Consider the following 144179-nt stretch of genomic DNA (forward strand, 5'->3'; position numbering starts at 1 on the left):
CATCACATTCACTCACATCACATCTCATTCATTTTACCTCACATCTCATTCACATCTATCCCGATTCACATCCCATCTCATTCATTCACATCTATCCCGATTCACATCCCATCACATCACATTCATTCATATCCATCATATTCACATTCATTCATATCCATCACATTCACATTCATTCATAATCATCACATTCACATCCACATATATTAATGACACATCACATCTCTTTTCATCACATCACATTCTTTCACATACACATCTATATCCATTCTTTCACATACTCATTCACATCAATTCTTTCACATATACATTCACATCCATTCTTTACTTATACGTTTAAATCCATTTTCATCACATATCATCCACTCATATCCCATATCATTCATTTACATCCTGATTCACATGACATCACATCTCATCCATTCATTCACATCTATCTGATTCACATCTACTCACCTCACATCTCATCACCTCTATTCACATCACATCCATCCATCCATTCACATCTATCTGATTTACATCACATCTCATCACATCTATTCACCTCACATCTCATCTCACATCTATCTAATTCACATCACATCTATTCACCTCACATCTCATCACCTCTATTCACATCACATCCATCCATCCATTCACATCTATTTGATTCACATCACATCTCATCACATATATTCACCTCACATCTCATCACCTCTATTCACATCACATCCATCCATCCATTCACATCCATCTGATTCACATCACATCTCATCACATCTATTCACCTCTATTCACATCACATCCATCCATCCATTCACATCCATCTGATTCACATCACATCTCATCACATCTATTCACCTCTATTCACATCACATCCATCCATCCATTCACATCCATCTGATTCACATCACATCTCATCACATCTATTCACCTCACATCTCATCACCTCTATTCACATCACATCCATCCATCCATTCACATCCATCTGATTCACATCACATCTCATCACATCTATTCACCTCTATTCACATCACATCCACCATCCATCCATTCACATCCATCTGATTCACATCACATCTCCTCACATCTATTCACCTCTATTTACATCACATCCATCCATCCATTCACATCCATCTGATTCACATCACATCTATTCACCTCTCATCTCATCACCTCTATTCGCATCACATCTCATCACCTCTATTCACATCACAACCACCCATCCATTCATTCACACTTATCTGATTCTCATCACATCTCGTTACATCTATTCATAGAATTTAAACATAGAATTTAAGAGAATTCTAATTTTTGATATAAAGATTCTTTACGCATCTATTTATGCATAAAAATCAACTTCAGTGGGAATAACACTTTTATAAAAATCTATTTATGCATAAATTCAATTTTAAGAAAAATAACACTTTTAAAATAAAATTAAATCCTTTATGCATCTTTCTAGGCATAAAATAAATTTTAATGAGAATAACACTTTTGTAATAAAAATAAATCTTTTATGCATCTTTCTATGCATAAAATCAATTTTAATGATAATAACACTTTTGAAAGAAAAATAAATCCTTTATGCATCTTTCTATGCATAAAATCAATATTAATGAAAATATCACTTTTGAAATAAAATTAAATCTTTTATGCATCTTTCTATGCATAAAATCAATTTTTATGAAAGTAGCACTTTTGAAAGAAAAATAATAAAATCAATTTTAATGAGAATAACACTTTTGAAAGAAAAATAATTCCTTTATGCATCTTTCTATGCATAAAATCAATTTTAATGAGAATAACACTTTTGAAAGAAAAATAAATCCTTTATGCATCTTTCTATGCATAAAATCAATTTTAATGAAAATAACACTTTTGAAATAAAAATAAATCTTTTATGCATCTTTCTATGCATAAAATCAATTTTAATGAAAACAATACTTTTATAATAAAAATTTCCATTATGCATCTTTCTATGCATAGAAATTAAAGTCAATGAAAACAACACTTTTATGATAAAAATTTCCATTATGCATCTTTCTATGCATAGAAATTAAAGTCAATGAAAACAACACTTTTATAATAAAAATTTCCATTATGCATCTTTCTATGCATAGAAATTAAATTCAATGAAAACAACACTTTTATAATAAAAATTTTCATTATGCATCTTTCTATGCATAGAAACTAAACTCAATGAAAACAACACTTTTATAATAAAAATTTACATTATGCATCTTTCTATGCATAGAAATTAAATTCAATGAAAACAACACTTTTATAATAAAAATTTCCATTATGCATCTTTCTATGCATAGAAATTAAATTCAATGAAAGCAACACTTTTATAATAAAAATTTTCATTATGCATCTTTCTATGCGTAGAAATTAAATTCAATAATTAATATCAATGATATCCGTGCATATTCATAGGTGAATATGTACCTGGAGTAAATAAAAATATTTCTTTTAGAATGCACAAACGGTGGGAATTAATCTTTTAGCATAACATAAAAATAAACTTTATTTTTCACAAAATTTTAAAAAATTTTGCCATAACCTCCTTTGTATGGCTGACTATTTCTCAATTTTTAACATTCTATTTTCAATTTAAAATTTACCCCAATTTGAAGTAAAGTACTCTAATCTACTCAATTTTCACTTTCTAGTGAGTAAACAATAAGAAAAGTTTAATCAATTTATTTGTTACTCATTTTAGGATAAAGAAAAGGAAGATAAGGGGGTAGCCTTTTTATCAAGGCATAACATCAGGATTCACTTTAATCAACTATAAAAAAAACAAGGAAATCAGAAAACTATAGATTTGAAATTAAAAAGTAGAAATTTTAGCTTATATGGAGTTTTGTAAGCTTTCCTTTGGCTTGAGGGATTGAGGGTTCTACTCTTGTTTGGATCAAGAGTGGCCACCAATTTCTTTGGAGAGGATTTAGTCAAAAACAATTCAATTATCAAGTGAATTCAATGTAATTGGCTCTGGGTAGGAGTAGAGTAACAGTGCATAAACACTATTAACCAATGAAGGGGAGGCTTCTATTTATAGGAAAAATGAGCCTCTAACCAAGCAAACTAATTCTAGAATTTTTCAAATCAATTTGGTCAATTTTTGATCATTTTTTGGTTAGTTTAGCTTACTTTTTGGATCTAGTTGAAACAGGAGAGAGGAGAGATGAAAATATTTCATTATTTATGAGTTTAAAACTCCTCCACACATGTGAAACAGGCGCCTCCTTCATGAGGGGAGATCCCCACACTGAGGTGTCAAAAATGTATCATTTCCTCTAAATATCTCTTCTTTTTTAACTAATAAACCTTGTCCTTAGTCAACTCTTCAACTCTTCATCTTATGTAAGCATTTACTCATTTTTGGGGGATTTTCTTTTATTCTTCAATTTATCTCCTCCCTAAATTTGGATTAATCTTATTGGTCCATAGGAACCTTGATTGGAGCATAATTCAAAAAAAAATTAAAATCTGGACCCTTAGGCTAAGGTCCTTTATACCTATTTTTAATTAATTCCAATTGCACATTGGAAAGTTCTTTTTGAATTTCTGTTTCAAGGGAAACCATTTTAGACACTAGGAGGATTTTTATATCCTAAAATTTCTCAATTTTGAATTACCTCCCTCTAGACATTTTTTCTCTCTAGGCCAAAACAGGGTAAAACAAGATCTTTCTTTTATTTTAGAGAGGGGAATAATTATAAGATTACAAGGGGAGGTTCTACACACCTACACACCTCAAAAGCCAGAGGGAGGAATCTTACACTAACTCCTATCTCCCCTTATTCGACTAATTTCCCTTTTTCCTTTATAACTACACGGGTACTACTCGTTCTTCAAGACGCTATCAAGTTTGTTACAAAACAAGAAGGCTCGGTTTGTTGCACAACGATCATTCTGGTGGCGATTCATTAGTGGTTTTAAACGGCTAATTGACCCCACCAACACCACCTCGCGATCACAATGGACGCTGCACTAGCAGAGCAAAGCCCATAATTGCTTTTTAGAGAAATGGTGTATCTGGATTGTTCTGAATCCGGATCCTTCAGTCCAGACGCCTTATGGCCTGTTCCAGCTACCATCTTCTGGTTCTTCCTCAGTTGTTATACCCTATGAGATGAACTTAATGGGGTGATCCTCAGTTGTTATACCCTATGAGATGAACTTAATGGGGTGATCCTGCGCATACCTTGGCTTATAAGTCCTCTTCCTGCGCTTACCCAAGCAAACCCTATGCCCATCCTCTCGTCGGCCTATCGGAATTGCACATCAATGGGCTGCACCTCTGGATACCTTGCCCTTGCCCTCTTCATTGTTTCCACAGCCATGCCTACTGCGAAGGCATGGGGTCCTATTTGCTCTGGGGTGATGATACCTTCTTCAAAGATGGTCTGCTCATCTTCCTTTATCCTTCTTTTCCTGCCCCAACTCCATTTCCACCCTAGGGTAGTATTACTCTATAGGTTTTATCTTTAGCACCCCCCTTCCCCTTTCGACCTGGTGACTCCATTGGCAAGGGGCCTTAGCAGAGTCACTCTTTGAATGAGATGTTGCCTCCTCATCCAGATCCACAAGTCATAAGAGCCCATTGCTTCCATGCACTGCTCTGGATCCGGGGGAGGGGCTTCTTCCTTGTCCAGATGCTCTTACCTAAGAGCTGCTTTGACCTTGTCTCTTTGTCTTAGACACTTCCAATTGGTTCATGAATTTTGAAATTTTGTCCTAGTTGGAAGGTCTCAGGGCACCTGCTGCTGCTGCTGAGCTGTCTGTATTAAATTTTGCATATATTTAAGGGAAGTCTCCTTCCAGACGCCCATGCTTCTTTGGCTATTTCTTCTTGGATTCTTTTCTACATGTCTTCTTTTTCCCCCTTTTTCCCTTTTTGCCTAGCCTTGGAACTCTTCTATCATTTTTTTCTTTGCTTGCACTTCCTTTGCATGTACCCTTCTAATGGGATCCATCTACTCTTGTCTCTTACTGAGGTCAGTGTGGGCTGCTCACACTTCCTCTGCATGTACCCGTCTCATGGCATCCATCTGTTCTTGTCTTTTCCTAAGGTCAGCATGGGCTATTGTTGAGGTGACATTCATCTCATTCACTGTCAATTTTCCCCCTCTTCCTCTTGTTATCCTTACAGGCGTAACCTCCCTTTTGAGGGTCTTTATTGTCTGTCCGTCCTATTTTTGTTACTCTTTGAATTCTTCAAGACAAACGCCTCAAGCACTTCAATCTAGACTTTAGCATGGCCTTGTTTTTTTCCTTTTCCTCTAGTTTCTTTGTAGCTGCCCACACTTGCTCTTTCAGCTCTTCATCGGGGATTAGGTCTATTGATGAACCTTTCCATAGAACAATTTCCTTCCCCTTCTCTTATGACTGCACGGATGGCTTCTTTCCGTCACTCTTTAGTATGCTACAGCTGCTCATTTTTCATTTTTAGCTCTTTTTCTTTGCTGGCAGGCCCCCCACTAGTGCCGGCCTCCTTGCCCGCTTGGCTGGGTGCAGCTACTTCCAAGGCTCTTGTTGGTTCTGGTCTTGCCATTTTTGTGCTAGACTTGGATTTCTGGATCCTCTGTCCGGATTTCCATCCTATGAATGGTAGGGCACCATCTATTTGCAGGAAGTTGTGGGGGCTTGCATTATAGCTATCAATTTGTTTAGATACTCTCCCCACACCTCCTTTAGGTCCTCAATTGCGTGCCTCTCCAATTTCTCCATCTTTTTCACCTCAAGCTCATAGACCTCTGGAAATTCTTCTGCATCTAGAACCATCAACCTGACTTCTGCCTTGATCAGCTCTATCTTGCCTTTGTCAGCCCTAGCCTACACTTTGTTTATGACCTTGAGGTGCTCCTCTCTTTGATCGGGGCAACTTGTCCCTCTGTTATTGCTTGGCTTCCCTTGGCCCTGTCTAGGTTGATTTGTAGTTGCACATGCACTTGTTCTTTCTGAGCCATTGCCTCCTTCATCTTCTACATCTCCATTTTCATCTCTCTAGTGGCATTCTGGAGATCCTAGATTTGCCTTTACATTTTGCCCAGGTGGCCTGCTTCCATTGTCCTCCTATATGCAACACTTCTTAATAAGGGTTCCTGCTAGCTCCTCGGCATTTAGATGGCAACATCCTTTTCCTTGATTATTGCCTGCAGCTTGGTCATTTATTTCAGCCCATCTATCATGCATCGTTGGAGGTAGTTGAGAGCTCCCTACACTCAGTTTGTGTCAATAAAATCTAGAAAACTTCTGTTGAAATATACAAGTGAATAGGGTGTGTGCGGGAACAAGCCCTTAGCAAGAGGCTGTAAAAGAGAATCTGTAAATGTGAGAGAAGCTGTGAAAAGGTGAGAAGTATCTACTGGGAGAGAAGTATCTACTGTGAAAAGGTGAGAAGTATCTACTGGGAGAGAATAAAGGGTAGCATGAGGAGATTTAGGAGGTGTGGAGATATTCTGGGAAGAGGTGGAGAGAATCAAGCAAAAGAGGTGGAGTGAATCAAGGAGAAATCGGTGGGATTAGATGCTTGGATGTAAACCCTATAAATTGAGGCATTGGCCTAATGAGAATTTGCTGGTTTTTGATTATCCATGCCTACATTAAGCTATCAATTAATCACGTCTTAATTATCATCTAATCTCTTTTTTAATGATATTGATTCTAGCATTTGATCCACCATAGCTCATCACATTGCTGCAAATTTAACATGGTATTAGAGCCTAGCCTAGAATCCATCAATCTTATGAGCCCATTACCTTGCTAATCACTTAGCTAATTAGGATTAGTAGATAATTAAGTTTTTAACCTCTTTTTCAAGTAGCCTCTGTGTACCCCCAACTGGTGGAGGGAGCTCTCTCTCCCTTCATACATAGTAGATAATTAAGTTTTTAACCTCTTTTTCAAGTAGCCTCTGTGTACCCCCAACTGGTGGAGGAGCTCTCTCTCCCTTCATACATAAAATTAGCCCAAACCACTTTAGCCACACATAGCCACAAGCCTTGTGCTTTAGCCCATCAAGATAAACCTACAAAATCTGTCGGTGCAAGCAGCAAAAAATTGCATTTTTTTCAAGCGCCTATTTTTCTGAAGAAAATGAAGATCTTGTCTGCACTAGGTACAATGGCTCTGATTCCTCTTGGCCCAGGGGGTTTTCAAGGATGCTCTACAAGCTAGTGAAGACAGTTTTTAATTTGATCAAGCCTACAGTGAGATCCAGGCTCTTCATCAAATCTGCAGGTGACTTTGGTAAAACAGAGATTAAGCATTCAATGTTTGGTTAAATCTTGTGTTTCTTGGCTTAATCCTCTACTAGACTAATTGTTATTGATGGCCTTAAAAGGATTTGAGCTCATTTGAACTCTAAGGCCCCAGATCTGGACTCCCCGCATACTCTATTTTTTGCACACAAAATAGAGGATTAATTTGCTAATCAATGATTAATCAACACTAATCACTATATTTTGGTGCAATTGAGGGTTCAAATTAACCATTGGGTATCTGATACAGATCCCTATAACTTTAGATTGCAATTCGAAGATGGTTTGATACTCCAACCATTCCGTACAGATTTGTTACCCTTGGTTTAATGCAATGATTTTATATTCACGTGATCACAATTTTTTTTTGTTAATAACATGTGTTAACATGTTATTAACATGTTAACATGTTAACATGTTCCCAAAAAAGCCGGTGGGAGGTTCCCTGGTAATCGGCTAAAATCCCGCCGAGATTTTTCTAATACTCGGCAGTCCGGCCGGGAATATTAAAACCCCGGCGGGCTACATTTTTGTATATATATGGGCCCGGGGGGGCCTTTGGGAGTTCATTGCTAATAGTATACATAGGTAATGACAGTTGTGGGTGTGTGTGTTTGTGTGGGTGTGTGTGGGTGTGTGTTCGTGCGGGCAGCCGCCCATGGTCGCAATGCGCGGCAGGATGTGGGTGGTCCGCCACACGAGGGGTGTGTGTGTAAGGCCATTCTTCAGAATGGTACTTATCATGGGGCACATAGTCGGTAACACGGCTGGTTTGTGTCCTATGGTGCACGATAGGTGTGTAGATGAGGAGTTCTTTTTTTTCTCTCTTAAAATATACATAATCCCTAATAAATTCTCTTTTCTCCCTCTATTTCTTAAAATATAAAACAATACTAAACATTATTTTCCTCTCTTTTGGAACTCACAAAACTATTGAAAATGTCATCTAATGTTTCCTCTCTCTCTATCTATCAACTACTCTCTCTCTTCCTCCCCCCCTCTCTCTCTCTCTCTCTCATGATATACTTCACAACTCTCTCTCTCTCTCTCTCGATACATTTCACAACTCTCTCTCTCTCTCTCTCTCTCTCTCTCTCTCTCACGATAGGTGTGTAGATGAGGAATGCTTTTTTTTCTCTTAAAATATACATAATCTCTAATAAATTACCTTTTCTCCCTCTATTTTCTTAAAATATAAAACAATACTAAACATTATTTTTCTCTCTTTAGGAACTCACAAAACTATTAAAAATGTCATCTAATGTTCCCTCTCTCTCTATCTGTCACGCCTCTCTCTCTTCCTCCCCCCCTCTCTCTCTCTCTCTCTCTCATGATACACTTCACAACTCTCTCTCTCTCTCTCTCTCTCTCTCTCTCTCTGTCACGGTAGGTGTGTAGATGAGGAGTGCAACATGTATGCACTTGATAAGTAATGATAAGTAATGATGCACTTGTTGCGGTTGTCTCACGTTCGATAATGTATTGCATGATGTTGAGTTCAGTAATATTGTTTGATATTTCGTTTTTGTTTGATCATTGATAAGTAATGATACACTTGTTGCGGTTGTCTCATGTTTGATGATGTATTGGATGATGTTGATTTCAGTAATATTATTTGATATTCCGTTTTTGTTTGATCATTTGATAAGTAATGATACACTTGTTGCTGTTCTCTCACGTTTGATGATGTATTGCTTGATGTTGATTTTAGTAATGTTGTTTAATATTCCATTTTTGTTGTGTTTAGTGATATTTGTAGTTGTCTCACGTTTGATGATGTATTAGATGATGTTGATTTCAGTAATATTATTTGATATTCCATTTTTGTTTGATCATTTGATAAGTAATGATACACTTGTTGCTGTTCTCTCACGTTTGATGATGTATTGCTTGATGTTGATTTCAGTAATGTTGTTTAATATTCCGTTTTTGTTGTGTTTAGTGATATGTGCTAGATTTACGAAGACGACCACCATGATTTCCCCTGAAGAGCGTAAAATCGTTCTACGAGCAATTCGCATTGAAGCAGTCATCACAGTGTCACAATGTTCAGAAGACATCGTCAAAAAGATCAATGAGTCTCAGATACTCATGCGAGATCTATTAGAGCAGATATGGGAAAATGCATAGCGTCGACTTCGAAGTGGAGGCAACGCTGAGTTGCTTGATAGACAAAAGATAGTAGACTTCAACCATCAACATATAACACGAACTATTTTGGGGAGCATGCATGTAGCATGCAATGATCTTAAAGATGCTGCCCCGCCTGAAGCTAATATGGATCGTCTACAGTTATGGGATGCTGTATGGAGCGAGCAAAGAGCCAAGAGCAAGCGCATGAAGGCGCTGGATGCAGAGTCACTCCCCAAAAGAGTGTGCATTGCCCAGGACGTCGCTGCAACGTCCAGCCAGCCAGATGCGAGTGAGACAGGTGCCATTAATCGCACAATCTACAATTCTATGTGCACACACCTCATTAGCGTCCCGCATGGGGCTCTGCTCGAAGGGCGAACAATAGGTTCTGGTGTTTTTGGTACAGTAAAAGACTATACAGTTAGAGGTATATTATTTTTGCCAAAGCACATTACTTTTTACGGAAAGCGCTTCAAAGGAGAAGGTAGCGCCAAGTTTGAGAGCTTCCAGGCAGAGCAGGGCATGCAGGTTCTACACCCATCAATTGTCAGGTGTATTGCCTTCACAAAAGAATCTCCTTGGATCACTATTTTCCCATACTATAATGGCGGCTCGCTTGGTGATACTCTTCTGAAGGTCCCCTTCAGATTCAATGAGTTCACCAGAGCAATTTTCTGTTTGGATCGAGGATGGAGAAAACCCCCGCCCGATAATATTCCTTTAGGTCATCTAGAACTTTCTAAAATAAAACAAATAGTAATAACCATGCCAAATATTATGCATGCCCTGGTTGAAGGCCTAGCGACGGCAGCACATTTGGCAGGAATTGTACATACCAACCTACATCCATTCAATGTAGTGTTGGATTTTACAAAAGAGTTGAAGCTACGCGTAGGTATTATCGATTGGAGGTTACTGCTGAGAGTGCCCAAAAAACGGATGTCTCTCAATTTTGTATTTGAAGCAGACAAGAACCCTGAGAAGGTGGCACAGGCGGTCTCCTACGTAGGCGGAGAGCGAAATAAACGGTCGTGGATAGCCCCGAAAATTTATGATCCGTTTTTGGCATATGCATACACTCTTGCATCTGATGTTTTTGCTTTAGGGTATTTATTACAAATTTTATTGGCAGAAAGTATAAGAGTTGTGGATGGACAAGAGTTGTGGATGGACAATAGTTCCTATGACAAAGTTACCATGGATACTATTATTTATAGAGTCAAAAATTGGATGTGTCTACCTAATCGCGACGAGCGAAAATCTATTTTGCAAGTAGTGGAATTTTTTAGATCACTAAATACTGACCCGACGAGGGCACAACGTCCTCTTGTAGAGCTATCGGTGTCATTCACCCCAATTTTGTAATTTAACAGTATCAGGAGATTTAGTTTCAAGAATGACTCTTTGTTTGTCTCTCTTCAAAATTTGATATGTGCGCACTGTTTGAAATATTTTCTCATTGAGTCTTTGCAATGTCTCTCTTCTCTTGTGGTGTTTAAGTTTATGTTTTCTCTTCAAAATTTGATGTGCGCGCATTGTTTGAAATATTCTTTGAGTCAAGTGGATATTTCTCATTGAGTCTTTGCAATTCATATCTCATCTCGTGGTGTTAAACTTGAAGTTTTTGAGGGTAATGGTCAATTTATCTTACATTGATCTTTATTATTTACGTTCATGCAGATATGGTAGAAGCACAAGCAAACGAGTATCAAGAGTTAGCCAAGAAGGCATATGAGCGAATGAAGGCCCTTGCACATGGACTAACAGCCCGCGAAGCTACGAGAACAGCATGCAGGTTGTCGAAATGGACAAATCCTACTTATGCCCAATGGAAAGACATAAATAAATGCGTAACCACAGAGATGATCAAGGAAATATGGCCATGTCCAGATGGCGAGATTAAGAAGGGAAAATGGAAGGTTTCGCGTTGCACTCATAATGATATCAAAATTAATGCCGAGCGCATTTTCTTGGAGGTGTACGGTCGTCCTCTCCATAATGCCAACGCTCCACTCTATTTTGCTAAGATGCTATATGCACAATTTATCCTAGAAACTCCAGTGGACTTCGCCTCCAGAGAGGCCATTGTCAGCACCCACGACATACGTGAAGAAACAGTGACATTCACAAGGGAGGAACTTGCTCTCATGGTGGAGGGCGCTGGATTGGAGTTAAAGGTCAAAGAAAGCTTAGGGGCACAGCTAGCAGAGAAGGAAAAAGAAGCTGTACAATTATCTCAAGCGTCAACTCCTCCCCCGGCCAATAGAGGGATTCAAGAGCAGCTCATAAAGATCAGCCAAGATGTACAGACCATCTCTTCACGTATAGCTCCTGTGCACCAAGGGAACCACATCTCTCATTTTTTGATACATCCTGATCTTGTGGGAGTTTCTGCTGAGGCTACTAGTTCCTCCACCCCCCAATGTCCTGTATGTTACAAAGTATTCGATGGGTGGAGCAGCCAGTATATACTGCCCTGTGGACACTACTACCACTTAATATGTTTAGTGAGGCACATGCAAAGTATTTCCACATGTGCATTGTGCAGTGTCCCAATAAATCAAGGTATTTATACAGTGTTCGGCATGGCTAGCGAATATAAACCACCAGGACCTTTAGATGCAACTCCTAGTGCAATTCGCAATTTATTTCAAGATGAAAGCTAAAAAGGACATAAATCCTACTTTTGTATTGATAATTTCTCCAAATACAATCATTTGTACAAGTATTTTTTATGAAATTAATGAAATGGCTTCTTCCTCTATGTCAGTATCTTGCTCCAAAATTCTTTCACCGTTTACCCTCTCGTCGTCTGCTAAATTAAGCTCATCTAAGTTAATGTCCAAATTGTCTTCTATCTCAAGGCTAGTGCATGATGTACGTCCAACATCAAAGTTCTCGTCTACTACATCATCACAATCGTACATCCATCTGGGCATATCTTCTTCATACTCTTTGCTTTCAATGTCTCGCAAGATCTTTTCATTGCAATACATGTAAACAAGTTTATCTGCTCGATCTGCAGTCGATTGCGAATAGTACTGTGAATATATTTGTACATGCTCCAGTTTCTTTCCGAGCCTAAGTTTGAAGAGCACTGACTTAGAACCTTCATTGCAAGGTTGCGCAATAAAGCGTAGTGCTCACCACCATTCATCATCTCCATGCAGGCTACTCTTTAGCCATTTGTTGAACAAGGGAGTTGGAAAATAAACCCTCTTTCAATCGAAATGAGGTCATCTCCTTTATGCACTTTACACGATCATCAACATTATTATAAAAAGTGTTTACCACTTTATAAAAATCTTGAACCACCTCAACGTTGGACATCAAATCCATATTCCAGTATTCAGGATCTAGCATGTAAGTAGCACTGTGTAGTGGTGAATGCGCTCCAATCCATCTAGCATGGAAGTACTTCAATAGGACTTTTCTTTGTCTATTGGAGAATGGTACACGCCATTGCTTTTCCACCACTAAATGCTCTAATTTCTCAGGACACTCCAAACTCTGCTGGACAGTCCAGCATTGCATCCATGCTTTCTCGAGATTAGGCGCTCTTTGATCAAGACTTCATATGGCATACATAACAGGCATCATTACATGCCATCACACTATTCCACCAACTTCTGCTCGTAAGCGCTGCCTTCAAGACTTTGATTTTCTCTTTCACTTTTTCAGGTTGAGTGCTCTCCCAGTCATGAAATGTCATGCATGTAAATGTTTCGCAAACTGCATCTTTATTTCGAAGAAGAGACTCAAAAGTGTAAAAGTGAGTGTAAAACCTAGTCACCGCGCTGGAAGCTTTAACATAACTGACATGCGAGGTCAAAAAATATCTAACACTCTCTGTCTCTTGAGCATGAATCTCACAAGCTGGCAGTGTCGACGATTGAGGCAAACCATTTGGTATCATCACTTTTATACCAATCTTTTAATACAAGATTCAAACTATGAGTATTACAACCTACCGGAAAAACATGTGGATAGTGCCACTTTAGGATTTTGGATGCATTCTTGCAATTCTTTGCATTGTCCATGATGATTTGGACTACATTTTTGGCACCCACTTTCTCTATCACAGAGCCAATGACTTGAGCAATGTAAGCCCCAGTTTTGATTGAACCAGCAGAATCCACGGCACGGATGAAAGTCTCACCTCTAGGTGAAATAACCATTATATTAATTAATGGTTTTCTTTGTACATTGGACAATCCATCACTTACTATTTGCCTTCAAGGCTGAGTCCAAGGAGATAAGACTTTTGTTGCATCGTCAAGAATTTCAAATTCTTAATGGATTTGGTTAAAGACCTCAATGTGGAATACGGGGTCTCCAACTCCGTGGAATTTTGGCAGAAGTTTGAAAATTTTCGCCCACATAGGTTTTGTATGTGATGTTCGTGGGTGCACGTGGTGTGACACTCCCCTTCCTAGAGCTTGTGCTAAGCTCAAAATGTCAAGTTGTGGTGCAAGGGTGGGGGGTGGGAATAGATCCGTGGATAGAGAAGAAGGTACATGAGTGTGCTCGGGGCGTCTATCCACGTTGGGGTGTAGGTATGGAGGGGCCCCACTAGTAGATGAGGGCTCTTCAAAAATCGTTTTGCCCTTACAACCAAACATGTGTGGCATGGCAACCACATATGAATGTGCAATTGGGACCGGGGTGCAGCACTGGGGGCATGTAACCATGACCAAAAGGTGTCCATGGTGTGCGGGGAATCTTAGAAAATCTTCAACAGTGCGCGCGCGATCCTGAAACAAGAGTTTTGGCTCTGTTTTGCCTCGCTTGTGAACGCACCCTTAAGGTTAAATGGTTTTTTGAGGTGTTTTATGCATGTAAAAATGACACTAGTGAGTCGAGGAGGTAGACCATAAGCACCTCAAAAGATTTAAAAATTTTAATTTTTTTAATAAAAAAATTAGGGAAGGTACGGTCGTACGCTTAGGTTGGTATGCCCGTGTGGCTAAGGTTGGTATGGCCGTGGGCTAAGGAACGTACAGCCATGGCAAAAAAAAAACTTTTTTTTGTATTTTTTTTTGAGAATGGTACGAGCATCTGCTTAGGTTGGTACACCCATGGATAAGGTTGGTACGGTCGTACGCTTAGGAAGGTACGGCCGTTGGCAAAGAAAATTTTTAAAATCAATTTTTTGCCCGAGATGATACGCCCGTATGCTTAGGTTGGTAAGGGCGTACGCTTAGGTTGGTACACTCGTGGCTAAGGTTGGTATGGCCGTATGCTTAGGAAGGTACAGCTGTGTTAATTTTTTTCCGGGTTTATACGGTTGTACGCTTAGAAGCGTACGCCCATGGCCTTAGGTATGAACAATCATGGCAAGTTTGAAATTTGAATTTGAATTTCAAATTTGGAGGGAAGTGAGTGAGAGACAACTAAGACCCCCTCATTGATGCAAGGTATGTGAAAAAAGGATAAAGTTAGAGGCTACCTCTAAATTAGTGTCTTTTGACTCATTTAAAGGCACTCTAACTTAAATAATGTGATTAATCTTCTTAATCCCATTGTTAATCACCTTTTAACCCTCTTCTTTGCCCTCTAATTACTCCTAAATGGTGAGGAGTGTAGGGATGGGGATTTGATAGATGGATTAGAAATGTTTAGGTTAATCTAATGATGTGATTACTCCTAAACAATATCACTGATTAGGTCTCTAATTAACCCACTCAAAAGAGAAAAATTTAGGCAAATGAAACCTAATTTGTGCTAATTCTTGCTAATTAAGGCCTAAAATTCCCCATGGTTTGATGCCTCAATTTCCTACTCCAAGTCAGGGTACCAATCTACATTGCATTGTTTTGGAAAAAAAATAGAATTAGTGATATTAATCATGCTTTCAATCATTATTTATAAGGGATTAGACACTAGTTTTAGATTAATCCAAGGCAAAGAACTTCCTAAGTTTTTCAAAGCATGGCTTATTGCATTTGCATCACCAAAATCAATGGGTGCCAACAAGAAGATGAAGGTGAAGATATGCATTGCATTGGATATATTTGTTCACATCATCAACAAAGAGAAGATCAAGTGCTACATCAACAAAATCTTCATCGACGTCAGCTCCAAATCCAAGACAAAGAAGATGAAGGTGGCCTCATCCGAGGCCAAGTTTTTTGAAGAAGTCTAGACAAGCTAGATCAACAAGGGCATGGCCCTACCCGTTGGCCACCCCAGTATTCTAAGCATAACTACTGTATTGTAAGCATAACTGGATACCTACATGGGAACCATCATGGTCATTGTAACTAGCATTGTAAACCCAAGAGGTCATCATCATAACTAGCATCGTAAACCTAATTGGGTGTACCACCACCATAGCCATTGTAAGTGGGTAAGACTAAAAGAGCACCAGCATCATAAGCATAAGTGGGAATCCCTAATAGGACCAACTTGGAATAATTAACCAAATATTCATGCCTAGAGTTTAAGGGGTTAAAGGACCAAATATACCTACTTGGTCAAAGGTTGAAATCAAATGTAAAATCCAAAGATTTTACTAGGAATCTATGCAAAATGCAAGTGGGCTTGGCATCTCTCATTTTACATCATTATGCTCTCATTATCTTGCTCATATGATTAAGTATTTATCTCTTTTTTAGCAATATTGTTATACTAATTTCATGGCTCTAATTACATTTAAACCACCTTAGATTTCTAATAAAAAGAATGCATAGAAATCATATGAGACCATAATCATTTAGTCTATAATTACCTTAGTTGGATGATATGCTCAGTTGAGTCTAGTTAAACTTCATGTAGGGTGGCTCACATAGGTTGCATACCATTGCTCTTGGGTACTATATATAGACGGGGCTGGTGACTTACAACATATTTGGATTATTAGTTTTGAGATCTACCTATATGCCTATGTGTGCCCAACTTTCACAATGCATACACAATTCTTTGTCTCAGTCTTCCTAGATTGCCATTTAAGCTCCCTCACATGATCACACAGGTGGAAGCCAATTGCCATAAATTGTAATATCCATTTACATCAATAATTTAAAACTATTATCCATCTCTTTTTGCTAAGTTCTTATTTTGTGAAGGCCCCCACTATTTATGTTAGCACACAAGAAGTATTTTCTTACATGCTTTGCCTAGTTGATGTGTTTAAAGCCCCCATATGGGAGGAGTTCCCACGGTTGAGGAAACTAGACACTAATAATTTGGTTTTAAACTATGGGGGAAGGGAAAACTAAAAAATATGTAAGATCTGCACATGAGTTCAACACATGGTGGTTTTATTTTTTATGGAGTTACAAAAAAATTACATACACAAGGGGTTTTAAATTTCAAAAAGTGGTTTTATTTTTTATGGAGTTACAAAAAAATTGCATACACAAGGGGTTTTAAATTTCAAAAAGTGAAAAACCCATACATAAGGGGTACTTCTATCATCTTAAGATTAACAAAAGGCGTGTATCTAGAAGTATAAAAACTTATAGGTAGGGGTTTGTTTAATTACCCCTTGAATGCACATGATAAATGGGGTTTTTTATGTAGAAACGCCCCCAAGGTTTCAACACTAATGCTATCAAGGTGACATGTTTTGTAAATGGCTTTAGATAGTTTGGGCACACCGTCGAATAACCTACATGCTTATATGAACTAATCTTTTATCTTAGAGGAGATTTTTACAAGATACCATGCCCTCAAGGTGTGGAGCAACATCATCCATACAAATTCATATGGGTCCAAAAACTTGCTAAACAACCATATTCACTCGATCCACACCTATTTTGCAAGGTGATAGTGGCATACTGATAGGACTGCGCATGATTTACAAAGGCCATTTATGTCATGTGTGTACAATGCATATTGTAACTTCTTACAAGGTGGATTAGTACATGTGACAAGAGGGTACAGAGGGTGAGATTCAAGTTTAAGTTTCCACTCTTATCACATTAAAGAATAAAATGAGAGTAAATGAACATTGGTAAAGATCTTTGCCCAAGAAAGGTGAACTTAATTCCCATTCCTTAGTGATTCTTTAACGTTGTAAAATAAAGTAACGGTGAATTCTTCAATGTTAAACATTTATAGGCTAAAGTCAATCTTAAGCACTTAAAAATGTTTCACACCCTTCCCAATAAATTTAAACTTAAACACTTATAGGCTAAGTTCAATTTAAGCACTTATAAATGTTTCACACCCTCCCTAATAAATACAAACTTAAACACTTATAGGCTAAGTTCAATCTTAAGCACTTATAAATGTTTCACACCCTCCCCAATAAATACAAACTTAAACACTTATAGACTAAGTTCAACCTTAAGCACTTATAAATGTTTCACACCCTCCCCAACAAGATGCTGTAATTTAAAATTTAATACAAGTTTAATGTTTGCATCTCCTTATTATGGAGATGGAGATTTTTTAAAGAGGCCATTAATGGAATAAGCTCTATATTGTTTATACCCTCATTGGGGCACTCAAAGTGATCAAGTTGGAGGTTAGAAGATGCCAGCTAAAGATAGAGGGACTTATTAAAGAAGTGTGCAAGGTGTAGGTATTGAGGAAAAAGACGTGGGACCTGAATCAAGATCTAGATACACGTCATAATCTAGGTTAGAAGATGCCAGCTAAAGATAGAGGGACTTATTAAAGAAGTGTGCAAGGTGTAGGTATTGAGGAAAAAGACGTGGGACCTGAATCAAGATCTAGATACACGTCATAATCTAGCATATAGAAGTGAAATGAAGGACAAAATTGAAAAAATCTTTGAAACCTCAAACAAGATTCGATACTTATTTTATCATTTGGCTTGGATTCCTTGAAATCTATTGTTGTCTTAATGCCTTGTATCAATGAAGTGCATTTAAAAGTAACTAGCAAGACTACAAGTTGTTATCAGGTAAGTATTTGCAAGTGTCCTCATTATACTCATGTAAATGCTTGAACTTTGAAATCAAATTGGGGTGTCTTATTGTTGTTTTATCCCTTCACAATAACAAAAGGCATTTAAATATCAATAATCAAGACTTTTAAGCTTCTTTTAAGATAATTGTTACAAAAATGTCCTCCTTTAGTTGTGCAGTAAGAACAACATTATGAAATCTTGGCATATAATGCAAGGTAGTTGAAAAGAAGAAACCACACTCTAAAATTTGATTGAGATGGTCGATCATGTGCAAAAGCATAAGCTACTATACCAAATGATAGAAGTGATGCTTACTTAAAAGTATAAAATTTGAAAATGTCATTTTAGTAGTCACTTTTATAATGAAAGTAAACTTGGAAAGAGTGTGGCATCCATAAACTAGAGAAACATAGTGCATGATGTAGGGGGACATGGAAGCATAGCTAGGCAATTGATATGTGAGAGGTCAACTGAGGGATTCGTGTTTGAATACATTGCTCAAGTTTCTGGATAATAAAACACAATTTCTTCTGGAATATACTAGTTGGGAAAGGTTATTTTGCAAAAAGTATATTTTTAGTGCTTTTTTAAAACCAAGAGAGCTCCTTTAAGAATTGACATGTTGAGGATACAGTAAAGCTTTCATGAATAGAGTATTTCGTTTCTAATGGTTTGCTGAGTTTAATAAAAGTAGAGTTTGAATTTAAACTAGATTAATGAGTTTGTTGAGTTTAGCAAGTAGATTTTGAATCTAAACTAGATTCAAAGTCTACCATGTTGGAGATAATGGGAAAGGGAGAGAGTCTCTTGTGGGGAGAGGTAGAGGGTTTTGTGTGCATGCATGTGTTTTGGGGGAGGTTTTGATATGTGTGTGGGTAGCTTAGAGTTACGTCTCGCCTAGGGCTTTCAGGGGCGGGGGGAAGGCAAGGATGATTTTTTACAGCCACTACATAAAAAGAGGCTATTTTTATGGCCAGAAAACCTAAAAATGGGCATGATGCCCATCAAAAAGCAACCTCGAGGGGTTTCTATGGTTAAATCTTCTTTCTTTCTCACCCTACCCTTTGAACCCCTACTAAAATCGTAGGTATTATGCTATTTACACGATACTGAAACTCGCTCCTTCATTATTGCCATAAGCCTCCAATGAAATCTTATGTTATTGTGTCCAACAAGCCAAAATGATAACTCCTACCTCCAAACTCTCCCATGGAGTTGTCTTCTCCTCTTTGCCCCTACTCCCCCCATTACCTTGGAAACTAGTCTCTTAAAATATTTATTGTGTTCTTACATGACTTAGGGCCAATTTCCACGAAGGGGCTGGCTATATTGGCACGCACAACCAACTGCTAATTAATATGTGTTGGAGTCTCCATATGCTAGGGAGAAATTGAAAACTTGATTGTTATGTAGGTAAGTATCAAAAATAAACTTTTTTTCTAACTAGTGAAAAGAAGGATGTTCTAGAAGCTCAATCGATTTTTATTGCAGAAAAATGAATAGGTTAATCAGTTTGATAACTAAAATTTTAAAATTTTGAATCTTTAAATTCAATGCTAGGCAAAATTACAGCTAGTTTTTCTCAAAATTCGCCGCCGTGAAAATTACACTAAAGGATGGTTTTTTTTAACACTGATGTAGATGTAGGTAGTACCATTTTGCAACCTTGTTTTTTGCTTCAAATTCGCCGTGAAAATTACACTAAAGGATGGTTTTTTTTAAACATTGATGTAGCTGTAGGTAGTACCATTTTGCAACCTTGTTTTTTGCTTCACCTCTCTCTCTCTCTCTCTCTCTCTCTCTCTCTATCTCTCTCTCTCTCTCTCTCTCTCTCTCAATGCTCATCAAGTTGTACTGAATTTAGTGATGGGCACCCTTGGACAAAAGACAAGGCCAGTTTCTTTTTGTGACCAAGCAGCACGAGTGTATTATTGCCTGACCAATTCTGGCAATGCCTCTGCTGATTTCATTTTATTTATTTCCCCATTTTTTTCCCATGTGAACTATACTTTGAATTCTGATGGCATTCAGAAGCTAGGCCAAATATTTATTTGCAACCAGTAAGATAATATTTTGCAACGAGTTTCTTCGCGTGCGTGGAAACAGGCCCTTAGAATTCTAGAAAAAGGTTTGAATCTTGAGATTTGTTTTTTCATATATATAGGGTAGAAAAAAGATTTGATATGTCCTTAGAAATAGAGACAAGGGGGGGACCCAGAATCATGCAAAGGCAGACGCATTCTTTGAATGCAAAGGAAAGAGACCTTACCCATTTGTTGTCTAACACCCTCACATGGCTCACATTAACTGCTGATTGTTTGAGATCTGGGTACACACACAACACAGCAATCACAGAGCTCTGGCCATGGCGGATTGCACAGAGAAATCTGTTCATGTTATGGACTTATCGTTGCCAGAAGGTAGAGGAGCTCTGAACCAGGAGATGTGCATAGTGACGCTTGGTTTTGGAAACCAGAGCCTTCTGCACATTAGGTAGTGAGGTTTTTGACGTGTGCGCCATGGCTGCTCACATGAAGATGCAGAATAGGGACGGCGAACAAGAAGAGGAAGGGATTTTATTAGCCGAAAAGAGCGCTAATGAAGATGAAGGTGCGTCAGAAGTGGCTATGGCGGAAATACTAAGGAGGGCAAGGAAGAGAGGGGGTGGAAAAGGGGGGAGGGCTTCCTCTGTAAGCAGCAGTGTAAGGGGAGGCGCCATAGCCGTCAATGGGCTACGGCTGAGGCGGGCATCGTTGCTAGCTGGCAGGAGGCGTGGCCCTAGCACACCGGTACCAGGCTGGAAGCTCATCGGGGATGCTTTTTCGGACTTCATAGCTGCAGAAACGCTCACACGAGGGCAGGAAGACAATCATCATCACCAGACTGGCCGGCCCGCTGTTGCTGCTGTCTCTGCCCGCAGGCTTGCTGCTACTCTCTGGGAGCTTCAAGCAGTTCCCTTCTCCAGAGGTGGGGCGGCCAGAAGCCGAGAACCTCATCGCCATCACCCCTCCGTCCTCCTTAGCCAGCCTCTCTCACCCGCATCCAGCCATGTTAGTCAGAGATTGCACAGACAGTCCTCCATCCAGCACAAGGTAAGCTTCTTCTCTTTTGCAAGACCTCCTTTTGCCGTCCAAAATGTTAGCATTGTATCAGCCTTCAGTTTTGTTTCTCTAGATCTGTGATCCTCTGTTCTTCAAAAGTATTGATGTGCTGTCGTATATGGGTGCAGACAGGAGCTGCGGGTAGTGCCGTTCCCTTATCAAACCCTGCTCCTAACATGAAGACCTTCTGGAAGGACCTCACATACGGACCTACAACTTCAAATGAAGTTTTGAAGGTGCTCAATCATGTGTGCAGCCTAGAGGAGCAGCATAAATCTAGCATGTCATTGGTGGCTAGCCTGCGCCACGAGTTGGACCAAACTCACAGGCAATTACAGGAGCTTTTACAGAATGAAAAAACCCACCGCAAGGAGGTGGAGAGCATCACAAAGAAACTAGTTGAAGAGAGAGCTATGTGGCAGGAGCGGCAACAAGAGAGCATTGAACTGGCTGTTCAGTCCATCAAGGAGGAACTTCATTATGAAAGGAAGTCGAAAAGCAAGCTGGAAACCCTTCATCGAAGGGTTGAAAGAGAGTTTCACGAGGTCAAGAAAGCCTTGGGAAAAGCTCTGCACGACTTCGAGAGGGAGAGGAAAGCACGAGAGTTGATGGAAGATGTGTGTGATGAACTGGCAAGGGAGATAGGGGAGGACAAGGCAAGAGTAGAGGAGCTGAAGCGTGAATCTGTTAAAGTTAGAGAAGAAGTGGAGGAAGAGCGCAAAATGCTACAGATGGCGGAGATCTGGCGTGAGGAAAGAGTTCAGATGAAGCTGATGGAGGCAAAGCTGGAGCTGGAAGAGAAGAACACGGCTCTTGACAAGTTAAGGAGTGAGCTTGAGGCTTTCCTTAAAGCCAAAAGGAGAGCGAATTTGAAAGATGAGAGGAACCACACACCAGTGGATGCAAGCCAAGATGGGCATAGTAGACACTCAATGGATGCAATCATAGGTCATAACTTGGCGGATTCATTTCGCCCGAAAGAAGCCCGTGTTCCAGGCCGGCATTCTGTTGACTCGCGGCACAGCAGTGTCAGCAGGCCAAATCAGCAGTTGCAAGAACTAGAGGGTGAGGATGGCTCATCAGGTGACGAAGATGATTTACACTCAATTGAGATTAACAATGAATCACTTGCAACACAAGGATGGGGACACTATCCTTACAATCAGAAAGAGGTAGAAAACAGGAAAAGACCGTCCAATCGAAGGCTTTCCAATGTGGAGAAGTCCAAACAGTGGCAAGCAGGTAGGTCTCAAGGGTTTGAACGGACAAGAAGCAGTCAGTTAGGGGAAAGGAGAAGACACAGAGACCTTTATGTGGATGAAATGCCTGGTACCCAATGGGTTGAAGACAACGCTGAAAGAGGGGAAATGAGGGAATGGAGTGGAGATCGGCAGGCTTCAGCAGGCGAAGGAAGAGAAGAAACCATCAACACCTGGCGAAGTGACAATGATGGCTCACAAGGGCACACATCATTCAGTCCAAAAGTAGCAGGGAGGGTAGTAGGGAGGAACAACCAACAATATGAAGAGAACAGCAATTTGGAGTCATCAGGGACCAATGCTGCCTGGCTTCGTCAAATTGTGGAAAGCTCAAGAGATCTGCCTGCAACCTCAGTGTTTGCACCCATGCATCAGCAGTCATATGTGAGATCTAGTCCAACTCGTCAATGGAACCATTTTTTGTCATCTCCTGACCCAGGAAGTCCACGGCGGCAAGGAAGGGGTAAAGGCTCAAGTGAGATGTCAAATGATCTGAGGGATAATAGCCTGAAGGCAAAGCTCTTGGAAGCCAAGTTAGAGGGCCAGCAAGCTAGATTGAGATCTGGCAAGGGCTAGATTGTGAGATGTCAAATGATCTGAGGGATAATAGCCTGAAAGCAAAGCTCTTGGAAGCTAAGTTAGAGGGCCAGCAAGCTAGATTGAGAGCTGGCAAGGGCTAGATCACGAGATGTTAAATGATCTGAGGGATAATAACCTGAAAGCAAAGCTCTTGGAAGCCAAGTTAGAGGGCCAGCAAGCTAGATTGAGAGCTGGCAAGGGCTAGATCTTGTACAATAGGGAAACTGCTTGTAATCTCACCATTGGCAATAAAGGGCTGCATAGGTGGTGTATCTGCAACACCTGCTGGTAAGGAGATCTGGCCAGCTGTTCTATGACTTTCTACCCAGAAGTCATAGAACCTTTCCTGCATATCATTGTGTCTGCTTAATTGTGGATAATGTATTTTAATTCAAAGATCAATTGTTTACTACTGCACCGTTCTCTTCCTATGGGTGATTTGTGGGGGAGTGGGGGTGGGGTGTTTAAAACAGCTCTAAACGTATTTTACTTCATTTGCAAAGGATTTGCCTGGATTAGTGATGCAAGTAAGTGAGGGCATAATTTAGATTCTTCCCAGGATGGATTTTTTTTTTTTTTTGGGGGGGGGGGGGGGGTGGGGGGCGCACACGGAAGTGAAGTTGGGTGCTTGAGTTGGTAAAAGTGATCAAAGAAGGGATGGACCCTTTGGAGGTGGGGCCACTCTAAATAACCTTAGTTTTTATATTTCAAAAGACGTTGGCAATTATGTAATTCAATGTTGTAGTGATGCATGACAGTTTAATTTCTTCTTCATCTTAATATAAAGGACTAGCGTTTTGTGTTGGCTAAGAGAGTAGGGCGGGAACAAAGAGGTCTTGGGTTCAAACCTTGCTCACCACACCGTCCTACAATCTCCTTAGTACAATCTAAGAAATAAGAAAAGTATACAGAAGTTGAGTTGAAGTAGTGTGCCCAAATTTGTACCATGTATGCCATATTATTATGTTAAATACTATTTTCATATGTTTGTATTGTTAAAAATATCAATACCAGGCTTGTTGAGGGCAAGAAGATTTATATTTTTTTTTGTAAGATTTTTAGTGCAAGGGGATTGTCCTTGTTGGCTAGAGGGAGAGAGGGACAAAAGGGAGAGAAATGGAGATAAAAAAGATAGAAAAGAAAAGAGAAAAAAGATACTATAATGAGATTTTTCTTCTTCCTCCCAATTATTGAAGAGTTCTTGCCCCCACTTGATCTGAGAGGAGTTCCCGATCTTCACCTCGTCCAAAAGCTGCTCTTTCTTGTTCACGAATTGGCTAATGATGAAGGAGGCCAAAGGGGTTCTGACCAAGAGGATAGTGGAGCTTCAAAAGGTAAACTGACCATCTCTCTTTCTTTCAATTTGGTAAGAGAATGGTGTCATGTTTACTAGACGAAGGCCTTGGTTGGGATGTGTCACGGTCCTAGACCCCCAGATGATCTACTCAAGAATTGGATTAGGACATATTGGGCTTCTCAAGGTGCTATTATTGAACAAATTCAGTATCTTCCAAATAATTGCTTTTGTTTCTTGTTTAGAGATGAGGCTATGGCACTCAATATTCTAGATGCAGGGCAATGGATGATAAAGAATGCCATGCTCTCCCTCTTTAGGTGTTACCTTGAGCTCTCCCCGCATGGCCCAAAACCCTCTATTTGCCCAGTTTGGGTAGAGCTTCTTGACCTTCCCCTACACCTTCATCCTCTGCTAAAACTCATAGTGGAACCCATAGGCAAGTTGCTTGGTCAAAGGCATGTTGTTGACCTGAACCCAAGATGGCATCCATAAGCCTTGGTTGAAGTGGACCTGAGTAAGGAGCTCCCAGAGAGACTAGCCATTAAGTTTGGCGATTTTTGTATTGAACAACCTATAGTATTCAAAAATCTTCCCAATGCTTGCTTCCATTGCCATAAGCAGGGACATTTTATTAGAGATTACCCAAGTAAAAATCATGCCCCTTCTTCCCCTGCAAATGTGCAACCTCTTGCTTCGAAAGGGAATATAGAGGCCTAGGATGGGTTCTGTAACATTGAAAAGAGCATCAGTCATAATGACTAGTAGGAGCTCATGGTCCTCCTTTGTGTGTGTGTGTGTGTGTGTGTGTGTGTGTGTGTGTGTGTGTGTTCTGATGTAAAGAGTGTTAGTGGGGAGAGCAATAAAGGGTGTGTCTGGGAATGGTTTCTAATTCATGAAGGTGCAGACCGTGAAATAGCAGTGCGTGAGAGGTTAATCTGTGAAATGTTAGGACGTGAAGTGTTAAGCCATGAGAGGCTTAGCACGTGAGATGCTTAAGCCATGAGGGGCTTAGCACTGTCAGAATCGTGTATGCGGAAGCTTAACACACGCAGTGAGAGAGAGAGAGAGAGAAGTTGACGCAGAGAGAGAGAGAGAGAGAGAAGAGTTGACGAACAGCTTGAACTTTATTAGCAATGAACTGATTGAGAAAATACAATGGTGGGCATGGGTATTTATACCCTTATGCTGGAAATGGCCGACCCAAAAGCATGAAATAAATAAATAAATAAATGCCTTTGTTAAACCCTGTTCCCACATGAGGTACAACTTTTAACACCCTCTCTGTAGCTCATAGTGGACATAGATGAAGAAACCAAGTCGATGCAGATGCAACCATGGACACCTCAGTACCGGCCGGATACCGAATACACCTCGAAAAATGCACCAAACAACCTGTCTCCTCAAGGAATGCCATCTTGAGCTTCAGCTACCACATAGAATAATGAATTGCAGACAACTCCACATCCATGATCCCCCATTCGTTGAACTGCGAACACATCACGTTCAAAAAAATCCTCTGAACCTTGAACTGTTGACACACGACGCCCAAAATTCTGCTACACAATGAACCAGGAACTCATCCCATCCATAGTCTGCTACCAATGAACTACGAACACATCACGTCCATAGATTTGTCAAGCTGTTCCATGCCAGATGCATGTGCCTTGAACTCCGACACACGGGTTCAAATCACCTGTTTGAGAGCTCAAAATAGCCCTCTCTTCCACTCACGTGCCTCTCTCTGGCTGAAGCATGTGGTGGAACTGTTATACAACTAGAATGCAGAATCCTTAGCCAATGTGGCTTGGACCACATAAGCTCGATTATGGAATTCCAATTCCTTTCTAGTATCACTGTCACGATTGTCTGCCTTCTGTCTTCCTCTAGCTTGGAATGTTTGCTCCGAATCTTCCACTGAGTTGGATGCATACACTTTACCTTGGGACATTAATATTGTCTCATCATCTTCTTTGGAGACTATATCATGTTCCTGAAGAAGCTTTCTAAAGATCAAAGCAGCCACCTGTAGACTGGATAACATGATGAATGTTGTGTGGTTCATAGCCAATAGCTCATAATGGATGATCTTTGCCTTCATTGGATATGACTCTAGGATCAAATCCCTATGCGCAAAATCCATTCCATCAAGCTTGTTTTGTTTGATGACCTCGGAGGTGAGCGATGGAAGCTCGATGAATGACTTCTTGGGATTAGAGCACCTTAGGGAAGCTAATGCATAAGCAGTAGTAAGGGCCTCATTGCCGATCCAGCTAAGCACATTGCTACCATAGTGATAGAAAGGGTGGCATTCCCAAGCGCTAGTAGCCTTGTCCTGCCGGCGAACAAGCTCCTGCTCTGCTGTTCTCGTGAGCCCCTCTACCAGGCCACATAGAGAGCATGCCCGAATGCGCATAGCTCGCTCTCTTAGCCTCTCCTCCAGCGCCCTCCTTATCGCACTCTTTCCATCAAAGTGCTCTTTACAGCCGTGCACCAGCCTGGCCATACTCAGCAGAAACAAAAAAAATGCTACACACGAGCTGCCCTCTTCTTTTGCAGGAGCCAAGCGCTCGACTCGAGCTGCCGCTCCCGCTGAGCCGACTCCACGCTCCACGCGAACTGGTGGTCCAGGCGCTCTGTCCTCCTCGCGAGCACCTGACACGCTCTGCCTCCTGCATAGCCTGCGCTTGCTCTGCACTCTTCCCTAGACGTTGGCTTCGTGTTATGCTTGCCTCTAGACTTCTCACGTCCGTGCTATGCACGCCATGCAAGCTGGTAGTCAGCTCCCCACGTTGCGCTGCACCTCTTCTCTTCCGTGCCGAGGTCACGAGCTTTCCAGCTGAGAAAACGCAGCCCTTTGCCTTCCTTCTCCTTCTGCTCCTTGCGTACAGCCGAGGATCAAGAGCTCAGCTCTGATACCATGTCAGAATCGTGTATGCGGAAGCTTAACACACGCAGTGAGAGAGAGAGAGAGAAGTTGACGCAGAGAGAGAGAGAGAGAAGAGTTGACGAACAGCTTGAACTTTATTAGCAATGAACTGATTAAGAAAATACAATGGTGGGCATGGGTATTTATACCCTTATGCTGGAAATGGCCGACCCAAAAGCATGAAATAAATAAATAAATAAATGCCTTTGTTAAACCTTGTTCCCACATGAGGTACAACTTTTAACAAGCACGTGAGATGCTTAACCCGTGAGGGGCTAGATCTTCTTACCTGGTAGGACAGGCTCTCAGATTTGATGCCGATGTGTGTGCTCCACACCTTCTCTTTGCTCCAAGCTCCAATGGCTTTCTCCTTCACATCTTCTTTCTTCTTCACATCTTCACAAAACCATAATAGAGAGCACCAAGCTCTGATACCATGATAAAAGACAGATAGTGAGCAAGGTGAGCAAAGTCATGTTCACATGTAGCATTTTTCCATGGAGTCTTTGCTTTGCGTTGGCTTCTTCTCGAGATTGTATGATTTTTTCTTTGGCTAGCTCCTTCTTTTGTTTTAGAAGATGCTCTTGTGCAAGCATTTCCTAGGTCAGGGTCCATAATACTTTTTTATTTTGCTCCCATTAATGTATCCTTCCATTTCTACTCCCTCGATGGTTTCAATTCAAACTGACCCTTGAGGGGTGATTTCGGACACTGAAAGGTCCTAACCCTCTGTATTTGAGTTTCTTTTTCTTGGTGCTTCCAACACCATGCAGGAGGATGAGGTCCCCCTTTTCTAGTTCCTTGTGTTTCAGGTTATGGTCAAACCAACATTTTCTCCATAGTTTCTCGACCAAAGCCCATGTGATGCAATTAGCCTGGTATCTAGGTCAGTGCTTTCAGTTCAATCGAGATTTCAAAATGACCTCTGACTTATATGGCGGGTTTATAACATTACCAGATTGAATGGGAAGCATCCTGCCATAATGCATGTCAAGATAGAATCTCCTTAATAGACAAGGTTGAAATGCGTTATGAATGCTTACTTGCGGGGGTAAGTCAAGCTTATAAGTGACTCCATTGTATGACTTAACAACTTAGTAGGGGCCATAGTATTGGTGATTGAACTTTGGTGTTAATATAAATATATATGTATATGCACACACACTCACACACATATACACGCGCGTGTGTGTGTGTGTGTGTGTGTGTGTGCATGTGTGTACACACACACACGTATACACACACACACATGTATACATGTATACATGTGTGTGTGTGGGTTGGGGGGTGTGTGTAAATATATGTACTTCCTCTACATCAAGTATGACATCCATAAGTAAGTACATTGGGAGAAGATGGAGCTGCAAGATGCAATGGCTAAGGTATGACATCTAGCACATTGGGAGAAGATGGAGCTGCAAGATGCAATGGCTAAGGTATGACAGTCATCTGCAACAAGTACATTGGGATAAGACAAATCTGCAAGAGGTAATGGCTAAGGTATGATAGCTAGTACATTGGGAGAAGATGGAGTTGCAAGATGCAATGTCTAAGGTATGACAACCATCAAGTACATTGGGAGAAGACGAAGCTACAAGGTGCAATGGCTAAGGAAACAAAAGAGCTCTAATCATCCACCCTCATCTTATGGTGGCTACACCAAAGGTGAATGATACCTTAAAGTTACAAGGTCCAATCATCCACCCTCACCTTAAAGTTACAAGGTCCAATCATCCACCCTCACCTTTGGTGGCTACACCAAAGGTGATTGATACTTTAAAGCCACAAGGTCCAATCATCCACCCTCTTCTTGTAGTGGCTACACCAAAGGTGATTGACATATATTTCTTCTACATCAAGGTCTGACATAGCCACAAGCAAGTACATTGGGAGAAGTTGAAGCTGTAAGATGCAGTGGGTGGCTAAGGCAACAAAAGAGCTCCAATCATCCACCCTCCTCTTGTGGTCAAAGGTGATTGATACCTTTAAAATCATTACAAAAGTTGACAAGGGTTTATAACAGTTATGGCACCAAAAGCTCAACAAATTAATTCACCAATGTTCATGCTAATCAAGCCTCATTATATGTAGATAGATTTCAATACTCAGCCAGAAGATGAGAAACCATCCTTCAACTTTCCTCATTTCAAGATCCAAACCCTCACTGACCCAAAAGATGAGTAACCATCCTTCAACTTTCCCCATTTCAAGAATCCAAACCCACACTCATCACTAATAAGAAACATAGTGAACTGCATGAAGGGAATTTTAAAAAAACATGTAGGTTTTTCCAATTGATCATCCTCGTCCTACAAAAGATGCCTATAAAATAATGAGATCGATATAAGTTGTTCATCAAAATGGGTAAAGTCTAGTGCCTTGCACGAGGGGAAGGACATTTCTATTTTTGGTTATTTTCATCATACACCCCCCCTCCCCCCAAAATAGGAGTATACAATAGTTTAAGCTTGAGATAGAGTCTTCCTTGTTTTGAGAATATTAGGCCCTACATCTAACAAGCAAGTATTAGTTATGTGAGTGACACTCTCCCATGGTCAATAAGAGAAGAAACTTCCCACACATTAACAATCACAATAGTGACAAATTCCCATGGTTAACAAGAGCAAAAACATCTCGCTCATTCACATTAGTGACAACTTCCCATTGTCAACAAGAGCTCTCTTAAAATTAACAAGAGCAGAAAGGTCCCTCACTTTGGTTAGGAATTGTGCTTGCTAATTATAACAACATATCTTGCCTTATCATATTTTCTATGTGTGATTATAGGAGTCAATATATATCATCTCAAGAGACCATCTAGTGATATCTTAGGCAATACTTACAATTGACCTTTGAGTGTGCACGCGCGCGCGTCTGTGTGTGTGTGTGTGTGTGTGTGTGTGTGTGTGAGAGAGAGAGAGAGAGGGTCCTCCTTCTGAATTGTGAGTTGTGAACCCCTACATCTTCAACAAGCAAGTTAATTGTCTATTACTATGCGCTAACTTAGGTCTAGAAGCCTATTGTGTTGAAAATTTACTGATAGGGAGGGCCATTTGCTTGTGCTAATGTATTGCAACAACTAGAACTTACTTGGGTTTGAGTTGAGACAACACATACAAATAGAGGGTTGCCAAGTTGTAGCTTTGCATTCTCGCCTTGCACTTAGGGCCGTGGATGGAGTACTATTGTGATCAACTGTAAGCCACCCTTGAGAGGGGCCTCTAAGCAATGCCTACACAAAATAGAGGGTTGACACCGTGTAGCTTTGTTTGCTCACCTTGTTTAAAGGTATCGATGGAGTATGATTTTGATTAATTATAAGCCACCCTTGAGAGGGGCCTCTTGGTAATACCTACACAAAATTGGTTGAAATGGTGTACTATAATGTTTTTTTAATTGGTTTACTATTGTAGACATATAGACTCACATGGGGTTATCTACCACACCCAAAATAGTAGGCATGTTTTTTTATTGTTTTACTATTGTAGACATACTCATCATTGCCTCACATAGAATTAGTCACCATGCCTACAATAGTAGGCATGTTTTTTTTAAACTATTGTAGACATACTCATCATAGACTCACACAGGGTTAGTTACCATGCCTGCAATAGAGGCATGTTTTTTTAATTGTCTTACTATTGTAGACATACTCATCATAGACTTACAAAGGGTTAGTTACCCTGCCTACAATAGCAGCTCCCTCAATGGTTGATTGGGGAAGAGGTGTAGTTGGCCAAAGAAATTGAAAAAGGAAGAGGGGAAGGTGAGGTGAGAAATTATAGCTTAAAGAATATGCATGGATTAGCAAGGGTGGGTCTTGTTCCGACATGCCCCAAATGTCTCGAAAATGACGCCCCAGGTACTCCCACTGGTACACAGTCATGGGCTGGTGATAGTACATCTATGGTTGAACGTTCTACACATAATCAGGCTGAAATACAGTCAGGACAGCAAACTGAAATGCCTTTGAGAAGGTCACAAAGAGAGTCAAGACAGCTTGACATATTTATTCCCGGGGCAGATTATATTATGTTGACTAATTGTGGCAAGCCTTCATGCTACGGGGAGGCTATGATGAGCGAGGACAGCGATGAAAAATTCCATGATTTGGTTCATGATCAAGTAGATGATGATGGAGAAGATGATCTCCACGCTTCAACAAAGATGGCAACGTGATGAAGAGGTTCTTCTTCAACTTGATGCTTTTGCTTTGCTTTTGCCTTTCACTTTGCTTTTGCTTTGCTTTTGCCTTTCATCACTTTGCTTTTGGTCTTTTTAATAGTAAAATATTACTCAACTTTTGTCAAAGTTCTTTAACTTTGCATTTCTTTTTTTTCTTTTTCAAGTGGCCTTTGGCCCAAGATCCTCCCATAGTTACCAAATTTCACTGTCCGTAGAGACAGCCGCCCGTAGAGATGATCATTTCTTGATGCTTCTATTCCATCCTTGACCTTTAATTTCTCCATATGGCATTACTTCGCTCTTCCACTAACATATTTCCAACTTGCTCGCTCTTGGTTCCTATGTCCTGGTGACTTGAGACTCACGATGTTGCTGCCTACCGAAGCTGTCTTGGCATCTACTAGTTGTGGCAATTTAAGCATATTGTCCTCATATTCGATTGCCATCTTACAGCACATATCTAGAGTAGCCGGTTAGGCTAACACTAAATAATCATGCATCTTATGATCCCGGAGGATGTTCCGAATGCAAGACATGTCGCCTTTGCCGCCACATGTTCTACCACTAGAACCACCATAGGCTAAAATCAACTAGGTGTTGATTGAGGAGCCCTTGGACAAGGGAGAAGTCATGTGTAAGGTAGAAATCAATAATGATTACTATGAGGAATCGACGGAGATCACGCTAGAGTTTTATGTCTTACAGGACAACACGCCAGTGCGAGTGTTGCAAACCACGATACAATGGAAAGGTAAAGACATAAACTCAACTATGAGAAGGGGACCAATATAGTGTTTTGGTTGTAATGGACCTCATTGAATAGCAGAGGAACCCGCGGAGATCACGCTAGAGTTTTATGTCTTACAGAACAACACGCCAGTGCCAGTGTTGCAAACCACGATACAATGGAAAGGTAAAGACATAAACTCAACTATGAGAAGGGGACCAATATAGTGTTTTGGTTGTAATGGACCTCATTGAATAGTGGAGTGTCCTCATAAGAATGTGGCTAATGCGGGCCAAGCCCAGCCCTTGGTAGCACGGACCAACAGCATGCCAACACTTTCCTGTGTTTAGTGTGGGGTTGATCATTTGATCAAAGACTGCCCATATCGCACTAGTGGTTCTGCTTTCACTTCTAACCATGCCACTATCAGGACTATAAGCTTGCAGCCTAGGAATATCACATCATTGAATGTTCTAACACGAGCGCATGCAAAACAAGTGGGCGAGGGAAAAAACCCAATGGGTGTTACAACCTCTAACACTAGAAGAAGGAGAAGAGTGAAGGGAGAAAATGTGATACCATGGTCACAATTCAGAAGAAGATACCATTGACACTGGATCCACCAAATCAAAGGAAGGAGACAACCAAGTGCTGACACAAGAGGGGCACAGCCAAGAAACTGCAAAGGAGAGACTAGCAACCCCTAAGGGGATTGGGGAATATCCAAACACCGACGAAGAAATAAGGAAGCTTGAAAAAGCTAAGGCCTTGGTTGAGGAGTGCCAACGAAATCACGAAACCAAATTAAGGGCTAACATGGCTAGGGATTCAATGTATCCAAGAAATGAGGTGATAAAGGAAAGGAAATTGGATGTGCCTACTCCAATTCTAGAAGGATCCAAGGAAGGGACTCACAGTGACCTCATGGCAAGAATGTTTGAGGAAGCAGAGCAAGATTTATCCATCCATTCATTCCCTAAGGTTGAATATGCGACAAACACATGGAAGGAACCCTCATTTGCCAAGGAGCCTAGAGACATAGGTAGTCTTGCAGCCATATTGTCCACCACTGTCAAAATGTCACCGCCCCCGAGACCATTGTTACGCAATACGCCGGCATTATGGGAAGATATCAAGGACTGGGTAGAGGGAAGATTAAACCCAATGTCCACTGCAGAGAAGTCTCAGTCACCTCTAGCAGAGAAAAATCTAGTGCATGAGGAGGAGGGAACTCCCAGATTCATCAAAATACCTGTTAATCAATTGGCACGGTATTATGAGAGTGATGATACAAATTCTACAATCCTAATTCACCATAACAGATACCAAGCACTAGCTATCTTGGACATTGGAGCGGGGGTGAGCATCATTACAAAATGATGTTGGGAAAACTAGGGTAAACCAGAATTGGAAAGAGTAGATCTAATCGTCAAAATTGCAGACAAAACATCCTCAAGACCAATGGGGTTGTTGAAAAACATAAGACTTAAGGTCTTTTCATTCCACTACCATTATAGATTTGTTGTAATGGACTTTTTGCACCAACCAGATTCATACAACATTATCTTGGGCAGACCTTTCATGAGGGAAGGCAAATTGGTGCATGATTGAGCATTAGATCAAGTGTATGTTTGAAAGAACTCGCAGATTCTAAAGATCCATCCACAAATGTGGAAGGCACACCCAATGTAAGGACAATTGTTTGGAAATGATTTGGTCACCACCGAACGAACCGCGTCCCTACAAGTCTGCCAACCAATGGAGGAGAATTCACGAGAAGAGGAAGAAGCCGCAATGTATGCATTGCTCCTACCCCTAGATTTTAGTGAAAACTAGATGCATGTGCTTGCTACTACAGATGTGTTGCCTTCTAGAGGAACCCAGTACATTGAATCATGAAACATTCCTACCACCTCAATGTGCATGGTAAATGTGCAACCAAGAGAAGAAGAAAAAAAGGATGAAGCCTCTAGCACAGGCGGTTCTAGATCACAAGGCCGCAACATTACCCAACGCCTCAGGAGATAGTGTAAACAAAAGAGTTATTTTTTTCCTCAAGTATTTCTCTTTGTTTTTGTTATGCATCCTTAGTAAGTTGTTCCAAATCCTCCATCAGGCGTGCATTCAACTTTGTAGTTATGCTTACATACTTTTTCAATAATCTGTTAGCTAAGGCCTGCATGTGGAAGTTTCACTCCATCGTTTGGACAGAAAAGATATTAAGGTCAGAAACATAGAAGTCCATTTCGTAGTCCTCCCCTTTCCCTTGCTTCAGAACTTCTCGATGTGGGTGTACTTATGCTTCAAGCAGTGCAAGATTCCCTTTTTAAGCTCATGAATGACCACCCTCTTGGCCGTGGCATCCATCTCCTACAATTGCATGCACAATGGTTTGTATTGTTCCTCGTTTGCTACTTTGAGAGGCTTCTGTCTTCTATCTTTTGGTTGCATTATTGGTTGCTTCCTCTAAGCTCACTGGTATGGTTTCTCTTTGAGTACTTTTTGGAAGAGGAGAGTTGGATGAAGGCACGGGTTTGGATGGGGGAAATGAGCTCTTCTAGCTCGAATGGGTTGTTGGCTGACTCCCGTGGTGAAACAAATAGAATTTGGTGTGGTGAAGTAAAGAGAGGCTGGGTGGTTGGCTTTGTGCCTCATCTACAAACGGTGGGCTCCTGGGGTAGCATGCTTGGCCTTTCAAGCTCATGCACTTCAAGGATTTCATGCTCTTGGGGAACTGGAGAAGATAATGGTGGTGGGCTTGAGGCTTCTACTTTCTTTGTCTTAAGCATAAGTTGAGGTGGCTAGGGAAACTGAGTGGGATCAGTAAGGTGTGCTCTTCACCCTTTTCTTGGGGGGTTGCTTGGGAGATCTGACACCTATTTGCGCTACCAGACGCTTTGTGTCTTCCAAGATGGCGCAACCCTCCGCTAATTCTTGTTGTAAAACTTATTGTGTTGTGGTGGCCACCTCGGGTTCACTTGGCAGAGTAGGATTCCATAGCATGCCACGAGATTCAGGTGAGGAGGTAGGGGTTGACCACCTTGTTTCCATGTGAGCATACTCGCCCAATCATCTTGTTCCCCATGGTGCAAGAAATAAACCTTGTGCATATCTATGTGGTTGTACCGGTCCACTGGTTTCACTTGCATGATCATCAAGGCCACACGGCATGCTTTCTCAATTGGTGATCCTTGAGCGCTATGAACTCCACTCCATTATTGTTTACATGAGAGGGTGGGAAAATGTTGGAGAAATCTAATTTTTAAGAGAATGGGAAAGTATTTGGCCCAACTAGTAGGAAGAGGGCCTCGTGGATTAACTTCTCGATGATCAACACTGGCTTCTTTACACCATCTATACCTATCACCATTCCGCACTTTGTGCCTTCTTGATAGGAGGCCAGGAATTAAGGATAGAGTCGGGTGTTGATCTGGCACTAGACTACTACTACCAGGTTCCCTAGTCAGGCTTGTTCCAACTTGACCTTGACCTCCGAATCATGCACCAACTTCATGCAACTTGGGGAGTGGTACTGAAAGTAAACCTTTTTATTATCCACTATCTCTGTGTGTGTGATGATCGTACCCTGGAACCTATCCACCATAAATGGTCCAAGGTAGTTGCTCTTCTTCCCCTTAGCCTTTATCTTTGGGTTCTATTCATCTTCCCCTGAGGAAGTTGGAGAGCCTATGTGTGTGATGATAGTACCCTGGCACCTATCCATAAATGGTCCAAGGTAGTTGCTCTTCTTCCCCTTAGCCTTTTTCTTTAGGGTCTGGTCATCTCCCCCTGAGGAAGTTAGAGAGCCTGGGTCCTCGTAGAGAGTTTGAATCCGTTATATCCAAACATATAACACTATCATGAATCAGTAAAGATGATTTTCATAACATTTTGTGACATGTGATTATGCAAGCATGGGAATCATAGCCATGATTCTCCTAGGATCATGATGGTAAGACAACGGGGTGATGGCCAGTAGGGGGCTGAATGTTGGTTTGGAGACATGTGGTAACTAATTGTGGGCATCCAAAATGATGATAGGAAGAAGTTAGCTGACATGATTTTGTAGAATCACAATCGTGACTCTAAAAAATCACGGTTGTGAGTGTGAGTTAGGCAGAGAGGGTATGGAGCTTGTTAGTCCTCCGGGGCCTATTGTTGTGTAGCTAGATGCTCCACAGGGTAGGCCCAAGAATATTGCGATGAAGCTCTGGATGTAGAGGGAGCATGTTAGTGTAACTTCTCCAACTCCTTGGTGGAACATAGCAGCTCTTGCTCCATCCATTGAATTAGCCAGTCCACGTTCTAGTGGGAGCTTTCCCATGGACTTGTGTTCATGTTTGTCAACTATAACAGCTTTGCCCTTGAGGGAGGGAATTGGGTAATTCACCTGTTTGACCTCATTTTGATTGGCATCTTTTGCGACATTGAGTTGAGAAGGTTCTTATGTCTTCTTGTGAGGTTCTTGTGGCTTCATAGTCACATGTTCAATATTTACTGACTTCCGTCTCCATTTCCACCATTGAGGCTTGGTCTTGCCGATTGATTTAGTGAGCTTAGGTCTTAAATTGGATCTTATGGGCACCCATACCTATTTTGTCACTTGATGTGGTAGAGTGGTAGTCTTGGGTAGGACCCATTTTGTCCTTCCTTTTCTATTACCACTTTTCATAGGTAGCTAGATCAGGGTTATTGGTGGTTGTTGAACGAGGTTTGTGCAAGGAAGGCTTCACCATAGGATTTCCCAATTTAGGTAGCCATATTTGACATGCTCCCTTCATAGTACCTTTACGCTTTCAATAGCTTTTTGCAAACCCAATAGCACTGGGGACATGAGGCTAGTGGTTCTGAGGCTTCCAGTGTGTGTGGAGTGGAATTCAAGCCTCTATCTATCATAGTCGTTGCCATTTCCTTGAATACTTGTGGTGCCTCAAGTGCCAAAAGACAAAGTATAATTGTGGATGACTGTGATCACTCACTTTTGAGATCATGGGTGGTTGCTCCAATGCTCCATAGTGGCAATGTGTGTCTGCAGTTCCCTGATGACAAGTGAGTATTCCTTTGCTCCCAATTGACTTCATAATTCATGGTAGAGATCCAGCTTTGCCAGAGAAACATTTCCTCTTCTAAAGAACTTGGTGGCATGATAAAAACCTTACATGGCCAAGGATTATTTTTGATGGAAACATTAACTTTCAAACATCCCAAAGCTCCTATGGTTCCTACATGCACACTTTTAACTCTTGCTAGGTCTCATATGAGAGCAAGTTGTGACTTGCCCCCTGAGTCAATCATTTGTGAGGAGATTAGTAGTGGTCCCTCCCATAGAGAGTCCTCCTTTGACCCGCGTAGGCTCTATCTCAAGGTCTTCTTCCTCGATTAGGGTTAGAGTGGCCATGTTTATGTGGAGTGTTCCCAATCATTTTGGCTAGCTTCCACATTCTTGGTCAGGATACCACAAAGGAATTTATTTGCACACTTTTTGCCTACCCGTTAGCTATCACCATCATAAATCCCATCAATTGGTGCTTAATGACCTCGTTGATAAAATGGGAGACATCCAATCTTGATATGATGTGCTCGTATACAAATTTAGCAGTGGTGCAAGCATTTGCCTTTTGAGTAGCTTTTACCTCTGCCCATTTTGTGAAATAGTCTGTAGCCACAATTATGTACCGAGCTTGTGTTTATCACGTGGATGGGCTTATGGGTCCAACAAAATTTATCCCCCATTTATCAAAGGGTTCTTGCACAATTATGTACTGAGCTTGCATTTGTCGTGTAGCTGGGCTTATGGGTCCAACAAAATCTATCCCCCATTTCTCAAAGGTTTGTCGCACAGTGATCGGAATCAATGGCATTCTATCTTATCCATGGGGAATGTGAAAGTGTTGACATTCGTCACAACGTTTAACGAACTCTAGGCATCACCAAACATCATCGATCACCCATAACATGGCTTGCAAGATTTTCCTTGTCACCGTTAATTCTCCCATAAAATGTCCTCTAGCAATTTTGTTATGGGATTCTTCTAGAATGGTCAGAAATTTATCCTCCTCCTGACACACCATCTCAACACGTGATCTTTGCCTAAGTTATACAATTGACCAATGATTAACTAATAAGGTGCCGCTAACTTAATAAGTCATCGGCATCCTATCCTTATTTAACTTATCCTGTTGTGGAAATGCATAGGCAAGATACTTGAAGATTTCTTCACTCCATTATAGTATCAGATCTAATTTGAACAAAGTAGCATCTAGTAATTCATCATTTGGCAACTTTGCCATTAGGTATCCGCGACATGTGGTCTGCCAGTACATATTGTGATCCACTGTAAAGTCAAACTCCATCGATAGTAATAACCAGCACATAATTCGGCCCGTCATGCAAGGCTTATTGACCAAATACAACAAAGCTTGATGATCCACAAAAAAGATGAACTTATTAGCTTAACAAGTAGTGTTTATACTTTTTCACTGCATACACCATGGCTAGTCCTTCCCTTTCCGTTATGGAATAATTCATTTCAGCATCATTGAGTTGTGGACTTGCAAGAAGCAGATTGGGTAATCCAATTTATGCTCCACTCATTGTGCTAAAACATAACCAATTTATGCTCCACTGGTTGTGCTAAAACATAACCAATTGCAAAGTTTAATGCATCGATATGCATATGAAACACAAGGTCCCAATTTGGTAGTCTCAACTTGCCATGCCCTCTTTAATTCATTGTATGCTTTGCTGACATTCTTCGGTCCATTCAAACACAATCAAAAGCTTATAAAATGGCCTGATGATATCAACATAGAATATGATAAACCTCCAGTAATTTTTAATCCCATTCTAGGATTAACAAGAGCTACCGCCATTATCTTACATCAAGGAGTCACGGTAGATACACCAAAGGGTGATACATTCATGATATGAAGCAATAGTGTCCAAAGCTACAACTTGGACGGGCGCCCGTAATGGTCTGACGGAGTATTTATGGCAATTCCCACTTCAAGAGCATGTGGTAGCAAGTTAGGGTGAAGTTCTAAGTGATGTACTTCATGGACATATTATGAGAGTAGTCATTGTAATAGCATTAGGCCTCTTATGAGCCTAAAGTGCCCGACCGGCCATAGTTTAAGTGAGTGTGAACACTTATGGCCATGTATATAAGTGAAATTCTCTCATAATACAACATACTCTTCCATTGTGCAATTAAGTCTTGCTCTTGCTAATCCTCTTGCTAATCTGTCTCCCTAATGCATGCTAGTGAGTGTGTGTGAGTGAAGTGAGGTGAGAGGAGGGACGAGGACCCGTAGTGCAACGCGGCAGTGTGACAACGCTCACGGGAGACGTGGTGGAATTGCTTCTCAAGGAGTTGTAGAGCTTGGAGACCTCGAGGGTTACGAGCTCGGCCATTGGAAAGATCCTCACTCACAACAATTCCGGTTCACCCACAGGTAAGCTCTTTTTGGATGTGTTTCAAGGAGGGTTAGGGTGAGCCTTAACATTTTTAGCACCACTGCCGGGGAGCCATCCCTTGGCTTTTTCCATCATTTTGTCTTTAATCTACGCTTAACCCATTGCCCATTATCTTGATTAGTGGTTTTCCATGAAAAAGATGTGGATTTGATGGTGATTTGTGTGAGATTTGGTGTAGAATAGCTCTTTTTTGTTTTTGAAAAGAATGCTTTTTACTTAATTTTTAGATTAATTTGTTGTTTTTGTGGTTTTTCATGTTCGTAGGGTTTGCACATAGTTTGTATTAGGCTTAGTTTGTATCCATTGCATCAAACAATGTAAGAGAATGCATTTCTTAGTGAATGTTAGCTCTCTTTAGTTTAAACATAGATCTAAGATTATTAATTTTAGTTTAATTGTATGTTTTTTGTTGAAATTGTTTGGATTAGAGTGTTAGCAAAGCATTAGGAGTAGCTTAATCTTTCAAAAAAATTCTTAAAACCATCAAAAATTCTTAAAACCATCAAAAACCATCAAAATTCTTAAAACCATCAAAAAACCCTTGAATTTGACTAATTTCTCTTAATGGACTAGTTTTTGTCATTAAGGGTGATTAATCTTATCTAAGAGGCTAAAAATTTAGAAAATGTGTTAATTGGGGTCTAAATTGATCATATGAGTATTTGAAATTGGGGTTTTTGAGTGTTTTGATCAAAACACCTAATCACATCAATTTTTTGATCAATTGGAGAAATTTGACTCTCTTTGCTTAATTTTGCCTTAAAGAGGAAACTATAATTAAAAGTCTAATTAATCCCTTAATTTACATTAATTTACACAATTATTGATGCACAAAGATTAGTTTTTCCTTGCTCTATCCAATGGTGTACTCAATTGTGTAAATTAATTAGGGATTAATGGTTAATTAGAGTCTTTGATTAGTATAAAAGAGAGAAAGATTAGTAAAAGGATTAATCTTAGATTAATTCTTAATCACTTTTTTACATAACTCATTAAGGCTAATGAGCATTCAATGAGAAGATGCTCATGAGTTGTCAATTTGTCCATTTTGGGGGTCATTTATGAAAGGGTGTAAGGTGTGTTATTAAAGGGTTGACTTTTTTGATTCCACTTACCTTTTTTGGGAAAATGCCCATATCCCTTTCATTTTAAATTCAAAAAATATTCCCCCTCAAAAGGAAAATTCGTATTTCCCACTAGACTCCAAATAAAAAATAAAAAAATCTCACGTGAACGGATGACGTGAACGAAAAAATCACGTGAACGAAAAAATGACGTAAACGGAAAAATGATGTGAACGAAAAAATCACGTGAACGGAAATCCAACGTTATTAAAAAAATAAAAATTAAAAAATTGAAATTTAATTCCCATGTGAAGTCCGGTTCATGCGTGACGGCGTGAAACAGCAGTTCATGCGGGGGGGGAAAAACACCCCTATTTGGAGGCCCGTATCTCCTAAACTGTATATGCGATGAAGGCGCTCTAGGGCTCATCGGAAAGCTGACATCGAGCTCTTTGACTTTGGATTTGGTCGTCCGAAGTCAAAATCGATCATTTCGACCTCCGACCAGTAGTATCAAAATTCGACCCGGAAATCGAGGCAACACACCCCATAAACCATAAAAAATCACAAAAAACAGCGCGAAAACGATGACGAGCCATACTCGGGCTACTTTTTGAGGGTCTAAACGACAAAATCACGGATAATTCAGGGAAACAAAGTTGTAGTACTCCAGAAATACTATAACTCCCTCATACAGAGTTTTTCAAAATTCCTTTTGGATCACCCTCAAAAACGTGCTGCGAAACAGGGAAAAATTTCTTTAAATTTTTTTTCATTTTGAGACAGAGATGGAAAATAGGTTTTAGGACCTCCTCTTCCATCTGATAAGTTCCTAGCATACACTTTTTTCGGAAAAATATCTCAGGTTGTTTACTTATGTATAGTACCTAAGCTAATTAGGGCAAACGGACACCCGTTTGATCCAACGAAGAGTACGCCAAGCCTCTTGAGGCTGTATAACAGGCTGTGGGAAGGTATAAAAAGCCAAAAAAATAATTGTAATTTCTCATTAAGGAGCATTTAGGCACTCAAACATGGCCACAATAGAAGGAGTACTAGGGATCATACAAGGACTAAACCCAATGGCTGACATCTTCGAGCCATTGAGATCCATATCACAAATTCACCTCCCAATGCCATTGGCCATGCCTATAACAAGCGTGTCATCGGGTTTTACACCCCTTGTCACTTCGATTCAACCAGGCTTTGGTCCTTTACCTAACATTCCCGAAAATCCTATAAGTACCAACCCTTTCCTGGATGCCCACACCTTGGACATACTGACTAGTCTAGGAAGGGGGGTGGCCCAAGGACTCAGTGAGTCTCTTCCAACAAGAGCACTCACATAAGGTCTTAATTACAGAAATACGGCCGTACAAATTTCCAAAATAATGGGCAAATATAATGGAACAACAGACCTTGTTCAATTCATTCGTTCAATTCATTCAAAAGTTTGAACAGATATGTGAAGCCTTTGGAAATCCCAATTGCCCCACTAAGGTACATACGTTGAACTTATGCTTAGAGGAAAAAGTTAGTTGATGGTTCATCGCATTGATGCCGGTGATCAAGACCAACTTCAAAACTTTGAAATCAACCTTTATACATGGCTTTTCCAGACAAGGTGATCGGTGGAGTGCAACAACACAACTCTATTCAATTGAACGTCAACCAAATGAATCCATTAGAGATTTTATCCTTCAGATAAAACTCTTGGACTCACGTTGTGAGTCATGGGAAAAATTAAATGATGTTCAATTGAGGAGATGTTTCATGATGGGCTTAAAGAATAACAGCTTACACAACTTGATCATTGTATCCAATCTAGAAACATTTGATCAATGTTGTAAAGAAGCAATACGTTTAGATGACAACCTGCTATGATCATGCTACGAGATGTTACTCATCTAAACGAAATGAAGCAATGGTAAAAGAAAGATCGATCTCAGAATTGACATTTCTAGAATTTTATGCAGCCTTGCTTAAAACCTTACTGCCAACATCTGTAAGAGAGGATGAAAACCTTCAAAACCATACATCCTTAATGCCTATAAAAGGAACGAACAAAATGCCTATAAAAGGAACGAGCGAAATGCCTTGTGTTGAATGCAATCACTATGACCATCCCAATCCTCATTGTGCATACAAGGCACCTGTTTTTCTATACTGCATGTATTGCAAAACCTTTGATCATGATACTAAGAAGTGTCCCGCTTCATCTACAGTGGACTCAAAACCTCCATCTCCCGTGCACAAAACAGAAATAGTCCAAAGGGTAGAAACTGCTTAGGAAGCAGTTAATCAGACACTTCAGTGTTTCTATTATCGTGAATCTCACAAGGTGGTAGACTACACAGTTTGGAATACTTCCATGCCCATAGTCACTGACACCTTGTGACCAATGTGTGAACGATGTGGCATTGATCACATGTTCCAAGATTGCCCAAGACCAGTTGCTTCAATGCAACTTGTCTCACAAAATACAACTCTTAACATCTTAAGTGTACAAAATGGGCAATTAGCCACGGTGCCCTTGAATGTGCTTACACGCTTACAAGCCAAGGCACAACAAACAGTCAAGAAGAGTGTAAAAGACAATACCTCAACATGGGTAGAAGAACATGCTTTAAAACAGAACCCAAAAGAGAAAACAAAACCTTCTAAACCCAAGAAAAACAAAGGACAACAAACTGTCTCGAAACCAAGGTCGAAGTAAAAGACAGGGAAAAGGAATTTGTAGAAGTAAACCCAAAACAGGACATAAACAAGACAAAGCCAAAAGCTATACATGATGCATAAGCATCCACATCAAAGATTACCACACAAACTTCAATACCCATATGTGCGACACAGGATACAAAAACCCAAGAGAAAATTCGATCTCGTCGCATGGGTAAACATAGTGAAAAACTAACAAACCAAAGGAAGTCAGAGAATGAAACAAGTTCTAGTACATCACTAAGTGAGGCTGAGACAAGTTCTTACTCTTCGTTCAGTGCACCACATAGACCAATCAAGAAACTAGAACCCACCCAACCACCCCAAACGGATGATAATGATCACATGACATATGCAGAACACAAAAAATGAGCTCAAGAGTGCATGCTTAGCATGGTTGAATGTCTTACAGGGTCACCGATTGTGATTGAGCCTCATAATCCCAAACCTACACCAGCAACAACCAAGATACAAAACCTAGAAGAGTGTCGCTTTCCCTTTCAAGAGGAAGACATACTCTCTATAGAAGAGTTATTTGAGATAGATTGTATGAACTATAGGCTTAAGAAAGCACGTACGGAATTCGATAATTCCCTTACAAGATTAAAATAGTCTCTCAAAACCCCATACGGAGGAATGCTCTTCTCTCATGATAAAGCCAGAATCATATCAACACTTGCACCTTTAATGGCTCAACTTGAGTTATACAAGGACATAACGAACTACATAAACCAGGAATGTCAAAATTCGCAAGTTTCCAAACAGCCCTCATTAAGGATTGTCAGAGGGCCAAGTGTACCATTGTACGCACGCATTGGGTGCTCTTGAAAAAGCTAAGACCCAAAGAGAGGATGAAAGTGAATGGGAATATGAAACAAACACAGGATCTGAAGCTGAAACAATAACTGAAACACCCATGGTTCCTTTGGAAGACTCTATCATGGTATTGTTGGATTTTCCTACAAGCAATGATGTTCAACAACACAAGTGCGCATTGATTAGTCCTCGAGTAAGTCATAAACATCATGACAACAATAGACACTTGGGTGTCATTTGGGACAACCTAGCCTCACCCCAACAAGCAATAGTCTTGCAAAAGGAACCAATGAACAAAACATTGAAGTTCCAGGCTACTTTAGATACCCTACTCGAACAATCAATGGGGCGATTGGAATTTACATTTCATGTCACCCTATATTCCCATGAGTATGATGTCATCCTTGGGGCAGACCTTAGATAAGTGAATTAGTGTATTCACTACATGGACCCATGCAAACAGTCACCTTGAACACTCCTGCATGCAGTGTACAATTGCTATTAATGGGAGGAAGAAACCTCTTGCAAGAGACGGAACTTTAAACATATCTTACTGAAAAGATCCCTAGGATTTTGGTTGGATTGGAAATTGCAAATGAAATCACCACAGCTCAAGCACAGCTTTATCCAACACAAGAACACAATTTCATGACCCTAGAGCTATGGGATTTGTTAGGTCAACCAACACTCCACGGCCCATCCTGAAAGGATTACTTTTACACAAGACTTGAACATGCCATGTCTGGGGTACTTTGAACATACAATGTATATTGAAATTAACCCCCCTCACTTGCAAGTTTTTTGTGGTTGAGTATATGTTGGAAGCAGATTTAATCTTGGGGCATAAATAGACTATTGCTGCCCAAGCACCACTGTGCTTTGCTAGTAGCAATAGAGTCATCGTGATGGTCAACGACAAAAAGTTGACAGTACCATACTGCGAGGAAGAAGATCCAACTTTAATGGATATCTATGATACTGAACGCAAAAGGATACAAGCCTCTTCCACAACAGCCCCTCTACACCACCATGACCTTCCATCTGCGTCAAAACGATCGACTCCGATAAAGCCTCTACTCCTTCAATCCCATCCTCACCTACGAAGTTCGATGCCAAGACCTGGCTATCAACATCTATTCCTGAAGAAATTCCCACAGCCAAACCATCTATCTCTAATAGGGAACTCAAAGGAAAGGCCCCGGATCCTATACATCTTCATCGACAAACCTCATCAAAGGAGACATCCACATGCTCAAAGGCTTCGTCATCGAGACAACCACTCAACAAGAGACTCTAACCTCATCATTATCAACAATGCCAATGAGTCTCAAACCTGCAGCCTCAACGCCAACCAAAGTCAAGGAGGGCCCCAAACCTTCCACATCAACCCTAAAGAAAACTCCACCAAGACTACCACAATCACGATATCTCAATAGTATCAAAATGTGGGTGGAGAAGCAAATACTTGTAGCTCAAGGCTACTATGAAGGTGCCAATCACACTTGGGTGCCTTGACAATCAAAGCCTCTTCCTCCTCAACGAAGCACTCAAAAGCCAAGGAAGAACAAGAGTACTCCACAACACTGTCCAGAAAAGCCTATGCGAGTTCCTCAAAGAACTCTACCAATGCAACAAGTGTGGATACCAAATAAATTGCTGCAAGCACAAAGGTACTACCAAAGAAATACCAAAGCTTGGGTCCCCAAGCGCATCACAAAGTTCCCTAAGCTCGCACAAAGAAGAAGAAAGCCTCAACACCAAGCACATCGGCAACCAAATTACAGTGTTCATCAAAGATGGGTGCCTGTGCATGTACTTTAACAACAAGGATACTATGATGGTAATTCCATCTTATGGTTGCCAAAATCAAACAATGAGAAGAAAACCTCACCACCGACTTCAACCCCAACAACTTCACCTATACTTCGACAAGAATGGAGGCCCAAGAAATAGCAAGCAAATCCCTCAACCACTCTCGTGTATCCAGCACCAGCACAAGAGCTTGTCTGTTCAAGCAAACAAATAGCAGTTTTTCCTACTACCTCGACATCATTTTAGCAACAAATTCAAGATCAAATACAGAGACTTAAAGCACAACAAAAACAAAATAACAATGCTCTTGTCACCCAAATGATAAATGATCCATAGGCAAGTGCAAACAGAGTTGTAAAGTCACGCCCCATGTCAGACCTTGCAATTTCACGTCATGACTTTCACTTCTGTAGTTTCACGTCATGACTTTCACGTTTGCACTTTTCACATCATGACTTTCACGTCTGCACTTTCACGTCTTGGACTTTCACGTCTGTTATTTCACGTCATGACTTTCACGTCTTAGACTTTCACGTCTGTTATTTCACGCCATGACTTTCACGTCTGCACTTTCACATCTTGGACTTTCACGTCTGCTATTTCACGTCATGACTTTCACGTCTGTTATTTCACGTCATGACTTTCACGTCTTGGACTTTCACGTCTGCACTTCATGTCTTGGACTTTCACGTTTGTTATTTCACGTCATGACTTTCACGTCTGCTATTTCATGTCATGATTTTCACGTCTATACTTTCACGTCTGCTATTTCACGTCATGACTTTCACGTCTATACTTTCACGTCATGACTTTCACGTATGTTATTTCACATCATGACATTCACATCTGCACTTTCACGTCATGAAATTCACGTCTGGTCTTTCACGCCTCGTTGTTTCATGTCTTACCAGTTCACGTGGATAAAAAATAATGAGGTCAAAATTTACAAATTCAAGGAGTCCATCTCAAGGCTTAAGAACTTGCACTTTCACGATTTAAGTCTCATCATGGATTAAGCCATATCACACAATAGCCCCACTATATATTTGTTAAGCTTATTGCTTACTATTCTTTTGGCTAAATTAATGTAACAACTACTCATGAGTATGAATCCATACTCATGCACTGGAGAACATTTGCACCAATGCCTCACCATCAACAGCTTCCAAGTACATCTCTGGATGGGGGGGGCCATGGTGGGCAAAAGCTTAGTCAATGGTACAACCCATCGCCTGGAATTTTCTTTCAAATTACAAACCTCTCCAAAAGATGCCACAATCTTCACAACTCAATGATTTTTCATCCCTAGTGAAGATCTCTATATTAGCCTCGCAAGTCGACATAATTCTTTCAATCCTCACCAACAAGTGGCTACTTCAACACAGAGTAGTTCAATAAGAGTCTATATGACTCAATTCTTGGACTTCATATAAATCTACTTCTAAGAGCACTTAAATATACATAAAAACATAGAAAGCACATGGGCAGAAGAAAACAGGATCAACTTCTACTCAATAAAAATTAATAAGAATCCTACCACACAAAGGGACATCATCACAAGCCATTAACTTCAAATGATGAATGTCGTTTCAATGAATCAAATGAGGAACTCAGAATTACCCTCTCGTTCTGATGATTAAGTCTACGTTCCTCCGGATCCTTTTCTCTTCTCTCCCATTATTAATATCTCTTAGTGTCCCCACTAACAAAAATCACATCTAACCTTGTCGATGATTGCAAAAAACAAAGTGAGAAAAAAAAACTCACACAAATATAAAAATGCAATCATTCGCAAAAATCTCCCACCCCGTTATAGGAATTTCCAATACACCACTAACCTCTTCATTCATTAACTAGCTTTTCTTATTCCTTCCGGAGTAATAAAAACCATTGAACGTCATGCAACATGAAAGCCATTGACAAAGCTTGTTCATTCTCCCCACACAAAGGTCTTCAACACGATCAAGAGGATGCGATCGTCATCATCAGGAAGGGGAGAATGTTAATCCTATTCTAGGATTAACAACATTTACTGCCATTATCTTACATCAAGGAGTCACGGTAGATACGCCAAAGGGTCATACATTCATGATATGAAGCAATAGTGTCCAAAGCTACAACTTGGACGGGCGCCCGTGATGGTGTGACTGAGTATTTATGGTAATTCCCACTTCAAGAGCGTGTGGTAGCAAGTTAGGATGAAGTCCTAAGTGATGTACTTCATGGATATATTATGAGAGTAGTCATTGTAATAGCATTAGGCCTCTTATGAGCCTAAAGTGCCCGACCGGCCATAGTTTAAGTGAGTGTGAACACTTATGGCCATGTATATAAGTGAATTTCTCTCATAATACAACATACTCTCCCATTGTACAATTGAGTCTTGCTAATCTGTCTCCCTAATGCATGCTAGTGAGTGTGTGTGAGTGAAGTGAGGTGAGAGGAGGGACGAGGACCCGTAGTGCAACGCGATGGTGTGACAACGCTCACAGGAGACGTGGTGGAATTGCTTCTCAAGGAGTTGTAGAGCTTGGAGACCTCGAGGGTTATGAGCTCGGCCATTGGAAAGATCCTCACGATAGTTGCAGTTCACCAGGTAAGCTCTTTTTGGATGTGTTTCAAGGAGGGTTATGGTGAACCTTAATAGTAATAGCCAACATGTCCCATGAACCGTTGTACTCCCTTGTAATTTGTGGGGTGGTGGTAGCTCTAGGATGAGTTTTACCTTACTATCATCAGTGAAGATCCCATTTTTGGACAGAATGTGCCCAAAGATTACTCCATGTTTTATCCAAAATTGGTATTTTAAAGGGTTCAAGGATATGCGATACAATCGACACCTCTCAAACACCTTCTTTAGGCAAGCTAGATGGTCCAACCATTGCCAATGTATGCATAGATCATCAATGAATACCTCCAACCATTTTTATAGATAATCCTTGAGGGTTATGCTCATTAATCTCTAGAAGGTTATGGGAGCATTAGTCAATCCAGATGGCATGACCTTATATGAAAGTGGTGGTGGTGAAGGCCGTTTTATGTTGGTCCTCAGGTGCAATGGATACTTGGTTCCCGAGAACCCATCTAAAAAACTATAGGCTTCAGTGCTTGCCACCCATTCCAGAACATGCTCTGTGCATCGCAAACAAGTAATGATCCTTAACGGGTCATCGCATTTATCTTCTTCAAGTCGACACACACACGAAGCTTCCTGTTTTTCTTGGGTACTATCACAATTGGTGATACCCAATCCATGTGATCAATTTCATAAATGAAATGAGTTTATCGATTTCCTTCTTTATAATTGCTGAATATTTTGGATTCATTTGGTATGGATGCTGCTTGATCGGTCTCGAACCTTCCATGATAAGGATGATGTGGTGCACCACTTGTAGCGGGACTCCCTTCATGTCCTTATAACTCCAAGCCAAGGAGTTCTTAAACTCCTTTAATAAAGTTATCAATGCCTCTTCCTCCGCAAAGTTAAGTACATAGCAATGGAAATAGATTTGGGTCCTCACTAGTCTCGGTGTCTATGGCTCCTCAACCAGTTTGGGTTCCTTCCGTGTTACTTCCCCTTTTTTTCTTGTCAACTCTTGTTCTTGGTTTGACTTAGTGTGGATGCGGTTTCAACCATTCCTTCATCCGAACCATCCTGAATTACCAGTATAGAGTCTCCTCGTCCCACCCTTTTTGCTCATCTTCTCCTTTTCGTTGTTCGCATAGAAGACTTAGCTAACGGTGACTCCCGGGGTCTTTAATGCTTGCACACCAGTTATAACATTAAGTGGTGTTGTCACCACCCTAGATCGTACCCCAATAATTCAAAGTCCCATGGTTGAGTTGGTGGTTGTTGAAGACTCTCCAATGCCTTTATAAGGACAGTCCTTGATTAGATGATCAATTCTACACTTCACGCAACTCAACCCAGATTGTGTGTTGACTTGAGTAGTTTGTGGGTTTGTTGCGTTAATCTTATGAGAGGACACTCAGCCACTCGATGAGGTCCTTGCTATGGTATTAATCTCCCGGCCCTTCCATTGCACTACAGCTTGGAATATTGGTACTGGAGTATTCCCTTGCATTAGGAAATACTTTGAGGTTACCTCCCAATTCTCATCTATCTCCTCCAAAGTTGATAGAGGCTTCCATACATATTCTCCTTCCTCTGGCACCTCCTCTCACTGATCATTTGATTAACTGCGAGGTGCTGGTGATTAGGTGGTAGAATAGGCAGCAACATAGGTACTTCACGTACTCTATACATTCCCCTTGTCTGGTTTTACACATTTGCAAGATTTTCCCATGGTGCAAGCCCTTGCCCAGGTGGTGTAGGTAAAGCTAACTATTGCCTTGTGGAAGGAAACTAAGGTAATTGAGGTACTTGTATCTGTTGCGTTAGATGTGGGTATCTACACATACTCATATCATGGTTCCCAAGTCGCATATACTATGCACAATACATCAGTGGATGAATAGAGAGGCCTCAACTGAGGACACTCACTGCTTGTATGATTTTGCCAACATATTGAGCACCACACCAACTCCTCTCAAGGGTATGAATGCGGGTTTGTGGGTACATCCTTCACCTCTTTTAGCTTTATCTTATCTAGGAGTGCAGTGCTTAGCTCATCTAGAATCATATTTTTTATACATATCTCTAAGGTTATTACGCTTGTTTGGCAGCCTGACACATGCGATGGAGCTATTGTAGTAAGAGCTTTGGTATCATCAAGTTGTGGGTAACTCGAGCATGTTATCCTCAAAGTTGATGTGACTAGCTTGCAACAATCATCAAATCAATGTTGGTTTGACCAATAGCAAGTAGTCATGCATTTTAGTATCCCTTACTCCCCTACGTAAGCATGGTAGCAGTTGCTCATCTGTCAACCTCTCTCTAGGTTTACACCTTGAGTTTAGGTTCTTCAGTCGAGAAATGTAATCTCTCATTGACTCATGCTTGTCTTGCTTAATGTTACACAATTCATCAACAACAGGGCTCCACTTGTCTCTACTTCATGCAAAACTGGGTACGAACACACTCTTAAGTCATCCAAAGGTAATCCTATCTTCCAACTTAAGGCGATCGATACCATTGATATGCTTTTCCTTCTAGTGTAAGGGAAAACGCAAATATTTTTTTATGGTCACTGATCGGTCCACAAGTCTCACACACCAATTCGAATATCTCCAACTGTTGTATGGCATTGCCATCACATGAAAAGTTTGACATTAATCTTGCCACATGATTGGGCTTAACTGATGTTGCTCTTTGTGATGTCGGTATAGTACCTATAATCACGGAATCTTCTCTAGGTATTATAAAGTGTTCTCACCACTTTCTCTGGTGTGAAGAATCATTTAGGAACCTTCCTGCACAATTCTCCTTTTGATTTGGAAAATATCAATCAATGTGATTTTATAGGGTTGAAAATAACGGTCGTGATTCTCTATAGAATCACGGCTTATGGTTTTTACCCAAGATGGTCCAAAGATTGTTCAAATGAGTCTCCTGATAACTCTAAACCTTGTTTTAGAAGTCTATCTGATCAAAAAGTCAAGTTTTGGTACTGTGATTTTTGATGACGTGACAATCACGGACATGAATTTTCAACCCATGACGTGATTTATGGAGCATGGCAGTCACACGAACGTGATTATGGAGTTCTCACCATGCAATTATTGATGTAAATGCTTATCTAGTTATTTATATAGCTTCCGAACAATACAAATAACAACTTTAAATGTTTAAACAATGCAAAACTATCACTTTTTCCTCTTTTTCTCCTTTTTTCACAACCTTATCCACATCCTATTCTCTTCTCTACCAATCACACAGTTTCAAACAATCATATTAAGGGAAAGGAGACTTGTAAGAAGATGTTAGGGAGTGTAAATAGAGTAGAAAAAACTGATGTTGCCCTGGCAGGCGATGCCAAAAATGTTAGAGGCTACACCATCCCTCCCCTAATACAAAGGACAATGCTTACATTAACTTATCATGGGGTACTTACCGGTGTCCAAGCTCATATCTTGGTAAACACCAAGCTTTACTAGTGGTAGCTAGCACCACTCTCTTGCCTCCTCCTCAAGCTGTCACCCCATGAGGTTGCCATTCTTCACACAAAGACATTCACTCAACTCTCACACACCATAAACATGCATGAAAGGAACATGTACCAAGAATGTAGTTCTCTCCTCTCAACTCTCTCTCTCTCACACACACACACACACACATAAACCATAAACAAACAACAAAGAAAGGAGATAAGACTAAACTGAATTGGCACAAAGGGGAATTGTGTCTTGCATTATGAGAATAAAGTTATTTATACATCTTGCCCTTATTCACACTTGGGCGCTCAAAACTTAATAAAAGATGAACTCAATGGTAAAAATTACATGGTTTTGTGGCATAGCCAATTATTCTCATAATTACAACCTTTAGAGTTCCATTACATGACACTTATTATGCTATCTCTCATATGTAAAGGAGAGATGCTAAGTTAATCCCAAAATGGGGTTAATAGATGACAATGTGAGAGAGAGAATGAGAGTGTAGAAAGACTTATAAATATTCATTAGATGCAAGCCTATTTATAGGCTTGGTACAAAGGTAATTAAAAAGTGATTAAAGGATAATCATATCTACCTAATCCAAAAGTGCATTAAAAAGAGCACCCATGGCATAGAATGGAGTGCAACCTAAGACACTTTCCACACATGCTTCGGTTGTCTTCATGGTATGGTTATGCCCAAAAACTTTGTGCCAAATAAGGCCTTTAGACCATAGCACCATATGCCTATATCCCCAATGTCACATGATGTTTTAGTGTACTATTTCCACACCTTTATCCTTTGGCTACTGTCCAATGGTCACAAAAACCTCTAGCCTTCAACCTTTTCCTTTAGCCTTTAATTTCTTCAATCCTTTTCAATTTCTTCCACAAATTGGCCTAGCTCGTGCTCTGATACCATTGGCACAAGGATCCCCATCTATGAATTTGCGAAAGAATTTCTCAAGCAAAATAATTATTCAACCATTCAACTTAAGCCATTGCTACAAATTGAACATAAATCAAGCTTTCAAATTTAACACATGAAAATACTACCTCTTGTACGACACAAACATTGGATGTAATCTTCTCCCCTTACGTGCATGGCATATTCTACACACATGAGTATTTTTTTAGCATTCAATTGCCAGAATAGACGATAGCCTCCAAAAATACAAAAGTTTGTGCTTTGCTTTGCACAACACTCTCTCTTTACTCAAAATAGAGAGCTCTTAAATATTAGATTACTTGGTGCTAGGGTGAAGCTTTTAAGCTTATTTACAAAATAAATATTTGCAACTCTATGCTTCAAGTCTAAGCTTGTAAAAATAAATAGATGGATGTGCACAAGGTAGCACTTATATAAAAAGGTAGCACAAGGTAGCACTTATATAAAAAGCTTGTTCAAAATAATAAATGCCTTCCAAAAATAATAATTTATGTGCTTCTACCTCAATCTTCCGAGTCCTCTTCACCTATAAAATATCTAATAATAAATTAATAAATAATTATTCAAACCGCAAGTATATGCCAATGTGCACCAAATGTATTAATATTTGAAATGAAATTACCGATGATATTAACATAATTTTGCATGACGCAAAATAATACGAGCGTCCCAATTATCTAAGAGGGTAGAATAATATTTTTAAGAGGCCTTAAAATACATTATTATAACAATATGTGTGTGTGTGTGTATATATATACATATACACATACGTGTGTGTGTGTGTAAAGATATATATATACATATGTATGTGGGGTGTGTGTGTGTGTGTGTATACATATACACATACGTGTGTATGTGTAAAGATATATATATATATATATATATATATATATATATATATATACTTATGTATGTGGGGTGTGTGTGTGTGCGCACACACACACATGCACATATATAGATATATATATGTGTGTGTGTGTGTATGTGTGTGTATGTATATATATCTATACATATACATGTATATATATAGACACACACACACACACACACACACACACACACACACAAAAGGCACAAATAGTGACATGAAAGCACCAAGCTGTAGATTTGACGTGAACCTTGCATAAGAGACTATGTAAGAGAAGAAACACGATTTCTACTAGTCTGGTGAAACACTCCATCTCTCTAAGCATTGAGAACATCCAGGATACACACACACACACACACACACACACACACATAAATCTCTCTCTCTCTCTCTCTCTCTCTCTCTCTCTCTCTCTCTCTCTCTCTCTCTGTGTGCCCACAATGGAGACACTATTTTTATCTATAGATGGGGAGTGGGGATAAGCCTTTTGTCCAAAACAAAGCACATAGGAGGTCACTAGAAGAAGAGGTCACCAATAGAAGAGCGTAGAAGTAGAGTTTCTCCAGAGTAATGAAAAATATAAAAACGAGAGTAGAGCCTCTCAAGAGTAGAAGTAGAGCCAGTGTAAAAGAAGAGTTGCTCAAGAGTAATAACAAATGCAAAATTATAGGAATATTTTTTTGATTATTACAACAATGTTAGTTTCATCCCTATTCAACATTGGAATGAAGAGTTACATTGTTACGACTCTTGACATACAAACATAATCAGCCAACAAAAATTAAAGAGCAAAAAAACTCACAACATAGTATTGGGTTTAGTCCGCCCCCTCCAGATGGTGGCTCCCCTCCCCATCTAGTGTATTTATATCTTTTTGAATTCCAAAAATAGACCCATGGAGCCAATAATAGCTAACTCCATCCAAATTTGGGTTTTCTTTTACAAAAATAAACCTTAGTGTACAATAAATATATTTATGTCCTACACATCTACACATACTAACAATGATTAAGGCTCAAATGTACACTTAACAAGACTGTGGTGCTTCACACGGCATTACTCATGCAACACTTAGTCTGGCCCCACTCTTGCATATGCAATGCGTCCAAAAATAATGGAATCACCAACGAACTGTACGCATGACATAATGAGCGTCCCTAATGGTCATAAAGGGTACTGTGCTAACATACATATTCTAAAGAAAAAGGAGTTATTAGGGGCCATTTAAAATCACATATAATTAAATATGATGAGGTAAAGTGAGACACCTAAGACCTTAGTTGTTGTGATATCAAGTTCAAATCCATCACAAGGGATCAAAGGACATTATCAAATCCATTAATTATAGCACAAAGAAATTGCTAATAAGAGATCTTGCAAGTACAAGTTCATATAACTTTCTAGTGAGACTTCTAGATCCATGAGTGCTTTTCCTTTCACCATCACACTCGTGACTAGTCCTTTCCATGTGATGAACCCATGTACATCATCATGAGATCACTCAACATGTACAAATAATCTTAGGACATTACAACCATTTTAAATGTAGAGCCTAAATGAACACACAATAACATTTTCAACATTATTATAATACTTCAACAAAGAAATTAAATGAGTTTAAAACTTTAGGTTCCCAAAGTTAATGGGGTTCCCACCAAATTTTTTCAAAGTGAACATGGCTTTATAAATGTTTACTTTATAGGGAAAAATATTTTATTCAATAAAAAATAGGCATTTATTACTTTCAAATAATATTGACCAAGACATAGGAATAAAAGATTCAGATTAATAACTACCAACTTTTGCTACCATTCACAAGTAAGTATATGCAATAATCTAGACCAAGACATAAGCTAAAAAGATTCAGGCTAATAATTACCAACGTTTGTGACCCTTCACAAGTAAGTAAATAACAAGAAAATGATTCTCTTTAAAGAGAGAGAGAGAGAGAGAGAGAGAGAGAGAGAGAGAGAGAGAGAGAGAGAGAGAGAGAGAGAGGATAAACATTTTTATTTTCTAACTAAATACATTTTAAGCAAAAAAGTGTGGGAACACTATAGGCATGCCAAAACGTTTCCATGGTTAGGTATTTAAAAGCCAAAAGTATTGAAATTTCCAAGATAGATAAGATGTGTAATCAAGACATAAATATATAGGCAATCTCAAGAATCCAGAATCACTGGCGTTATAGCAGGGTGGTTAGGGTATTCGAATGTCGGAACTTGGATTTGAACCGTGCTTTCTACACCCATGAGTTGCTTAAATAATCTCCTTTAGCACAATAAGTATTCACATAGAGAAAACGAGTCTAAGGTCTATACAATTAAACATATCCTTCTAATTTGATTTTGCTCGTTCAAATTCCTTAAAACATACACTACCAAATGGTGAAGCACCTCCACCTTACAAATGGAAAACAAAGGCATTTATAAATAAAACGACCCAAAATTGTGAAATTTTTAAACTTTAAAACTCTAAATTTGTGAAATTTTCAACTTACCTTTGTCTACAAAGAATTGCCAACTATTACACGGGAAAAATGTGCCAATAAGGAGTGACAAATATGAATTTATGGATTCAGCAGCCAAAATTTCTGAGCGAATTCTATCTCTGCTAGCGAGCACACACCAGGTTGTGATCCATGCTCTTGTCCACGCCCTGCAACTTTTTTAATTTCAGGTGATTTTTTTTCCCCAATGGATTTTGCCTTTACAAATGTTCAAATCGCTGCTTGCAGTAGACTAATCCCCAAACTAATCACACTTATGGAGCACTTACAGGAGTGATTATGCGCATATGGAAGAATCCCCATCATGAAATCTCACTGTGTATTCATGATGTTTTAGTCATACTTGGGTTAAGGCATGCTAGGTTTTATGTAGTTGTCTGTGTGCTACTGGCCCTCTTTCAAAGGTATGGAAATTACAAGCATTCCATTGTCCCCTTTGATGACCCAACATATGATCTCCTAATCTCCTAATATGTCTCTAAGGGTCATGCCAGGCTTTTGTGTAGTTGGTGGAAATTTAGGTGGCATTGTGCTATGGTAGCAACACTTGCCTCTGGGTGGCTCTGTGAGCAGCCTAGCGCACAGTCAAAGGGGCTCCAAATCAGCCCAAAGGCAAGTCCATAACAATTTAAGAAGGTCCAGGTATTGTGCAGTCCAGTGGACAGCAAGTAAGCCAAGTCTTGTACCTCTTTCTCTTGCAAGCAGTAAAGCAAATACATCTATAAGGTGGGGGCCATTGAGAGGTGGATAGGGACCCAACCTGGTGTTCATGTGTACTTCAGTAGGTATGATGGTACCACATGCAAGTGCATGCTACATTGGTATCAGAGCTTTGATAAGATTTATGCTTTAAAAAAGTGGAGACATTCTCTACTTTTATTGTCTATGTGGATAATTCATCTCTGAAATACTTTTGCAACTCTCTAAGTTGAGGGGAGAAAGGCTCATTGGTTTGGGCTTATGCAAGAATTTTATTTTGAGATCTGTTATAAAAAATGATCTACCAATAAAGGGGCAGATGCTTCGAGTAGAATCGTCCATGTGAATCAGCTTTTAGTTGTTGAGATTCAGTCTAACCTGTTTAATTCTCCTAAGGGCTTGTCTCCACCAAGAGATAGATTTTTGAGAAGAGTCTGGAATTTTTTCCAAGCTGCGAGGATGACCCCTATTTCTGCAAGTTTGATAGATTACTTCTCCCATTTTCCCTAGTTATGGGAGTGTAGGGTTATTGGACCAATTGGGCAGCCAATTTCCTATATAAAGGACTCTTGGATCTTCTCATTCCTATCGCTTCGATTTGTTTGAAGACAAAGCCTTCAAGTGCTTAAGCAAAGGAGATGTTCAAGTCCAGGGAGCTATGCATGACCAACAAGAAGCTAGCATCAAAGTCTCCACAGCTGAGCAGGCCATCCACCCAAGCAAGTCAAGCAGCCTGGTCTGCACAATTGCCAACAGTCAGCCCAGAATCAGCAAACACATCTTCACAGCAGGTCCAGACACTCCAACAAGTCAACGTATTGGTAATATCACTTTTGATTCAGTTATAATCTAGTAATACAAGCAAAAACATTGCTTGTCAATGGGGGCCCTTAAGTGGTGGATTGGGACCCAATTGGGTGTATCGTCTCTCTTTATCTCTTCATCTCTCTTCTCTTATTAGAAGCTAATTGCTTTTTTTTAAATGGAGTATTTACACACATGCCCACGCTATCACGTGCACACCTTAATCCAATGCTATGTTAGTCCTTGCAGCTGTCCAAAGGTCAAAGTTAGAGACCGTATGTGGGCAGTTTGGAGCAATTTTGACAGCTGTATAGGTCCCGAGGACATGCACCAGTGGTTGGGACAAGTCTTGGGCATAATATAAACACATTTTATGACATTTTTATGTCCTAAAAAGGGCTGGCCAACTTGAAAGTGTTGAAATCTTTGATTTGTCGCAATTCTTCGCGACAAGAGTCTTCAAAAGGATGAAGGGAACCTTGGGAAAGCTTTCCCTATGGTTCAACTTGGGAAAGGAGGGCTAAAATTAGGGTTTTCAGCAAAAAGACCAGAAATTACAGCAAGAGAGAGCTGTTTTGTTGAATTTCAGTCATTGGGAGTGTGTAGGAGAGTGATTAGCACCCGGAAACACTCTTGGAAGCTTGGGAAACACCTTAGTAAGCTTGGATATGGAGTTGGGAAGGAGAAAATATAGCCCAAAAGCCCTCACGAAGGAGGCGCCTTCTTCTAGAGAGAGAGAGGGAAGAGTGAGGTGGTGAGTTGTCCACTCTAGGTAGCAGGCAGGTGCTTTGTGGGGCAAGCTAGAAAGGACACATGGCTGGTTACTCCCTTTATACAAAGGGGATAAGGTATGGGCGGTGGACATTGGGTTATGTTCACCTTGGGACATCAGTGTGTGTGAACACCGAGCTGGTCATAATTTATAAGTGAGTTTTGGTCGCCCAAAACTTAATGAAGTGTGTACACACTCACTTATAGATTAGTGCTAACTCCTAAGGCTAGGTTTATAATCAATACTTACCACCTGTCACATGCCACATAACCATGTCAGTAAACAGTTTCACATGCACGGTTCACAGGCGGGCGTCCCTTTACTCGGAACTACACATTGGTCAAGCAAGCATGAAAACAGCATGCAATTTCAATTTCAAGCAAGTACATAAAGATGCTATGCAATGCAGCATTGGTATGGACAATCCCCGTTCATGAGACTATACCGAAATAGACGTGCTCCAGGCAAGTACATGAGGTACTAGACCCGATGGAACACCAATCCACCAGGCATTTTCGGGCATGTACACAGAGGCACAAGTCCCAACGGAAAGCCAAGTCCGCAGTATCACATGAGTGGCATTAATCCCCGGCATATACAACTGCCATGGACACTAGTCCAATGTACATACATGATGAAAAAGCACGGGTGGACCAATTGGGTGGCCAAATGGTGACACTGCGCCTGCCTGCGGCCTCTTGTGCCACCAGCTGTCATGCCCTGAGCTGCGCCGCAATCTCCTCACCTATCTCTGCCAGCACCCTGCCACTGCCCAACGCCATGGCATAGCTGTCGTCATCATTGCTGTCATCCATTGCCATCTATCACTGACCTCGCACCAGCTCTACTCACTATTATCAATTAATTTGGGCCTTTTTCAAATTGCAGTAAAAATCTTCAAAGTAGGGCTTTGCACTCACTAGAATTTGGGACTTTTTGGCAAAATCAGGCCTCTGCATCAAATAGGAGTTCGTGCAAGCGTAGAAAAATTGGGGATTTACAAATTCAGCATTGTGCATCAACATGGAAGTCAACAAGCACGAGAAGTTCAATGGGGCCAACTTCCCAACATGGCATATAAAGATGCGCCTCCTGATGATGAGAAATGGTATCTGGAACGTGATAACGGATTAGACATAAAACCAAGTGAAGGAGCTGAAAAGATTCGCACTTGGAATGATTGAAATGACAAAGCCATGTCACTCATTGGGCTTGAGATGTCTGACAACCTAATTTATCATGTGGCCTTCAACAAGAGCTCAAAATAGTTATGGGACAAGTTAGAGAACTTGTTTGGCAATAAAATCATTAGCTCTAAAGTATTTTCTAAGCAAAAAAAAAAGGCTTGAAAATGAACGAAGAAGAAATTTTGGGTGAACATTTGAGCATTGTAAGGCTTTATATCTCTGGCTTGGGAGTTACAGTGGATGAAGATAAGAAGTTCCTGTATAGATCTCCAAATTTTCAAGCGATTTCTACAGGCTCCCTATACTACTGCCCCCGTGTCAAACCTCTAGGGTCTCCTCGTCGAGACTGCTCCTGGCCCTCGGCTGCATGAAGCAGGTGCACCTTTGCACTAGATCGAGGCTCCTGTCCGCAGAGCTCTCGCATAGCCTCTCGAGACTCTAACTAACTGACTGACCTTGGCCACCCTTTTATTTAGGCTGTTGGCCGGTCACCGGGCATCCACACATGGGTGTTCGCCCGTAAGTTCATCCCCAGTCCAGTTCGCCAATCTGCCTGCCTAGCTCCAAGCTATCCTAAGCGTCGAAGCTAGTCTTGTGTGCGTGCTGCACACGGTGGATACACTATGTGCACATGACATACTCCCCCTCCTCTAAGAGCTCACTCCTGAGCTCGGTAAAAACACAGGGTAATCCCTTTGAAGGGTAGTCAATGTCTCCCATGTAGCATCCTACTCAACACGATCCTTCCACTTGATCTTGTATTCCGTGAGGAGCGTAGGCCGCAATCGTCTTTCACGAAATCCAAGAATCTTTTCCGGTTCGTGTGGCATAAATGTTATATTCTCGACATCTATGATTTCTTAAGGAGTAACTAACTGGTCTACCCTCCACCCAGTACTTCCTTAAGTCTACTAACATGAAATACGGGATGAACTTTCACATGAGAAGGCAAGTCCAGTTCATATGTAATTGAACCAATCTGGTGCATCATGCTGAAGTCTTGAAAATCCCATTGTAAAAGGTGATCTAGGTTGAAACCTGTACATAGGCATAAAAGGAGTAAAACCTGTACTCGTATGCTTAGTATTGTTGTATGCAAATTATAACATAGGAAGATAATCCTCCCATGAACCCTGTCTTTTGGAGACATGCACGAAGCATGTCCTCTAAAGTCTGATTCACTCTTTCAGTCTGGCTATTAGATCGAGGATGATCTGAGGAACTCAAATTCAAAGTTGTTTCCAACTTCTCAAAAACAAGCCTCCAAAAGTCACTTGTAAACTTAAGAGTCCGTATCACTGACATTGTTCTGCGGTAAACCGTATAGTCTAAACAATTGCTTGATAAACTGTCTTGCCAATTGCGTAGCCGTAACAATCTTCCTTGTAGGTAAAAATCTAGCCATCTTTGTCAAGCGATCTACCACAACCCAAATAGAATCATGGCCTTGACGTGTTCTTGGCAATCTGGTAATAAAATCCATGGAAATACTTTCCCACTTATTACCTGGGATTTGCAAAGGATGTAACATCCTAGCCTGTCTAAAGCGTTCAACTTTATTCGCTTGACGAATCTAATACTTGAGGACACAATCTTCTACATACCCTTTCATCTTTGGCCAATAGAAAGTGTCTCTCACTAAAGCTAATGTCCTGTGTACCCCGGGGTGTCCAGCAGAAGGGGCATCATGACACTCCGTAAGAATCTTGGACCTAATGTCTGGGACCTGCGGTACACAAATTTTGTCATTACGGAATAGTAAACCATTCCGAATCATTCACTAGCCTCCCGCAGCTTGAATCATAGGCGAGTCTTGGTCAATCAATGAGCTTCCATCCTGGATCCTCTGCCAATATGGACCAAAATAACTATCAGTCCTGCAAAGCCCTCTCAATGACTGAAATAAGTCACTGGAAATCTCGGTGAATGACAAAATATTCATCTCTCTGGTTTGACTAAGTGCATCCGCTACATTGTTCATGGACTCCTTGTGATAATGTATCTCAAAATCAAAATCTTGTATTAACTCTGCCCATCTAGCCTTTTGTCCACGTGGATTATCCGCAGCACACACATACTTGATTGACTGATGATCAGTCAATACCACAAACTTGGAGTCATATAAATAATGCCTCCAAACCTTGAGAGCATAAATGATAGCGTAAAGCTCCTTCTCAAGGGTCAGCCAATGAGATTAAGTGTTGTCCAGCTTAAACAATAGGTCTACCATCTTGGAATAGAGCAGCTCCGATCGCATAGTCACTCTCATTGGTCTCAAGAACATAAGGCCGACTAGGATCGGGCAGTACTAAGGTAAGTGCTTCCTTGACTTTATCTTTCAAAAGTTTGAAGGCCATATCCAAATTGTTATTCAAAGTGATAGGCTGATTCGACTTACGTCCACGACCTTTCAACAAGTCGGTCATCGGTAGTGTGAGCTGATTCGACTTACGTCCACGACCTTTCAACAAGTCGGTCATCGGTAGTGTGAGCTGAGAGTACTCCCGCACAGATTTCCGAAGAAAAACAACAAAACCAAGAAAAGAACGAAGTTGTCTCACCGTCTGTGGTATCGACCAAGCCAAAACCTTTTGCACTTGGTCATAGTCAATGCTCAACCCATCTCTTGTAATCTTGTGTCCCAAGTAAATTATTTCTGTCATGAAAAACTCACATTTACTAAATTTAGATACAATCGATTCTATCTTATAATAATCAAGACAATTGTGAGGTGTCTTAACATGATCCTCGAGAGTACGACTATATACTAAAATATCGTCCAAGAACACTACCACGAACTTTCCCAAATGTTCATGAAAAAGATCGTTCATCATTTGTTGGAAAGTGATTGGAGCATTGGTCAACCCAAAAGGTAATACGAGAAACTTGTAATGGCCATACCTAGTCTGAAAGGCGGTTCTTTCGACGTGTCTTTCATGAATACGTATCTGGTGGTAGTCAGTACGTAAATCTATCTTTGTGAAATACTTCGCTCCTACTAAACAATCAATTAGGTCATCTGATATAGGGAGAGGATAGTGGTTCTTAATTGTCACTTTGTTCAGTCTCTTGTAATCTACACACATTCGCCAGGTTTGATCCTTCTTTCTCCTAAGTAACACAAGCGCACTCCAAGGTGATTTACTTGGACGGATCTGGCCCATCCTCAAATAGTTAGCGAGTTGTTTAGCCAACTCATCTTCCTCAGCTTGGCTCATCCTGTACGGCGGAATGCTAACAGGTTGAGCACCAGGGACTAGATCAATATGATGATCAACTGCCCTTTCGGGTGGTAAACTCGATGGTAGCCCCTTAGGAAATACATCTTGAAACGAGTCAAGTAACTTCTTTAATTCTTTGCTTTCAAACACACTTAATTCATTAACTTCCATTACGAGAAATGAAGAAAATGGAATCAACACACAGTGAAAAGCAATGTGCAAAGAAGAATCCATTATAGTAACAAAATCGACTGTATTTACAAGAGGTCCCTGAGAGGGATGTATACAATCACCTTGAATGCAAAATTGGGTGTTCCTATGCGCAAAAGAAAGAGAATGACTAAATCAATCTATCTGGATCTTAAGGGTCTTAAACCACTCAATCCTTAATAGCAAGTCTACATGCTCCAGGTGCATAACACCGGATTGGTAGCTTCTCCACCTTTCAATCCCACACTTACCGACCCGCATATGATCGCTAGGCGTTGTGTCCAGACCCAACTTCTGCACAAGTTTGTAATTTACAAAGTTGTGTGAGCTTCCGGGATCCAGAAGAATGTGTATTCTATGGCCGTTCACTTCTCCATAAACTCGGAGAGGATGCAAATGAAGCAATGTCACTCCTTGAGCTTCAAACCCTTGAAAAGATGGTTTTTCGTCGTTGGAGTTGAATTAGAATTCTTCGAAAGTTGGTCTGTAGACTTCCCTTCTGTTGTGCTAGTCATTGGTAGCAATTTGGCGCGGAGAACTTCCTTTTGTGCTTGTTCCCTTGCTTGGTTACGGTCTTCGTTTTGGAAGAGACCATCGTATCATCATAAATACGTGCAGAGCGAATGGCCTCGTCTAAAGTTTTATCTCGTTATTCTTGACCTGTAAACGGTACGACTTTGGTAATCCTGCTACGACGAAACCCAAAAGAGTAGTAGATTCCATCTTCATAGCTTTCATCTGCAAGTCTCTAAATTTTTGGAGGTAGACCTCATAAGTGAGGTTCTGTGAGGTCATGGTCAATTTGGCAAACTGAGCAACTGTCGTAGTTGTCCTGCTTCTTGAGGAACTCCTTCTTGAAAGCTTCTTCAAATTGCGCCCAAGTTGTCGGCTTAGGTTTGAGTTCTTTCCACCAGAGCAAAGCCTTGTCCGAGAGGAAACCTGTTGCTAAACTGAATCTTTTTGTCATCGCCATATGGATGAAACTGGAAGTGGACCTGCCACTTATGTAGCCACGTGTCCACAATCTCCTTGGTACACTGCTTTTGCTCGCCCCTGAACTACTCCGGAGTGCTGTTGGGGCCTAAAGCAGATGCCAAGGTATCCATGCTCGAGAGAGTAGACAGTGTAGTGGTCATCAAAAGCGAGATGGAAGTCTACAAAGTTTGCATCTGCACAGCTACTTGCGCCTAATGCTCTGCGAAAGAAGCATCGAGAGTGACTTTAAACTCCTGAAAATCAGATTTAGTCACGAAATCTTTGAAAAGATGGCCGTTGGCAGCCTCGAGAGCCGGCAGGTCTTCGTGTTCGGGAGCGGGTTCCATCTTTGATTCTTGGGTTGACATCCCGGAAGAGGAGAGGCGAGGAGAAAACTAAGTCGTCGAGAAAACAAAAGCTCCCGAAGGCCGAGAGAGATCCCGAGCACAAAGGGCTCTAGAAGTTCGTAGGGGTCCCGGTTGCCAAGGAAACAAAAAACGAGATGCTGCAAGAAGTCTTCTCGAGAACTGCTCTGCGGAAACCCACACTGGTTTTTTTTTTTTTTTTTTTGGAAGCCCACGTTGCCACGCTGAGGTGTTTTAAGCCCATGCTAGATAAAAAAAACTCCCACGCTGGTTGTGTTTTTTTTAAAAAAAGAAGACACGCGAGTTGCTTTTTAAAAAAAAGAATGGGGCTATATTGTAAAAAAAAACGTGAAAAGCTTTAAAAAAAACGTGGAGGAAAAAAAAAAGTGAAGGCTAAAAAAAACACCACGCCCGCCACCTGCCAACAACAGGAAACGTTCTCGGCCTCTAACTCACAGTTGACAAGGCTTTCTTCTCTCCTTGCCAGAAAACAACACTCTCTCCACATGCCATCCAACTTGACCCTCTTCGTGATCACAACCCAACTCGGGTTCTAGCGATGCAAAGAAAACAAACTGTTCTTAAAAAAAAAAAAACGGGCTATGACAAAAACTCATATCTTTCCTTTGATCTTCTCTTCTCTACCTACCGACTTGCATGCCCTCTAGGCACACTTTGATACCATTGTCGAATCTCGAGGGTCTCCTTGTGGGGCAAACCTGAAACAAGACTCCAAACCTCTAAAACAAAGCCAAAAAACCATGGAGGGGGTGCAGGTCTCACTCACCACCCAACCACGACAATCGTGGGAAAAGCCCACAAGTCTTGGCTGTCCCCACCGAGCCACGAGTTGAGCTAACTAGCCAGACGTACCGACTAGCCTCTACCCCATGACGTCCCATACCGCCATGAGGCTACCCTCGTGGGCCTTGAGACTGCTACTGGCCTCGGCTGCATGAAGCAGGTGCACATGTGCACTAGATCCAGGCTCTTGACCACAGAGCTCTCGCATAGCGTCGTGAGCCTCTAACTAACTAACTGACACTGGCCACCCTTTTATAGCCTCTTGGCCCGTCACCGGGCGTCCGCACATGGGGTGCCTGCCCGTCAATCCATCCCCAACCCAGCTTGCCAATCTACCTGCCTAGCTCCAAGCTATCCCAAGCCTCGAAGCTAGTCTTGTGTGCGTGTTGCACACGATAGATACACTCTGTGCACATGACCCGCACCCCCCCCCCCCCCCCCCCCGCTACACACTTGAGGTCCTCTTCTTTCCAGCCCTCTCCCTTCTTTGTTTTGCTGCACACATCCTTTTGCCCGCCGCCATTTTCTTCCCCCTTTCCTTCCCAACCCCTTCCTTGCCCGCCATTTCACGCCCTTCTGTGTACTACTACCTGCCTCCTGCCCGCCATTCCCTTTTGCCTTCTCCTGAGCTCAGAGTTTCTGGACCCCCTTCCGTGCGCGCCTTTCCGCCTCCACCCAACCATTTGCTCCCCTTCTTTCTAGCTTTGTCCTTGCTCCTTCGCCTGTTTTCTTTCTCTCTCCCTCTTGTCCTGTTGCCTTGTTTAGACCCCATCCTCTTCGCAGCACTCTCCTCCCCTTCCTGCACCCCCCCCGGCTCCCTCCTCTTTGCTATCCTTTTCCTCCGCCTTGCTCAAGTATGGATTACTCTTAATTAGGGTTCAAGTGAGCCTTTTTATTATCATTAGTAGCATAGCTAATTAATCCTCTCAAGCCAAGCCAACCATCCATTTCTCTCAAGACGAGCTTGCGGCCCTCTTCGCTGAAATCGAGAAAGACTCCAAGACGTTGCTCATAGGAAAAATCTTTGGCTCTCACCCCTCACGTATCCAGGCTTGTGATTGGTGCTGGCGGCATTGCCTTCCGACTTCACACTCCATTTTGAAGATGTAAGACTACTTGGGAGAGGATACTTATATACACTAACTAGAACCAATCTTACGGATAACCTCCTTTCCGTGAGGCACAATTCCCAAATAAGATTGTTCTATTATCTTTTAGTACCTTACGTACTAGTTGACCGACCTTGCATACTATAAGCAATGAAGAGTAATGAAACCGGCCTTCAGAAACTTGACGGTAGGTGAGCACACTTAATCACACTTAAAACTCTTTGCAAACTGGAATAATAAACTTGGAGGAAGAAGAAAAAGAATAAGTGGAGCTAGAGTGCTCCTGCACAAAAGACCAATTGGCCCCAAAGCGTGGCGCTCCCGTCGGTATTTATTTATCACTCGAGGTCGGCGTAGCCCTTGTACAATTCCCAAGAAGATGCCTCCTTACTTCACGTGGAGGAGATCTTCTCAAACTTTCACCCAGTTTGTGTTGTGGGATACAAGAGCCTTGGCTCCCTATTTATACAAGTTTAGGGGTGAAAAGCTATGCTTTTCCCCCTTAGAGAAAAATCTATTACAAGTGCTTTTCCCAAAAAAAAAAAAAACCCTCTTCAAATAGCTTTTCCTCTCTCTCTTATTTTTTTATTAAAAAAAATAAACGTGTGGCGCTAGCGTTTTCGAAAATCCCACGCATCTTTTTCTCTTGCGTGTTTTGGGCTGCCCGGCGCTTTTTCTCTCCGGCGCTTTTCCTAGCTGCCCGTCGCCTTGCGTTCAGCTTCTCTCCTTTGCTTGTATGCCTGCCCACCTATGTGGCAGCAGCCAGCCTTCGCTTCTGCTGCCCATCGCTTCGCCTCTCTCTCTCTCTCTCTCTCTCTCTCGCTCGTGTGCGCCCGCCTACCTATGGGGGTGCCTGTGCCTTTGCAGCCAGCCGCCTACGTGGCAGCACTTGCAGCCATGACAGCCTGTGCAGCCAGCCGCCACGTGTCAGCTGCAGTCACCCACGTCACCTACATGTACATGTGCCACGTGTCAGCTGTTGATTGGGCTGACCCACAGGATGCCTCAACTGCTGACTGGGCTGACCCACAAGAAGTCTTGAGAGAGAAACTGCTACATGTGCAGCAAGGTAAGAGAAAAACACATATATATACCCATGAACATGCACACACACACACCAAACATGTATGTGCATCCACACACGTGTACAAACTTACACATGCATATATAGGATTAAACATGATTAGTGAATGCTAAACAGGTTTAAACATGATCACAATGCTTAAGAAAAAGAGGGAAAATACTCAGTCCTGTAACATACCCCCCTCTTAAAACAAAGCAATCATCCTCGATTGTTCATTCAAAGGATTTGCCAACTAAAACAGAACCTAAGAGAGCAACGAGAAAGCTATGTCCTGCCAACTGAAACAGAACATGAGAATAACATAAATCAAGAGCATCCACCTCGTGAATAGGCATGTCCCCGTGGATGCTTTACCTGCTCTGCTCATGGCCATCCCACAGGACCCACGATCAGTAGTACATCATGAACATGAGTAAACACTGATGCTTATCAAATGAAAGTCTAGAATAGGCATCCCCATTCTCTCAAAAGATTCGTATATCCATGAATCAAACCATGTGACTAGTATACATATATCATAGAAATCCCATAGGTAGATATACTGTTAGTTCAGTATCTTGGGTGTGTTGATAAGAACACCAAACGACTTCCAGATCTCATCCAAGTGAACTCTGTGACAAGGGAGCGGAGTCACCCCCCTCTTGAGTAACAGGTAGTACTCTGGAATCCACAGCTGAACCTGTTGAAACACTTTCTAAGGTAGGCTCCAAACCAAAAGCCTCGAGGTAAAGTTGTAGTATCCTCGGTGAATCTGCCAAGTCACCCTCCTCCATCCACTTCGAATCCATAGGTGAATAGTTCACAAACTTCACCAGATATCGACGTGAAACTTTTCCTCTGACTTTTCTTTCTTTATGTGCCAAAATCTGTTCTGGTTGAAGAATCTCATCTAGTTCTTCGACTTCTGGTTGTGTCTCATCAACCTGATTTGTAGGCACCTCACCTCTGAAAGGGTTTAAGAAGACTCACATGGAATGCATTATGAATCCTCCAATGATCCGGTAGCTGAAGACGATAAGAAACATCACTCATCTTCTCAGTCACCTTGAAAGGCCCATAGTACCGCATACTCAGTTTAGGATATAAGTGCTGTTTACCTTTCATTTTCTTGCCCATCTGTTTGTGGATGAAAAGACAATGAGAACTTCAATGAAGTCTTCATGTTATCGAACAATGCTCTCCAAAACAAACTCGTCATCCGAGGATCTCGGTCACTGACAATAGATGTGGGCATCCCATGGTACTTGAAGATATTTGTCAAAAATATCCTCACCATTTGCTCTGCATTAATCTTCTTCCTGACTGAAATGAAATGGGCCTGCTTGCTGAAACGATCCACGATAGTCCAGATGCCATCATTCCCGCTCTTTGTCCTAGGAAGATCAAAGATAAAATCCATAGCAATACTCTCCCACGGTCTATCTGGAATAGGCAAAGGATGAAGTAGCCCAAGTGTCTTTTGACGGGCATACTTCACCTTCTGACAAATGATACAATCACGAACAAAAGCATCAGCATCCCTGCGCATAGTAGGCCAATAAAAGAATGCCTCCAAAGTTTTTACTGTAGCCTAAATACCACGATGGCCAACATAAGGCGGAGCATGGCATTGTGTCAAAACCTTCTGCCTTAATTGAGATGTGACACACAATTTGTCATGCATCATAAAAAATCCTTTCTTGAGAGAATAATGATCAACTCACTCTCCTTCAGTCAAACGATCCAAAATCTGCTCAAAATTTGCATCATGAGCATACTGTTCTCACATATCATCAAGTTCATGATGAAAGATAATAGAGACGGTGGCCACATGTGGTTCCCTAGACAAGGCATTCGCAACCACATTCTTTTTGCAATCCACATGAACAATATGAAAGTGAAACATGGACAAAAAGTTTGCCCATCTCATATGCTTCTCTGAGAGCTTCGTTTGAGTAAGGAAGTATCGAAGAGTCTGATGATCACTCTGAACAATGAAATCAGCCCCAAGAAGGTAATGCTTCCAAGTAGAAAGAGCATGAATAATCGCAAGAAGCTCCTTCTCACACACTTGTAGATTTCTTTCTGCTGGTGACAAAGTTCTACTCTCATAAGCAATAACATGTCCATCCTGCATAAGAACAGCTCCAATGCTATTCCCGCATGCATCACACTGTACCACAAAAGGTTTATGTAGATCTTGTAAAACCAAAACTGGACCAGTGGTTAGCTTTTCCTTATTCGGTGGTGAACTTCCAGGAATCAAATCAATCCCATGATCCTCAAGCGTAGCAAGTGGCAACTCCCCTGGCAAAGCCTCTGAAAAGCAATCTTGAAAACTTTTTAGAAAATCCATTCTTTCCTTGTCCAACTCAGACAGGTTGGAATCTGTGGCATCCTGATTCTCTTTAACAAACACTAAGTAAACAGAAAGGTGTTTCTTTATTAAACGAGAAATGGCCGAGGCTGATACAACAGGAATAGATTCCCCTTTAAGCTTTACATCAAGAGTGTGTTCCTTATTCTTGTGAGTGAGAGAAATTTTCCTATTGAAAGTATCTACTACCGCTTTAACTTTATGGCACCAAGGCATACCCAACAAAACATCACAATCCTCCAACGGCATAATGTAGAAATCATCCTCTCTATCCGTGTAGGTCTGCACACTGAGACGTAGTTTCCCAATGATCGGTGTAACCTCAACCGAATGTCCAGGACAAGCCAAAGTAGCCTCATGCAACACACCCATCTCCTTTGGTTTGATGTCCAACTTTGCCGCAAGCTCGGGGGTGATGAAGTTTGCACGAGCCCCAGGATCGAAAAAGATCAAAACTTCCTGATCTCGAAGTCTTCCCCATGCTCTACACAACTCTGAAGATGCATCCCCTTGCTTCAACCCTATCAAGTCAGGTACTAGTCCAGCGGATGGTTTCTGTTTCTTTGCTTTAGGCTCTTCCTGTGAGTCATCTGCGTTTTTAAGTGCTCCCTTCGGACACCTATAGTACCGATGTCCCTCTTCTCCACAAGAGAAACATTTGTCGGCAGCTATAAGTTCTTTCTTTTCTTCATTTGTTCTTTGCGGTAAGGGCTGAAATTTCCTCTTCTTGGATTGCCCCTTCTCTCGTGGTTCAGTGTCTTTGTTGTCCTTTGACTCCTTTGCCTCTTTAAATGCCTTCTTTAAGAAGAGACGTTGATCCTTAAATCCTGACATCTGACCAGTAAGCATGGCATATCCAGTCTGAGCATTTTCTATCATCTGAGTCATATTAATGACCTTTATTTTAATGCAATAATCATGAAGCTCCTCGGGTAACCCACAACAATATGTCTACCTGCTCAACCAGTGACACGGGCCTAAAGGATATGACCGGTAGCAAAGCATCCCAAAATTTCTTGTTATATTCTTCCAGATTGCTACAATCTCTGGAATCTAATCGATGCCAAGCTGTCATAACCATAGTAGCAACAGAACGGGAACGGGAACGGAACGAAAGCCCCATTAGGGGAATGGGAACGGGCCACAAGGGGAACGGGAACGAGGGGGAACGGTAAGGGGGAACGAGAGGGAGAAAGAGAGGGAAAAGTAAGTAGCCTTGCTGCCTTGCCTTGGAAAGTAGGAGTCAAAGTCTAAAGAGACTCGAGAGAGGAGCCCACTCGTGACTCAGAGCTGTCAAGTACGCATGCCGCACGGGCCTAGGAAGTACGTGGGTAGGCGACAATAGGGTACGTCTCTCAAGGATATCCACAGGCGGCTCGCAACAACAGGTACACTTTTTCTCTTTTTTTTTTTTTTCTTGGCCAAACATAAAAAACGTTCCCCAAAGGGGGAACGGCAACCAAACGTTCCATGAAACCGTTCCCCCACGTTCCCCCACATTCCCCTGGCCGTTCCCATGCCAAATCGTTCCCCCACACCCGGTTTAGGCATCTCAGCCTTGGGGGAACGCGTTCCACCGTTCCCAAGGGGTGCAAACGGCGTTCCCCTGCTACTATGGTCATAACATCCACCTCAAAAGTTGGTGTCAACCATAAAGAAGAGAAGATTTGCTTGAACTCCACCCAAGTGCTAGGTGCTATTGCCTAATGAAGAAGTGTCGACCACCATTGAAGAGCATTTCCCTTTAGGAAAGAAGCTGTCTTTCGTACCTTAGATGCCTCTGTGAAGTTACCACCAGAAAATGCCGCATCAAATTGTTGAATGAAGGTGAGAGCCTTCAAATGATCCTTTGCACCACTAAAAGTAACAAACTTTATTGCAGCACCACCCTCTTTATAATCTTTTGGCTTCTCGCCCTGAACAAGATTATCATATGGATGTGGTTTGAGAAAAGAATTGCCCACAGCATTAGATCCCATGCCCATCATACCACCTCCCATACCAGGCATACCAAAAGCACTTCCGCCACCACCACCATAAGTTCCATACATACCTCCTGGCATACATGCATACCTGGTTGCATACCATAGCTCCCAGTCATGCCCATGTTGGGTACACCCGTCATGGAATGAAAGACAAAGCCTCCTCCGCCAAAGTAACCAGGATGAGAAGTATTAAAAGGGTTTCCATGGGTAGGTGGGGGAAAAGAAGAAGAAGAATCAAGGTATGGCTGAAAATTTGGGTAGATGGGAGCCGAATGTTGAGGCTTAGGTTTCTTCTCAGACCCTTGCTTCCGTGGTTTAGAATCAGCTTTGAAGTTTTGTGGAAAACGTGAATCCTACGTGAGTTCCATTAATCCCTCCATCAAGCTCTGCATCTTTGCTTCATAGGTGGCATCATCATCTTCAAATTCTGGCATATCGAGAGGTAATTCTTGCTCGCTTTCCTCATCTTCTTCAAAGTAGTCATCCTCTTTTGAAGATAAATCCTTCATCTCCGCACTAGTTCCAGCCATCGAATTAAATGTGTCGACCACAGGCTCGCTCGCTCCTTGAAAAAGTTGACGATGAATCCCGGCAATGGAACCTTGAAACCGGCCTTCAAAAACTTGACGGGTGGTGAGCACACTTAAAACTCTTTACGAACTGGAATAATAAACTTGGAGGAAGAAGAAAAAGAATAAGTGGAGCTAGAGTGCTCCTGCACAAAAGACCATCTGGCCCCAAAGCGTGGCGTCCCCGTAGGTATTTATTTATCACTCGAGGTCGGCGTAGCCCTTGTACAATTCCCGAGAAGATGCCTCCTTGCTTCACGTGGAGGAGATCTTCTCAAACTTTCACCCAATTGGTGTTGTGGAATACAAGAACCTTGGCCCCCTGTTTATACAAGTTTAGGGGTGAAAAGCTATGCTTTTCCCCCTTAGAGAAAAATCCATTACAAGTGCTTTTTCCAAAGAGAAAAAAATAACTCTTCGAATAGCTTTTCCTCTCTCTCATTTTTTTATAAAAAAAAATAAACGTGTGGTGCTAGCGTTTTTGAAAATCCCACGCATCTTTTTCTCTTGCGCGTTTTGGGCTGCCCGGCGCTTTTTCTCTCCGGCGCTTTTCCTAGCTGCCCGTCGCCTTGCGTTTAGCTTCTCTCCTTCGCTTGTACGCCTGCCTGTCTACGTGGCAGCCAGCCTTCGCTTCTGCCGCCCATCGCTGCCCGTCGCCTTGCGTTTAGCTTCTCTCCTTCGCTTGTACGCCTGCCTGCCTACGTGGCAGCCAGCCTTCGCTTCTGCCGCCCATCGCTTCGCCTCTCTCTCTGTCTCTCTCTTGCTCGTGTGCGCCCGCCTGCCTATGGGGGTGCTTGTGCCTTTGCAGCCAGCCGCCACGTGTCAGCTGCAGTCAGCCACGTCACCTGCATGTACATGTGCCACGTGTCAGCTGTTGATTGCGCTGACCCACAAGAAGTCTTGAGAGAGAAACTGCTACACCTGCAGCAAGGTAAGAGAAAAACACATATATATGCCCATGAACATGCACACACATGTACACACACACACCAAACATGTATCTGCATCCACACACGTGTACAAACTTACACATAAATATACAGGATTAAACATGATTGTGAATGCTAAACATGTTTAAACATGATCACAATGCTTAAGAAAAAGAGGTAAAATACTCAGTCTTGTAACAATTAAAGTAACCATTTACCCCCCTTGGCCAATTCCTTTTACTTCTCGACCGTCGACTCAATCGAGAAATTCTTTTGTGGATGAGACAACCTCAACCTTGCTCGGTCAAGTCCTTTCGATTACTCGTACGTTGGCATAGCACACATCACTAGGCGTCCCCCCAAGTACCTTGAGTAACCGGTCATTAACACTAGACCCTGCCTTTTAAAAGTTTGGACGTCTTTGAATTTGGATCTAGGTAATAACTTCTTTTTCGTTACACTTCAATAAGTGAAACAATGTCCACATAGACATTTCTTTTTATTGGTAGACTTTTTTCAAGCAACTTATTTGCTTGATAACTTTTTATGCATATATAAAAACAATTATAAGGTTCCTTGTACCATGTCTACTACCATTATGGAATCCATAACCACTCGTAATAATGCCTCTCTTTAATATGGTCAACTTTTCTTTTCACAAATGAGTACATGTCATTACTTTCTTTTACAATCACACACTCATACCTTTACGATATATCACCACCATGAGAATTTATAGTCTTTCCTCTTTTCCAAGGATTTAGACTCTTATTTACAGATAGACATGTCGCTTTTATCGGGCATTAACTATCTTTACCAGGCATTAACGATCTTTTTCACTTTTGATCCTTTATTAAGTGATTCCTTTGAACCACTATCTTTTTAAGTGATACCCTTTTATCACTAGTAGCTGCATTTTCCTATTTGAGAGTTGTCTCTTTTAATCTGAACCACTATCTTTTTAAGTGATACCCTTTTATCACTAGTAGCTGCATTTTCCTATTTGAGAGTTGTCTCTTTTAATCAAGTAATTCCAAACTACTTGATAGCTAGGGTCATTAGCACATTTTTCGTTTAAGTGAGCCAACAACTCACTTTCTACTTGAGTAAAACTCAACTCATTTATCATGGGTGCTCGACTAAGAGCATCTGTCTCACGACGTTAAATTTTCTTTTTCTATATTTGATTTGAAAATCAAACTCTTGTAGGATTTCAGTCCCTTCCTACCTTTTAACTCCTTTTGGGTACTTAACCATTTAAGACTTTCATGGTTAGACAATACTTCCAAAGTGGCACTATACAAATAATGACGCTACTTTAAAAAAGCATGCACAATTGCAAATAGTTCTTTTTCATAAGTTGAATAATTACTTGAGCTTTGTTCAACTTTTACTTTCAAATAATTTAGTTTTTGTTTTAAAATTAAATAATTTGTTTTTCCTCTATAATTGAAATGCTTTTCTAAGGTGCTCAATATGTTCTTGTTTATTTTAACTAAAGACTAATATATCATCAATAAAAACCACCATGGATTTTCCTAAATATAGAAGTAGCGAGAACATTAGCTAGACCAAAAGACATAACTAAAAACTCAAAGTGCCCAAAAGATGTCCTAAATGCTGTTTTTGGCATATATTCAATTCTAACTTTTACTTGATGATATTCAGACTTTAAATCTATCTTACCAAAATATTTAGCACCTTTGAATTGATCAAATAACTCATCTATCCTAGAAATAGAAAATTTATTTTTTATTGTGATTGAATTTAATCCATAATAATATATGTACAAGTGAATATATATGCATCTTTTTTCTTCACCAATAATATTGATGAAGTCTAGAGAGACTTACTTGGCCTAATAAAGCCTTGTTCTAAATATTCAGCAACTTCTTGTGTTTCAGTCAAACTTATTCTATAAGATGACTTACTAATTGGCTTTGAAAAGCTTTTGGCAATGTTTCCAAAATAACATCTTTAAATTCTTCTAATAAATTGTTTAAAGAAGAGTTAACTACTTCACAAATACTTGAATCAAAATTTTCACAATGGTTTTTAAACTGAGACATTGCATAACAGAATTACATATCAAAGGAGAAGATGGTACATTGTGCTCTCCTTGCAATGTAATAAATTTTCCTTTATACTCAAATGTTAGTGTATTATGCAAATAGCTTCTCAAAAGTATTTTTCCCAATGAAAATAATTAAAGTGTGCATTTCTTTAGGCTTATCATTACCATTCCCACTAAGTTCTTGTCCTTGGGAATTAGGACAATTCCTTTTATCATGTCTCGGCTCAAGACAAGAGAAACAAAGTTTTTCTTTGTAATTGCCTTTTTGGACAATCCTTCTTACCATGCCCAATGGTATGACAGAAAAAACATCGGTTTTCTGATTGATAGCCTCCAGTGATGCCTCCTTTAGTCTTTTTCTCGGGGGTTTTCTTAGGCTTGGATTCCTTACCCCCTGAACTAGAGCTAGGACTGTTGTCTGTCTTAGTGTCTTTAGAAGACGAATTGCCCTTCCCCAGTTGGGGTTTGGTACTCGACTGTGATAACTGCTTGGGCTTGCCTCCGTTCATCTTCATTTCTTCATTTTGAGCGAGAGTCAAAGCCCGGTCATATGTATTGGGTTCAAAGTTACGAACTGTGAACCGGATGTTAGGATCTAATCCACGAATGAATTGACCATCTCGATCTGCTCAGATAACCCTAACTACTGTGCTAAAGTAATAACCTTGCCAGAAAACTGAAGCACGGGTGACCCGTTCTGTTTGAGTCCATAGAACTTGTCTGCCAGGCTAGTCATATATACTGGGGTGGGAGAAATATGGTCTTTAGGTCATGGACAAATGTATCCCAGCTAAAAGCTGTGACACATGTGGTCTGGTTTGTATGAAGATTAGACCAATGCTGCCACCAAGTGACTGCCTCACCAGTGAGATGGGGAGCCGCTACGTGGACTCTATCCTGAGGATCTATGATCCTAGCTAATGGAAAATGAGCAGTAAATTGATCAATGAACTGATTAACTGCTAAATGATCACACTTACCATCATACTTATTGAAATTTGGTTGACTGCGAATGACGGTAGTTGATGCTGCGGACTGCTGGCTGGTGGCACCTGAGGCGGGGGAAGCTGAAGAGAGGTGCTGTTATCTAAGATGAATGGCCTCCTTTTCCCTTTGGTGAACGACTAACATACGTTCTCGATCGAGCTCTCGTTGGTGCTCCCGAGCGGCGAGTTCAGCCTGACGGGTCTTCATCGATCATGCGTTGGGCTTCCTTATAGTTCCGGTTTTCTGCTTTTTCTTGTTGTTTTCTTGCTTCTGCTTTTGCTTTTTCTTCTCTCCGTCTGGCCTCGTCTTCTCTTCTTTGTTGTTCCATCTGAAAGAAGAGGGAGATGTAGTCGGGGGCTGGAGGCGGAGAAGGACGTGCTGCTGTTGCCTCCAAGAGTTGGAGATGCTCCATGAGCAGCTGGTTTTGAGCTCTAAGAAGAGCTATGGTGTCTACTGTAGTCGGAAGAGCAATGTCTCCTTCGGGGGAGACATCTTCCGGCTGATGGGTACTCTCCTCTGTAGACATGATGCTGAAGTCGGTGGTTGTGCCGGAACGCAATCTAACCATCCAAGGATGCCCTCACGCTAGGACATGGTGTGTGTAGACAAGCTGAATCTGATAACAATGTAACATGTAGCGGAAGTATTCGTATTGGAGAATCCTGTCACACAAATGCTCACACCGTCTTCTGTATCTTGAGTTTCACGAGTTTAGCAATCCACTTTAAGACTTCAAACTTTTAAGAGATTTGAGAGAGAGAGAGAGAGAGAGAGAGAGAGATGAGAACTGGACACCGTATGGGGTCCCGAATTACCCATTGAAGGGCCCCCTATCCCGTTACCGAGATAGTATTTGCTTTATTATCTTTGAAGAGACTAACGGTGTGACTGACGATAAGCCAAACGCAAGACCTCTGAAGACCGAGAGTTGGGCTGAACTATACACGACTGTAGAAGCACCAATGATGTCCAATCTCGAGCCTATGCACTCTTCCCAATGGAATGAGGGAGGGATGCAAAGCTGAGGCTGAGAGAGGGTTTGTTTGGGACTGTTCCAGACTGTGTATGAATGCTGCGTTTTACCTTCACCAAGTGGCTGGAGCAAAACGATGAGTAGATTAATGCTGAAAACTGTATGGATGTAGAAAACGCAATGTGGAATGCTAGCTGAATGCTGAAACTGCTGCGTTTTGCTGATGTATGCTCATGCGTTGATGCACCGAGTGCTGTAGGAGGAAAACGCTGAGGTATGCTGGCTGGAAACTGCAATCGCTTTATGCTCCTTGTGCTGAAGGCTCCAAGCGCTTGAATGCTCTATGCTGAATATGATGAATGAATGAATGAATACCATGCTTAGCTATTTATATGGGCCACATGAGCTAGTCGGCTGGCTACAGGGCTGGCCGACTGCTCATGTCCACATAAAATACCTAAATGATGTATAAAATACTGGAAATTATGGGAAAAATACTAGAAAATTCCTACTAAATATTCTGATAAATACTAGATGATATCTGAGGGTTCTGCAATGTAGGTGTTTCACTAAGCAAAGTGACATGGGTCTTTGGTTCTTGTGGGCCCACTGCATATGACCTGGTTGAAAGCATAGTTGTCAGGTACGATACCGTATGGTTCGTACGATATGATACTGTATGGGAAAATACGGTACGATATAAATTTTTTTCTTATCGTACGATAAAATACAGTGTTTTAAAAAAATACTTATAAACTTAGGTATTTCCAAGTCCTGATATGGAGTATTTTAGAAAGGAGGGAAGCATCATAGTACAGAGGAAGCTCAAATAGCCATAGATAAGCAAAAAAAAGACCACTAGCTTCCAAAAAATTTAACTTTTTTGGGAAAAAAAAAATATTTTCGAAAAAAAATTTTCAGAAATTTTTTTATTTTTTTGAAAAAATCCGTACGGTATTCCGTACAATAAGGCGTCGTACGCCGTACGAAAACAACCCTGGCTGAAAGATGCCTTGTCTCGCCACGAGACAACTCAATAGGCAAGGTCTTTTGGCTTGCATACCGACACTGTCCCCATGATGTACATACTTGGAATCCATATGGCGTTCAGCATGCATGAATCGGTTTCCTCCTGTGCCATGAGGAGTGGATGCATGGCGAGAAGTGATCGATACTTCTTCTTTATGCAAAAATGATCTCAACCTTTGAGAGGTTGGGTCTCCATGCTTCAAACGGGGTGGATTCTTGAACATGAGCTGTCCATCCTCTCCCTCTTTTAGGTCACCCTTTCGGATAAGATAAGAGAGTGCCAACTCCCTTGGCTTCTTGCCCACTTCTCGAGCCATAGACTCAAAAGTCATGTCCACCATAGCATCAGCTTTGTACATGGGGGTCCTTATGCAAGAATTTCAACTCTTGTCTTCTATGACACTTTGTACATGGGGGTCCTTATGCAAGAATTTCAACTCTTGCTCTTTTGCCTGCAAGAGCCTCTTCATGTGCTCCAACTCAGCCCTTAATGCATCGGGCTCTTCCTCATGCATGGGTTCTTTACCACGTGATGGCTGTCCCATGAATGCACTGTCATAGACTCTCTCAAGAGGCTTATGCCTTCCATGCAATGCATCGGAATCCCATGAAGCACTTGATTGGCCCCTCGAATTCGGCACTTCCAATGGGTTGCCCTGGCTGTCCATTGAGTCAAGTGTTTGTACTTGCTTCCAATCTCAAAACTTCGTGTCTCCTCTTGAGAAAGAGAGATGACCGGGCTCTCATACCAATGTGACCGCTCCCTACGGGAGACCTACAGATCGGAAGACAATATACACATATTTAGAACACTTAATTTAACTGATATTAACAATGGAAACAACATCAGCAACGTAAATATTGGAAATACACATGACACCAGCACTGGGCTGGAAAGGGCCGGGCCCCCTCTCAATACATTTTGTATTTCTTGGAGTATTTATATGTACAAGTGTTACGGGCTTGATAGGCGAGATTTCTCCACCAGGGAGTGAAAACAACCAAACAAACTGGTTCAAGTTGATGAAGATGTGTTGGTCGGAGTAGCCTCAAATCACAGGCTCATTCCTACCTTCACTGGGTGCACACCTGCCTTTCACTGGTTTTCCGGGACCAGGCATACCCATACTAACATAGGCCTAGGGTACACCGTGGAGGGACATGACCTGGTTCTCCCCAATGAGCTTTGCTCCCAAATTCTCTAGTGAGTCAAACCTTCACTGGCTCTCAGAAGCTCTGAGAGCGCGGTTAACAACACCACATAGGGAAATATACTGACCACACCAAGAAGAACATTCTTGAGCATGGTCAGCATATACATTCTTTGCTTCTGCACTGGTACGGTGAGTACAATCTAGGTACAACAGGTACAATTTGTAGAAGGTACAATTAGGCACATTAGGTATAGCCAGATAGTATTCAGGTTCTGTACTTGCAGTAGATACATTAAATGCTTCACACGTGTGCAGGTACAACCAGCCAAGTACTATGCAGGTATTGTACTTACAACAGGTACATTAAATGCTTCACATGTGTGCAGGTATAATCAGCCAGGTACTATGCAGGTACAAAAGGTATATTAGATGCTCCACACGTGTGCAGGTACAACCAGCCAAGTGCTATTCAGATTTTGCAGCAGGTACAGCAGGTACATCAGGGTGCTGTACTTGCAGATTCAGCACATGGGCAGCAACTACAGGCTGGTTCAGAGCAGGCAGGTACAGTTTTCAGTAGCCTTACAGCACACGTGTACAGGTGGGAGGCAGGTACAGCAGGTACTTCAGCTGTACAGCACACAGGCAGCCTGTTCCATTGAGGCAGGTACAGCAGGTACTTCAGCCGTACAGCACACAGGCAGCCTGTTCCATTGAGGTGGGCAGCAGGCGAGTACAAAAAAATGGAGTAGAATACCAAGTGATGGAGAGAGAAAGAGAGTAGGTGATGGAGAGAAAAATTCAGCCACCACCCACGTGGGGCATAAAATATTAATATTTCATTCAATACCTTTTTTAAAAGGTTATAAAGCCTTAAAACCAATTTAATACTATGGGCACCATCAAAAGAAAATGTCCGGCTCCTTTTTAAAATGTCTGTGAACACATTAGCTTATAAACATTAAAGTTAACCATAGTTTATGGATTTTACCTTTTAAAAGGGCCAAAATGGAAATACTTACCACCTGTTCACACGCCACACCACCGAGTCAGCAAACAGCACTCCACGGTACACTAGGGGCGTCCTCGTCCAGTGTACTGGCACAGTATAAGAGGCAGGCACACGCAAACAAGTCATGCGAAAACAAATTTATGCATGTAGGCATAAATGCATGTGCACATTAATGGACGAAATCTCCCTTTCATGAAACTTGTACAAGAAGTTCTTGTTGGGCACAAAACTGGCGTGACAGAAATATAAATATGTCCTGGTCTTCCTATGGAGTGACAATCCCATAGTTCAGACGCCATCTTGGCCATACGCGGGTGGCACCAACAGGCTCCCGTCCATACAGCACGAAGTAGGTCACACACGGGTGGCACGAAACTGGTTTCCGTCCATGTGACGTAGCACTGGTCACACATGAGTGGCACTAATCTGGCTCTCATCCATGTGACACCAAAAGATTGGCCCTTTCACATGGGACACTGGCCTGGCCCCATGTGAACATGGCACAAATCTGGCCGCTCTATGGAGTGACAGTCCCATAGAAGTGGCTCCAGAAATGGAGATGGACCAAATGGTGACAGTACCCGTGCATCACATTCACTCCATGCATTGCACATGGATTGAATAATCTCTTGAAGGACATTGATGCCCGCCCTTGGGTTGCTCCGTGCATAGCATAGGGTAAAGAGATTGTTAGCTTCATTACGCGGCACCAATTCATTCTATCCGAGTTCAGGAGAAGGTCTCTAAACAAGGACTTGCTCAAATATTCTGGAACCCGCTTCGCCTACAACTTTCTCATGCTGGAGAGGTTGACCAAGGCGCACAATGTTCTCAAGCAGATAGTGGTGAGTGATGAGTGGAACAATTGGCCCACCTCTCACACGGCATAGGGAAGATCATGCTATAGCCAAATCATGGATGACAACTTATGGGGTGAAGTGAAGCATCACCAAGCCTATCATCCACATGCTCCAAATTGTAGATAGCAGAAAGCCATGCATTGGCAAGGTGTACAAAGGTATCGACAAGATGGTGGAGTGCATCAAGGAGCTGGAAGTAGATGAACACAAGCGAGAGCAACTCCCAAAACTATGTCAGGACAGGTGGGATCAATACCATTCAAATATGCATGCGGTTGCATTTGTGCTAGATCCGGAGTTCCAGGGCAATGGGCAAGAGATGGATAGAGAAGTCTTGGAAGGTTGGGATCTTATTCTTGCGAGACTGGTTCTAGATGCTATGGTATGTAGAGCACTTAGAAGCCAACTCTTCTTGTATAGAAGCAAAGCTAGAAAGTTCGGTTCTGTAGATGCGTAGGTGGACATGACACATGTGGGAGGGCCTCTTTGGTGGGAGGATTATGGAGCTACAACTCCAGATCTTCAATGTCTTGCCATCCGCATACTTAGTCAGAATGCAAGTTCCTCTCCTATTGAGCAACTATGGAGTGTCTTTAGCCATGTTGCCTCAAAGAAGAGGAACCGCTTGTTAACAGCTAGAACAAATGATTTGTTGTATGTGGCAGCCAACTTGCGCCTTTTGGCTCAAGTTGCAAGTGGTAATCTTGACAATGAGAGCTTCATATCGATGAAGGGAGAATCGGATTCAGATTCCGATGAGCTTCTAGCTTCACCAGCTCTCGATGCAGCTACGAATGAGAGTTTGGATGATATTATAAGCTCTATTTGATATTCTCCTTTTAGAGTGCCTTAACTATGGACATGGCTAGGTGCTACTTCTTTTAAAAATTGTTCTCTTTGAAGTTTTAATTGTTTGTACATTGTAGATTTGTTGCATTCTTTACTCTATTTGTCTATCTTGTTCGCAAAATAATTAATGTCTCATTCCTATCTAAGCATTGGATCAAGCAACTCCTGAATAAGTACTTGCACCTGATGAGAATCCTCCTGCACAAGTATTGGTTCAGAAATCTCTTGCTGAGAATTCTCTTGATAGACTACATTCCATGAGTTACTTAAGCATACCTTCCCACTAGTGCATATGCTCAGATGGATTGAGAAAAAATTATTTGCAAAATATAAAAAAATTCCACAGATGAAAATGCCATAAATGTAGAGGCTGCATTGTTGAACCTTAAACGTGCACCCACCTATAGTCCCTTGGCTATGCACATGCAGATCAATATCCACCAACTCCATGTTGGGCTTAGACAGTTGATCCTCATGAATACACTCATTTGGAACATACTGAAGGAAATCCATTTTGAGTACCATCTGGACTTAAAAAAACTTGTCCGGTTTGTTTAGCTTACTTAATGATCTTAACTGCTATGATCCTGCTGCAGGTTGAGCTTGGCAGTGATCTCGCCGTTTACGGTCAACCCTATTTGCACTTTGGAACCACCTTCGTGAGCTTCAGCTGAAGACTTGAGATATGAAGGAAAACTTCTTTCCCAACCAAGGAAGCATCTCATCTTGACTGCTCAACGGGCCTACAAGCAACAGCAAGCAACCTTGTCATTAAAAGCATCTATCTATTAAACATAAGCTATGGTACCAAATGTAAAGCCTATCTGTCTAAATTGCAAACAATAACAGAGAAATAGAGAGCAACTTAAGACTTACAGAATTAATATGTACACACAGGCCTAAACTAGTGCTATCACTTCTGAGACGAAGTACTCTATGTACTTGTCTGCCAAAGTGGGCTGAGGCTGAAAACTAAGAATAGTAAAGAATATTCTGTTCAAGCAACAACTCTGCTCCACATTTTGATGCAGGCAAAGGTTCAAGCTCAACCTCGTTGATGGAGAAAAAGGTGCTGGGTTGCCTTCTTATAGGCCCTCTTTGCATAGGTTGTAGGCATGAATGCCTGGGTTAGTCTGCCTGAAGACATGCATTTGGTTCAAAAATATTATGTTTACAAGTACGAAGGCTCAACAAATGATTTGCCAACACCTGTTGCCTTCTCTGCACACATGCAGGCTGCTCAGACATTGTCTGACCTGCCTGCTGCCCAAATGGCCTGCCCACACAGCATGAGGTCGTGGTCTACCTGCATCCATGTGTGAAAAGCGCTTGACTTAGGACACTGGTCCCTACTACAGGCTGCCTGTGAGCTGTATGAGACCAAATTCACGCTCATTGTCTGATTTGAACCATCTGAGAGTGTGCATCACAGTTGTCGATCCTTGACTGTCCTGCCTGTAGATGGCCACCTATGTATATATGTGGATGCCTAAGCGTAATGGGATGTAACCTTAAAGCTGTCAAAAACAAGTAATTACGTCTTACCAATGAGCCTTGCTTGCTTCAGTAAAACTGTCAGAGAGTTGAATGCCTCAATTAGCTCGTGGTTGATGGCTGTTGCTCCTAGAGTGTCCAGGGCCTTATGAAATTGAAGTATACTGTTTCGACATTAGGCCTCATTTTCATAATGTTTTATTCCAAGCATGGTCTACCTTTTTTATATGAAAGTTTGTGGTTGTTGCAGAGAAGAAATCCAGGGCTGTCATCTTGAGAAGTCCACAAAGAAGCTTCTACAGATGGCGGACATGGGTGAGGTTTTGGTTGAGTCATCCCCAATAGAAGATGGGAAGAAGAGGTCACGGCTTGATGCTGGTTTGTGGGAAAGCCAGGCTAAATATGAAAGATATAGGCGTTTCGATGGGGCTGCAAGCATTGTTAGCAGCTGCGAAGATGTCCTACTGGATGCCAACTTTCACGTGGACACTTTGGGCCTAGTCTCTGTGGTTCTATCATCGGATTCTTTGGTTTGGCAAGATCTTGAAAATAAGCTGGTAAAAATATTATTCTTTCATGGCATTATTACCTTTTCAAGTATACATTCAAGTTGAACTCAAGCTTCTATTTTTTATGCTACCAACCGCCCTTTTTTCTAGAGCAACCTGAAGAGTAGGGAAATGGCCTCTGGTAGGCCATTCATGGCTGTCGTGATCTTAGAGAGGTGGCTACAAGATGCTCAGCTATGAGGCGACATGGGAGTTTTGTTGAAGCTCTCTCTCTCTCTCTCTCTCTCTCTCTTTAGGAGGTTGCAGCCAGTGGGATGCTTCTCAGACCTAAGAGAGCCCGATCCCTTTTGAGAGCCATACTTCACCACCCCCAGAGATCCAGACCTTCCACCCATTAGTTATAGATCCAGGACACTCTCTGGAGACATGGACCTCTCTCTCTCTCACGCACGCACACACGTACATTCAAGTGGTTGTTTGAAGCATACATTCAAGTTGAACTCAAGCTTAATTCTATTTTTTATGCTAATTTTTTCTAGAGCAACCTGAATAGTAGGGAAATGGCCTCTGGTAGGCCATTTACGGCTGTCATGATCTTATGGAGGTGGCTACAAGATGCTCAGCTATGAGGTAACATGGGAGTTTTGTTGAAGCTCTCTCTCTCTCTCGTTGCAGCCAGTGGAATGCTTCTCAGACCCGATCCCTTTTGAGAGCCAAACTTCCCCACACTCAGAGATCCGGACCTTCCACTCTCTCTCTCTTTCGCTCTCGCGCGTGCGCACACAGAGTGCCCAGAAGGTTGCAGCCAGCGGGATGCTTCTCAGATCTAAGAGAGCCCAATCCCTCTTGAGAGCCTGACGTCCCTGCCCCTAGAGATCTGGACCTTCCACCCGATTGTTATAGATCCAGAATATTCTCTGGAGACATGGACCACAGGAGGTGGACTTTATCACAGCTCTACACTCTGTCATGGAGTATGGTACTTTTATTGGATGAGGATATCACATGGCTTGTTGGGTTGATGACATTGTACATGTAGGACTTGCATAGTACGTGGGGCCTATTCTTTGGGTAGCTAGATTTCTTCCTTTCATGTTTTGTTTTGTTGGAACTTGGCATGCAATTACCCACAGATCAGCATGTAGTACTATTGGTCTCATAGATCCTTTGGGTCTTTTGTAGACGTAAAAAAATCTTTCTTTCTTTCTTTCTTTCTCTCTCTCGCTCTCCCTCCCTCTCTCTCTCTCTTTCCCCCCCCCCCCCCCCCCCCCCCCCCCCCCGTGAAATGGTGTTTTATATTATATGTAAAATGTACATCAGCCACATGGCTCACACAGAACCTATGGCCCCAAAAAAACCCCCACAAAAGATCCTCTAAAGGATCATGACCATGCAAACCTGTACACTAATAAGAAAGCCTCCTAGCCAAATAAGCATCCTAGATAAAAGCATCAAAGATGAGCCAGCCGAGCCGCCGTAGACCATAACGAAATAACATCTGCATCCAGTAGCTGAGCTGAGAGAAGAGAAGAAAACTGCCAAAGTAGCAAACTGCGGATACGTAGAATGTGCCCATGTATTCCAGACAAGGAATCAAAGATGAACCCATTCCGTGTAGTCTAAATATGCCAAAGTCCTGTCCATCTAAGGAAATGGAATATCACAAGGTGACTGTCCGAAGTAATGACTTGAGGACAAATCCCAAATATCCAATGATGAGCCGAAACAGTAGACCTCTCTACTGCCTCCCAAACGCGAGAGACAAAAGACCAAATCTGACGGGCCACTGGACAACTCATGAACAGATGCATAATTGTTTCAGTGCATGTCGTGCAGAAGAAGCAAGAGGCCAATGTAATTTTATGACGGCTGAGCTGATCCCGTGTAGGTAACCCTCCCACCAACATCCTCCAAATGAAAACCTTACCTTGGTAAGGAAGTTTAGACTGCCAACCACACATAAGAGTTTTCTGCCACCATGATTTAGACTTGTGCAATCCCCACACCTTATTGGCCTTGGCTGAAACCCAATCTTTCTCTGATACGAGCTTATGATAGACATGGTTAGCTGAAAGTGATATCAAGTCACCAGGTTTACATAGTGCCCAATCAAGCCAAGGCTGATCTGCAGATGGCCGAGGCAATGGAGTAAAAGGCTCAACTGCATGCATGATGTCAACCCATAGTGGTTGAAATGTCCGAGGAACCCTAAAGTGCTGCCGAATACGACGAAACGAATATGGTCTGTCATGACCAGGTATCACAGCATCTCGGATTCTAACCAAGCCTAACCTGACCATGCGGTTGAGTCGTATGCGTGAAGCATCTCTTTCTGGCCAAACAATGACACGCGACTCCACAAATGTTTCGAACTGCAAAGAGTTCAAAAGTAGTCTTTCATGACCAGGATCCCACCGAGCCAATAATAGAACTTCATGCCAAGAAAGGAGAATATGCGATAAAATGTGAGATGAGCGAATACGGACAAGATGAGCCACATTCACAATGTCCCACCATGAAGCCTGCACACGTGTCCGTCCATGTGACAATCCCTCCAACTCAATCAAGTCACAAGCCATGAATACCCAAGGCTGCTCCTGCAAACACATATCCTGAAAAAGCGCCCACCTACGCGCCACCATATGCAAGCGGACCCTCTCTCTCTCTCTCTCACACACACACACACACACACACACACACAACCACCTAGCCACTTGTTGCCCCACCCTTTTTTTATTAATGTTGGACAAGACGGAGCAGGGAGCCAGATGATGAGTGGGATACACACCTTTCCCTTTCTCTCGGGGAGTGCACACTATGAAACACCCTCAAAATCAGTTGTCCATTATGTGATTGTCTGCCCAACTACAAGTCACACATAAGCACATCCGTGAAGCAATCCAAGTATTTGTAAATAATCGCATACACATAAATAATTATAAGAGAACATAGATGGTAGCACACTTCCATCAGCCATAGGCTACAAACAATATACAACGGTAAGCCACCCCGTATAATTCAATAATCCAATTCTCTCTATTATCCAATGCAGTGGAGTATGTCCTGGATCTGCAACTGATAGGCCGTAGGCCTGAATCCCTGGACACGGGGGTGTCTAGCTCTTAGGAGGGATTGTGCTCTCAGTAGTGACGCCATGGGTGCGTGGGGCCAAAGGATCCCACGAGTGGGTGGGGTGTAGTTTTTAACTTGTATGATCCCTCAGACCTGTAAAGCTTGGATGGCACTCTTTGGCGTGGGTGAATGCAATCTGCAGAAGTCAGTAACAGATGTCTGAGAGGCATCTCGCTGGCTGTGACTCCCCTAGGTGCCATTTGAACATGGTCGCGTAGCAGTGGCCAAGCTCCAGTAGGTATAGCCCCCGACATCTCTGGTCAGCATAATGCGTAACCCATGAGAGAGGGCCGAATCCATCTCGGAAGAGCATGAAATCTCCCCCGAATCTGATAGTAAGATGGGCATCTGAACATGTAATGCTGCTTCGTCTCGACCTCGCTTGTTGTGCATACCCTGCCACCTCCCGAGGGGTACGATCTGCACTTCCGGACTCAACCCGTAGACGGTGGGATGATACCCGAAGATGGCTAATTGTGGCATGTGAGATATGCCTCTGAAGATAGCCAAGGCTCACAATAAATCCATCCTTTGAAACTCGTAAAAAATGTTATCTGTAAAACTAGAGTTTTGTAGTGAGCTCTAGTGGAACACCCTTGTGCAGCTCGTGTGCAGCCCTGACAGATCAAGGCGGATAAGGCTGTTGTGGTCAAGATCAAGATATGGTAAATCAAGGCTATACTTGAAGGGAGGGAGGCGGTCCATCTGAAGGCCATGTCTGTCAAATTAGCTAACCACCTGTGAATAGCAAGACCTGCTCTACCCCTCTCGGGTAAGCTACATGAAGGACTCAAGAGCCGATCTGCAACAACTGTATATACATGTATCTAAGTGATGGTTTGAAAGAGTGCATCTATGACGAGAGAATGCTCCAAACTCAGCTACGATGATCTCATGCGGCATTGATGGCTTACTCTGGATCATATGTGAGAGTATCATCACCTGCAGTCTCTCTGTACTCCGCCAATCATCCACTCCCAAGATCTGGTCCCCAAAAAGGGGCACCGTACATCGCTGCTGGGCGCACCAAAGTGTCAAACAGCCAACAATTAGCATGAGGCTTCTAGAAGTGGACCTGGAAACATTGTCTCTCCAGGCATGCTAGGGATGTGTATCCTCTTGCAAGGCATGCGTTGGCAGCTGCCAGCTGGTGGTATTATGGAGAAGGTCAGGCCTGTGAAGACCACTCCGAGGTAGACATAAGATGAGATGATCTCCATCCAGATTCCTCTATAGACAAAGGACCGGCCAGCCTGCACTCTTGGTTTTGCCGAGGTTGATGGTGAGGCCTCTTTACTATTTAGTCACAAAATCTCTTCACTGTCTCTGTAGCCCCTCTGCAGAATTGGAAATCAGGACTGCATACAGCAAGGCGGGCACCACTGTCTGAGCCAACCATGAGCCTACCCACTCCGGGTGGAGTGCATATGTTGGGTTCAGTACTATTACAATTTGTAGTAGTCCAAGAGTTTATTGGAATTGGAAGTGCATAGTAAGGTGTGGTGTAACATGCGGAAGCTTACAAACAAGAATTATACTCTGATCAACGGCCCTATGGTGTCATACCGAGTATAATTTTGGTTAGCCATGTGTCACTTTTTTGGATTTGATATTACTCCACACATTTTTTATGGTTGGAGTGAAAAACCTTATATATGTATGGACATATGGTTATTTAATGAAGCCCAATTTGATAAGGAAAGCTATTGTTGGCTCCTTCGGCTAATTTTTGCAACACGAATACCCATGTAAGAAGAGGGAGCCTTTCACATTGGGGGGGGAGGAGTCTTGTGCTTTCATGTTGACGGAAAACACTGCTCCTGCTATTCAGTCCTGAATTAACCCCACACTAGGCCCTTCTCTTGGCTGCTCAAGTGCTCTAGAAGGTAGCCAACTGACTCTGAATATCTGTGGAAAGGGAGACGACCTATTTCTAGGCCAAATTCTCCTGGTTGGCAACTTGGCTGTATCATTCAGGGCGTGAATTGGTCGGCCTGCAATCAGCCCATGATGTCACTTTATAGTTGAGGTTCTTCTTTCACACACCATGATTGCCTTGTCCACTGTCCATCTAAATCCAATGTCTGCTCAGAACCATCCATCACATGTTTGGCCTGTATGGCCACACTGCTATTGCCTGCATGACCTGCTTCTGCCCTTCCAAATGTGCTGCAAACCTGACTGGCCTGCTGATCCATTCTACCTGCTGCCCAAAGCTGGCTCCCAGCGGTGTCGTTGTCCAGCGCCCATGTCGTGTTGTCACAATTTGGAACTATATTGAAGAAAATAATCAGCACCATGCCTCCATCTGCATAGATGCATGATTTTTTAGGTGTCCCTTCATAAAAGACCTAAGGCTTCACCTCTTGTAAGCCAAGCTATCCTGCCCTAATGGCTCCCCTTGGGAACATTTCCAAGGAAATACTCCACATCATGCCTTTGTTTAGCTTTTATGGCTGCCAGTTGAAATTATCCATGATAGAGATCCTAAGTTACTTAACAAAGGTGGGTTTCTAGTTTGAGTCTGCCATTGCGCAGTTAGGACAAGCTTTTGAACTCTGAGCTTGCTGATGATGATACTCCTATGTTCCTCTAGGCCTCACACATATGTTTATGTTCCTTTCAGATTGCGTTGGAGGAGTTTTGCCTGGCTGCAGGGGATTGGCATAAATCTGTTGGTTTTTGGATTAGTGACTCGTAAAGAGTCAATTGGGGTGTATAGCTTAGGCTTACTTGGATTGACAGAGGCTATACTGCCAGATATTCAGGGTGTCAAGTTGGGGCTGATATATCGCCTACACAATGGTTTGCACATAAGAGCGTAAGGAAGAAACTTCTTCATTGGAGTTCTAGGAGATTGGATCTAGCCTCCAGAGCCTTGGTGGTTAACCAAGTACTGCAGGCCTCAGCTTGGTTCATTGCCTCATGTTGGTGCTTCTCTCTGGATGCGTTGGCCAGCTGCAAAGATTAGTCCGCAAAGCCATTATAGGTGTTAGCCTTCCTTGATCAGGATGAGGAGGGAGACTGTGTTTTTAATTCTATCTAGCCAAGATGGAGATTACTGAGATGTGACACATAGGAAATTATTCCAAAGATTGACCTTCATCCAATGAGAGTAGTTAGTCGCTCAAGGAAGCACTTGCATATTGATCCTCCCCCTGATATTGTGATCGACGAGGCTTGGTGCTTATGGTTCTATGGTTGATGTCCTACCGGATATCTTCATTGGGATTCTGGTGTGTGGGAGTAGCCAATCCAATGAAGAGTCCGCCTTTTTCCAGCTACACTGTCGGTAGTGCTTAGATAGATTAAGAGGATTTCTACACTCAGGCCGCATTGAGAGATTTATGACATTACCCCATTGATTCAAAAGAGACTTTGGCACTCATACAGAAGAACTTCTTTTGGTTATTCTTACATGGTGGCCATTGTTGGAGGCTATCTCTCCTGCATGGAGCCTTTTCCTGACATAATTATAATGCACCTCTATGTGTTGTGTCCGCACATGAAAAACTAGAGTCCGCGCGACTGTTAATGCACTCTAACTGCCAGTGAAAATGGTGGTAGAAGATGACTGCCTAATACCAAGATCTGCCAATAGACAACGGAGCCATACACACTTCACAGTAGCTGTGAATGTTGCCCTGTACTCAGCCTCACAACTAGAAGTGGCCACTGTCGCGAGTGCTTCTTGATGAGCCATGAAATGCATGAACTTCCAAGAAGGAAACATTTACCATTGGTTGACACCTTAGTGTCATAACATCCTACCCAGTCACTATCAGTGTAGGCAGTCAAGCATAAAGAAGACGCATTGCTATAAAACAATGCAAAGTCCATAGTGCCTTGAATGTGATGAAAGACACGCTTCACTGCTTGCCATTGCCGAGTGCCAGGGCAATGCATGAATCTGCTTAACTGTGACATTGCGTACTAAATATCAAGACGGATAGTGCATAGATATATAAGGCATCCAACAGCTTGCTGAATAATCTAGATACCCAAATAATAATGCAAAAGCTCCATGTCTGTAACATCAAATGCATGCTGTAATTCAACGATGAAAGCTGAAATTTGCCCCTCATCAGGGCCAGTCACAAGCAAATCAACCCAATCATCATCCTGCAATGCATCAAAAGGAGAAAGTGGCTCCTCATTTAATGTGGAAGCAACAAGGGCTATATCAACAAAATGAGATGCATGTCGAGAGGTAGTGCGTGTCCGACGTGACATAAGTGTAGTCAGCTTGTTATCAGCGGGGAACTCTGCGAGTCATGAATGACTACATCGTCTTCAATTAATGCATCACCCATGGCATCGTGATCAAAGTGTGGCTGATTTGGAGCAATATGGGAAAGTTGGGTTGTTGAATTGGTTGATTGTCAGCACTCAACGGAAGATTGATTTGAAGCCAAAGGAGGCTCAATGGATTCAGCACTCGTACCAAATAATGGCATGAAGATGTAAGCACCATGTACATGTGCTATGGTACAATTTTCAACAGCAATGCATAAGCTAATATATCAACAAAGGAACCTTAGTCAATGGTCAAGCCGACAAGGTGATAATCAGCAATGGAAATGGGCTGATATAACAAATCTGTCAAGTGGGGGCTGCAATGCATACATCTGGCCATTACTATGAGAGTATAAGGCAACCTCTCAGTAACACCTGCGCGGTGGTGTGTATGGCAAAATAAAAGAGAGGTGTAATCCCACACATATTGATGAAAAGAAATCCTGAATTATGCATAGTGACAAGGCAACCAAGCTGAAGACAATGTAACATTCTGACACCATTAGTATCGGTGTAAATGAGCTGCAAAGGGGAGGCAACTTGAACAAGAAGCTAGGAAAGAAAGTAATACATCTTAGCAAGTAACATCACTGCATAAAGGTATGTCTCCAAGACATAGCACAATTAAGAGGTCAAATGCACAAGTGGCCAAGGACATCACCAATAGCAATACACGACATGTGTTCTCTCTCAAACAGCCATAGAGAAGACTCAGGTGACAAGTACTATAAAACATTGGCATCACAGCCTTGGTTTCAGAGCCAATAGCTCCATGCCATTATTCTCTGAAGCGGCGAAGCACGTGGTACAGTGGTGTCATTACTTTACGCCGCCGTCATACATCCTGGGTAAGCTCTGGCACTTCTCACAGATCGAGGGTTTCTACCTCCTCATGTACATTGTTGGTGTCATTAGTTGTCCCCGCCGTACATCTTGGGTACGCTCTCGCATTTCACACTTTACACAGTTTTAGGGTTTCTGCCTCTTTGTACATTGGTGTCATTTATTTATGTTGTACATTCTGGGAATTCCCTCACACTACACTCAGCTCAAGTAAGAAGCTTTCGGCATTGGACTTCTATGTTCGCCAATTTGTGCTGGTTTTGTTGTTGCCGTTGTTGTTTTAGTACCGGCTTTCAACTTTCGGCATTGGACTTTTGAGGTTGTCGGTTTTGCCCGGTCAGCCACTCAACGTTCGGCTATCAGCTTTCGGCATCGAACTTCTGCTTTTGTCGATTTTGCCTGTCACCCATTCAGCCTTCGGCTTTCAGCTTTCGGTCTTTCGGCTTTGCCCGTTCAGCCACTCAATGTTTGGCTTTCCGCATTCGGCATTCGGCTTCAACATTCAAACATTCAGCTTTTGCATTTATCAGTAAGCTTTCATCCTTCAGCTTTCCGCATTTAGCAGTTTGTCGTGTTTACTTTCTTGGCCGGGTTTGCCCAAGGGTGGTCGACAGTCCAGAGCGCTCAGCTTTCTGCATTCAGCAGTCGGCTTTTCGCATTCGGCACTCTATGTTCGGCATTCGGCATTCGGCATTCCGCCTACAGCCTTCGGTGCTTAGCATTTGGGTTTAGGGAACTTTGCACAAGACACGCACTGAGCGGGGAACAGGCCCCACCCCCTTTATTCAAGAACAATCAATAGGCTCGCAAGCCAGGATCAATAAATCAATGAATACAAAAAGCAAACAAATATGCCGATGTAGAAACCCAAGTCGGAATGGATGTCGATGTCGAGGCACGAGATCCTAATGATGAGCACACCACAGGGATGACCCACAAGATCTCTCACCGGGCTAGTACCAGATCCAAATCCAAGTCCAAATCCCAATCTTGTACACGAGGTACACAGGTTGTATGTGTAGATGACAAAGTATATGATAATCAATTGTAGTCTTGTTGTCCAAACTGAAGAAGAAACAGCCCACACAAGACCATATAGAAGTGTATGAATTGTATCAATCCCATGGGCAACACAGTTAGTGCCCAAAATAGCAGGTGGCGGTGCTAAGCGGTGGTAGCTCCAATCAGTAGCAGTGGTGCATAGATGGTGGTGGCGGTAGCACACAGGCGCCGGTGGCGACGGTCAGCAGGCAATGCAAGTGTACAGCAGGCAGCATGGCAGTGGCTGCGCTGAAAAGCAGAGCTGGCTGGCGCAAGTAGTATAGGTGGCGGCTGTGTCAGGTGGGCAGTGATTATGTTGGTAGCAACAGGCGGTTCAGGCGGCACAGGTAGCAATGTCAACTGGTGCAGGCGGCGCAACCAGTCACTCGTGGCGCACAACAGAGACCAGGTGGTGCTGGCGGTAGATGGTGTTGGTGTTGGAGACAGTAGGCAGCAGTGCTGGCAATAGGCGGCGGTGGTTGGTAGTGTACAATGCAGTTCCACTGACGGCGCACAGGCAGTCATACAGCCCAATCAATTGGGAGCGGCGGCAAACAACGCTGGGTAGAGCAGGTGGTGGCAACCCTGGCAGGTGGCAACATGCAGACAAGAGGTGTCGATGGAGGTAGCTCTGTCCGGCGGCAGGTGGTAGTAGTGCTGTCCAAAAGGTGGCAGGTACGGCACACAGAAGTAGGCACTATGGACAATAGCAATGAGGTGATAATGATGTACTTCACACCTTGTCCATGGTGATTCAAGAGAGGTTCATGCTTCTTTTATACGTGAGGAGGGGATCCTGCTTTTTGCCAGAAAGCTATCCATGCTTTTAGTCTTTTTCACTTTGCTTTCCTCCTTTTGATTTTTAATAATAAAATATTACTCAAATAAGGGCAACTTTTATTAAAGTTCTTGTTCTGGCTTTTAGGGCCTTGCTTTTTGGCCTTAGAGTTGCTTTTTGAAAAAGTAGCTTTTACTTTTTGGTCCAATTCAATCTCTTCTTGCGAGTGGTGCTCTTGGCTTGCGATCAAGTCAGTTTGACTTTTTGCTTTTCGATGCTTTTTGACTAAAATTGGCGCTTTTTCATAAGCAAACCATATGGTCTCTGTACCCATGCCTTCTTCTACCTATCCAATGTCCGGGCAAGGGTTCCATTATGTGAATGGAGCTAGAGAGACCAAATAGTTTCATTTCTTCCCTCTTACATTGCAGTTGTCATCAACTGTGGAATACAAGTGTTCCAAGCATACCCATGTGTTCCGCTCCATCTGGTGAGCTTGTGCATCTGGTCTTTTCCCGTATTTAAATCCAAGCATTGTCATCTGGGCCATCTAGTCACATTGACCACCCGACTATGAAATCCAACACAGTCATCTGGGCTATCTGGTCGCATTGACCACCCGACTATGAAATCCAACACAGTCATCTAGGCTATCTGGTCGCATTGACCGCTTGACTGTTCATCAATAGTCATTTGGGCTATTTGGTTGCACTGACCGCTCGACTATGAAATCCAAGGTATGTGGCACAAAGGACGTCCAATGGGTCATCTGGCATCGTTGCCACACCCAAATACAAATCTTGCTCCTTGGGTTATCTGGCATCGTTGCCACCCAAACTAGAGCATGTCCAAATAACCATTACATAAGAAAAATAAGGATCAATTACATTTCAATATCTATACAATGAAGAGGGCTAGAGGTACAATCCCTCCCTCTTGAATCTATCTTGTTCGCAAGACTTCTATGTTTGTACTTCAAATACATCTGGACTAACCACTCCCTCATAAGCTCGAAGTATCTTTGGATTGTCCTTGAAGTACTCCTCTGGTATCCATTTCTCGCCCAATGGCGAATAATTCTTAAATTTCAAGAGGAACTTTTTGACCATTGTCTTTCCTCTCTCTCATAGAATAGAATACAATGTAACAGAAGGGCCACTGTAACACAGAAACCTTATCAATCATGAAATATTGATTAAACACATAAGTATGCCAAATCAAAAAAAGAGAGAACTGCTCTGCACAGTACACCACACTAGGGGTGAGAGGATGAGCTGACCCTCCCCCCCCCCCCCCGCCCCGCTTTTATGGTTAGATTACCAAAAAGGAGTCTGGTTCAAATACAACTTTGTGGGTGCCCAGGGATTCTCCACTAGCTAGCACCTGTTTCTTCTAGTACAATATGAAAACAAGACAAAGCATATGCTGAATTTGATTCAATCCTCAGCACAAGACGGCACAAAGCACATGTAGGACAACCATGGACAGCCCATAGCACTCCCACATCAGCCCGGGACAGCCCCCCATCTTCATCTTCCTCCTGTCTGGCTCACAGAGCAAGTCGACCAGCCTTGAAGGGTTGTTTACAACAGTCGACCATCTCTCAGAACCCACAACGTCCAGCAGCAGCTCATTAGCCAGAAGGTCTCCGATCAGTAGAGGATGCCTCCCACGCAAATCGACCAACCCTTCCTGCCTCCAGGTGCCCTGACCAACAGCTTCTTTTTTGGGCTGTAAACAGTCGGCCAGCAGCAAAAAACCCTCCAGATGGAGTCGACCATCCTTGGCCTCACACTTGGGTGAATTCTGTTGCGGTAGGTCGCAGTAGATGGCTGTAAGAAGCTGTAAAAGAGCTTGACCAGCTCTCCCATGCACAAAGAAACATGCGCCAGCCCCAAGCTGGAGTTCTCCCCCTGTAATAGAGTTCCTCCGCTGAAAATAGCTTAGTGGTGTGCTTTTCTGGTCCAAAAGGGGGCGCCTACTATGAGTTGGCTCAAAACAAGTCCGGTGCCCACCTTTTGGCTGCCACATGTATTAAAATAGTCCTGCCCAATGTGAATATCTTATAAGTTGTCTGGTCACTTATAAGTGAGTGTGGACCTGCACCCATAATTATTAGTATGTGAAATCATAAAGCTATAAATTGGGTTTTTAGGGACGCTTACCACCTACAAAACACATGTAGACCACCTGTTAGTCCCAAAAAGGTGTGCACATACATGTACCCGGCGAACTGAAACATCTTAGTAGCCAGAGGAAGAAAAAGCAAAAGCGATTCCCCTAGTAACGGCGAGTGAAATGGGAATAGCCTAAACCGTGAAAACGGGGTTGTGGGAGAGCGATGAAGGCTTTGTTTTGCTAGGCGAAGCAGTTGAGTACTGCACCCCAGATGGTGAGAGTCCAGTAGCCGGAAGTACGGCTGGCTTACGCTCCAACCCGAGTAGCATGGGGCACGCGAAATCCCGTGTGAATCAGCAAGGACCACCTTGCAAGGCTAAATACTCCTGAGTGACCGATAGCGAAGCAGTACCGTGAGGGAAAGGTGAAAAGAACCCCCATCGGGGAGTGAAATAGAACATGAAACCGTGAGCTCCCAAGCAGTGGGAGGAGAATTGGATCTCTGACCGCGTGCCTGTTGAAGAATGAGCCGGCGACTTATAGGCAGTGGCCCGGTTAAGGGGAGACCCCCCGGAGCCGTAGCGAAAGCGAGTCTTGCTGGGGCAATTGTCACTGCTTATAAACCCGAACCTGGGTGATCTATCCATGACCAGGATGAAGCTTGGGTGAAGCTAAGTGGAGGTCCGAACCGACTGATGTTGAAAAATCAGCGGATGAGTTGTGGTTAGGGGTGAAATGCCACTCGAACCCAGAGCTAGCTGGTTATCCCCGAAATGCGTTGAGGCGCAATGTCCACAGGGTGCCCAGCGTCCCCGGCCCCATGGACAACACAGGCAATAGTCTCAGGCATTGTCCAGGCAAACAAGACAAGTCATCCAAATATAAAATCAAAGTCATGCACACACATTAGTGCAACTAGACTGGAAGAAACAGCATCTGCTCAGTTGTATCAAGTAAAATGTCTAGGGCTTCATGATCCTTCTGGAATCTCCCCAGAACATAAATACAAAAGATCACCAGGATAGGTAGTCCCAAGGAAATCACATCATGTCAGGCTCCATGAGCCATACATGTACACCATTTCAGGCCCCACTAGCCACACATGTACTATCATTTCAGGCTCCATGAGCCATACATGTACTGTCATGTTAGGCTCCACATGCCATACAAACACACCATGTCAGGCTCCACAAGCCATACATGTATGTCATGTCAGGCTCTATATGCCACACATGAACAGTAGAAAAGAGAAGCTGTGAGGAATTTTGTGACATTCTCCCTGGCTTTTAAGCAGTTGACCGCAGCTGAAAAGCTTCTAGACAGGCCTTCAGAAACTCGAGATAATCCTCAAAAAAATCCTCGTCCATCCATTTTGCATCCAAGCCGAATAGTTTTTAAACTTCACAAACTACCTGCGTACTACCTTGCCACCTACATGCTTACGCTTCTTATGAAAAACTATCTGCTCAGGTTGCAATACCTCCTCAAGTTCATCCACCTCTGGTGGATCTTCCAAAAGTGGTTCCATAGGAGGTGGTCCCACATGTGGCCTCAACAAGCTGACATGGAATGCATTATGTATTTTCCAGTGATCGGGCAATACCAATCTATAAGCCACTTTATTTATCTTTTGCAAGATTTGGAATGGCCCATAATACCTTTTCGAAAGCTTAGGAAACCGGCCTTCCTTACCTGGCCGATTCCAAAGACGTGCTTTCTCAAACTTAAGTAACACCCAATCAAAATAACCTCTCGCTTATGCTTATCAGCTGTCTTTTTCTGCTTAGCTTAAGATCTTTCTATGGCTGTCCGAACTTGTGCAAGCGCAGTGTCCAAATCTCAGACATACTCATCTACTGCAAAGATTTTATCTTTTGTTTGTAAGATAGGTGGTAGCAGCACCTTGCCGTAAACTATTTCAAACGGAGCCTTGTTAGTTGAAGAATGCAGAGTGTTATTGTATGCAAACTCAACCAAGGGCAAATACTTTTCCCAATTTGACTTTTGTTCAGATACATAACACTTAGCAAATCAAGTACGGTTGAATTTGCAATTTCATGCTGACCATCCGTATTGGATGATAAGCTGATGAAAAACTTAGCTTTGTGCCCATATTAGCAAACAATGCCCGCCAAAATAAACGAGTGGTCTAAGGATCTCTATCCCTCACAATAGATTTGGGGATGCCATGATGCTTGAAAATGTGAGCCAAAAACAACTTTGCCATGTGCTCTGGCTTGATTGTTTTTCTCATAGGATAAAATGTGCCTGTTTGCTAAAGCGATCAATGATAGTCCATACCCATGTACCGATCTCGGCAAGTCCATAATGAAATCCATGGCAATACTTTCCCATGGTTCCTGCGGAATGGGTAAGGGCTGAAGCAAACCAGGTGTCTTGTGCTTGTCAAACTTGACTTTCTGACACACTAGACACTCACGAACATAAGTTTCAATATCCCTGCGTAAAGCTGGCCAAAAGAAATATCTTTCCAAAGCTTGTGTAGTAGCCAGAATACCACGATTACCTGCATATGGAGGAACATGACACTCTTCCATAACACGTGATAATGTTAAGCATGGTTCTGTAAATCCCGTAGATCAAAATAAGATTGAATTCTTAAGTGATTGTGCTGATTGTTTTGTGTTTTGTTGACTCCCTACCTGGACAGTTACCCCCAGAGAGGCCAAAGGATCATTGTATTGACATAATCTCTAGTAGCACTCTTCCTAACCGACCTCCTTACAGGGTGAGTGCTGCCCAATAGGAGAAAATCATGACTCAAGTGAATGATCTGCTTGAGAAGGGGTTGATTAGGCCCAGTTCTTTGCCTTATTGTTCTCCAGTTTTGCTTGTGCAGAAAAAGGATGGGACATACAGAATGTGTGTTGATTACAGGATCCTTAACAAGATTACCATCAAGGACAGGTTTAAGATTCCTAGAATCGATGATATTCTTGACAAGCTTGAGGAAGCTGCTTGTTTCAATCTCATTGATCTTAAGAGTGATTACCATCAGATTAGAGTGGTACCTCAAGATGTACACAAAACGGCTTTTAGAACATCATTTGGACTATATGAATATTTGGTGGTGGTCTTACAAATGCTCCAGCCACTTTCAATAGAATGATGGACAGAATCTTTAGACCTCAACACAATTTCACAGGAACTTTCTTTGATGATATTATTATCTTTTCAAAAAGTGAGGCTAAGCATAAAGAACATCTTGTCATTGTTTTTGAAGAGCTTAGGAAACACAAGCTTTTCATTTTATGGAAAGAAGAGTGAATTCTTTTTGTCAGAGATCCATTATTTGGGGCATATTGTTTCAAAAGATGGTGTACGCCTGGATCCCACAAAGATTCAAGCTATTAAGGACTGGCTAGAGCTTCAAAATGTTCATCAAGTCAAGAGCTTCATTGGTTTATGTTCTTACTACAGTCAATTTATTCGACACTTTGCTTTCATGGCTTCTCCTTTGCATGATTTAACGAAGAAGAAAGTTGCATTCCGTTGGTCCGATTCACAAAGGACAGCTTTCCAAAAGTTGAAGGACGTCATCATCTCATGGCCTGTTCTTATCATTCCAGACTTGCATAGACCTTTTGTGGTGGAGTGTGATGCATGTGGAGATTGTTTGGAGGCTGTTATGAATCAAAAGGAACATGCAGTGACTTTTGAAAGCCGTTGATTGCAGTATTGCAGGTTTATGAGAAACAGTTACTGGCTATTATTCATGCCCTACAAACATGAAAACATTATCTTTTTTGGACTGAATTTATGGTTAAAACATATCATCAGAGTTTTACGGTACTTTCTCACACAGCCTAAACTCTCAGAAAAGCATCTAAGGTGGGCAAATTTCTTGTCCATGTTTCATTTTTAGATTTTGCATACTCTGGTCAAGAAGAATTTGGTAGCGGATGCTCTGTCCACGCAGGCCTCAAGTGCATGCAGTGACTACCGCCTATCATCAAGACTTGTCACGAATGCGGGATATGTACGCAGATTTTCAACTTATTTGGGCTGATTTGAATGACGGTATTGCTGTCCTATCTTATTCGATTCGAGATGATTTTCTGCTAATGCAAAACCGTATTTGTGTGGTCCAAGAATTGCGCCAAAAGACAAAGACCAAGTAAGAACAAACTAATTTCTTTATTGCCTTGGAAATAGAAATGTGGCTTACAACGGGTATGGTACTCCTAGTAGTACCCGCATCAATACAAAATTCCCTACCTCTATGAGTAAACATAACTTTCTTCTCTTTGTGCAAAATCTTGGGATCCAAACGATAATGCCATGGCATCCCAAGTATCACATCACATCCTGTAAGCGGTGCTATGAGGAAGTCTTCATGATCCAAATATCCCTGAATTTGTATGCAAAGCTTCCCGATGATGGGAGTGACTTTGACTTCCTTGCCCTCAAAGGCATCATTTGCATGAAAGTCCATGCCCAATTCCTCGGGCCTTAGTCTAAGAACAGCAACCATCTCAATGGATATAAAGTTATATGTAGAGGCATTATCAAAAAGGAATAAAGCTGTTTGATCCTTTAACTTGCCCCAAGCTTTGCTAAAATTCTGCTCTTTGGCTCATATGCAGTATTACCCTGAACATCAGGTATAATATTCACACTTGGTTTTGCATCTTGCACAATATTCCTTTTGACATTCTGGCGGCATTGAGATTTTATGTGATCTTTACTCCCACATAAGAAGCACTTCCCCTCTCTCATGCAATAAAAAATGTGATATCTGGACAACTTAGAATCATCCATTTTACCCCCCAGCTTCTTTTTAGAGCCCCTTTTTGCATCCTTGGACTCATTGGGCATAAACTTAGGTGGCTTTCCACCCTTTTTCTACTCATTTCCAGCTCTGATTTTTCCCTTATATGAGCTGAATTCTTGTCTTTTTGATGCTCCCTTGCCATATAGCTCCTCAGAAATAGTAGCTGAATATATGAGCTCTTGTAAAGTATTGTGGGGATACACTGCAAGGCTCTTCTGAATGATTCGTTGCAGCTCTGACTCAAACTTTCTTTTCTTCTCGTCCTCACTAATCGTCATGAAAGGCGTGACCTTGAGAAGAATCCACCAAACCTTTGAGACATGAGGAAACGGACTCGCCTTCATCCTGTGTTAGCCAATCCCATTCTTTTCGTACATATCCTTTTCGAAGTGAGGAGGAAGGAGCTGATCATAGAATTGCTCTTTGAAAGTACTCCATGTACGAGCAGTTGTCCTATCCAGGAGCTTGGCCATCCACCAATCACTTGCAGTCTCTTTTAGATGCATACCCACATGCCTGAGCATAGATTTCTCTATGAAGTTCTCAGTGCAAAAGGCTATTTCGAATTGCCTTATGAATGTAAGTGCCTTCGTGGTATTCAACTTTCCATTATAGCTCTCAAATTTGATGTTCTTGTCCCCCGACTTGAACTCTTTGGCCTTCTTGCTGTGTCGAGCATCTCGACGCTCTAGAACATCCTCTTCATCATGTCTACGATAGTGACGGTGGCCAGGTCTAGGGCTGATTTCCCGTGCAACACCCTCCACTCTGGATGGAACTCTGGGAGCAAGAACATACCTAGAAGGTGGACCGACAATGCATGAAGATCTTCTGCATCTCTCATATGGGCTAAAAACCCCTCATCATCCCCTCGAGTTGCATGGGCTGCATGCCCCCTCATAACATCTGTTCGGGCTACATGCCCACTTACATCACTTGCTCGGGCTGCATGCCCTCCATCATTGGTTCAGGCTGCATGCCCTCTCACATCATCATCAAAATCCCCTTCACGGGATAGCCTGCGAGGCTGCAGTGTGAAGACCCACTTGCCCTCATCATCGGAAACATCATTGCCATGGCTTTTCAAATAAGCAATAGCCAACTCTCGAGGTTTGTCAATTCCCATCTGTTGGACAATTGCATCAAAAGTGACCACATCAGCCTTAACCTGAGACTTTGATTGAATAACCCTCTGTACATCTGGGTCCCTTCACAAAGCACGGAGCTCTTCAAGCTCATTCATCAAAGCATCAAGATCCTGTTGATCCTCAGCCCCAGTAGATAACGGTGGATCATTATCTGCCAAAGCCTCAACATGGTCCCTGTTTTTGTCCTCTTCCCGCATGCGACGAATACGGGTGACAGAGTCCGTGTGTTTACTAGATTTTCAAAAAGAAAAGAATTTCCGTGCCCCGAAATCACTCTCTACCAGCTTCCCAAGTATGATATTGAATAGACTGCAAGGGTGTAGGGAACCGGGGTGCCCCTACAGAATCTGCGGAGCTTCTCTGTACCCAATGCTTTGGTGAAGATGTCAGCTACCTAATCCTGCGTGCTGACATAAACAAGGTCAACGTCTCCTGCCAAGACCTTCTCTCTGACAAAATGGTAGTGGACCTCTATATGCTTCGTGCGAGCATGAAAAACTAGGTTCTTGGCCAACTGTATACTGCTAATGTTGTCACAGAAAATCACAACTTGTCTATCCACTGATATACTCAAATCTGCAAGTAGCTTTCTCAACCAATTCCACACGCTCACTGCCACTTAAACCAAAGGTAGCCTCTTTCGAGGCATGACAGTAAAACGAGGGCTACCTCAGAATCTCAACCTTCTCTCACGGATAATGACTCCTTACAACCATATCCAGCATCATATAAGGCACCACCTTTGTAGAGAGCCAAGCTCTGATACCAATGTAACGGTTGGGCAGCTGTAACATGGAAACCTTATCAATCATGAAATACTGATTAAACACATAAGCATGCCAGATAAAAAAAAGGAGATATGTGCTCTACACAGTACACCACACTAGGGGCGAGAAGATGGGCTCCCCCCCCCCCCCCCCCCCCTCTTTATGGCTAGATTACCAAAAAGGAGTTTGCTTCAAATACAACTTTGCGGGTGCCCAGGGATTCTCCACTGGCTAGCACCTGTTTCTTCCAGTACAATATGAAAACAAAGCAAAGCATATGCTGAATTTGATTCAATCCTCAGCACAAGAGAGCATTCCTGGCATAAAGCACATGTAGGACAACCATGGACAGCCCATAGGACTCCCACATCAGCCTGGGACAGCCCTGCATCTTCATCTTCCTCCTGTCTGGCTCACAGAGCAAGTCGACCAGCCTTGAAGGGCTGTTTACAACAGTCGACGAGCTCTCAGAAGCCACAAGAGAAGTCGTCCAGCAGCAACACACAAGCTAGAAGGTCTCCGATCAGTAGAGGATGCAAATCGGCAAGCCCTTCCTCCCTCCGGATGCCCTGACCAGCAGCTTCTTTTTTGGGCTGTAAATAGTCGGCCAGCAGAAAAACACCCTCCAGATGGAGTTGACCAGCCTTGGCCTCACACTTGGGTGAATTTTGTCACGGTTGATGCCTGTAGGAAGCTGTAAAACAGGTCGACCAGCTCTCCCATGTACAAAGAAAGCATGCGCCAGCCCCAAATTGGAGTTCTCCCCCTATAATAGAGTTCCTCTGCTGAAAATAGCTCAGTGGTGTGCTTTTTCGGTCAAGAAGGGGGCACCTACTATCAGTTGGCTCAAAACAAGTCTGGTGCCCACCTTTTGGCCCACCACATGTATTAAAATAGTCTTGCTTAGTGTGAATATCTTATAAGTTGTCCCAATGATCTGGAAGGTCCAACTGATAGCATACATCGTTGATCTCCTTGGTAATTGTAAAGGTCCATAAACCATCATTCCCATTTCCTGTGTTTGGTAATCCAAGGATAAAATCCATAGCAGTATTCTCCCATGGAACATCCAGAGTCGGCAATGGTTGCAATAATCCGGCGGTCGTTTGTCGATAAACTTGACCTTCTGACAAACTAAACATTCTTGAATATAAAGCTTAATGTCCTTTCTCATGCTAGGCCAATAGAAGTAGCTCTCCAAAGCTTGAGTTGTAGTCGAGATGCCTCTATGTCCCATGTAGGGTGGAGCATGGCATTCCTCCATCACTTTTGGTCTCAAATCTCTAATCACACATAATCGGATTTGTATCATAAGGAAACCCTCCTTGATGACATAGGAGGTCACCAAATCTCCATTTTGTTCCAAGGGAACAAGACAAAAGAAGGGCTCAAATGTTTGAAGACTTCATCAAAGATAGAGCCACCGAAGCCTAAGGAGTGTTGAAGCTGCTAAAGCCTATCTTCGTGCCAAAGTAGTCACGGTTGCGGAAGAATCTAGAGCCACTACGACTATTTCTCGCGGAGGAAACAAGAAGGCTATTCCTAGGCCTGCTCTCTCGGATGTAGCCTCTTCGGGACAAGCAAAAGAAAGGAAGGCAAAGGAGCCTACAACAACTGGCAAAATGGACTTCAAACCGGGAGAGAAGAGTGTCAAGTTTGATGCTTTCTATGGAAAAAGGGATACACAAAAAGCCTTATCTTTCATTAAGCAACTCGATGCCGCTTTTGGAGGAGAGGACTTATCCGAAAAGTCCGAACTTCGTATGGTTCGCGTGCATTTGAAGGATGCCGCCTTAAATTGGTGGCTAAAGGTGGTACAAGAAGGAACCGTGTAGAAGACATAGACAGACTTCAAGGTTATCCTCAACAAGAAGTTTCTACTCGCAAACTTTGAAGTGGATGTGCAAAAAGAGTGGGATGAGGTAAAGCAGAAAGCCGGTGAAAATGTGGCAACTTATATTAACAACTTTTCAGCTGTTTCATTAACTTCTTATAATCCTATTCCACCGCTTATGGAAATACGTAAGTTCGTGGATGGACTCCAGCCTACGCTTATGCAAGCAGTGTTATGGCTGGTCCGAAAACCTTGGAGGAAGCGCAAGAGGCCAAGACAAAGCTTTGCATGCCGAGGCTTTGTACATGCCTTGGATGGAGGGCAAGACAAAGAATGATAACCGAGATCCACCCCGAAAGAAGAAGTTTAAAGACGGATCCCAATCGAGAACTGAGTCTCAAGAGAAGAAGGATATGAGTGGGAACAAACCTCCACTATTTCGAAGAAAATTGTCCCTCAAGCAACTTGAGGAATATGCCAAAGAAGGGAAATGTTTTCAATGTGGAACAGAGGGACACTTGGCAGCAAATTGTCCCGACAAGCCAAAGCAAGAAGCCATAGAGACCGGAAGATCATCAGATTGACATCACGCCAGGAAGTTCGTCAAGTGGTTTGTAGTGGTGGCTAGTCCATTGTATGACTTGACAAAGAAAGCCGTGGGATTTCGGAAAACCAAAGCTAAAAAAGAATCCTTTGAAGCATTGAAATTTTATGCTAGCAAAGGACCGGTGTTGATTATTCCAATTTTGTCAAAGCTTTTATGGCTGAATACGATGCCCCAAGAGATTGCATTGGAGCAATCTTGAACCAAGAGAGCCATGTTGTGGCCTATGAAAGTCAAAGAATTCAAGGAGTCGAAACGACCGCACTCACATATGAGAAAGAGTTGATGGCTATCATTCATGCAATGAAGATTTGGAAGCATTAAAATCCTCATTGATAGCATGAGGATCTAAAACTTTGATGATCTGTCTTGATATCAAACTCAACACCCATAACGACTCTCCAAGCTAAGAATTCCTCATCCCCAAGCAAACACTTGAATTGCTAAAAGTCATGGTACTCTTGTGATGATATGCAGCGGTCTCATGAGTAATGGATCGACGACCTTGTTTCCAATCTTGAAGTCCTGGATCGGTCTCATAGTTGTTCCCTTCATTAGGCCCTTGGTTACCCTCTACTCTCGACATGGCTCTATCACCCCAAGAAAGATTTCTCAAGAGAAATCCTACTCTGATACCACTGTAAGCCCAACAGGGCGTGCCGTGACAGATTCCACCACGTATCCAAGAGATAGAAAGATAGAGAGAGGGAGAGAGAAGGGTTTTGGGAACTTTGCACATGACACACACACTGAGCGGGGAATAGGCCCCGCCCCCTTTTAGGAATTTATTTAGGAACAATCCATGGGCCCGCAAGCTAGGATCAATACATCAATGAATACAAAAAGCAAACAAATAAGCCGATGTAGAAACCCAAGTCAGAGTCGATGTCGATGTCAAGGCACGAGATCCTAATGCCAAGCACACCATGGGGATGACCCACAAAATCTCTCACCAAGCTAGTACCAGATCCAAATCCAAGTCCAAATCCCAAGCTTGTACATGAGGTACATGTTAGAATTGTGCATCTCAGTGTATTTGTTGGCTTTACCTATTTTTGGGTATTTTAGCTATTTCTTCTATTTTTAGGAAGTCGTGAGCAATCAGCCATCTCACTCCTTTCACTATAAAAGAGACCTCACATATTCAGGTGATGTAATCCAATCCCAAGCACATGTTCAACACTTTCTTGCTGGCCATTGCCATTGTAAAGCTTCATGCTATTATAAAAGGTGATCTTGTCCACAAGCTCTCTCTCCTTTTGCTCCCTCTTCTCTCTCTTGTTTTGTCTATGCTTCCGCCTGTGCATACTCCAACATGGGGGTGTGTCGAGCAGCTTATCATCTTATTCTTGGAGTTCACTACACACTTGTGTGGGAATTGGGAGCCAAGCAAAGTTCCTTGCTATTCATGGTGGCATTTTTGTTTCGAGGAAATAGGTTGGCAGGTGCTCTCTCCGAGGTGATTCTTGTATCTGCAGTACTGGAGGGTCCATGGTTGCATCTTCATTAGCTTATCTTCTTCAGACTCTTGCATACTATGAGCTACAGAGGCGGTGTTAGAATTGTGCATCTCAGTGTATTTATTGGCTTTACGTATTTTTTGGGTATTTTAGCTACTCCTATTTTTAAGAAGTCGTGAGCAGTCGGCTAGCTCACTCCCTTCACTATAAAAGGGGCCTCACATATTCACTTGATGTAATCCAACCCCAAGTACAACTTCAACACTTTCTTGCTGGCCATTGCCATTGTAAAGCTTCATGCTATTATAAAAGGTGATTTTGTCCACAAGCTCTCTCTCCTTTTTCTCCCTCTTCTCTCTCTTGTTTTGTCTATGCTTCCGCCTGTGCATACTCCAAGAGTACACAGGTGGTATGTGTAGATGATGAAGTATATGATGATCAACTGTAGTCTTGTTGTCCAAACTGAAGAAGAAACAGCCCACACAAGACCATATAGAAGTGTATGAACTGGATCAATCCCACGGGCAACATAATAGAATTAGTTAGTGCCCAAAACAATACGTGGCAGTGCTAGTGGCGCTGTCAAGCAGTAGTAGCTCTAGTCGACAACAACGGTACACAGATGGCGGCGGCGGTGGTGCACAGGTGCTGGTGGCGATGGCCAGTAGGCAGTGCAGGTGTACGGCAGGCGGCTGTGGCAGTGCGTCGCTGAAAATCAAAGGTGGCTGGCGCAGGCAATACAGGTGGCGGCTACGTTAGGTGGGCGGTGTTTCTGTTGGTGGCAGTAGGTGATTCAAGTGGCGTAGGCAATGCTGTCAGCTGGTGCAGGCGGTGCAACCAGTCATCAGTGGCGGCGCACATCAGAGATCAGGCGGCGCTGGTGGTAGCTGGCGCCAGTGGCGGAGATAGTAGGCTGTAGGGTTGATAGTAGACGGTGGTGGCTGTCAATGTACAATGCAGTTCCACTGACGGCGCACAGGCAGTCATACAGCCTGGTCAACTGGCGGCGGCGGCGGTGGCAAGCAGTGCTGGGCAGCAAGTGGCGGCGGCCCAGGCAAGTGGCAGCACGCAGACAACAGGTGTCGATGGAGGGAGCTCTGACCGGCGGCGGCAGGTGGCAACAGCGGTGTCCAGAAGGCAGTGTGTATGGCGCATAGAAGCAGGCGGTACGGACAGTAGGAGTCAGGTGATAATGATGTACTTCACACCTCAATGATGATTTTCACACCTTGTCCATGGTGATTCAAGAGAGGTTCATGCTTCTTTTATACTTGAGGAGGGGATCCTGCTTTTTGCCAGAAAGCTATCCATGCTTTTAATCTTTTTCACTTTGCTTTCCTCCTTCTGCTTATTAATAATAAAATATTACTCAAATAAGGTCAACTTTTATTTAAGTTCTTGTTCTGGCTTTTAGGGCCTTGCTTTTTGGCCTTAGAGTTGCTTTTTGAAAAAGTAGCTTTTTGCTTTTTGGTCTAGTTCAATCTCCTCTTGCCAATGGTGTTCCTGGCTCGCGGTCAACTTAGTTTGACATTTTGCTTTTCTATGCTTTTTGATCAAAACTGGCACTGTTTCATAAGAAAACCTTATGGTCTCTGTCCCCATGCCTTCTTCTACCTGTCCAATGTCCGGGCAAGGGTTCCATCATGTGAATAGAGCTAGAGAGGCGTAATAGTTATAGCCTGTATCAAATATACTGCAAGTTGCGCAATAATTTGCTATGTAAAATGTTTGGAAACACCAATGACTTGTTTGGCATGTTGTCCGTTGACGACAAGTTGGATGGAACCAACTATCCCATGTGGGCATATATGATGAAGCATGTACTGGTGGCATAGAGTTTGTGGGTGCTGTATCAGGAGAAGAATTACGGCCTATTGTTTCCGCTGGTGTTGAGACAAGGCATGTTGGTTCCGCATCTACAGCTAGCACATCAAGCATATCCATTGTTGGAACGACTGATCTTAGTTCCAGTGGAAGTGCACCGCCTGCACCTGTTCCTTCTACACAAGAATAACTCCGTTGGGATGCTAAAGATGCGTAGGCTCATGCTTTGATTGCTCTGTCGTGTAAACAGCAAGTCATACCTCATATCCGTTTGTGTACCTCTTCTAAAAGTGCATGGGATATAATTGCCTCTCCGTATCAGATCCATAATGAAGCTCGTGTAGCTTATCTATGGAAAATGCTTAGAGCATATGGCTGAGGGTGATTCTATGGATGGATTTCTAACCCATGTCAAGGATTTGAGAGAGTAGTTAATCAATATTGATGAGGTCATACCTGACAGTTCGCTTTTCTCTATAGTTCTCAATGGCTTGCTTGAATCCTATCAAGGATTTGCTACTACTCTCCACCTCCTGATGAAGCGGAAACAGATTTGTATATATTTGATGAGTTGGTAACTCTCTTGTTACAGGAAGAACAATCTTGTCCAATCGGAACAATATGATTGCTACAGATCAGGCTTTTGCTACCTCCCACTATGGCAAAGGAAAATCTGGAATCGCTAAACTTGGAATTGCTTCTAGTGCTAAACCTAAGGGCAAAGCACAAGCCCATACAGATCCTCGTAAGTCCCAAGAGGAGAAAACCAAGAAGAAGAAGAGAGACAACAATTGTCGAAAACCTGGTCATGTAATTGAGGAATGCCGGAAGCGGACAGAGATTGAGAAAAAGAAGTAGCAGCAAGGTGTTGCTGCAACTACCACCGACAATGCCAAGGAAGCAAATTTCGCACATGATGGCTATTCCTTAATAGTCACATGCAGTGATTTGCTTGCTTCTTGTTTGTCATTGTCGGATGTTGATTGGTACTTTGATACAGATGCAGAATTGTCAACTAGTGTTGGTTCATCTAATGTAAAGAAAGAGACTAATTGGGCTCATGATGATTGTGCCTTAGTCACTACATCTTCCTTGCATGATGTTGCTCTGCCAGTCATAGATTCTGGTCATGATCCATACTCTGATGATTATGCCAATGTTGGATGAGGGAGTAGATGCTTTGCACACACACATAGACACACATGCACACACAGTCACACACAGTCATATCGAGCTCAGAGAGTGAGCGAGGCGAGATGTGATAGGAAATGAGTGGAGTACAAGCTACTTGTAGTTCTAGGACTGATGTGCCCAACACACTAGAGTGTGTTCACATGGGGAAAAAACCCCTACCAGCATAGGGTAAAAAGTGCTTGTGTATAAGACTGTTCACACCAGGACTTCCCAGAGGCCAAAGGCTAACAGCCACCCCATTAATATCAATAGAGAGCTATTTTTGGTGCAGACCCCTCCTGCCCTAGGATGCCCGGTATCTTCTGAGACAGTACAACATTGCATATGGGGGTGTAGCTATAACTCAGTGTATGAGCAGATTGAGGAGGGATACCATCTATGTTACTTGGGGTAAAATTTGGTTGGCTCACTTAGTCTGGTCCACACATATATTTTAAGGGCAAGGCTTTGGACACTGCCATAATGATATGCACAGGTGTGGCCCAATGTTGCATGCTAGTGGATATTTCTTGTACACAGCATACACCACCTTTGTAGAGATTGATAATACTTGTCTATGGCTCCTATGCTGCCACAAGCTTTTAGGCTGCAAACAAACGTGACACCGTGTATGGAGGAATGTTGTGTGCATACGTCTCAGTAAGACAATGTGCTTGAGAAGAGGATCTTCCGTGAGTAGAGTTTGGTTACAAAAGTGCTAAGTATTCTAGATTGTTCACTCTGGAGCCACTTTCCAGATTTTGTCTTCCTCTAAATAGGAGGGGGAGAATTTTATGTCCGATTGTCTGAACATAACGAGACCAGCATTGAGACCAAAGAATCCAGGGGCCACTCCACAGGCAGGGGACGCCATCACAGCCCTATGCCCACTAATGGGGAGGATGGTACTATCATAGATCCAGGTATCTCTGGCCATCTTGCACCGGGATTTTCAGTATCACATGTACATGGAAGGCCGGTGTAGTATGCAGGTCTTCTTTGCATTTCATTTCCGTGATTATTTTTTTCTTTGTTCACATTCTACACATGGAACTTTGTAACACGTTGGTCTCATAGGCCCATTGGGTCTTTTGTAGATATTAATAAAATCTTTCTTGCTTTCTTTTCTCACTTGTTGATTGGGTCCATGGGCCCATTGGGCCCCTAAGCCGATTATTTAATCTATTTGTTTTATTGCTCAATCTTACATATGCGTAGCTTGTTTTGTGCTTGTTTTTCATCTATCTAATTTTATAATCTAGTTTGTAATTGAACCGTGTGTTGCCCACAAACCCCCTTCCCTCTCCTCTTTCTTCCTCCCTCTTCCCCTTCTTCCGTCTCCCCCCCTTTTCCTCCCGTCTTCATCCATTTATTTATTTGATTGAACTTACAACTTTCAATCTGTTTAGGATATTGGCATCATCTGTTGCTGGGGTTCACCAGGTAACAATGATACACTGAATCAATTGGCAATATCAGAAATATATGCTGTTGAATCTAGTGAGACAAGCTTTGCTGATCAAAATAGAGCACACCCATCAACGGCATGCTCAGAAATGGTGTTCAACGAGGTGAACAGATAGAAGCAGGATCTTATAATAAATGATTTATTTTCAATATTGTATTGGGATGGCCTAGTAATCACTTTGTATGCACGCAATTCAGGTGCATCATTTTACAGTGCATGCATACCAAAAGTCTTCCAATCAAAAGGGAACATGGATCCCCAAAACGTACATATTCCAACATACTGACCAAGGTGTTTGTGAGAGATGGGCAAATGAAATACAATCCCTTATAGACAAAGATATCAACCGGCCCAAAAATCTCCTGGTATGAGAAATCCTTGCAAGGCCTGCTTGATAAGATTATCAGGCTGATTCCAGATATCCCCCTGTTGGTGGACTAGGACGGATTATAGGATTCATCTTTTCGAGTGCTTGCTGGCAGGTGATAATTAACCCACATAGTGGCAAGAAAACTGCATTGAAGACCTGGGAAGATGTGTCTTCTCTCTTCAAACGAGCAAAAATCAACATTAAGGTAAACCTTCATAAATACCAGCTAAGCAAAGAGCCTAGCTTAGGAGCAGTCAATTTAAATTTGTTTCCATTCTTACTTTTTTTGGCCAGGTACTAAAGACTGAGAGAATCAGGCATGCATTTGAAGTCATGAACAATGCTAGTGATGAGGAGCTGACAAGACTAGATGGAGTTATTGTTGTTGTAAGAATCAAAACTTGGATTGCAATTGAATTTTTTGTATGTCTATGCTGGTTAAAAGTATGTCAGCGGGCCTTTTCCCTAGTGGCTATTGCACCATGCTGCGCATAAGGGGGTGTGAGTTCTGACACTTAAATGTATAATATATAACACCACCACGAGAGCAAGTGAAAGAGTCCATTAGAACAAGCTATAGTGACATGACCGAGTGCACGTTCCACCTTTGGAGAAACAAGGCATGCCTTCATACATGGAAATTGCACCTACCCTTGGACATGGCCAACATGAGTAGAAATGTTTTAGTATGTACTCTACGCTAGGCATCTATCTCATCGGAATAGCCTACATGAGAACAAGGTTTTCTCCTTTTCCCTACCAATTTTGGGAATAGCCTGTATTTTTTGCTGGTAAATTCTCTTCGATACAATATTTCAGGGGGCATGTAAGGATGAAATTGAGTAGTGTGTCTGGTGGTGATCACAGGGCCTGAATCAGTGGTATCATACTAGAGCTAGCGCTGAGGATCTCAGGTTCAAATATAGAATCTCTTTGTATCTGTCGAATAGATCTGAGATCCATGTCTGCCATGGTGGATTCTGTATGCTGTTTCTGCCCTGGTGGGATCTGTATCCATGCCTACCCTGGTGGGCTCTGTATCTGAGGTCTCCTCTGTACTTTGTGTCACCATCTAGGTGATGGATGTAGCACATGTGCTATTGGGGCAATATCCAGGGCTCCTCCAGAGCCACAGAAGAAAAATGTAAAACCTTCATGCATATTTGGGGCCAGAGACTCTTTTCAACTCATAATGGTTCTACCACTATTTTGAAGTTGCAGCATCCCTGCTTGGTTTCACCAGCAGTGCCTCTGGAGAGTATTCTTCCTGAAAGGAACTCGGCTGATTGCCAATATTATAAGACCCTAATTTATTCTTGTTTCTAAGTTCAATCAGGGGTGGCAAATGACACCCATTTTCTTCCAAGGCCACGGGCTGCACTGCCCTTGCTGCTCACTAGTTAATTGCCCAGTGTAATGTATGTATATCTATGTATGTATATATGTGTAGTGTAGTGTAATGTATGAATGTATGTATGGATGCACACATGCATAAATGGATGGATGCATTTATGTATGCCCACATAAATGCATGTAATGTATGTAATGTATGTATATATGTGTAGTGTAGTGTAATGTATGAATGTATGTATGGATGCACACATGCATAAATGGATGGATGCATTTATGTATGCCCACATGGTGGCTGTGTGGACCTCCTGGTCAGCCAAAGAAAATCCTCACTCTGTGCAAGTTTTCAATCTGTGCTTGAAATTAAAACTCTGAAATTTTCAATTGGCAGCATTTAATGTTCTCAGGTTTTATCCTTTTTTGCATTTTGCAATTTCCTTTTATCTAAATTTTCCAAGGCTGCTAATTTAGAGTGGTGATGGCCTCTTCAACGAAGTCTTGAATGGCCTTCTGTTGCGGCGTCATAAAGCAAGATACCCATCCAAACCTCACGATCTTGGAAAATCACAGAAAGGCAGCTCTGTAACGTCATTGCCAGCCTCTGGAGATTCACGCCCGCTTCTGGATGATCTAACAGCAGAAAATACAAGTTTGGTCGATTGTAGCAACGTTCCTACTTACAATCTTCTTTCTGGGTCCAAAAACCATGATCATTGCACTTCTACGGTTACTGAGTTACCATGTTCTTCCACATCGAGCTGCCATGGATATAGTTTTGCCATGAATCATGAATTCATTCATTATAAAGACGGTGGATTTGTCATTCCATCTGTGCCCGAGGCTAGTGCTCATTCAACAGAACAAACAAGTAAGAAAACCATGAGTCCAACCAAGGAACTCTTATAAAGCATAAGTATATATAGAAGTCCAAATAGAAGTATTGAGTATAAATGTAAATTTAAATCTAATATCGATATAAATTACATATAGATATACATAAACAAACAAACAAATAAATACATACATGCATGCATGTATGTATAATGTACACACACATACATAGATATGCATGTATGCACATCTCTCTCTCTCTCTATATATATATATATATTGTGTGTGCGCATGTGTGTGTGTGTGTGTGTGTGTGTGTGTGTGTGTGTGTGTGTGTAAACAAGGTTGCAACTCATTCTTGTTGTTAATGCTGCTGATATACATAGCTTGGTCTACCAGCGTGCTGATACCCACAATTTTAAATTAGTGTTTCGCTTATCTGATGTGTAGTTGGACCAGAGGGTGATTCTTTGAACCCTCAGTTTGTGTTCCCTAATCAAAGGTTTAGAATCGGTATTATTCCTGCTGGGTCGACAGATTCCATTGCTATCAGGTGAATGGAAATGAATGGAACTCTATATTATGTTTTCTGAGCAGAAGTCTGCACCTGTTAAGAAATCTGGCTCATTTATATTATTGTTTTCTGAGCAGAAGACTGCACTTGTTAAGAAATCTGGCTCATTTTTGCTTTTATTATTAATAGTACGACAGGATCACGGAATGCGGCCACCTCTGCTCTTCATATTATCCTTGGGGAGAATATGCCACTGGACATTGTACGCCTCATTAGCTGGAAAGACACAAGCATGTCTGCTGAAGAGCTACCTCGTGTTCGCTATGCCGCATCATTTGCAGGGTAAGCTTCATGCTCAAAACATCCAAAATTTAGTAGAGTATATTAGAAATGATGATGGTGATGGTTGTGGTGGTGGGTGGTGGTGATGATGACGACACTGATGAGGGTGAGGATGAGGATGATGATGGTGGTGGTGATGATGATGACATTGATGAGGGTGAGGATAAGGATGATGATGGTGGTGGTAATGTTGATGATGACAATGACGACGACAACGGCAAGGATGATGACAATGAGGATGGTGAGATGACAACACACAGCAGCATTGGCAATAGCAATGATTATGACGACGACAACGGAAATGACAATGATGACGATGATGACGATGATGACAATGATGGCGATGACAACAACGACAATGACGAGGATGATTATGATGAGGACAGAAATGATAATGATGATGATGACATTGGTGACCGTGACAACGATGATGATGATGATGATGTACAAGCTAAATGTTACAATTACAGTATATCAACTCATGCTGTGTCCAACTGAATAAACAGTACATGCTCCCTTTTTTCCAGGTATGGATTTTATGGTGATGTAATCAAGGAAAGCGAGCCAAATCGATGGATGGGACCAATGAGATATGATGTTGCAGGAACCAAAGTTTTTTTCCAGCACAAGTATACCAAATCCTGCTTTTTAGTTTATACTGACTCGCCCTCCACCCCCATCTCCCCCCACTCTTTACCCCCCCTCCCCCAAAGAAAAATGCAAAACCTGTGTACATGTTTTAGCTACCTTGTGCAAAACCAAATGTTCAAGATCCTCTGATGGAATGGTAACGCTTTGCAGGTTGTATGAAGCTGAGGTTTCTTATGTTGAGCTTCCAGAGTGTGACACCAAAACTCCAGCATTTAATGGCTCACACCCAGAGAAGTTATTAGGCAGAAACATAGCAAAAAAAAGGGGATTGAGTAGACTGATTTGTCGTCTCAATTGCAGCATTTGCGCAAATGGGGTTGATCTGTCTGATCTGGATGAAACGTCTGTAGTACCTTCACATCCTCCTCAGAAGATTCCAAGGTGGAAACATTCACGGGGCTCTTTCATCAGCATAGGAGCAGCAGTGATATCTTGTCGAAATGATAAAGCACCTAATGGGGTAGCTGCAAGTGCACACCTTGCCGATGGGCTTTTGCATTTGATTCTTGTTAAGGAGTGCTCACGGCTAGCATACCTCTGGTAAAATGTCCATGAATGTCCTTGTTTTTTGTATTGCGAGATTTTGGTTTTGAAGGATGTGCTAGGGTTCAAACCCAGGACCTGCACATCTGCAGCCTCGGTACACCACCAGTAGGGCTAATAGTAGCTTCTTTTGTAGATAATTTAGCACATGAGAGAGATTCTTGTCATAGCAAACGGTGTACCAAAATCTGGTCCCGGGCACCCTTAGCTCATTACAGGATAGGTGGATGAAGCAAGGAAACCTTCACTTAACAGAAGTGGCTATTAAAAGCAATGAAAAGCTCAACCCTTCTTTGGCAAACTACATGAATGCATCTAACATATTTTTGTACTGTTTTATCGACAGGCACTTGATTCAACTGACAAGGGAAGATGCGGATCCATTAGACTTTACATTTGTTGAAGAGTACAAGGTAACTCTAAAGCCTTTCCGATCACATGCATTCTTTGCATCTATATATTAAGGAGAAACATAAAAGCTTGTGTGTTTGCATTTGCACTTGTGGTGCACATGGATGGGTGTGCGTGGGTGCATGCATGCATGGCTGGGTGCCTGTGTGCGTGCATGTGCGCTTGAAGTTTTTCAAAAACTCATCCATTGTTGTAATTGCAGACTCCTCAATTCAATTTTGTTTCACATGGTGAAGAAAGCGTTTGGAATGTTGATGGCGAGCTTTTCCCTGCCCATCAGCTTTCAGCTCAAGTTTTCAGGGGCCTTGTCAACATTTTTGCTTCAGGTCCAGATGTCTGATCAATTTTGGATGGTCTAACTAGCTTTGGTGATACTGTAGCTGGCTTTCGAGTGGGCTAAAACCCAGACCGAGCTATCAATAAGAACCACTATATAAATGAGAAGCTTCATCATAAGGGTTCATAGGACTGGAAACGGAACCCTTTCTGATTAAAGGATATAGCCATACAGGAACTGTAAAGTGGGACCATTGACTTGAGGGTTGGATAAAAAGGGCTTTAAAGAGAGGCAGGAGTGAAAGGGTCCAGTAATGTAAAATATCACCTCACCAACGGAGTTTTTTATATTGGTGACTGTGCTCATCTCTCAAAAGCATAGATGGGTTTCATTAATCTGTTTCCATAGAACACGGTGGAGGTACTACACATGGCCTCCCATAAATGTTTGGTTGTTTGATGCTGGAAGGGCAAGATTTCCTGGTGGACCATGAAGCGTGGAGATCTTGTCTTTCAAAGCTCCATGGGGAGTATGTGAAGGCCCTAAGCTCTGCAACCACCAAATGAAGGCTCTCTTGATCATTAATGTGGAATATCTCATGATCATTGATGTGGAATATTTGAACGAGCATGTCTTCACACATGCAGCAAAGAGAAAATTGAGTGTTGTAAAAGTTTAAATGTCAGGCTTTAATTGATAGACCTATTGTCCCACTGATACACTCTCAAACATAGATTGCTATGAAGCTGAAAACATAAAATATGATCTCCATGTCTCCAAACCAAGTTACACGAGAGGCCATCTTTGGAATCAAAACATTTAAACCTCCATAGCTTTTTGTAATGGTCTTTACTTGGGTATATCACCATGTTTCTCCATATAAAGGTTCTCAAGTAGAAAAAGCTTTATAACAGCATTGAACTGTTAATGAACATTGGGCAATAGGGTACAGCTGAGCTGCAAGTGCCACGTTAGAGACACAAACATCAAGTGCGGTTGAGCTTAGGTCGAGTAGTTATGCTTATAAATTCCATCTCTCAGAGATACAGTACATGTGGGTGAAGATCGAGAGAGGAAAAACCCAACTCATAAATAATCCAACATGGACACACTCTATGCCCAGATTGTGAACCAAATGGTGAAGCTTTTTTATTTCCATGAGGATGTACCCAAAGCAACAAGGGATATATGATGCTACTAGATCTAGGGCAAGTTTATCTATATTGTATTGTCTAGATGGCCTAAGTAAGGAGGCTTGATGTGTTTTTCTCACTATGAAGACTATTGCATTGTGTGGAATGCCCGGCCGTCCTTGATCTTAATATCTATTGTCCCTTGTTTGGACTGGGATCATGGGATTTCATGCAACAATGCACACACATGTCGCATTCATTATCATTTACCCAATACCATCCATCGCATGAGGCAGTGTCCTTCAGATCTCTACAAGAGTGTTTGGCTAGCTAGGGTAGAAATAACATTATCCTCATGACCAACAATAGCAACAACATCGGCTTTGTTAGATTGCTCTAAGTCCACACGTGTGTCTAGTGTGGCCTTGTCTAAGGTCTAGAATTAGCTTTAGACACGTTTGCATTATGGTTGTGTTGATGGATCTTTTGATAAATTGGATGTTATATAGTTAAAACCATAGCCCAATCTCATGCATTTGTCTTGAGGACCTTTTGATAAGAATAGATCCTAGTCTATTTTTTTAGCAACTTGTAAGTACTACAAGGAGATCTTGATAATAACATTCTCACTGTTCATGCAGTTCTTCTAAGATGTAGCTTTCTGCGATTTTCGTGTGTGGATATCTGGTTCTTTTGAACAGTTGGTATCAGAGCAGGAACTGTTTAGGATTGGTATCAGAGTAGGGTCATATTCTGTGTTGTGTTCTAGGTGAACACACAAAGGCACAGCATGACTATTGCAGATAATTGGAAGATATTCCAAAATCTATGCTAGAATAAAAGGCGTCCCAAGCATATAATAATTATTTTTGTATTCGAGTGGGTGTAGCAAAAAATCAAGGGGCCAACCCACAATAGCTAGCTACAAGAAGTTTGTTAATGCTCCTTTGAATTTTGCAAGAGTTCTTCTTTGTCCTTCTATAAGTGTTTTTCCAAACCTTAATTTCTAAGGTTATTACCACAAGGCTTTCTTCACATGTAGCTTTCTTTGAAAGCTGTTCATATGCAGCTCTACTGACACACAATCTTCTACCATTGTTAGTCATGCAGCTTATGTCTTTTTTGCAAGGGTTGTAGATATGTGTTTGGGTCTTTATACACACCATGTTGGGTCTTTACACACCACGTTGAATATTTTTTTGGAGCTTTTTATGGGAGGTGTTACATGAGGAGATTGATGGACCTGATAATTATGAGATATTTAGCATTATCTCAACTCATTTCTTTAGGCATAAAGTTTTAGTATGCTTTTAAGAATCAATGTATTGGCAAGGTGTTCCTATTTTCCTTGTCTTCTCAAGGTTGAGCTGAGCTAGGATGTTCCATATGTGGAAGCACTTTCTAAGTAATTATATGAATTCCATCAAGATGCTATTATAAAATTCATTCCATTGAGAGAGACATTGTTGGATAAGTTGGATGTTATATGGTTAATACCATAGTCCAATTTCATGCATTTATTTTTAGGACCCTTTTGATAAGAACAGATGCTAGTATATTTCTAGTAACTTTGTTATGTTCTTCTCATGTGTTCGTGTAACTCTTCCAAGATGCAATGCTTTGTGATTTTTGTATGGAGGAGTAGGGTAGATATCTTGTTCTTTTTAACATTTTGAGCATGGAGAAGCATTGAGGTTAGTTACTCGCTTGTGTTCATGGTCGCTTCATGAGTGTTTATGGTGAACATTTGCATGGGCAAGGTCATGTATTGGTGTATGGATGATAATGATGTATTGGGTCATATTATGGTGTAGTAGTTATCCTCAGCATTATATGGCACAAGGTCTTTAAGACCCATGTCAAATGGGATCAGTGGCCACACTAATTTTTCAATGTGTCGAGTAAACTAGGACATTGTATGCAAGAAAGCTAGGGAGTGAGGGTAAACTAGGAAAAGTAAACTAGGGAGAGGGTAAACCTAGGAAGTCAACTAGGGAGGAGAGGATAAACTAAGAAAAAATCAGGAAGTAAACTAGTCAAGTAAGGGTAAACTAGGAAAAACTAGGAAAGTAAACTAGGTAGGAAAAGGTAAACTAGGTAAGAGAGGGTAAATTAGAGAAAACTAGGGAAGTAAAATAGGAGCCTGGAATTTGAACTAGAATGTCATAAAAATAAAAAAGGGGCTTGACAATGTATTGGTTAGAGCTTAGCTCTTTAAACTAGAGGTCTCGAGCTCAATTCCAAGCTTTGCCTTCTAATAGTAAACCTTTTGGTTTTTGGGATGTGGGACTTAGAAATTTTTTTGGCACCAACTTCAAGATAAACTAGGAAAAAAAAAGTAAACTAGTAATGATGTTTTGCCACCATTTTAAAAGTAAACTGGGGAATGACGGTCACATCTCTAGTTTACCATTTTTTCCCTAGTTTACCTTGAAGTTGGGCCCCCATTAAAAAAAATCTAAGTCCCACGTCGTAAAAACCAAAAGGTTTACTTTTAGTAGGTGAATCTTGGAATTGAGCTTGACCTCTAGTTAAAAGAGCTAAGCTCTAACCAATACACTATTACCACCACATTGTCAACCCTATTTTTTTTTATTTTTAACACCTTCTAGTTTAAATCCTAGGTCCCTAGTTTACCCTCTCCTCCTAAGTTTACTTCATGGGTTTATCCTCTATGTAGTTTACTTTCCCTAGCTTACTTGCATTCAAGGCCTTGGTTTACTTGACATGTCATTAAATTATGGTGTGGCAGACCATCACCCCTAGTTTACTTCTTTTTTTTCGATTCAACATGCCAAAAAATGGTGGCTGATCGTCATCCCTAGTTTACTTTTAGATCCAATGCACCAAAAATGACAGCGAATCACGCATGATCTCATAGCCGTTGATCCCATCTAACATGGTTCTGAAAGACCTCGTACCATATAGTGTTGAGGGTAGTTACGACGATGAAGATGATTTTCTCGTCCCCAAGCAATTTTTGCCAACAAAAATGGGTTTTGGCCAGGCGAGACTGCTTATTAATAGGCTAACTCACAAGATGTGGTTTGCACAGTTAGCCAAAATTCTTCAAGGCTCTCAACATGAAAGAACATTGAGATTAGTTACTTGCTTGTGTTCATGGCTATCTTATGAATGTTTTATGTGAACAACATGTGTATAGGCAAGGTATACAAGCCTTTCCTTTCCATGATCAATGAGATTACCTAGCCAAAGTCTTCATGATGAGGAGGTTATAATGATTATCATTTGCCTAGCTCCCAAGTGAATTTTACTAGCAAAATAGGTGATGAAGCCCTCAGTATCTTTTGAAATTGGTGGAAAATGCCAACAATTAGTGTTTTCTTCATCAAACTTTAGTCTGTGAGGACCCTAATTGATCGACCATCTAAAGCCACCATTCTTGTGAAGAATGAGAGGCCAACCTAAGTGTTAATAAAGTATATAGCTTTGTCTTGTGCACAATCATGATAGCATTCTATTTTAGAGACTACCTCCACTAAGAGAAGCCACACAAAAAGCATAAATGATTTGCTAGTGTAGCTTAGAATACCAACATGGACTTGCTGATGGGTTGTTGTGTGATGCAAGTTCTTTAGTCTCCTAATTTGTGCTTTTGGTGGGGGGGGGAGTCATTAATGCAAGATGCCCGTAGCTCTGCTACTATGCTGAGGTCTCCTTTTTCTATTGTTGGTGAGAGTTGGAGCCACCACTCTTTCAAAGGTATTGTTGTCATTATTCTTCCAAACTAGGAAGGTATTGTGGGAGAAATGATTATAAGGTAATAGGTGATGCTGAACTACATGACTTGCAAGTGGTAAAGTGATTTGATTTTTTCTAGTAGTGGAACCCACCTTGTTTTACATTGGTTCTATGCACTATATCAATCTTCACTCATTAATGAATTAACAAGATAAAGAATTTCATAAGAAACTCAAAGGATGGAAGGCTCGGGAATCTTGATAAGGTTTAATGGTGCCTTAAGAGATTCAAATAAGGGAGCCTTGATGAAGCTTAGGGAAGCTCAAAGGGGCTTAATGAGGGATAAAAGAAGCTCATGATGCCAAAAACGTTTGGAAGGTTTAATGTTTTCTAAGGACCTTTTAAGAGATTTGATGGCTAGTATAAAGATTCAAAAACCTTAAGGATTTGAAAGGGGATTTAAATTTGAGACTTAAATATCTCAACAAGCTTGTGAGGCATTAAAGAGCCTTGGTGGCACCCAAGTGAAATTCTTCCTACACAAGCACCACATCATCATACTCTCTTAAGGGTGGGGATGGCTCTACGCCCACAACCACATGACCATAACTCTATGTCCATAGCTACATGTGAATCTCTTCACCAATGGAACAACCTAGTGCCTTTCAAGGTGGGAGAAAGGGAAAATGCAAGGATCGACATGGGGCTTACCTCTAGCCATCACCTCATCTTGTGGGGGGAAGCTAGATCTCCTCACTTGCATCACCAGTGGTGTTACTTTGATGATGTCCTGTAAGAGTGGGTAGGGAGAAATGGAGGAGAGAGCTATGGAAGAGCTTCAATGATGTCTTGCAAGAGTGGGTAGGAAGAAATGGAGGAGAGAGCTATGGAAGAGCTTCAATGATGTCTTGCAAAAGTGGGTAGGAAGCAATGAAGGAGAGAATATGGAAGAGCTCTATCTCAACCCCAATGCTAATGTGTACTCATGAGATTGGGAGAAGCAAGATAACTACAAGAATGAGCAAGCATGCATGAGAGAGAGAGAGAGAGAGAGAGAGAGAGAGAGAGAGAGAGAGAGAGAGAGTGTGTATAGGCTACTAAACACAGAGAAAGAAGACCTAATTGTGATTAATGGGATTGCTTCTTTTCTCAATAGTAAAAATAACTTATATACATGGCCTTATATTTATAATGTTCAGCTGCCCACGGAATGTCCAAGGGGCACAATCACAAAATATTACAAAAAGTGGCACGATCGTGTGTCATGGTAACCATGCGGTTAACATACCCCCTTCCTAATCAAAAGTAGAACAAGGTGTAGTGGGTGAGCATACTGGGTTGTCAGCAAATCAATTGATATATAGAACATCTAGAACGGTATCTCTGAAAACACCTCTAAGTGTAATCATTAAAATATAACCAAGTACCTATCAAATCATAAGCCCCTTTTGTTCATGAAATGCTAGCCCTTGGAGTGGATGGGGTGTGGGTCTCCCTATCCAAAACGATGCAATGACAAGGAGTTTCTTCTTCTTAGTGTGTAGAACCTTGGAAAGGATATCAATTTCCCTCTCGTACCATGGTAGTTCTAAAAGATAACCCATGTTGCATGGACATGTTGGAGGGTTGATCTCATTGTCTTTCCTTGGTTTTGGAGTGGTGGGATCTCACCCTCCTCGAGATTGTTTTGGGTAGTCTTGGTCATGACAACCTATGGTGTGGTTAGGTGGATGTGGAGGTGGTAGGGCAAAGACATCGAGGGTACAAGTCTCCAAGTGACATGGCATTGGCGAGGTTTCTAGTGGTGAATAGGCTATGGGTGGGGTGGATGGCCTTGTTGATGAAGAGGGTGGTAGGAAAAAAAGTGCTATCATAGAATGCAGCTTTGTTTACCAATTGAGGCAACATGTGCTAAGGGTGTGGAGGTGGTGGTTTATTGCCAAGGAAATTGGGGGTTATTGAGAGAGGGTGGCTAAGACAAAGCCACATAGATTCCTTTGCAAAAGAAAAATGATAAACTCATGAAGACAACAAAAGAAGAGAAGGCCACCCTCCACTTGTTCACTAAACTTCATGAGGTGGCTACCCAAGGAAAAGGCTTACAAGACTCTCATCTTTTGAAAGGACATCCTCATCAAGGCATTGTAAGGAGATCAAGGATCTCAAGGAAGCCTCTACATAGTTCCAAGGCCTTGAAGACCCAAACCAAAAGAAGTTGGATACTCTCATGTCGGTTGCACAATGGACCTAGACTCATTATCCATAGCATCCCACTCACCAATGCAAAGCCTTGACCTCCTCCACAAAAACTTATCCTTGTATCTCCTCCAATTCGACATCTTTCACTCTAAATGCATTAACACCCTCATGTTCCAAGCCATGCTCTCTTGTGCCAACTCCATTACCTAGCCTACTCTCACCACCCTCTTTTTGAAAGCCCAAGACTTTCTCATCACCAACCACTCCCTTCTCTATAATCGTCTTTCCCGCCCCATTGTTCTCAACCTCCTCAACTAGTCCTACTTGATTATAAAGTCTAATATTTTTGTAGAAAAGGGTACCTACCTAGAGCTAAGCTCTGTTTCCTTCATTCTCTTTCTATTTCATCTCCACTTCTATGAAGCATCCATTGATCTCCTCTACAAACACATAAAATCATGCATCCACAATGCATACATTTATCTCTTGTTAGCATGTAGCACCACACCATGCCCTCTTGTTAACATCCTCAAGCTCTACTAGGTAGTTTACAAGCACATCAATACATCAAGAGGACTGGAAAGGCCATCATTAAAGATGGCATTTCCCCATAGCAATGCAAAGGCATTTATAGCCTCTCTTAAAGACTAAGCTGGGGATGGATATGAAGACAAAGACCAGATCTCAATCCCATCAAGTCTTGTAAATCTGGTTCCAAAGTTTTTATGGAGTGTTCATGGTGTTGCCAATCCATGAATCCAATCCTCAAAGTCATCAAGCTCTTGGAGAGGTTCATAGTCGAGGCTTTGAACTCCAACAATTTGTTATTTGATTAGCACACAACATTGACCATAGGTATCTCAACTATTATCTCTCTTATGCAAGAATACTTCAACCATTAAGGTGAGTTTTCATGTCTTTAAATTGACTTTCAGGTAACCCTTCTCGATATAAATATGATTGGTGTCCCAATTATATATCCAACTTGTATCGCACATGCAAGGACTTTTAAGGATCATGTTATAAAATCTTCTTCTTTATAAACCCATTACCACAAATGAATGGTGGAAACTCAACCAAAAGGTCTTGATTTTTACATGAAGAACTTCCATTGGCTTTAATGTGGTCCCATCTACGAGCTTCACCATGTTTATGTTTTCCTTTATATACATGACTAAGAGCATGGCACTCATGTCATATCTGTCAAATTAGTGCCCCAACTTATTCATGGAAACTTTTAGAAATCCTTGCTTTGTCCTTGGCTTAGAAGGAGAGCTCTGATTTAAGCTAGTCTCAATCTCTTCTAGCTCTTCATTCATTTAGATAAGTCTCTCCAGAGTGCTTGAGGAAGCAGGGAATCAAGAGGTAATTCACATATAGGTACACTCCACAACACAGTGGTGTTGTAGAAAGAAAAAACAAGCACATTATAGAAGTTAGTCATGCATTGATGTTGTCTGAAAAAAATATGCTAGATTATTTTGGGGTTGAAGCAGTATCAACTATTGTGTTTACATTATGAATAGGAACCACAATGCAAGTGCTCATAGTATGATGCCTGAACATAACTTTACACGCATAAAACGAGATGTGTTTCACTTGAAAGTTTTTGGTTATATTGCATATGTGCATGTTCTTGTTGATGAAGTGAGAACCAAGTTGGATCCAAAGGCAGGGACATACATCTTCATTGGTTATGTTTTGGAGAAATAAGGTTATAGATGTTATGACCCTACCACTCGTGAGATGTGAGTAAGCATAGATGTTGTTTTTTTTATGAGATGAGTAGCTAGTATGCACCTGTGAAGGTAACTCAAGATGTTGTTTTTTATGATATGAGTAGCTAGTATGCACCAATGAAGACAACTGAAGATGTAGATGTAAGAATTAATGATGATGTCCTACACATAGAGCAGTCATCATAGGTGCTTAGTGGACTTGGAGAGTCCTCTAGCAGTGGGGATGTAGTGTTAGTCCATGGTTAGGTAGCCTGAGGATAGATGCAAGGAATATAGATGTATCATCTTGTGGTACTATAAGTGATAATACACATGTATTACATAAAGAGGAAAAGGTAGATTAACCTTTTGTGCTTAATCTATCAGTAGAGGTTACTCTTATGTGGATGGTGACCCTAGTGGCTCCAAGGAGATCCTTGATTAGGAGATTGGCATTCCTTCAGTGTGGTTACTCATGGTGCACGGAAAACTAGGATCGTTTTTAAGGACACCCAATAGTGATCCAAGTGTATGCAAGTTTACTCTAGTTAGATACCTTGTTTTGACAAGTTGAGTTATGATGGATACATAGCCCGTCACTATGCTTACATGGTTACAACAATACAGGAGATAGAGATGTCATGGATAAGGAGATGGCAACATTGGATACAAGTTGAGTTATGATGGATATATAGCCATCATCATGCTTCCATGGTTACATGAATACAAGAGATAGAGCCCACTTGTTTTGAGTATGCACTCGAAAATTAAAAATGATAAGATGCCATAGATGAGGAGATGGCAACATTGGATACAAATGCAACATGGGAATTAGCGCATTTCCCTAAGCATAAGAAGGCGATTGGATATAAGTGGGTGTACAAGGTCAAACATAAATCAGATGGATATGTGAATAGGTATAAGGCAAGATTTGTTGCCAAGGGTTATGCATAAACCCTTGGAAACAAATCTTGCATGAATCAAGATTGGAAATGCATAAATCAAATGGATATGTGAACATGTATAAGGAAAGATTGGTTTCCAAGGGTTATGCATAGGCATATGGCATTGTCATTCAGCCCATTTACAAGAACGGCAACCGCGAGAGTTATCATTACTATGTCTACAAACACGAGGATTGGTCTTCATATCAAATGAATGTGTTCTTGCATGGTGATTTACAAGAAGAACTTTACATGATGCAGCCACCAAGTGGTGAGAGAGATGCACATCGAGATTTTGTGTGCAAGTTACGCAATGCCTTGTATGGCTTGAAGCACGCTCCCGAAGCATGGTCAAACAAGATCAGGGAGTATCTTGTTACCTTGGATTTTAAATATCCAATTCAGATTTTTCACTTCATGTGGAAAAGACAAATAGAGGGATCATGTTGTTAGTACTCATTTATGTGTCACCATTGGATTTCAAATATATCCAATGTAGATTTTTTACTTTATGTGAAAAATATAGATAAAGGGATCATGTTATTAGTCGTTTATGTGGATGACTTGATTATTACTAGTAGTGGGAGTGATGGTGGTGACATACAAGATGTCAAGATGCTTTTGAAGTCGATGTTTGAGATGAAAGATTTGGGTGAGCTACGATATTTTCTTGGTTAGAGGTGGTGAGATCACCTGATATAATTTTTCTATTACTAAAGAGGTAACATGGCATGGACATGTTATCTAAGTATGGTATGACAGACTATAAGCCTATTTTAGTGCCATCGGAGCAGAACACTAAGCTTTCCATAGATACAAGTGAGCTTTTGGAGGACCCCACTATGTATAGGCGCATATTGGGAGCTTGATCTACATGACCATTAATAGTAGTACTAGATTTAAGTTATGTTGAACACTATTGAATGTTGATTAGATAATATTACCACCTTAGGAGATCTTTCAAAAGATTTCGTTAAATTTTTTAATAAGATTTTAAAATTGTCTTACAAGTAAAGTATTTCTAAAAACTGACAAAAAGTGGCCTTTCATAAGGAAAATTCTGGACTCAAAAGAGGGCTGTTTCAATAATAATATAATAATAGACACACAGATTGAGTGACATGAAATCACTGGTGGGACCTCTGTACAAACCCACCTAAAATATGGAGAAACTCTTATCTTCATGAAATATTAAAAAAACCATCACCTTGTCTTAAAATATTTTAAACCGTTTTTTTGTCAGCACCTAACACAATAAAAGAATATTTTCCACATTCCTGTGTTAGACGTGGAGCACTAAAAAATTCTTTCCACCAGCCCTAGAACTAATGATTTTGAATGCTTGGAATAGATAGATACCCAATCTCCTGGTTATTCCCTCAACTTGGTTCCACTTTTGAAACTCGAAACATCTTTGGTGCCCAAAAGGACACATCGTCCCTCATTTCTTCTTCCCTCCTTGATCCACAAAAGTGGTTAGCTCAGTCATCCACTTTCTGCTACTTCTTCTTTCTCATACGTCTGTTAATCTCTCATGTGGCAACCAAAAGTGGACTGAAACGAGCAAGGAGCAGTATCTCATCTGTTGTGTTGTATAACATAAAAGACGAGAACGAAGCATGGATTGCCCAAGTATACAAGAAGTACTCTTGGGTCACTATGCAGCCAGGAAAATGTGGCCACTACCGAGTGAAGGGAAAGGCATCTGAAGACTTGGCCAAACATTGGAAAGGAAGGATCCTTGACTTCAAGATGGCACTAGGAGGGAAAACTGTCAAAGAAGTGTTGATCCAGCATGTATTCATGCAAAAAGAGATCAACGTGGGACCATTGGAAGGACTTCCAAGACACAGACCACATTGTAAGTGCTTGTGTTTTGTATTCCAATGTTGCAAATAAGGTGATTGATATACATTTTTCTGCCTTGCACAGATTTGTACCCATCCAATCTCCAGGAGTGGGAGCCTGCACAATGCTTGATGGGATTCTTGAATGTCGTACATGGTGAGGTGGGGGAACTTCAATATGAAGGTCGTGCACCAAGTGATCTTGCAAGAATTAGATACAAGAAGATAAACAAGAGTACGCATGCGTATGGGAGCTGAAAAATGCTTACATCCTCTGAAGGGAGCTGAAAAATGCTCCGTTAGCAGCAACAATGCATTGAGAGCAACCCTCCACCCACAGCTATAACCATCATCTTGTTTGGGCACACTAACCCTTCGAATGGTCGCTCGCTCTAGGGTGTCGATGTCCATGCTCAGGCTCTCATAAGCGGCCATTAGTTTCCTCACACCACTACAAATAAAGACCAATCAATATCCTGATCAATTCGGACTTCTAACTTAAACAATAATATGTATCGTAATGATTTTAACTCACAGCAAAACATTGCCATGGACACCAGATGTCGAATTTGCAAGGTAAATAACATTGTCTTACACATCGACTAGAACAAGACTCCAATGGGCACTGCATCACATCCAAATAGATTTCTATTAGTTTCAGGCCAGATGAAAAACAAATTCCTCCTCGCATTTTGGTGAATCGATTCACTGTGAAGCGAGAGCACGTGCAAAAGGAAGCACTATATAACTTGTGTATGGTTATTCATATAAACATCATGCAAGAGAGATACAGAGACAAACTCACTTTTCATGATATGCCAAAAAAAATACTCGAGCATCGTCGAGCTGGACCTCCCGAAACTAGTTCAGCACATCAAGATAGGGAGCTGACTCTACTAGCAAAAGTGTTGACACTAGCGAATCAATCTGGAACACCTGATGCTGTACATTCTCGAGCAATTGCGAAATAACAAAACTTCATAAGAAAACATATCAAGAGTTAGGCATAAACTTTTAAGAGCCAAGAATGAAAAATTGTGGGAGGACAGAGAAAAGAGTATACCTTAAAACACATCTGAGCACTTTGTCGTTGACTTCAGTTCTAGGATCAAACAAAATGTTTATCTCCTCAGCATGAATCAAGAAATAACATCTTTGCCCTCTAATATGATAGGGTACATAGAACGCCGATAACAAAAATTGAAGCGCCTCCCGATTCATAGCGTGGAGTGCGCAAACATTTTCTCTTTTTGTTTGCAATGCAAGCATTGCCACATGATGTTCCCTTTGAGCGCTTGCCCAAAAATTTGCCCGAGTCTCATGTTCATGTTCTGGAACTCCCTCCGTCACCTCTTCAATTCTCACTTTTTGAACGGGACGGACATCCAAAATTTGCACCTTTCGTGTGCATCAGTAATTGTAACTGGCCTTAAGTAACTTATCATATCTAAAACGAAGGGCTACTAGGCTGAAAAAATCTTTGTTCATCAATGTGACCCTGTGTGCATGGGCCGCAAGAATGTAACTATCCAAAAAAAATTCAATCAACCAATCCTCTGCTCTGCGGGCTCTTACAAGAAAAACAGGGCCGATGCCTTCCATCTAAACAAAATTCCATTTCGCTCGCAAATTCTCTTGACAAGCCTCTGGAAAGGTAATCTTGGAATAGCAGCAGTTGGGTGCTTCATAAATCGTGTGATTTCTCACAGCACTGACGAATGCTTTGCGAAACGCCTTTGTCTAGACGCTGCAATTTGGATAATCGGGAAGGACTGCTTGATTTCCTCGATCTTGAGGCATTCAGAGTGCCCATCTTCTTCCCACTAGATGAGGGACCTGCATTGTCCTTGGGTCTAGCTGTATGCCTTACACGAGCCATCTGAAAACGCAAGCAAGTGCAAAAAACTTAGCTATTCAGTAGTACACGATTAACAATTCACCATAACGCGAGAGAGGGTGGCCAAGAAAGCAATATGCACTTCCTCGCGTTATGTTGAATCCATTCACCATAATGCGAGATGAAGGGCCATTGAAAGCACAATATTCCTCCTCCCATTATGGTGAATTAATTGACACCAATGCAAGGTGGATTATCGTGAATCCTTTGCCCTTTGATCTTGCGTTATAGTGAATTGATTCACCATAACGCGAGACCAAGGGCCAGTCAAAGCAAAACAATCCTCCTCGCATTATAGTGAATCGATTTACTACAATGGGAGGAGGATTATCGTGAATCTCTTACCATTCCATCTTGCATTTTGGTGATTCGATTCACCATAACACATGGAGCCGTATTGAGATTCTAATGGCCCATCGTCTGCTTTAAGGTGAATCGAATCACCATAAAGCAAGATTCAATGGCAGAGGGCAAACAGTCAAAGAATAAACAAAACAATCAAGGAATATACAAAAAAGCTCACAAAACAATCAAGTAATATACAAAAACTCACATTTCATGCGTCGGAATGGATGGAGACTGTCGTGTAGGAGATGGAATATCGGTTCAGTAGTGTGGGGGTAGTCGAAAGTTGGAAGGAGGCAAACAGGAGGACGGACAAGGCAAAATCGATAAGAGGACGAAAAGGTGACGTGATTAACGGGGCTTTGATTAGTCTTTAGCGTGTACACGTGTTAAGTACATGGAGGGCTGCCATGTGGCATTCATGGAATGGTGGGTGAAAAGGCGGCGTTGACATGTTGCATAGCATTAAAAACGGTTTTTAATTGCCTCTCTTGCTTTGATTAGTCTTTATAGCGTGTACACATGTTAGGTACATGCATAGTAGCCAAGAGTTTCATAAAAAAGGTTTTTTAAACACGTTTCGAAACGTTTCATGGTGAAGCCCAGAAGTATGAAACGGCTCGGGTACCCGCGGGGGGGGGGGGGGGGGGACACATGTTACCTTGATCTCATAGGCTCAAATAAATTAGCACAACTTAATAATTTACGATTTACAACTTAATAATTCACGATTTACAACTTACGAGAAGTAAAATATAATACTTACTGGATGTCAGAAATACCAGTTGCCTTTATAAGGCACTCCCCGAGCTTGTCCATGTACCCATATAAGAGGCCCATGGTGCAACCCTCCATGTCGGTGATTCGTAATACGCTGTAGAAAGGTTGTAAAATCCTCACCAATCCCTTTGCTGTTGCCCACCACTCAGCACCCATGATAGTGCTAACAAACTTATCTGACTTTGAACACTTATTTTCAGCTTCCCAGTCATACCATTCCTTGGACACCACTAGTCGTAAGAGTCCCTTTCGTACTCTTACTACTCTATCAAGCACTATGAACATATATGCAAACCTAGTGGTGGCAGGTTTACACAGCTCCAACTCACCCTGTGCCCTGTAGATAGAAAGGATCTTGGGCCGCTTTGTGACAAATTTGACAATGAAGCGAGCTGTATTTAATACTTCCTGCAACCAACCTAGCTTGCCCATATCCTCCATCATAAGATCCAAACTATGACTGGCACATGGTGTCCAAACAATGCGTGGAAACTCATCCTCAAGCATGTGGCCCATACTGACACAATTTGAACCATTGTCAGTCACAACCTGCACAATATTTTCCGGCCCAACTTCCAAAACAGCCTCATGCAAGTGGCGCCAAATGAACTCTCCGGTAACCACTGTGCCTGGCTGGGATGCATCAATGGCACGCAAAAACATTGTGCCCTTGCAAGAGGACACCAAGATGTTGTACACACTTCTCTTGCATACATCTGACCACCCGTCACAAAGCAATGAGCAACCATACTTTTCCCAAGTCTTCCTTAATGGCTGAATTTCGTGATGCACCTGTGCACGCTCTCTGCGTAGCTCTTTAGTGCGCATAGTCTCATAGTTGGGTCCCTCCCACTCGTACTGACGGCACGCATGGCACATTTCCAACGATTTGTGCGTAGTATGTTGAAAGACAAGGCACATTGTATGAAGAGCTTAGTGAGCTCTCGAGTTGCCTCTTTCACAGCCTGCTTTTGAAAACCTGCTTTGATATTGCCTCTCTGGAGAGACCCCACAATCGGCAATTTAGAACGAGCCGCTACCGACATAGAGCTCGTACCTGCATACACACCACCTGCAAAGGAATCTTGGCTTTTAGCCACATGAGTTTTTCCCCTCTTTGCCACTACCTCGGAGCTCTCTTCTTCCTCGACACCTGTACCTGTGTTAGAGTCTACAACCCCTTCTTGGATTTTCTTCCATTCTTGTAGACTATCATACACAGCCTTTGGTACCCTGGGACAAGCACAAATGCCCTCACCCTTCAAGCGAGACAAATGGGCTTTGATGCGGGTTACACTCCCGCCGGTCACTAATAAGCAGAAATTGCACTTCCACTTTTTGGCCCCAGACCCACCGTATCTTCCAAGTGAGGTGACATGGGCCCATACAGCATCACGATTGCGACCCATTTCGATTCTGTAAAAAGTTCAAGAAAATTTCAGCCTTCAAAGTTCAAAGTTCAGGTTAATTTTCAGCCTTATAAATTTAATCATAATTCTGTAGTTCAGAGAGAGAGAGAGAGAGAGAGAGAGAGAGAGAGAGAGAGAGAGAGAGAGAGAGAGAGGTGTAAAGAGAGAGAGAGGTGTGTAAAGAGGACGTGTGACGTGTGTGTGTACACACACACACACACACACAGAGAGAGGTGTAAAGAGGACGTGTGACGTGTGTGTGTACAGAGAGAGAGAGAGAGAGAGAGAGAGAGAGACACGACAGCAATGCAGCACGGCTGTGTGTGTGTGTGTGTAGAGAGAGAGAGAGAGAGAGGTGTAGAGAGAGAGAGAGAGGCAAGTCAGTGTAGAGAGAGAGGTGTAGAGAGAGAGTGCGTGAGTCGAAGAACCTGTGCGCCGCGTGACTTCGAACTTCGAAGAACCTGCAGGCTGCTCGGTGCTCGCACAGAAAAGCACAAAAACGGCAGCCAAACGTTTTTTTAACGTGGATATTGCAGTTTTGGGGAAAAAAATGTAAAAAAAAAAACTCGTTTCAAAAACAACGAAACGTTTCGAAACGTTTCATATGCCTAAGGAACAACGAAACGCGTTTCATTGCTACTATGGGTACATGGCGGGTTGCCACACATGGCATTTGTGGAATGGCGGGTGAAAACACGGCGCTGACGTGTTGCATAGCATTAAAAACGGTTTTTAATTGCCTCTCTTGGATACCCATCCAGTCTCATTCTCATTTATCTCCCCACCAATGGCCTTCATCTCCATCAACGACTATCTCCTCCAACCCTCCTTCATCAATCATCCGACAACCTCCTTCATCTCCATCTCCTGCGACCAACGTCGATTCGTTTTCCTGGTATTTTTATCTCTTTTGTGCTTCCTTCTCCTTTTGTTATTTTGTTCTCTTGGTTTCATTCTTGCAGAACTCCTTGCTTTGTTTTTTCATGATAGAAACATTATGGTGAAACCTCGCATTATGGTGAATTGACTCACCACAATGCGAGAAGGACTATTTTAATTCGTTTGGCACCTCCTCTCTCAGTATGGGTACATGAGAAGTATCTTTATTTGTAATTCACCATAACGTGAGAGGCGGTGCCAAAGGATGCAAAAGTCCTCATGTAGCGGTGAATCAATTCACCATAACGCGAGCGAAGGTCCCATAGGAAGCACAATATGCCTCCCCGCATTATGGTGAATCGATTCACCATAACGCGAAGAGGTCCTTGACGAAGCTGCAATTTTATTTGCATTAGGGAAAATAGATTCACTACAACACGAGTAGGAATACCTGGCTTCCTCTCGCATCTCCTCTCACGTTATGTTGAATCCATTCACCACACAGAGATTTGGTGTTTAAGACCGACTGTCTCTTGATTCATTGCTTGAACTAATAATTTCCATGTCTTATCTACACCCTTGAATTTAGCCATGACGCAAGTTCAAGTCGAGTTTGATGTGGACGAAGAGATTAAAGAAACACGTACAACTGTGTTGTATGACTTCCTCTACAAATGTGGACGTCATGATTTGCACCCTTCGATTTCATTGATGTTCAATTACGATTTTTCTTTGGAGGATACACTTTCTAGCCTTCCCGAATACTTTGAAGAGGCAAAGAAAGAGTTTGATGAGCTCACAAATGAAGATACAGTGATGTGGATTGATAGGAAAAACTACATTCATTTTAATCTCAAGGTGTCGCCGGAGAAGAAGCAGAGGTTAAACAGGGATTGGCACAAGGTACCATGTGATAAGAAGAGAGCTTTGCCATGCCCTTTTCACAAAAGAAAATCCCGCTTGATGGAATACTCTTATGCCTTCTTATGCTTCTTGCACATGAACGTGCAATTAACAGATGAAGAATGTACAGAGCCGCATCATGCGACAAATGAAAGTGAAGACACGGTTTCTCGAAAGGCTAGTCCCACCGTTGAGGATGTTGCTGAAGAGGAGGACACTCCTCATGTGATTGAGGAGTTCAATGTTGAAGAAGAGAGGAAGCTCAGTGCGGCGTTGATATTGAGGCAGTGAGAGAACAAAACACTGATGTAGGCCAGCCTGTGGTTGAATCAGATGAGTTTTCCCCCATTCCAACGCCATTGCTCCCCTCCTACCAAGTAGGAGATTCAGAGTATATATTGCTGACAGACATACAACATGTATTTAACTTAAGGGAGGACCATTGCATAGCCTTCATAGCCCAAAATCTGGAGGTTGATGACAATTTTGTAGATGATGATGGGATAGATAAGTACTTACTAGTGGATAGCCATGTGAAAGACACCGAGTTCCTATCTGCTTGCAGCAACACTAAAGATGATCTATGCTGATGCCCTTAAATATGAAGGAAAAGATGCCACAGAGGAAGAGCTACAAGAAGCAAGGGAAAGACTGAATATTACCAACATGGGAGAGTTTAGGGATGTGCCAAGTAAGATAGCGGAAACCGTTCCTAGTTCGAGCACTAATTTATGGCAAGACGCCTTGCTTGAAGCAGATGAGAACCAAGAGGTTATTTTCTTTTGTTGTGTTTTCGTACTTTTGTTGCGGATTTGGCTTTATCAACTTTGTCTTGGATTGTTTGGTGATATTGTTTCTGGGCTAATGCTCCTTTATTTTTTCAGTTGGAAATATATGAAGACACATTCCTCAAACGTGCTTCAGGCAAGCGTATGGCGGGATTGGGCCACGATTCGACACTAGGAACATATATACATCGCCTAAAATTCCCTCAAATTGTAATATTTCACTCTAGCTTCTCCAAGGACAATGCAAGTTTTCCTCTGATGGCGATAAAGACTCTATCCAGGTATTTAGGTGGCTATCACTTAAGGCTAAATGCAAACAAGGCAATACTTCTGGAGCGGCAAGCAGCTGTTTGATTTTTTGGGGAGGGACCAGGAGTATATTCATTGAGATATAAATATTATTTAACATATGCTGCTTATGGCTTGGCATGTGGAATCACAGATCCTAATCTGTTGAGTGATTGCGGGAAGAAGCATCTTCTTAGAACAGCAAGGCCAATGGTCCCTGTTGTGCCATTGATAGAGGAAGAAGAAGATGTTGTAGAAACTTCATCAAAAAGGGCTCGGCTGGGGGATGTCTCTGCTCCACAACAATAGATTTAGATTGTTCTAGTTGTTAAGAAGTTTCTTCAAATTTCTCGATACTCTTCTTGCCATTAAAAACTATGAAATGTATATATATTGAAAACATTTGTATGGGACATAGATGAAAGCTCTTGTTCTTTTAAAGTTACATCATTGTTTTATAATATGTATTTTAATGATCAATTTTCTTCCACACTCCGCCCTGTCTTTGTCGTTGTCTTAGCCATTCAGCATGATTCTGCCTCCCCTGTGAGGAGACATATATTGATCGTCTCTGTTCAGCCTGCATCTCTCTTATTGCACATGACACAGCTGATTTAGACTGTTTGATCTTCACACGAGCCCTCACTTGAATCCGCCTATACCACCACTGACATAGTTGCTTCATGGGATTACTTTTCTTCACTCCTCCTCCATGTTGAGTGGCCCTTTGATAGGCACAACGTGCTTGCCAACAATGAGATCTTTCCATGCCTTGGGTAGACCAAATCCCAAGGCTTCCACACTCTTCTGCAAAAAAGGGTCCATGTGCATGCAAAATGTGCTACAAATGCTCAACAACAACAAGACATTTAGTATCATACAATATATTTTGAGCAACAATAAAAACTCAAAGCTGTAGGTATTCAACTAATAACCATGTATTGTGTCAAGTTTGTCGCACCCCATGCCTTTTCATAGCTAGTGTAGAACTCTGTCAACTACCTCAAATTTCTCAACATCCCCATCTTCAAACTTAGATTTTTGCAACAAAGGTGCTAGGCGATCAAGTGCCAACCACGCTTTGGCCTTTGCCACCCTTGCTTGTCCTGAAGAGCCTCGATCAGGTACAGCTGCATGAAGCTTTCTCCACACCTCAAAATCTGTAGCCAGGTGACCTCTCTGGGTATGATTAGATAAGAACTTTTTGGCTTTTGCACCTCCAAAACATTCCCTAATCTTTTCAAGTCCTTCTCAATCTTCACTTGACCACAATGTAAACCTGCATCTGAAAGCACTTGCTCTATTTTTTTAATAGTTCTTTCACTCTCTAATGTTGGTTTCATAATCCATGCAAATTCGATGTACATGTAGACTAGTTTCTCAATTATTCTAACCAGTGCATGCAAAACACAAATATGAACTCTGATCAAAGGGATAGCAAGAATTGGATCCCAATTAGGATCCACTCCTAGAGCATCACGATTTGGGGCTTGACGCCTATTACTGTTTGCATTTAGGCATTTCCATTCTCTCTTGTCCTCCTTTGGAGACACCTCGTTCGGCCATGCAATACAGGCAAGGACACTTGGTCATTGCTCCTTGGGAAATACCAAACACACATTTCAAGGTTTTAAGATCTGCCAGGTGCCATTCAACCTCATATTCACCATATCCTTCTACATAAAGCTTTTCGCCATTCAACTGCTACTGGATAGTGGAAGGAAGCTCAGTCTGGTTAAAGTACCACTTTAGAATTTCATGGGTCTCTGTTGGAACCTGTTAACAAGAGGCCAGTTAAATTGTCTACAACATGTAATGGATAGCAACATAATATACTTTTTTAAAAAATGGATAGCACCTCACCTCAAATGCAGCCAGCCACCAAATCTCATTTTCGGATAGCACCTCACCTCAAATGCAGCCAGCCACCAAATCTCATTTTCGGATTGTACACTAAAGTGCCTCTCATGAGCATTACTGATACTTGCATCCAAAGCTCTATTCATTAAAGTCAAGCCAACCCTTTCCAGCTTCTGTCCTTTGATCACCTCACTCTCATCAAGTTTTAAAACAAATTTCAGCCTTCCATTGCACTCATGAACACTGATGTCATAAAATTTCACCATAGCCATTTGTAATTTCCGAACATCCATAATGAAATTGTTGAACTCTGTAAGCTCTATGATTTTCTGTTCCCCGCTCTTTTTAGTCACTGTCAATGTACTAGACACGTGACAAGGCTCTCCAACAAGTTCGACCATTCCCAAGTTGAGAATATTTCGAGCTTTGTTCACATGAAATGGTTTCGTGAAATGGTTTTGGAATGGGAATTACTGTTTTTTTCCCAAGCTTAGAATTAAAACCTTCTTTAACTTTATTAAACAACATCTTGTAAGACTTTGTGCTTATGCCAGCCATGTCACATATACCTTGTGCATCTGCAGGAGTGAATGCTTCACTCACCTTCTGCAAGGATTGCTTTGCTATGTCTGGTTGAAGTCTTGCAAACTTAGGATGATGTATTGCTGACTCCATGATGTCTTTTGTCAGAACTTTGCCAAATATATCAGAACCTTGCTCTTTTGGACCCACAACATCTGTGACCATCTTGAAGCAACAACGATAGCTATTTCAGTCCATCATTCATCTAACTATACCACCCCCACACCCAATCCCCCATCTCCAAAAAAGGAACTAAAGATGAAAATGAAAAGTGAGTGCTCAAAGAAATTATAGATCCCATAATACCTGCAAGCTTTTACACGATGCTTCCATTGGCCACCTCCAACATTGAGTTCTTCCAATGGTTTGAACTGTCTCTTGTGTAATCGAGCACCCAATGGCGTGTCTTTCAAATATTGTAATTTTTTGTTGAACTTTTCAAATTGTTTTCTAAGGTGTGCATTCTCACTCTCCAAAGTGAAATTATTGATTTCTCGAACTGCCAAAATTTCATTCTTCTTTAATTGTGAGATCCCTCTGTCCCCTCTGCGCACCGGACTCCCGGTAGCTGGTAGAGCGGAAGCAGCCCCCTCATGCGCGGGGCAGGGTTTCTCACTCGGGGCCTCACCCACGAATGTCCGGACATGAGACTAGGCTGGTGGTCACTCCAAAAACCGAAACCAAGAAAATTTCCCATGCCCAAAAAGCGGGGACGATTCCACCTTTTTGAATTTTCTTAATGAATTTTTCTAACGAGATCAGTTCTAAACTATCCTTCACCTGAATAAACTAGATAGAAGGAAACTATCACTGATATAATTTGATCATCTAAGTAATTTCAACGCTTTTTTCCTAATCAAGATCAGGCACAGCCATTGATCCACTCAATTGAGAAATTTATCAGGGAATTTACTAGCTACTCAAATCCTAGTGTAATCCTAAGATTTTTTAATTTGATTATTAAAACTCCACTGATTCCAACCTAACCCCATCCGGCCCATGGGTTAGCCACCGCCCTGCCACCACTGGAATCGGTAGAACCAAACAAGTACTCACCCACCCATAATTGAAATGCCTTTCTTAACTTTAGCTTTAGAAAACAAATACGCACACACTCCTCTTTAAAACTTTAATCTAAAAATAATCCATTGACAAAACAGATATGATCACAGATTTCATAATTCAAAATTTTCATTCAATCCCTTGTTTCACAAAAACAGTACCACTCTGGACTCTACGTTGGAACCAGCTGGTCAGCAACGAGATCCAGTAACAAATTACAATAATCATTTCATCAACATACATATATATAAATCTTCCTCGACATACGTATGGGTGTCCTAAGCACCGCGAGCCCGTGCATCGCCTAGTCAGAACCCTCCAGGATCCTCCTTAAGTGTCCTAGAAGCACACCATTTTTCACCATACCCACCAGGCTGGTCAAGACCTGGGCAGGTTTTTACCGCGTGAGCTATCCCTCGAACACTCCTCGCCAGCTGCTGCAACCGAACTTCCCTTAGATAAACATATATGCCAAATGCTCCCTCCATGTAAGACAGTCCTTTAAGAAAATAGGGTTTCTATGCAAGTTTTCAGTTTTGATTTTGTTTGAAAACCATGAATAATCTTAAATCCGTATCTCAATACTTCTAGATCTAGGTCTGAATTCCAAATAGAATTCCTCGAATTCTGTTAACTTGATCCTCAGATCAAACTCAAAAGTCTTAACTTAGTTTTAGATTCGGTGGGAGATTTGAGTACATTTTTCCTAAACTGGGCACATCGTCATTGATTGAAATTGACGAAGGAATTAGGTCTTGGTCAATAGTCTGAATCAGAGTTTGGGTCTGAAAAGGTTCTTCCTAAACTATCTTTCTTGAAAGGTACTATTTCAATTTCTCTTTTTCTAAATTTCGTTCGACGAATATTTGCTTACAGATTTCTAAAACATGAATTTCTTATGTGAGGAATAAAATAATCATTTATCTTCATCTCCGACTGCGATAGTTTAATTGAATTTTCTCATTACCATCTTAGTGAATATGAAACGGTAGCATTTCTTCTCACATATTATCTACTTATTCATTTTTCTAATTTTTACGAAAATTAAACGGAGGATTAAGAGAACCCTTATTTAAATATAATCATTCTATATGAATCTATTTATGCATAAAATCTAATTCTGATGAAAGTCACACTTTTATCATCATAACAATCATTTATGATAAAAATCACTCTTTTAATATGAAAGAATTTCTTTTATGCATCCATTTATGCATAAAAATCATTTTTATGATGAAAATCACACTTTTAATATAAAAATATCTTTTATGCATATGTTTATGCATACAAATTATTTATAATAAAATCACTCTTTTAATATAAAAGAATTTCTTTTATGCATCCATTTATGCATAAAAATCATTTATGATGAAAATCACACTTTTAATATAAAAAATATCTTTTATGCATATAATTATGCATACAAATCATTTATGATAAAAATCACTCTTTTAATATTATGCATATGTTTATGCACACAAATCATTTATGATAAAAATCACTCTTTTAATATAAAAGAATCTCTTTTATGCATCCATTTATGCATAAAAATTATTTATGATGAAAATCACACTTTTAATATAAAAAATATCTTTTATGCATATGTTTATGCATACAAATCATTTATGATAAAAATCACTCTTTTAATATAAAAGAATTTCTTTTATGCATCCATTTATGCATAAAAATCATTTATGATGAAAATCACACTTTTATAATCAAAATAAAAATTTCAATATGCTTCCTTCTATACATAGAATTTAATTCTAAAGAGAGTGACATTTTTTTAATGAAATATTTTTAGTATGCATTTTTCTATACCTAGGATGAAAAATAACACTTTATGAATACATATATGATGGGAATTACTCTTTTTGAATAAAAAAAGTAAAACTTATTTTTCACAATTTTAGAAACATTTTGCCATAACCTCCTTTGTATGGCTGACCATTTTTCAATTTTTAACTCTCTAAAATTAATAAGAAGTTCACCAAGAGTATTTAAATCATTCTAATGTAAACATTTTCTACTTTATCAAAGAGAAACATTATGAAAAACTTGATTTTATCCATTAATCATTCATCTAGGATAAGAATGGTTGGATTTACTAAAGAAGAGAGGGAAATGCCTTTTTTCAATGAGGCATAACATCATATTCAATTTAGAGAAGACAAAAATCATAAAAAAAACCATAAAACGAATAGAAAAGAGAAGAATCTCCAACTTACGAAGGAATTTGAGAGCTTTCCTTTGGCTTGATGGTTTGAGGGTTCTAGTCTTGTTTGAAACAAGAGTGGCCACCAATCTTTAGAAGAGGGAAGGTCAAAAACCTAATGAATTATGAGTAAATTCTCAATTTTCTGGCTCTTGGGAGAAGTAGGGTAATAGTGCAAAAACACTATTAAGCTTCAACAAAGGGGAAGGCTTCTATTTATAGGAAAAAGTGAGCTTCTGACCAAGCCAAATGATTCTAGAATTTTCCTGATCAGTTTGGTCAATTTTTGACCATTTTTGGAACAGTTTAGTCCACTTTTTGGATCTAGTTGAAACAGGAGAGAGGTGAGATAAAAATATCTCACTATTTGGGAGTTTAAAACTCTCCCACACATGTGAAATAGGCACCTCCTTCATGAGGGGAATTTCCCCATACTGAGGTGTCAAAAATGCATCATTTCATCTAAATATCTCTCTTTTTTAACTATTAACCTTGTCCTTAGTCAACTCTTCATCTTATGTGAGTATTTACTCATTTTTGGGGGATTTTCTTTTTATTCTTCTATTTATCTCCTTCCTACATTTGGATGAATCTTATTGGTCCATAGGAACCTTAATTTAAAATTTCAAAAAAATCTTGACCCCCACCAGGATAATGCCTCTTACTTAATTTCTAATGCACCTTCTGAAAATCTTTTTGAACTTCTGTTTCAGGGGAACTTATTTTAATAAGATGAGGTATTTTTCTATCCAAAAATATTTAAAAACTGAATTATCACTTTCTAAAAGATTTTCTCTCTCTAGGCCAAAACTGGTAGAAACAAGATATTTTATATTTCTGAAGAGGGATTTGGTTACAGGGGAAGATGTTGGACATCTTGAGAGGTTGGGGAAGAATCTTACATTCTCTCCCACTTGAAAAACGCGAGATGCCCTCATCTCGCAAACTAGGGGTAATCCCACAACAGATCGGCTTCATTCTCCCAGGTTGCATCTTCAAAAGGATAGAACTTTCATTTTACCAATAATTCTCTGAGAATACTATTCCTGAGAATGTTTTCTCAAACATCAAGAATTTCTTCAGGTTGGAGTTCCATCTGCCCTTGGGTTGAAGAGGTTAGGATTTCATCAAGTACATGATTTGGGCTTGGAACATATTTCTTTAGAAGGCTTACATGATTTGGGCTTGGAACATATTTCTTTAGAAGGCTTACATGAAATACATTATGAACTTTGAGATGAGGAGGCATAAGAAGCTCGTAGGCTAAGTCACCCACCTTCTTTGTAATTAGATATGGCCCACAATATCTGGGGGATAACTTCTTGTACTTCCCAAGAGATAGAGAACTTCTTTTGGGCCGTACTCTAATGAAGACCATATCTGCTTCTTCAAACTTTATGTCTATCTTTTTCTTATTTGCATACTGCTTCTGTCGATCTTGGGCAGCTTTAATATCTTTACGAATTGACTGCATCTGCTGCTCCATGTCGTCAAGCATCTGTCGTCAAGCATCTGTCTGGACATCTCGACCCTAATCAATGGGTCGGACCAAGTTGATGGAGTTAAGCAATCTTGTCCATACAGAGCTTTAAAAGGGCTCATCCCGATACTTCGGTGATAAGAAGCATTGTAGGCGAACTCGACTAGGTGTAGATAGCTTAGCCACTTCTTGGGTTCCCTGCCACCATAGCATGACCCAAGTATATCTTCGATTACTTGGTTTACTCTTTCAATTTGACCATCGGTCTTAGGGTGATAAGCTGTGCTGAGATCCAAGAAAGTTCCCACTGCTTCGAAAAATGCAGTCCAGAACCTTGAAGTAAACTTGGGATCTCGATCACTTACTATTCTCCTGGGTAGGCCATGCAATCTGAAGATTTCTTTGAGGAACACTCTGGCCACATCCACTACAGTGTAGGTTTCTTTTACTAGGATCAGGTGTCAACTACCACAAAAATGGAGTTGTAACCTGATTGCACTAAAGGTAATCCAGTAATAAAGTCCATACTGATACATTCCCACTTCTGGGGGATGTCCAATGGATGTAACTTCCCAGGCAATAATACCTCCTTGTCCATCAAACAAACTTGTTGGTATCTTGGATGCACCAAAATGTACACAATACTTGTAAGCACAACCCTCACTTGAAAAAGGTAAGAAATGGGATTGTTATTCATGCACAAGCAGGTATGGCACATGAAGAACAAATTCTTTTCCATCCTTTTTCAAAACTTGCCGCCTCAGTCTCTCCTCAAACCTTGATGTATGATGAATCAATGTTCCATTGAATGTGCCACCCGAACTTGGAGGTAAGCAGGCACTCATGAGATGGAGAGGAAGATTGTGGCATAAGAAAGATGCGGGAGGCTATGAGCTTCCAAAATGGAAGGAATATGAAAGAGAAGAAGAGAAAATCAAAAACTTTTCGCTCAAAACAAT

At 41.7% G+C, this 144179-nt stretch overlaps 2 protein-coding genes across 7 annotated transcripts; both read left to right on the forward strand.

The window, feature by feature from the left end:
* Positions 1-20489: 20489 nt before the first annotated feature.
* Positions 20490-23623, forward strand: LOC147633464 (uncharacterized). The gene is made up of 2 exons (XM_086806540.1): positions 20490-21359; positions 21497-23623. The coding sequence occupies exons 1-2, from the start codon at positions 20787-20789 to the stop codon at positions 23201-23203; spliced, it is 2280 nt and encodes a 759-aa protein (XP_086662666.1). The 5' UTR covers positions 20490-20786; the 3' UTR covers positions 23204-23623.
* Positions 23624-56598: 32975 nt separating this feature from the next.
* On the forward strand, positions 56599-117949 carry LOC147633465 (ceramide kinase-like). Of its 6 annotated transcripts, XM_086806545.1 has the most exons (15): positions 56626-56779; positions 83213-83420; positions 83514-83685; positions 84361-84667; positions 111842-112003; positions 112098-112265; positions 112383-112475; positions 112565-112657; positions 114092-114488; positions 114902-115004; positions 115155-115307; positions 115835-115936; positions 116109-116498; positions 116848-116914; positions 117115-117949. In XM_086806545.1, the coding sequence occupies exons 4-15, from the start codon at positions 84413-84415 to the stop codon at positions 117250-117252; spliced, it is 2121 nt and encodes a 706-aa protein (XP_086662671.1). In that variant the 5' UTR covers positions 56626-56779; positions 83213-83420; positions 83514-83685; positions 84361-84412; the 3' UTR covers positions 117253-117949. The 6 variants fall into 6 exon arrangements, with proteins under 6 accessions (XP_086662667.1, XP_086662669.1, XP_086662672.1 ...); XM_086806542.1 differs by lacking the exon at positions 83514-83685 and having other exon boundaries at positions 56645-56779; XM_086806541.1 differs by lacking the exons at positions 83213-83420; positions 83514-83685 and having other exon boundaries at positions 56599-56779.
* Positions 117950-144179: the final 26230 nt, after the last annotated feature.

Source organism: Cibotium barometz, chromosome 12, assembly GCF_041138505.1.
Source record: "Cibotium barometz isolate CiBa-2024 chromosome 12, ASM4113850v1, whole genome shotgun sequence".
Lineage (NCBI taxonomy): Eukaryota > Viridiplantae > Streptophyta > Polypodiopsida > Cyatheales > Cibotiaceae > Cibotium > Cibotium barometz.

What these genes read in the sequence shown, in the direction of transcription:
- LOC147633464 (XM_086806540.1), top strand. Translation starts at nt 20,787, where the DNA reads ATGGCTGCTCACATGAAGATGCAGAATAGGGACGGCGAACAAGAAGAG. An exon ending in AGTCCTCCATCCAGCACAAG is followed by an intron (nt 21,360 to 21,496) that starts GTAAGCTTCTTC and finishes ATATGGGTGCAG; the next exon opens with ACAGGAGCTGCGGGTAGTGC.
- LOC147633465 (XM_086806541.1), top strand. Translation starts at nt 56,742, where the DNA reads ATGCTCTTGTCCACGCCCTGCAACTTTTTTAATTTCAG. An exon ending in GAGCAAAAATCAACATTAAG is followed by an intron (nt 112,476 to 112,564) that starts GTAAACCTTCAT and finishes TTTTTTGGCCAG; the next exon opens with GTACTAAAGACTGAGAGAAT. An exon ending in TAGATGGAGTTATTGTTGTT is followed by an intron (nt 112,658 to 114,091) that starts GTAAGAATCAAA and finishes CTGCTAATTTAG; the next exon opens with AGTGGTGATGGCCTCTTCAA.